Genomic DNA, 144,179 nt, shown 5'->3' on the forward strand with positions numbered 1-144,179 from the left:
AACTGAGGTGAGAAGCAGAACAGGTCAGATGGAGTTAAGTAGTGCTGGTAAATGAACAGCAGAGATTCAGAGTCAGCTCTGCTTTCCCAAAGTGATTTTAGTTGAGGATCAATATGGAAATAGTAACCAATGTGCTGTCATGATTTGCATATAGAGACCATCACTTGAAAAGTGTATAAACAGTAATGTTTGGGACACATGATCTTGTGCTGTAATGATTGTACTAACATTAGGGTAATATAGGATATAAGGGTAATATAAGGGTATAATAGTAGGGTAATATTAGGGTATAAGCTTTAGGGTTACAGGGGCCTGCATGGGAAAGTGAGACAAGCAGAGTAAGTGCCAGAAAGAAATGCAGACTTCCCCGCTAATCTTAAGAACCTTATTTCTAAATGCTATCATCTATCTCCAAGAACTTAGAGAAACCTGGGATTGTTTAAAAAAAAAAAAATTTTTTTAATTTAAAAAAGGGCTCCAGGAAGGCTAATCATTTCCTAAAGATTAGGAAACACCGGATCTTTACAGATTTGTAAAAATTGAAGCAGAAATGCTTCCCATTTCTCTGGGCTACCTTAGGCGGCCACAGGAAAGATTGTATAGTCTCTTCTATATTTGCCGACACTGCCATCAAAAGGAGTGTTATGATGCTTTCTTTCTCAGCTCGTTATCATACCAGGTATACGTAAAGGTAAGGGAAAAGGGTCTCCTTAAAAGAGGAAAGGAACAACTTTTACCGTGGATCTTTTTAACCCCTGGGGTTTGCGGGGTTATTTTAGCAGATAATCCTGGCTTGCTGGTTTGAGGACAGCTTCACTCAAGCAATAGAAATGTGAAGGGTTCTAGCAAGATCTCTGCTCTCATTGATCTCTAGTTGTGAGATCTGAAACTTGGAGATCATCCATATTTGATCCTATCCTGAAGGCCTATTTAGACGACCTAAGCCTTAAAGACAGAATGTATTTTAAATCTCAAGGTGTTCAGAGGTAGGCCCATAATAATCTTCCATACAGACTGATTCATTGAATAAAGAATTCCTTAATTAAAACGCAAACACTCTCTGGTAGAAACCAGTTTTTATCCATGTGCCTTACGAAGTCGGTTCCTATTGAATAGATCTGGGTAAAGCCAGCAGCATCTGCATATTTGATTCCCTGGCGGAGCTAGTGGTAAAAACCCATGGCATAGATATGGGGTGAGAGGAATGGAATAGACACCAAATGTATACCCATAAAGAACCTCTAAAAAAGACAACACATTGTGGAAAGAACATGGAAATGGGCCCTCAATTCAACGCTGCACTTTAAATCTTAGGAGCTAGGGGAACTTAGCCTAGCAATCTAGTCAGAACTTTTTATTTTCTATCTGTTACAGTACAGGCGACTGTCAGGTCACAGGAGGTAATGCTTGTGAAGGTCACCCCACTACGGCCAGCACTGGTGGAGCACCTTGCAGGGGGGAGGGTTATAAGAAATAGCAGCTCTTCCTCCTCTTCTCCCTCCCCTTCCTCCCAGTTTGGCAAGGGATCTTCAGTTCCCCCATGCGCAAGCCATCCCCAATTCATGAAGTGCAAAGCCTCTCCCAGGTTTCAAGATTCCAAATGGATTCTACTCAGGCATCGGGTATAGCGTTCTCTTTGTCCTTTCTCTTCCTCTACTCTGTCACTGCATTTCTCTTGCGTGTAACTTCCAAATGGGTGAGCCATTAGAGAGCATTATTTCTCCATAAGTGGATGCCCTCAGTTTCTTCTTGTCATTTTTAGACATTATGGTTTTTAATCAGATTTTGTACCATTTCTTGCATGCTCCATTCACTTCTCTCTTTCCATTTGTATCAGAAGAGTGAACCCTAAAGTTAATACCACTGGATTCATAAGACACAAAATTGTATCCTGTGGCCTGAAAGAGTCAAAGTGTTTCACTGAGCATTTTACTTGCTATTTCAAGTATTACGTAAAGGACAGAATTAAGCTCATTCAGTTTCTTGCATAGATATACAGAAGTCAAAGACTTGTCCAAGACCATAAACTCCTCAATCTCAAAATTAAAAGAAAAATTTATGGACACATTTTCCTGAGCTTCATGGACTTAGACACAAAGGGGTCAGACCCTATGAGTTCTCTGGGGGCAACCAATAATTAAGAATGAACTAGGAAAGGTCATTGGTGAGACAAGAAATTCCATCTTTCATTTCTTTTAACGTTTAATACTAGATGCATATCAGTTACTGAACCTAAGAACATTCAGAAAGAAAAAATCTTGAATAAAATTAGTAAGGCTTGCAATTTTTCATAATATGAATAAATGAGATAGAATTAAAAATGTTTCCTACTTAAATTAACGGTGTCCAGTGGGAGAGAAAATTAGTTTATGCTTAGTAGAAGGATACATAAAATTTTACTATAATTCAGCCCTAAGGAATTTTTTAATTACCTCAGTAATGAAAAATGTAAAATTACTGTGAGTGCATGTGCTGAGATCTTTCAACACCCATTCCTCAGCTTTAAACCACTTGCCATTTTAATATCCAATTTCATAAATATCGTATTTTCAAAACGTTTGGCCCTTCTCAAGAAAGGAATGAATGCAAGACAACATCTAGCAATAACTACCACTCAACAAGAAAAAAAAATGGTAACATCCACAGATTGTACAGATCCAACTGAGTTTAAATGCCAACCAGTCATTTCTCAATCAGGAGCAGGGACAAAATCACAAATTCCATTGCTGCTCTGTCTTCAGAATTAGGTCCAAGAAATCAAAAGTAACGACCTTCACTAGTTTGTGTGGTCTGGCAAAGGATTAAGCCAAAAAAGTAAAATATTTTCCCAATCAGCATATGTTCCTATGAATGGATTGGCTAGCAACCCCAAGTGCATTTCTTTGAATTGTATCTTGCATGCAATCCCATTTTTCCAATGATCCATTAGTTAACCAAAAATACTGTACATATTTTAATGGGTTATGAGACTTTAAGGGAATTGATGCATCTCAAATGAATGCCTCTGGGGACACTGTTTTATTGCATAGAAGCTAATTCTTTCCTGAAAAGGAGCAAGCTTCATTTGAAATTAAGATTTGGAGATCATAGATGGAATCAACTGAGCCAAGAAGTCTTTTGTAACGTATGGTGCACAGGAGGCAAATGAGCATTTGTAGGTTATGTGGGGAGTGAGAGGAATGACTAGCTCAGTGACAGAAAACTTTCCCCTACCTGTGTCACTTCAGAGCTTGTAACAGTATGTTTTGTGAAGGAGACTTAAAGGATTTTCCTGGTCAATGTGCCACACTAAAAAGTTCATTCTTGAGCTAGATGGTAGATAGATGATTGATAGAGAGATGATAGATAGATAGATAGATAGATAGATAGATAGATAGATAGGGAATAAATGTTGGTCATGTTCCAGAATATCTTGATGCAGTTAACCACAAAATAAGTTATTAGCTTATTGTAAATGCAGCCAGTTTTTAAAGTCATGGAGTAATCCACGGTGGATTGCAGCAAGGAAGTGGAACAAAGAGTGTGAAATGAACAGATGGATTTGATTTTAAACAAATTAGCCCCATGACAAGGGATGTAACAAGTCATTTTTCAGTTTTCCATGCTATGGGTTAACTTCCCTTGTGACCTTTTCAGCTTGCTAGCTCATTTTTCCCCTACCAGGAACTCAGGCCTTTCTGGGAGAGCAGCTTTATGCTTTGTGGCTGTAAATTACTGTCTCTTGCTTCTACTAAACTGATCAAATGAGACAGCATGGGGACTGCCACAACAGAATGCTTGATTATTTAATCTCCAAACTATTTGTTCTCTTAATCTCAGACTGGTTCCTGGACACACTCATAAATACAAGAACAGATGTTCCGGAGATGTCACACCTTGAAACTCCGGATTCTGGGAGTCTCCCACAATCCCATGTTGGCATCCAATGTGGCTGACACCAACTTCAGGCTGACTCACACGTGGATCATCTTTGTCCCTTCCCCCCTTTCTTTAATCCCATCCCTGCCTCCCTGCCCCACCTTTATGGGTTTAGTGGCTGAAAGCTGCCGGTGGTGGCCCCTATGCTGTGAGACACATCTCTCCTGCAAACCTGACCTCCCTAGCAACATCCACTGCTTCGAAATGCCGTGCTGTCTTCTCCCTACCTCAGTAAAACTCTCATCTCCTTACTGCTAATGTCAACTAGAGCTTTGGAGGGAAACAAGGGGACTAGATACATTCATACATACAGATGAATGGCTCATTTAATCTAAATTACAAGTCCCCTAACAGACCCTTCCCTCGCGTCCACCTACACAGAGCTACTAGGGTGATTTGTGTGAAATAAGTCTAACCAGGTTCTGATGGTTCTCTATAAACCACAGAAAACACTGAAGCTTCTACCCTCACTCCATCTGTATCCCTACCCTACCCAAATACTCACCATTTCTACCCAGGACTTAAATACTGCTCCTTCTTCTTCCTGTCACAAAAGCGATACTGAGATTTTTACCTTTCCTCTGAACTTTCTTAATTCACTTCGAACACACTCCTCTGTCACAAGTGTTTAGCAAAATCTAAGTTCAAAATCTTAATTCAAGCACCACTTTCTGTGGAAACTTTCCTGACTTATCTACCCAGCAAAGGTTGTGACTCCCTCTTGGTGTCAAAATCTTACCGAGTTAAGGACAATGACCCCTAGCAACATTCACCTGATTTCTGCAAGTTCAAATGTATCCAAATTTGTCCATTAATCAGCTATAAAATGTGACTAACATGACATGTTTATATTAAGTACAGAGAAACAAAACAATCCACTGTGAGAACAAACATCAAAAAATGAGTATGTAGCAGAGGAGCCAACATAAGGAAGCTTGTAGCTTGTTCCTGTTCCCAGAATGAGGGACACTGAGTCTCATCCCAGAGTTAGAGGTAAGGGGAAGGACCGAATGGTAGTGGGAAGCTGCCAAGGTTCCAGCAATGGCAACCCCAATACCCTCTGATGAGCTGGTCAGCATCACCTGTCTTCCATGTCTCACAAATATGCCCTCAAAATCCCTCTTCCCTACCAAGTCAGTCTTTGTCAGCCTATATCTCTGTTTTGTGGGGATGCAGAAGCCAGAAAATGGGTAGCAGGTACAGCAAGAAAGAAGCAACAGGAATGGGGAAGCTATGGGCTTTCAGATACTTTCTCAGTGCCTTGTTTCCTCACCTGGCCTGGCATGGAAGGAACAGCAGGGCACAGAGAGCTGAAGGAGGAGCTGGCAGGTAGCAAAGAGTGAGGAGGGGGAGAGAAACTGAAAAGGGACATGGGTTGGGTCTAGGACAGGGGTGTCAAAACTGCGACCCACGGGCCAACTGCAGTCTGCAATCCATTGTTAATTGGCCCACAGCAAATTCCAAAAATATATTTAGTTTACTTAAATAAACCAGGTGAGGCAAAACATACTTCACGTCAAGTGAGTGGCCCTGCTGTTTGTGTATTTTACCACATATGGCCCTTGGTAAAAAATGTTGAAAAACGTTTGGACACCCCTGGGCTAGGAGATTCTTCAGGTTGAGCTATTGAGAGGTTTTGAGACCATTCAGGGGGGAGAGAAAAAGAGAAGGTGTCGTTGAGAAGTGTTGCTGTGGATCTTGCAAGAACACAAAGATTGAGGGGAAACATTCTGAGGTAAGGGCCTCAGGTGATTTTGACATTATGGGAACACCAGAGTGTACGTGCACAAACCTAGATTGCATAGCCTACTACGAATACAGTGTGTTATTGTACCAAACAACACAAGATTAAATCAAGCCAAAAGAATGTTATCTTGCCTTTTGTGCTCTCACAAAGGCCACTAAGTTTATAGGACACAATTTAAATTATTAAGTTGTTTGGACCTGACTACTGAATTAGCAATAACTGTTCAATACTCCTTTTGGCCTGGGGTACCATGAAAACCTTACAGGGTGCCATGGACAGAGACAGTTTGGGAAACTTTGCCTAAGAGAACTGAATGATTGTGTAAGCTCAGTAGTATTTATATAACACATAACACTGTTTTGCAGTTTTTGAAAATAAGTGTGGCTTTCCTCCTTAAGGAAAGAGATTGTCTTGTTCTTCTTTGCCCAAAGACAAGGAATGTTTGCTAAATTACTTTCAAATGGAGGGTAAACAAGGCCTTTCTATTTATTTACTTCTGAAACCATTTTTATTAAGGCATTATTGCCATTCAAAAAGCTGTACATATTTAATGTACACAACTTGATGAGTTTGGAGATAAGCATGTATCTGTGAAACCATCACCACCACCAGAAGAAGAAAAAACAAAACCAAACGAAACACCTTTTTAAAGAGGGAGCTTGCTACTCCTAGAAGAATATAGCTGATATGATTTCAGTCAATGGGATAAATATGAAAACCCACAAAAAAGACAAGAAAGGAAGGAAGAAAAAATTGGGATCGTAAGATTTGAGGAACGGGGTTTTCTCTTCCTGAGTCTTGACATGATGGTGCAGATACAATGGCCCTCTCTGTCCGTGGGAATGGTGTGGCCTTTGTGAGAGTACAAAAGGCACAAGATAAAATTCTTTGGGCTGAACATCAGAGCAGCTGATGTCCCCACATCTATCTCATCATCACCAGTGGAAAACCGCCGTGCCTCCTCAAGTTAGCATAGAATTTTTCAGTCTTGTTCAAAGCGTCGCCACAAGCATGCTCATTGTCAACTGCTTCTCACTTAGCAAACAGCACAGACATCATTCGGCCCCCAAGGCTGGTCCTGGCTCAAATTCTCTGGCTTTCCAGAAGGCAGGCCTCTCTGCTTTTGCACAGGGCCGTATCCCCTTGACCTTTTGCCGTTTTCCATAGTTGTGCCATATCTAGTCACTCACAGGCAAGCACAGTTAGTCGTACTGCCTGGTGCCAGGGGGAAAAATGCTAAGCTGGTGAGGAAATTAAACAAAATGAATTGAAATTATCTGCAGAAAACTGATGAGGAAGACACAAGCTTCAGCAAAAATCAATGAGTGAAAAAAGTGATCTGCCTGAGAAAAATCAATAAAACCAAATGGGCTGACCATAGAGAAGATTTCTCTCATATACATAGGCCATGCCTGACCTCAGATGTCTTCAGACCAGCCTGCTGATGACAGTACAACCTGTCTTTCTGCTATAGTTCTTCTCAAACTCTAATGTGCACAACTTGTCATTATCCAGATTCTGATTCAAGTAGGTATGGGGTGGGGCCTGAGAATCTACATTTCTAACAAGCTTCCAAGAGATACTGGTGCTATTGGTGTGTAGATCACACTTTGAGCAGCAGGCATCAAAGTGTGTAAACCAGCAGCATCAGGGTTATGTGGGAAATGCAAATTCTTCCAGACCCCCACCCAAGACCAACTGAATCTGAAACTCTGGGTGTAGGGTCTATAAATTTGAGCTTTAACAAGCTCTCCAGGTAATTCTCATGTACTCTAAAGTTTGAGAATCGTAAATATTCTAGATCTAGACCAATGTATTTTCATGTAGGTCCATGACATCTCTACCATGAAAACTTCTCATGGTAAGCAAACTAAGATTTCTTGCCTCTCTCTGAAATCATCATCCCTTACATTTTTAGTTTAAGTTGTTAATTTTTCACATACTCTTACTTGTCTCCTAAATTATATCAAGAGCTATTGTCTTTTGAACTGTATCAAGAGCTAGTTGAGTGCCTGAGCCATATTGTTCAGCTCTGTATCTCTAGCTTAGCAGTGTTTGCCATACAGCGCGTAAACAATAAACACTTGTTGATACCCTGATGATATTATGTGGATTCACACTAATGCCAAATACGGCTAAGTGAAGGGCAGGAATTAAGTTGCTCGTTCAAGCATCCTTTTCAAGTATTTGCATTCATTATCTAATGCTGCTTTACAAACCACACAAAAATTTAATGACTTATAATAACAATGCTCATTTATTAGGTAGGTGCAAAAGTAATTGCAATTTTTGCAATTACTTTTTCTGCAATTACTTTTGCGCCAACCTAATATTATTTCCCATGGTTTCTGTGGATCAGGAATGTGGGGGCTGGCTTGGCTGGGCAGTCTGGCTTGACTTGGGGATCCCTGATGAGGCTGCAGTCAGATATTGGCAGACTAAAGTCAATCAATATCTTGACGGGGCCTGAAGGATCTGCGGGCTCACTCTCATCGCTGGCTAATTGGTGCTGATTATTAGAAGAGACCTCAGTTCCTCTCCACAGGGCTGCTTGAGTGACTTCACCACATGGCAGCTGGCTTTCCCGAAGGAAAGCAATTCAAGAGACCAAGGCAAAAGTCTCACGCTGTCACTTTGTTAGTATTCTATTGGTCACACAGGTTAGCTTTGCTTCGCTGTAGGAAGGGATTACACAGGGCCTGACTACCAGGAGGCAAAGGTAACTGGAGGCCATCTTGGAGGCTGGCTACCGTAATGCGTATCTTCAGGTTGCTACTGATATTGAGTTTGCTCTCAAGGAGTTCACAGTCTTGGGGAGGAAAGAAAACAATAAACAAGTTCACAAAGAAGGATTTAAGATAGAAATACATGCATGAAAAAAGAGACAACAGAAGGAGATAAGGTGGGGGGTGACTTTAGATAATGAGATCTGGGACTCTTTAAGGTAATATTTGAGCTGAACGATGAGAAGGAATCTCCATGAGGCAACCAGGCAGAAGGAGCAGTTTGGGCAACTGCACTGGACAAACTTGAACAAGCTAGGCATGTTTCAGAAACAGAAAGAAAGCAAGGGTGGCTGGCGGGTTGTAAAGAAACAGGGAGTACCAATGAGCAAAGGCCATCCTCCAGAGAGGCTGCAGGCCATCTGGAAGAGTTTGATGTCTCCAAAGCAAAGAAAAGAGGGTGTTTCTGGGACAAAGGAGTCAAACTGTTTTAAAAGCAGCTGAGAGTTCGAACAAGAAAAACATAAAGAATTGACCAATGGATTTGGCAAGGTGAGCAATGGAGACCCTGTCAAGAGCAGTTTCTCTGGTGCAGATGGGATTAAAAGCCTGCTGAGTGTGTTGAATTGAGGCAGGAGGTCAAGAAATGGAGGCTACTGGGATGGAATTATTCTGCAAAGAACTGATGTGATAAGGAGAAGACCAACAGAGCAGTACCTCTAGGGCATGGAGTTAAGGACATTTTTTGTTTTGATTTTGGACTTTGGTTTTTGGTTTTAAGATGGGAGATAGGACAGCCTACATGGGCTGAACTATGCTAAACGGAATGAAATCAGATACAGAAGTCTCTGGAACATAGATAGCAGTCACTCAGTATATGTAGTTCCCATCTTTACCCTTGCGACAGATTTATTTAGACCCAACTAATTTGAGATAGCTAATTTGGCAACTTGGGACTTCTTTGTTCTTGATTTAATTGGGAATGGTAGTTCTTTTATTAGCTCTTCTCATTTAACCCATGGGTAGCTATTTAGATTTTAGTATCTAATTCGTAGAGTTCATGAAAGTTAATAAAGTGATATTTTTTTCTCCAATACACAATTTTAAATTCCCATTGATTTAGACATCCCCTTTCTTACACTTTTCTGCCTCTTTCTACTTAGTTTGTGACTGAATGTGGCTGGGTGCAGAGACTCACAGCCTTGGCTGTGCTCTGCCTCAGGTGCCTCCAGTGATATCAGGGGGTAGTGAAAATTTTCCTACAGATTATTATAATAGTCACCTTTTATTTACATTAATTACATACATATGTAATGTGTATTACATAAAGAAAGGTAAAAAGCCAGCCTGGCCCATGGTTGCCGAGGCACACTGGGGAAACCCTAAGTCCCTCAGTGATTGGGACTGTCAGCACCCGCAGCCTCTCTGTTCTCCCATTCTATCTTATGAATATCTTCCTTTTCTGTATGTGCCGCCTGAAGAAGGTGGGAAAATACTGATTTAAAAACACTGAGTAAGAGTCAAAAGTCAGACCAGGCCTTCTTCCTTTTTTCCAGATTCCTCCTGGATGGGCCCCTGAGTGTCTTCCCGTCTTCCATCGTCAGTCCTGTCCTTCTCCTTTGGAGAGTTCATATCCTCTTTTAGCTCAGCAGTCTTCCATAGGATGGTGTTACACAGCAGTGCCCCCTTATCCACGGGGGGTATATTGCAAGACTCCCAGTGGATACTGAAACCACTGATAGTACCAAACCCTATACTATATACTGTTTTTATCTATACATGCATGCCTATGATAGTTTAATTTACAAATTAGGCATAGTAAGAGATTAACAACAATAAATAATAATAAAATGGAACAATTATAAAAATATACTGCAATAAAAGTTATGTGAATGGGGCTTCTCTCTCGCTCTCAAAATATCTTATCGCACTATACTCTTCTTGGGACGATGTGAGATGAACAAAGCCTACATGACAGGTGAAGTGAGGTGAATGACCTAGGTGCTGTGACGTAGCACTAGGCTATTATTTACCTTCTGATATGTCAGGAGGGTCAAAACTAGTACACATTTCTTTTTCCCTCTTCACAATCTCACAGACTGAATCTTCATTCTTACTGTAGCTCTTAGCAACCTCAACGTACAATTTTGTTTCTTTCCTTAAATCAAAAATTTTCACCTTTCACTTATAGGAAGAACGTCATGGCTTCTCTTTGACAAATCTGATTTGCCAGCATCACTAATCTTGTGCTTTGGGGCTATCATTACAGAAAATAAGGGTTACTTAAACACAAGCACTGTGATACCCCAACAGTCGATCTGATGACAGAGACGGCCCCTAAGTGACTAACAGGCAGGAATATCTAGCATGGATACAACGGATGATTCACGTCCTGGGTCTGACGGAGTGGGATGGCATGAAATTTCACTGCACGACTCAGAACAGTACACCTTTTAAAACTTAAGAATTGTTTATTTCTGGAATTTTCCATTTAATATTTTCGAACCATAGTTGACTGTGGGTAACTGAAACAGAGCAGAAAGTGAATCTTCAGATAAGGAGGGACGACGGTACTCAAGTCTGAGGTTTCTGCCTGGAGAAAGGAGAGGGAAGAGACTTCCATAAAAAGCAGGGATCCACGGGCGTGTATGTTAATGTCAATCTCCCTGGTTGCTGAGTTAGCACAAACTCTACTCAGGCATCCCTACATTAGGACAGTTAATTATGAAGTGAAGAACCCTAATCCATAGTTCATACTCCAGATTCTGTAAATGCTTCAAATATCATTATCTAAATCAACATCAAGGGTCCCTTGATTAGTATAAGAATGGTAGGTGTAAGTTTTTCATTGGGAAAGCACGTGCTTTCAAGCCCTGTGTTTAGCTAGAATGATTACGCATGTACCATCATCCTGCAGGAACAAAGCAGTAAGCCCCCTGGGAGCCCAGCAGCTGGTATTTGCTGAACTCCACTTGGTCCTGCTGCCTGATTTGACCAGACGCCTTGCTGACACTTCCACATGGGACGCCTTTCAGAACCCTCACGAGGACAGAGAACAGGAGCTGCACCGAGCCTAGAGGAAAGGTTGTATGATGTTTTGTTGTGAAAGTGGGGACCTTCTGAGGTCAGTTTCCGTTTTTCACAGACCACCTGTGTCAGTTACCTGTTGCTGTGTGACCAACCACCCCAACCTTAATGGCTTGAAGCAATGATTTATTAATTTTCACAATTCTGTTGACTGGAAGTCTGGGTCATTGTTCTGCTGGCTTTGTGCAGGTATGGTTGTTTCATGGTTTGACTGGGGCTGCCTTCAATCACATGTCAATCACATGTCTGGGGGTTGATGCTGGCTGTCAGCCCCCCATTGTATTCCACACGAGCACTCGTCCTCAGAATAGACTAGGCTTCTTCACACACAATGATATCACGCTTCTGGGAGTGTCAGAGTGGATGCTAAAAGACCTCTAGAGAAACTAGCTCAAGTCACTTCCACCATGTGCTATTGGTCAAAGGCAGGCCAAGGCCAGCTCAAATTCAAGGGGGCAAAACAATACACCCAAACTCTTGATGGGACTAGCGTCAATATCACATTGCAAAGAGGTGTGGCCACAGGGAAAAATAATCCAAGGGGGCCATTGCTATAATGACGTACTTCCCTGACTGGTCGTGAGGAGGTGGAGACAACGGGGAGAAGACAAAGAACTCTCACCTTCCTCTAATCATTAACCAACAGAATCCAACACATTAGGTTGAAGTGGATCCTTAACCAGAGTGGATGCAAACCCCTGTTTTCAAACGGTCTTCTTCATAATTTTGAATTTTTCTTCTGGACAAACTTCTTCTTAGATCTAAAGAAAACCTCTTTTTTTTTTTTAACCTAATATTCTAGCTAATGAAGAGTTCCTGGTATTCCAAGTAGGAAACGTGTCAGCACTGACATTTTCGGTTGCTTCTGCTTGCATCCTTGGTATTACTTTTATAGCCATTCACCTGCTGAAGGACAGCTTGGTTGCTTCCAGTTTTAACAATGATGAGTCAAGCAGCTATACATCTCCTTGTGCAGATTTTTATATGGACATAAGTTTTCAACTCCTTTGTGTAAATACCAAGGAGCATGATTGCTGGATGCTATGGTTAGAGTGTTAAGAGTATGTGTAGCTTTGCAGGAAGCTGCCAAACTGTCTTCCAATGGCTGTACCATTCTGCATTCCCACCAGCAGTGAACAAGAGTCCCTGGGGCTCTGCTACATAATAGATTTGTGCATTAATTTCAGTATTTTAAATATTACAGAAAACATCATTTATCTTGATTCCTGAGTGTTTTGGTATCATCTTAAACTTGGAGCCCAAGAATAGTGCCTCCAACAACTCACCCTAGTCCTGGCCCTCCAGGGCAGAAACCAGGTCTTGTTACTTTTAAATGACATATGGCAAGTAGAGTACTTAGGGAAATGCTTGACATGCAGTAAGTGCTAAATAAATGTGAACCTTAGTAATTACTCTTGCATCTCTCAAACAGCATCTACCAGTTCCCTACACATAGCAAATGGTTGTTAAATGAAGTAATAGCTTGTTCTACATTGACGTATCCTTTTTCCTTTATCCTATTTTCAAAGCACATTATTGCCTATTCTGTCACACTGAACCAATTTGGTATTTGGGCCTACCCTTATCTTTATATTCACCTCTAACATTTCAAAGGTTGCAGTTTAAAAAGTCAAGTCTAGTTCTGTTAGGTAGCAAATGCTTCCACTGCGTTCTGGATGGAGAAAAGATTTTCTGTTCTGGCTAGGACAAAGGCTGGTTTCCTCTGTCTGTTTAGCTTATAGAGTACGATGAAGACATGCATTTGCTCTGGGATTCTACTGGTGATTACAGTAACATTATGATTCAATAAGAAGTATACCAGGCAGCATTACTTACACATGACTACATGTCAGTGGGGTTGTTTTTATTTAAAGTTCAAAAAGTAAAGTGTAACTCACTACTGACTTGAGGATTTGCTCCAATGTTTTTATCAACTCTAGTTTTATTTGATTGGCATTTATTTCTTCTGTGATTTTCCTCACTTTCTAGAATCATGGAAATGTTGATCTGAATGACTTAGAAGATTTCAATTACTGGCAAATTACAGAACAATAATTCCTAAAATTGAAATAGCCATAAGACAGAGTAGCTCACAATATAGACAAGAGAATCTTGTGAAATAGCCCATGGAAATGCCGGGAGAAAAACTGCCCATTCTAGTAAGATAATCACTGATATTTTTGTGACTATGCCAAGAAGTTAATTCTAAAAGCTCTCACAATCATTTAATCACCTGCTTTTGAACAATTGTTAATTGCCAACATAAGGGACCACACACTACATACAATGAAATTTCTGTTCCGAGTCTTATTTATACACATTTCTCTATCTCCCAACTTAAATCATACATGTATTAAGGACTTTAGTGAGGCCCGGGTGGAATCTCAGCCATGCCCATTTCACAGTTTGAGGAAAGACAGAAGAGGGAGAAGAGAAAGTGGTAGGCTAGATTTAATGTTTTTTAGCTTGTGATAATTATCTAACTGGATTTATCTTAATGCTTCTTTGTCCCCAGGAGGAGTGAGAAAGGACAGCACCAAACTCCATTTCAGCACTTTTCTTATTGAGTCATTCAACCGACCAACTCTTCATCACCTCGCCCTTAGAAAATGTGTTCGTTGAGTTGTAGCTAATGGGAAAGCGTCCCTTGGTGTGGATGGTAAGAGGAATGTGGATGACCAGGACAGTGTGGACTCGGGCTGAGCTCGTCATACATGGGTATTGTTCTACAGATGTGTTTTTCAGAGACGTAGGTTTGTGCTGAACAAGTTGAGAGTTTGTATATTTTGTGCCACCATTAATAGGTAGCAACTGGTATCTACTAAGTGCAAATAATCCATTGAGGTTTAAAACTTAAACAGTAAACCTCTAGTCTATTTAATCTAAATAATTTAAGGCTAATGTTAATAAAGGATCCCAGTGCAGATGGTGTGTTTTGTTTTGCCTTTTTTTTTTTGTATTTTTATTTTAACAAAAGCCAACTGGAAAGGCAAAAATTCATAAAGTGAGTGATTCCGCAACTGTACATGGGAACGGTGAGGGTTGAAAACCCTTTAAAGCACTCTGCTCCTTTTTATAGAGTCCCTTCTGCTACTAATTTTTCCACATTCAGCCCGTGTTGAAATGTTCCATTGAATTATGGCCGTGATGAGGCATTTTTTAAAAGTATCTCACTTACCTGCGGGGAATTCAGCTCTGCAGATGTGAGGAACCACCTAGAGCTTTTCAATTATTTAGAAGTGAACGTCAGGATTTCCAACTATTTCATCCTGCAAGTTCATGTCTTCTGGATGGTAAAACATCTAAAATAGATATAAATTAGTAGACAATGTGATCAACTGTTTAAGTATTACCGCAGAGATTAAAACCGACGTAAAATTTACATTCTATGTATTGAAGGCACAGAAAGTCTGCATAATCTGAGGATCAAAATATCTGATGTAATTAAATTACAGCCCAGAAAAGATGGTCATTACGCTGCTAAGTATTAGTCCAGACATTAGACTAAAGACAAACATGACAGACAAGGTTTGCACATCGGTAAAGTGGCTATCGAGGAAAGCAATAATAATCACCTGGACCATATTCCTGAGTGATTATCTGTTTGATAAAACATTAGAAGGACAGACATCTTGGCTGGGTGAATTCTATTTTATTCACTTTTCAAATAAGAGAGTCTTTCCAGCCTAATGATATGTCATGGGATTGTACAAATTGGCATTTGCAGATATCAAAAGGGTGCCTGCCACCTAGAGATGCCTGAGCCTACTGTCAGTTGTTGGCTGTAGGTGGCCTTTCTGATCCTGTTTCCATAGAAATTGACATTAGATAGGTGGGGGGAGAAGGGAGTTATGGGTTGTATTCTTATTTCATTATTTCAAATAAGATGTTTGAACCTTTTACCTTCTTTGCCCTTAGCTGAAACTGGTTTCCCTGGTAACAGAATTAGGGATGCCGCCCCCCAATTGCTGAGAGCAGGAACTCTTCCTTTGCTGATCTCAGAAGACAGTACTGAAGGGGAATCAGCCAGACTACAAATCCTGGGATGAGCTGAAGGGGTGTAAGGAAGAAAAGGAATTGGAAGTGACCTGAAACTTCATAAGGTTTTAAAACAAACAAACAAACAAACAAACAAAGGTTTCCTTTAATTCAAAATTTAGCCATTCAAGTAAAATATACAGGTGGTGATGGTCTGCTACCTTAAAAACTGATCTTAAAAACTACCATCCCTTAACTACCTAATCCCGCTGGTCTACACAGCTCTTATCCCTGTGGCTCAGAACACCTGCTCATACATTTTCTTATACATCATTCTCACTTTTCTTAGAGTTGAAAGAGAAGAAGGAAAATTCCAGACAAGGGCTCATTGGGTCATTTTTTTCCCCATAGATCAATGTTTTCTCATCCTGAGTGATTTGCTTTCCAAGGGACTATAGTTGTTTCTAAAAGGATTTTCACTGCAGAGGGTATGTTAAATGGAGAATGTGGTGGCATTAAAATGGCTGTCTGCTTTAAAAAATAATATACAAGAAACCACAGGAGAAAGAAAAGAGTGGCTATTAAACTAAACTATTAAGAATGGTTGCACTTTACATTCCAAATGTGAAGTTACGTGTGGGGCTATTACAACTGCAGAGTGCTGCGCAGTGGTTTCAGTAGAATGGCCATGTAAATTGAAAAGCAAACTAATGTCTCTTCAAGCTCTGGAAATCACAGAAGGAATTCGTTTCCCAAGTGGAAAACGTTAGGCAATCAACCAATGAATCACTCACCCCAAGAACAAGAGCTTTGTCTTTCTCATCAGCTGTCTTTCATGCAGAAAGTAGGATACCGGTTACATCGCACGTCAGAAAGAAAACCAGAAGGGCATAGATTTGGACACATAGGCCTCACTTGAAAGCTGATGGTTTATGGAAACCGTGTGTTCCTTTCTTTAATTTTGTTATATAAAACATGCCCAAGACATACTACACCTGAAATGCTTGATAAAAATAAAACTCCTGATTGAGATGCTTGTGTTGGGTGAAGAGATCTGACACCTATGCAAACATGAAAGCCAGCTACAGAAATGGAAAACAGGTTCATCGTGCATTCACACTCTATGATCCAGCAATCCCATTCCTGAGATTATGTCAAGGGAACAGTTTCAAAGAAAAAAAGTTCTATGTATGAAGATGCTTAATGCAGTATTAGTTATCAGAACTAAAATGTGGTACAAATAACCATGCAACACTGCAAAAGTAGTCTAATAAATGGTGACGTATAAAAAGAACTAAAGACTATGCAGAAATATGGGGGGGAAACACTTATGATAGCTTAATGCAAAGAGCAGAATACAAAATGAAATGCTGTGCTTACCTATGAATGCATGTAGAAAGAGGGAAATTCATCAGAAATAAGGGGAAATACATCAAAACTAGAAATACGAGGCTGAAGAGGTTTTGGGGTTTTTTAATGCTTTGTAGCATCTTCCTTCAATAATACATACATATATATGTATATTATATGTATACATTATATATGTATATGTGTATATATACATATACATTACTGCATTTATATATATAATATATATATTATATATATATTACTGTATTATATATATATATATATATATATATATATATATATATGGCAGTAATTTGATTATTGGACCCTTCCTGCTTCACTTTTGCAAGTGGCTTTGCATATTGGCTGTTGCTTACTGCATCAGTTTCATAGCATACAATAAAGTTGGGCCATTACACTGGGTACTTCTCTAGACACACTGGGTACTTCTAACTAGACATAGAATGAGGAAAAGAAATAGGATGCCCTGCTCACAGCAAGAGCAAGGGCCACACACATCCAAAACAAAAAAACAAAAAAAACGAAACAAAAATGCTGACACCCTGCAACTAATGAAATAGGTGGAAATTGTGCAAGCTTACAACTCACTCTTTTGAGTGAAATACATAGTATACCTTTAAAATTGCAAAAGATATATTCCATCCAAACTAAAGGATATTGAAACACACATTTCCCTCCTAGAAAATGGTCTGAATGATTAGAGTGCTAATGAATAAAGGGTACCCTCCCAACCTAAGTTATTGAGTTAAAATCCATGTATTGACACTGCTAGTATGTCTTCCCAGAGCTGAGAGATGCTGTGCACGTGGGCAAACCCCAGTTGTCAGCTGACGGCGTCAGCATGGAAACAAGTCTGCAGCACACCTACAAACCTGGGCATGCTGCAAAGTGAGTCCCAAGTTCTGTAGAAATTGCCTTTCAGATGCTGACATTGGGTTTGGTTATTCCTAAGGAAAGATGCTGTCGTGCGGGGCGTCTGGTCCTGCTCCCCACATAAGAACGCAGGACATGGTGAGGCCAAAAAGGAACAACCACGGAGCCATAGGTAGGGGAGTCATATCACTATATTCTCGCCGGACGCATCCACCTCTCTGCAATCCGCTCTTGCTAGCCCCCATTCTCTCTGCTAGCGTAGCCACAGCAGTTATATTAGTGGCCAATGGCTTACGGGTTACAGCTGACGACCAACTAGCCACAGCTGATGGCCATCTGATCACAGTTGATGGCCATTTACTACCCGAGCCAGCACCTTTCTATGTGAGGCCGAGAGCCTGGAAACTGCTTTATGGGGCTCTGTCCCCACACTCCACCCCTATAGGGTCTCGCCTCACAATCTACAGGACAAGCGTCTTCCTCGAGGGGCCCTGTGCGAGGAGCCTGGAGGTGAATGCAATATCCTGGACACAGCCAGGCTCTCTGGGCACAGCCAGGTTTTCTCAGGGCACCACCAGTACTTCTGGGCACAGCCAGACTTCCTGGGCTTCTTAGGGTACCACCTGTCTCCCTGGGCACAGTCAGGGCCTCTCAGGGCACTGTCACTCTCTCTGGACACAGCCAGACTTCCTGGACACAGCCAGGGCCTCTCAGGGGACTGCTACTCTCTCTCTGGGCCTCTCAGGGTACCGTGCTGGAACAACAGCGGCTCACATCAAGGTGCTTACATATTCTCGATGACGGCCAGTCAAGACACAAAAGCAAACATCCGCCAGTTCCACTACATGGTGGTATGTTCCCAACCAGTCAAGTAGTCCATTAAATTAGGGATGGAAGGCAATTCCCCATAGTCCATAGTCATTTGCCAGGGCTGTCCTGGGGGTGAGGGACGACTTTGACCTCACCCTCATCTCCCATGGAGGACTCAGCAAGTGTTTCCTCCTGGAACTACAAGTCCTGCAACCAGGCTGCCTCAGCAAGCACTTCCCAGCCCACGGGGCCGCAACAACCTTCGCTTTCTCCGGCCTCTGCTGGTTGGAAAACCATCCACATCTTTCCATCCCTCCACAAGGATCAAGCTCTCCGGCAGCTGCTCCTCCTGGTCTTCCTCAGATTGAGCTTTCATACGCACAAACTGCTCCACTGCCCTTCGGAAAGCTTTGGCCAGCACCGTATCCTGCCGACTATGCCATGTGTCACGCGGGAGACCATGCTCGCTGCGCCATTTGTCATGCGGGGGGTACGGCGGGGTCCCGCTCCCCACATAAGAACGCAGGACATGATGAGGCCAAAAGGGAACACCCACGGAGCCATAAGTAGGGGAGTCATACCACTATATTCTCGCCGGACGCATCCACCTCTCTGCAATCCGCTCTTGCTAGCCTCCATTCTCTCTGCTAGCGTAGCCACAGCAGTTATATTTGTGGCCAATGGCTTATGGGTTACAGCTGACGGCCAACTAGCCACAGCTGCTGACCATCTGATCACAGTTGATGGCCATTTACTACCCGAGCCAGTGCCTTTCTATGTGAGGCCGAAAGCCTGGAAACTGCTTTTTGGGGCCTTGTCCCCACAGATGCCAATTCAGAGGATCCTGGACGCAGAGACCAGACTTCACAAGATCCACAGATGCGCTTGAACAGAAGAAACTGGAGTTGCTGATAGCGGCAGTCACCGACATGCAAGCTTCAGTTCAAGTCCACCCAGGAACCACCTACTCACTGTCCCAGGCGTTCACAGGTAACAGTAAAAACCAGCTGGTAAATCTAGTGCGCAGCCCAACTGGGCATAAAGTAGCAATTTCTCAAAGAAAAGAAGGACCAAGACTGTGGTAAATTCTCAAAATTGTCAGTCTCAAAAAAATTGATAAAAATTCTTAAAATGTTCAAAAATTCTCAAATGTAATTGTTAAATTCTCAAAAAATGGTACTTCGTTTAATCCCTTTAACAATCCTGTGAGCTAAGCATTTTCATTCCAATTTTGCAGTTGAAGAGAGATCCTGAGGGGCTAAGGAATTTGCCTGTGGCCATGCACAAATGATAACTGATGAATCACACCTGGGGCTGTACCTGACTGGAGTTGTCAAACACAGCGTTCTTCCAACACACCAGTGACCAGTTTGTATTCCCATTACAAGTAGGATATTACTCGTGCAACTACAGAAGAACCTTTTATTTTAAACAACAAAAATGATATAGATGTAATTTGTAGCTCTCTACTTTTAACTCACTGAGGTTTACCATCATTGGGGTTTCTAAATCACCTCTTTGAGGCAAACAAAGGGTAACGATGGAAAATAACACTTAATTCTTGAAAGCTATAGATTCTTAATGCTGGAAACAAAGCGTAAGTTTTTACAACAGAAATATATTTTGAAAAAATGAGATTCAATTGCAGTGTCTACAAGAAGCTATCAAAGGTCTGTAAAGCTTTTCTAAGAATTATTAACAGGACAGATATCTTAAGTGTGGGTATAGGATGACCGATCAGCAAAGCTCTCCAGATCCTTTCAAAGAATGAATCTAAACTAGAGCAAAACTAAATGGGATATCACTTATTGCCTATCATTAGCAAATATATTTTTTTTAAGGTTAAGAACAATGTGGCAAACCTGAGAAAAGCTGGCATTGCCATGTTTTGCTGGGGATAGTATATATGGACCCAGTATTTCTAGAAAGCAACTTGGTGGTGTATAACATCAAAGATCTGAAATACCATTCTATTTTTTGATGAAGTAATTCCATTTTGAGGGATTAATTCTAAGGAAAGCAGAAATAAGGAGAAAATATGATATATAAACATCTTTACCAGGATAATAATAATCTCAATATTTGAAATAACCTAACACACCTAACGATAAATATACCTAACAAAAGGAGAAATGGCCAACTTTTAGTAAACCCAAAAGTGCAAGTTGTTTGTGAATAAATTTTAATAAAGAAAAATAAGGTCAACTCAACAGGAAAAAATAACCAAATTTAAAAATGGGCAAAGAACCTAAATAGACATTTTTCCAAAGAAGACACACAAATAGTCAACAGGTACATGAAAAGGTGGGATTCAACATTACTACAAGGAGATAGTAGTTTCTCACGTCAAAACCTGTTAGGACATCTATTGCCAATAAAGAGATAAATATTGGTGAGGATGTGGAGAAAAGGGAAACCCGCATACACTGATGATAGCAATGTAATTTGGTGCAGCCACTATGGAAAACACTATAGAGGTTTCTCAAGAAATTAAAAACAGAACTACCTTATGACCCAGCAATCCCACTTCTGGGTATATACAAAGGAAACAAAATCATTATCTAAATGAAATATCTGCACTCCCATGTTCATTGAAGCATTATTTATAATAGCTAACGTATAGAAATAACCTAAGTGTCCCTCAATAGATGAATGCATAAAGGAAATGTCACACACACACACACACACGCACACACACGATTATTATTCAGCCTTTAAAAAGAAGGCATTCCTACCATTTGTGACATGGGATAACCTGGAGGGCATTATGCTAAGTTATATAAACCAGACAGGGAAAAGACTACATGGTATCATCTATATGTGAGATTAAAAAAAAAGAAGTGGAACTCAGAAACAGAAAAATGGTGATTGCCGGGGGTGGAGGGTGGGGGGAGATAGTGAGAGGTTGGTTAAGGGTATAAACTTAACTTAAGATGAAAATGGTTTGAGCATAATACTGTATTGTATAACTGAAATTTGCTGAGTACAACTTGTGTTCTCATCCCAAGAAAGTAAATGAGAACTGATGGATGTGCTAATTCTATGGGGGAATCCTTTTCACAATGTATACAGGTATCAAATCATCACATTCTATATAGTTTACATTGCTTACAATTTTGTCAATTACCTCAAGTGGAAAACAAAAAAGACAAAAAAAAGTAGGTTCTAAAACCATGTGGACAAGGAAGTGGAACAGCAGAATTAAGACAGGCTGTTGGAGTGTGTGACCACCTGGATTAAATCGGACTCCAGCAATTATAGAGCTGTGTGGTCTCAGGCTAGTTACTGAAGCTGTGTGCCTCAGTTTCCTCATCTGTTAAATGAGTATGAAAACAGTAACTACATCGTTGGGCTTTTGTGAAAATTCAGTAACACAAAGTGTTCCACTGTCCTTGGCACATAGTAAACACTCAACAAATGCTCACTATTATTAACCGTCTGTATTACATTTGATACAAGTGGCATACAAATATTTTTTCTAGGTGGTACCATTATGGATTTTTTATTTTCTTCTTTGTACCTTGCTCTATTTTCTATTTTCCAAATTGAGAATCAGAGGTGTATGATACATTCATGGAATTAAAAAATACAGGTATCACAAGAACACGTCCGGAAGCTCTTGGAGCAGTGCCTGGCACACAGAAGTTCTTCCAACCACCTGCTGGAATGGGATCCTGGGTTGTCTTAGCCCGCTTATGTCAAACTGGTAATTCACATTCGAGACTGCCCATCCCTTACGGCTGGTTTCCTTAGGGCATCAGCTAACAGCACTTCCGTTACTATCAGCAGATTCTTCCTCAGTACCCCCCGCATGGGAATAATTTCACCTTAGCCACCAGCCCAGGGACCAGCTTGCCATGTACCGAGGTCACATCCTCAGTAAACACCAGCTGATCGACTATATCTCATATAATTTGAAGAATAAAAGCATCCTATAAAATCAGCAGCTTATTGTTCTACACACAGTAAGTATTCCAATTTTCAAAGAACAATTTCTAACTTTTAATTATGTATCACCACTCCAAAAAAACACTGTGTACATTCTTGAGGTTTCCACTACATTAGGTCATTATGGGACGTTTTCCAAGCGGTAGAAGATTCACATACTTCACACTGAGTTATAGCTAAGTAAAAAAAGCAACACTTTTAAAAACTTAAATTTTATTTTATACCTATTATAATATTCAGCTTCGAAAGTTAGTTTTGGGAATGGAAACTAATGCAAGAACAGTAACTTTAAAACAGCATGCCTTACATTTTGCCATTTTACTTTTAATCCTCAGCCCCAAAGCTTAAAATATGGGAGACTGCAGCCTTAAAAGAATGTGAATATACTCTAATAGCTTTTGAATACTAGGGAGACAATTAAGTTTGCGAACTTGTTGCAATGATGTTGCTAACCTTTTTTGATATCAAAGGGATTATTCATTTTGAATTTGTACCAACTGGACACACAGTTAACAAAGTTTACTATTTGGAAGTGCTGAAAAGGCTGTGTGAAAAAAGTCAGATGATCTGGGTTTTTCACCAACAATTCATGACTCTTGCATCATGACAACGCACCAGCTCACACAGCACTGTCTGTGAGGGTTTTTAGCCAATAAACAAATGACTGTATTGGAACACCCTCCCTAATCACCTGATCTGGCCCCCAATGACTTCTTTCTTTACCCAAAGATAAAGGAAATATTAAGAAGAAGACATTTTGATGACATTCAGGACATCAAGGGTAATACGATGACACCTGATGGCCATTCCAGAAAAAGTTCCAAAACTGCTTTGAAGGGTGGACTAGGTGCTGGCGTCGGTGCATAGCTTCCCAAGGGGAGGACTTCGAAGGTGACCGTAGTGATATGCAGCAATGAGGTGTGTAGCACTTTTTCTAGGATGAGTTCGCGAACTTAATTGTCTCTGACTTCGTGCTCCGATAACTCCACTGCAAGGATTACTGCTCTACATCGGTTCTCATTGGTCCCCAAACCAGTAGCCTCAAGACCACCTGGGAACTTGATTAAGAAAGTCAAATTCTCAGCTCCAACCCTGATCTACTGAATCAAAAACTGAGACTGGGCCCAGAAATTTGAATTTTAACTTGTCCACCTGGTGATTCTGATGCAGACTAAAGTCTGAGAAAAACTTCTCTTAGAAACATGAACCTAATGAAAGAAAACCAAATCACTGAACTGTTTAAGTGCTAGAAGTCTGGAGAGTAAGTTCCCCAGGCTGAAAATCACCCTTAAATACAAACTTCATCTTGCTCAGGGAAGCCTGAAACCGTGGTGAGCTGATTTCATTGCTGAGTGAAGAGTGAATAGAAGACATCCCAGAGAAGTAAACCCAGGGATCTAGCGCAGAGAGCACGTTTTGCAACGTCATCACTCAAGCTGAAACTGATGACAGACGCAGCAGTCTCTGGATGGAATTAACCAGTATGCTGAAATTCAGAATTTGATCCTTCTCTCTGATTTGTTGGAAAATTTTCGGGAAAGTCACAACCTCGGTGTGCTGTTAGCAAAAGAGCCATTTTAAACATCCCTGTATGCGTGTGCTATGGCTTTGGAGCCGGCTGCTATTTACAGGTCGTGAAACTGTAAAAGAATGAACCCATCAAAAACCTCATCTCTGTGGATTTTCAATCCTCACTGTGAAGGTTATTATAATTTATGTCAAACACTTCCCTATCACCCGGCAAATAACAAACTTAATAAATGCCAATTATCGTATTGATGAAATATCGTGTCCTTATTATAGTGGTAGAAACACCTAGTTACAAAAATATAAAACCAGTCTAACCCGGACTTTAATTTTTACCTACTGAACTTCAATCCTATGGAAGAACTACATGGTAGAAAACTACATTCTAGGTATAAGACTGAGTGATAAATACACATATATAAGATAAATCTATTAAAAAGAATAGGGAAAACAATTATTAAATTCAGTTATAAATTAGTGAACATAAACCTATCTACACCTATAATTGGCACCAGACTAGTACCAAAGGGTATGGTGCAAGTTGTAAATATTTCAAGTGAAATGAAGAGGAACTTTGGACAGCTAGGAAAAACCACTCTATGAGATTTGAAAGAACACAGGCAGGGCACAGGATGAAACCTAAATTTGGTTCCACCTCCTGTGAGGCCATGGGGACATGGTTTCCCTGAGCCTTGGTTATTTAATTAAAGATAACGACAATCACCCACTCACATTTTTATACGTGAAACTGCCTAGCACCTATTGGTGATCAACGTCTAGTTGAATCTGAATTTACTGAACCTTAATTTGAGATTCATATTCAAGACAAGAGGTATTACAAACATTTGGCTTAGCTGGGTTTTGATTCCCACATCTTGGGGGTGAGGGTGGTGATTCACAGCTACTTCCTGAAGTCACAGCTGAGGAAGAAATCATTCTCCCACGCATGCCCTCAGTTCACAACCCTGTTTCCCATACCCACTTCTGATCCTCAAGACCCTGAAAGGCAAGTGCAACATTTTATCATTCTTATTTTATGAGTGAGGAAACAATTGTCTAGGCAATTTTCCAAGATTCCAAACCCCCTGAGAAGAGGGACTAGCTCTAGAAGCTCTAGAACGCCTCTTACAGGTCCAAACTAGTGTTTCATCCAAAAGCAAACTAAAGTGGCTTCATCAGCCTCAATATAACCCATGAGTTGATAAGATCTAGACCTAGCCTCTCAGAAAATCCATTAGAGAAAGACTATCGGAAACTTGGGAACCTGCAACGCATGAAGGGAGAAAATGCACAGCTGGAAACAAGACTCTTTCTTTAACCCAGAATCCTTTCAAATGTGTCCCCGCTTCTCCATGGACACCTGGCTGCATAGCTAGAGATCACATTTCCCAGTCTTGGACGTGACCAAGTCCCTGCTCATGGACTGGGAATGGGAGTGATGAGCAAATTCTTGTCACCTGCTTGAAAGCACGTCCCTTCCCCTGAACTTCCACGGGGGCCGGCGTGGCAGCAAAGAGCCGCGCTGCTGGCCTGGGCCTCTGCGTTTTACTATGTGGGAGACACCAAAACCCTATGGTCTCTAAGCCACTGTGTTGTTGGGTCTCTGTTAGAGCAACTTAACCTCTTCCCCACTAGTACAGAAAATAGGGAAGTAAGGCAGGGAAAGAGAAAGAACAGAAAAGGTAAACATTATGTTAATAAACCATCAGAATCTGTAGTATCGAAACCTGCTTCATTATACAAGGAAAGGGATGAGAGGGAAATCAGCTTCAGTAATTACGGCTTTGCCGTTCGTTTAACGAGAAGAGAAAATATTTCACAGACTCTGTACATAAACAAATATCATTTTTGGCAAAAAGCAAACAAAACAATGTTGTTAACTGTATAAAAACAAGGTCTGGATAACAAATGAAAAATATTAAGACAAAATGCCAACAACTCGCTGGATTGTAAGAGAACACAAATGTTAAAAATTCTTTAGATGCTATTTTTAAACAGCCAGGAAACTTGGCTTAAAATTATTAATCAGTATTTTCTAAAACATAGCAGTAAATAATAGGTATATAAAGAAAGAGCCATGTAGCCTTTTCAGGAGGAAACATGCATGGCAATATATTAAAAGCCCAGGGTTAGATTTCGTCTAATCAAATTAGTAAAAGCTTGTCCACAAAGACAAGACCAGACTAATGAGAGAGAAATGGCTGGCGCTGCAGGGGAAGCCATAATGCGAAGAATGAGGATAAGTGCTGGGTGTGGTTGGCTTACGTACAACAAATTAATATCATAGATCAAATAAGTATTAATGAAGACAAAACCAGCTGACATCCCACCTTTCTTTCACAGGTTAATGAACTCTACAGCTCTGTGAACATCATCAATCTTAACACTAAAACCAGCCAACTCATCTACATTCCTTGAAATGTAAGGCTTGTGAAGGGAAATACAGGATTGAATATGCTGGGCCTTCCTAGAGAAAAGAATATTATTTCCTAATGAACCAGCAAGCAAAAGCAGAGTTATAACCTGTAACCTCCAATTACAAGAGTTTCCTAACAAAAGAATGCGTTTGGACCGAGCTATTTGAGTATCCCAAGTAAGAGTCGTCAACATACCTTCAGTTTACTCACTATTCCTGGTTTGAGCTGCTGGTAACTCAGAAGGGCTGATTAGGCTGATTAGAGTCCCTGACCAAGTATATTTACAAAGTCAGAAGTGCATTTTGAAATTTTCTCTACAAATGTTTGGACTTTGCTTATAAAACCCACATTAATGATCCCAAAGCGTTGATAAAAACAATAAAGAAGAGGAAAACCACTTATTGGTACTAAAGCCTTTACTGTAATAAACCAAATATATTTACAATTTATACAAATGTTTAACCTTCAACAAAAATACAAAAAAAACCAAAACATTTCACAAGATGCAAAACCAGGAAACAAGTTCATTGGAGACACCACTGCTCTACCAAGGACGGAACGTGAGGGGAAGCACAAGGAACAGAAAGGTAATCTGGGCAGATGACACAGAAAGCAAAGGATGGGCTCTGTTGGACAGCAGGCTCTGCTCCTGCAGCCTGCCGCCCTTGGCCTCCCGTCCACCTGGCCTCGGCGCTCCATTGGTCTGGGTAGATAGGTGACCTTCTATTGATGGACTCCTCGTCTCCTCTTTGTAGACTCAAAGTCGTTTTGTGTCAAAGTTTGGAAACGGGTTTTCGTGTTTTCAAAGTTACAACTTCTCTATTTCTACAAATTCAAAACATTTTGGCCCAATTCAACTACAACGTTAAACCGCATCTTTTCAGTAGATGACTTCGTAGACTGTAGCCTTCTTGTCCCCTGAGCCAGTGACTATGTACTTATCGTCCACAGAGATGTCACAGCTGAGCACGGATGAGGACTCTTTGGACTAAAAGGAAAAAAAAAATGGGCGGGTGTTTAATGTGAAACAGATACTCAGGGGCCCTGCTCCCTCCAAGGTACCTTCACTTCTGGTGTCACTGGAACACCATGGTCACTGTCATTCTTGGCGAGGAGCCCTGACTTACCTGGAATATACTAGCTCCATAGGGGGTCCGCCAAGCATTGAGGAGGTTATCTTTGCCAGTACTCACAAACCATTTACCTAGAATTAGCAAAGGAACATGTAGTTTAACAAGATCAAAATTCCTACTCTACCATTAGCTACATGGACTTAACCAGACAGAGCATTTTATATCATGAAGTATCATGTCTAAAGGGTTGGGCTATGACATGACTAGAAAGAGCAAGTTTTAAATTCAGGCTCCGCTGTGAACCATCTGCGATTGTGGGTGTAGTCAAAGCAGCAGTGGGGACTTTGTCAGCCTCCTTAGCCACTGGATACACAATGGTAGCATCACACGCAGCACACAGTGGGTGCTCAAACAGCAAGCAATGAAGTTCTCCCTTAATTTCCCTGTAATAAAATGGAACTGGCAAGGATTAAATGACGAGCCTAAAGAAACTGCCAGACACAATATATAGCACACAGAATGTGGTAAGTGATAGCTACTGAGCCAGTCAGCCAGCCAGCCATCCCGTGATCAAACATGTGACTCCACGGGAACGTCTACCCTCTTTCTCTTCCTTGAAGAGTGTACAGTCGGGTTCAGCTAAATATTCTATTCTCTGACTGTAGGTTCCTCACCCTGGTCAGTTCCTATTGATTTCCTCTGCTCCTTCCGCAGTTTTCTATAACTCCCCACCCACCCCTCTTCAGAGTGGCACCTCCGACTCTCCCCACTAAAAACAAATATGTTTCAAAACCTTGTATGAGGCAATTTCATTGCCTGTTGACTTTTCTCAAATTAGGAAAACAGACATCACTATGCTCTGAGGGACATATTAAGACAAAAGAATTATTGCATCCAGCTGCTCAGACAACATTTTTTCCAGATATGATCGCTACTGTTATTATTTTATTTTATTTTTTTAGAAGTCTTTTCCATTTAGGCCACCAACGTTCTCAGGTTTCCTTTCAGCTGAACTCACCACAATAAGCAAATTTCAGGGACAGCACACAGCTCTCGTGGAGATGCAGCTGGTACTTGTCAGGCTTGTTCACGTGGAGAACTTCCACATTGCTGCTCTCCATGCCCACAGCCAGCCACTCCCCAGTTGGGCAGTACCCAAGGGAGAATATCTACAAAAAGCAGAACAGGCTCACTGATGATTCTGCTCAATAAACTCAGGCAGTGAAAAGGCAACGTGAGAGGGGATAAAGAAAACAGCAAGAACGGGAGGATGGTATCAGCAAACTGCAGACTGGTAAAGTTTATAGGACAAGCGACCCAACCTAGATGAGCCAAGTGTTAAAAAACTTTATCAAATGACTGGAAAAATCACAACACTTCTATCATGTGATGAAATTAAGAAATTATTCTTAATAATAATGGTATTCATGAGTGTTGTTTTAAAGGGGTCCTTGTCTTTTACAGACACGAATTGTAATACTTCTGGCTGAAATGACAGAATAAGACCAGACGGTCAGGTGTTACTAACTGTTAAAGCTGGGTGATGGGCCTCTGGGGATTATTGTACAATTCTCTGTACTTTCATATATGCTTGAACATTTTCTGTACTCTTAAATGTATGTGAAAAATTTCCATAAGTTCTTTTTAAAAGGCAGACCAAAAATAGTATTCTATTCATATTGCGAAAAGGGCTAAAGCAGGGAGGACTGTAAGAAACTCAACAAAATTTTAACAGGTACAGAAAATTTAATAGTATGTATAGTTGTTTTCCATTGTTGTTCCATATTTGAGTGGAATCGTTTTTATTACAAAAAAAGTAAACAAACAATGATGAAAAGCACAATTCTACTATCAGAGAGCAATTAAAATGACAAGCACTGTCTTTCCCAAAACAGATTTAGACTCACTCATCATCTAAATAATCTTCACAATCCACAAAGTTGCCATTTTTGTATCATTTCAAAATTCTATAAATCTCGTCAGCCATGAGTTAATTTTCTATGGGATGAGGAATAAAATGGTTATCCACGGAGATGCTGCTGCCTTTTTTAAGCTCCCTGATGCAAGGGAAATGAATTAACTGTCAGAGCTGTTGTGATTTTTCTCGACTCCTTGTGATATGCTGTGTGTTTTTCAAGCTCTGCTTATATGTGAATCAAATAATCATCTCTCACCCCCACATTAAATGGGGAGAATACATAAAAGAGGTCAGACACTGCTGTAGGAAAACTGTATATTCTTCGCTGCATGAGTCCCTTAAACAAACTCATACATAATAGCTAACATGTCTTACTTAACCGACAGGAGTTTAGACACCCCTCTGTTTCAAGGAATTTTTTTGTGATTTAAAAAACACTCAGTATCTAAAATTTAAGGCTGGTCTGCGTAGCTTCTATTACTGTGGGGGTGTGAGGGAGGGAGAGGACACCGCACACAGCACCTCACAGATCCCGGGGAGGAAAAGGCCGGTCACCTGGGAGGTGAAGTCGTGCTGCTGCAGCTGCCGCCCTTCGCGCAGGTCCCAGGACCTGACCGTGTTGTCCAAGCCGCCCGTCCAGAGCTTGGTGCCGTCGTTAGAAATGTCAATACAGCTGGCCCCATCTGTGTGGCCCTGGAATTGCCTGATAAAACAAACCAGATTGAATAATGATTTCCTGCCAGAGCTCAAGGTAAACACTGTTGTGTTGTTAGTTTTGGACTCGGTGTGTGTATGTCATCTCTTCAGTGTCTGCTGATGGGCAAGATCAAACTAACCTTCCCCCGAGGAGGAAGATACAGCACCTGCACATTTTCTTTTTCTTTTTCACGACCCAAGTGCTAAAGAAATGGAATGCCATTTTAGGTCACTACACAGGAGAAGTTAAATACACTTCTCTAGCTACTCTTACAAATCCGTCTGGAAGGTAAAATTTCTCCCAGGTCTGGGAAAGTGTTTAAGTGTTAAAAGGAAAAGAAAAAAAAAAAGACAAACACACCAAATCCCAACTGTATTCCTTAAAGACAATGACGGCCTGGCCTTTAATCCTGCAGGTCTGCACCACTCCATTATACGCTCCGGGTCTAGAAGTACTCGTTTTCATGAGTGAATCAACACAGCAGTGTCCTTCATGCCAACAAAGCATGAGCTCACATGTTTACCCAACCTCACTTTCCGTATCAGGAGGTGCCCTGCATTTGGATCTCTGGACGCCAAGAGACAAAGATTCGTGCTGACCTCCTGATTCAAAGGTGCTGAGCAGAGACAAAGCTAATTGCTGCAGGGGACTCGTCAGCACCTCAGCAAGACCCTGCCTTGAAGCTAAGCACAAAGTTCTCTTAAAGGAGAACCTCATGCTTCAGTCAAAAACACACCACCAAGAACAATGAACCAACAGGAATCTGCTGAGCACAGATGCTCCGCCAGGCAACAGGTGGGGCCTGCTGAGGGAGGGGCCCATGTGAGCCACTGCAAGGCTGGTGGTTTGCGGGTCCTGGCCCTGGCTCTGCATGCCACAGGGAGCTGGCAGGAGAGTGACCAGACCAGGTGAGACATGTTAAGAGGCCCGATCGCTGGAGGGATAGGCATCATTAGAGAGCCTGGTGAGTTTCAATACCAAGAAAAAGTTTCCATGCTTGTCCATGTTCCCATAGAGCTCCACACTTTTAGCCAAGCTTGGAATTTAATGAACGTGTCTAAGAAAAAATCACCACTATTGCCCTGAATTCTGAGACAAGATGTGAACCACCGCTTCTAAAATCTTTCCTTAGCAAGCTATTCTGAACTCCTGTCGCAGTCCTCTCCCCTCCATGCACCCCAATCCTCCCCAAGTCTGTGGCCACACACATGCCCCTCAACCACCCAGTTTGCCTCCAACACCTCCCCACTGGTCACACGGGCCCAGAGCACATCCTGCTTCACTGCTGAAAATGCTGATTTCTTGTCTCCAAACACTCTTGAAACCCAGTGACCTCCTCTTCATGTCACCCTTTGTCTTTTTTTTCTTCTAGAATTCATGAAATACTTTCCTTTCCGTCTTTGCTGACTTATAGCGATTGGAGGTGTTCCTCCATTCCTCTGTGCACATATCTCTGAGGTACTGTCAGGTTCCTAGAAAGCAGATCCTACTTAGGACTGTTCAGAATGTGGCGGGTCACAGTGGATACAAAGATATTCAATAGACTCTGTCACCCTGTGACAAAGAGCAGCTGCTAGTCACATGTGGCCAGTCCAGACGGAGAACGAGACTTCTAAAGCACCACCCTATTATATACAAGTACTTACCCCCAGGGACCAGCACAGAGCAGGGGTTCAGCACACAGACCAAAGAGCAGAATACCTGGACCCCATCACAGCTCCACCATGCCCAGCTGTGTGACCTGGGGCAAGTAACCTGAACTTCTTTGCCTCTGGCTCCTCGTCTAAGGGGCTGTCAGCTCAGCTCCATTAATTAGTCCGTTTTGCTCATTTTGAGGTGCTCAGTGACTGACAAGAGAAAAAACTGCCACACCGTCACCCACATGCAGGAACAGAGCCTGGCTCAGTGACACTTACTAGATTTCTAAAGAGGAGAGGTTTGAAGGGAGAGTGATGATTGCTGTGATGACTTCCACAGTCCGTCCGTCCCTTCTCTCTGGCACATGGGGCCCAAAAGCATTAGAGGAGGCCTCTTAAACAATCCACAGCCTCAAATCACACCATTAACCAAAGAGTGTTTCCTAGTGAAGATGAACTGTGAAACGAAAGGGCGAAAGGCATACTAGTTTTGCCTTGGATGTTTAGAGTGCTGGCATTTTTAAGACTTTTCTGTACCATCTCTGGTCTGAGCACCGACTTGAGTAGAGGGAGTGAGCTGCCAGAACAAAGGAGAGATACAGAGCTGGCAGAACTGCAGCTCTCACTATGGTTAGGAGGGCAGGTTCCAGGAAGCCGGGCTCGTTCCGAGGTGAACGACCCCTGGACAGGGCATATTTAGTTAGCTATTGAGAAACACGGATACTTTAAAACCATTTTGTGAGTGAAATTCATAGAATCTCCTCTTCTAATGTCCTTTTGTTGACTTTGGTATCCTTTATCAGTTGGCTACTGTTTGCACAAACAAGGTTCTAGGCAAAGCCAAAACCATCCAGCACTGAGGACCCTTCATACCACTGTGTAATCCAGGGTGTGTTGCCCCTTGGGAAAAGCCAGGAATATTGTTAAACAAGTCTGACATCTCAATGTGGCTGAAGAATGGGAACATGAGGGAGGTAATATAAAGCCTGGGGACAGCCAAGCACAGCAGCCAGATGGTGAGCCCCCGAGGGAAGCGACGCAGTTCTGTCTTTGCACTCCCAAAACCCAGGTTCAAGTCTGGAAGAAAGCAGGGTATTAATGTGTGAGCTGAGCTCCTGGGGGCAACTGCAAAAGCAGGGGTGATAGGAGGCATTCTGAATCCAAGGAAACGACCTGTGCTCACCTCACCAGCGTCTGGTTATGCAGGTCCCACACGGCAATGTTGCCGTCGCTGCAGCAGGAGAAGCAGACCTTGGAGTCGGGGCTGATAGCCAGGGCATAGCAGGCGGGGGCCGAAGACGTCAGCTCGGCCTTAATGCGCGGGGTAGGAGCAGCCAGGTCCCAAATGGACAGAGTGCTGGCTTCCCCTCCCACTATGAGAGTGCAGCCATCGGGGAGCAATTTGCAGGAACGGATGTAGTTATCTCTATTCTGTGAAATAAACATAATTCAATTACTGTAATGCGTTACACAAGCAGTAACAATGCCATGTTCTCTAACTGATATCTTGGCTTTTCACTGGAAAAGTGGTATTTCATGGACACTAACAAGCAAGAGCTCTATAGTAAAGATCAGGATCCAATGGCAGCTTTCTCCTTCAAAATAGTAAGCAAAACAAACTCATAGGATCACATATTTAAACATAACTGTATCTGATGTCCAGTTCCCTGCTGAGTGGACAGGACTGAAATCATCAGTAGATGTAAGGTAGGTGTACACATACTTCTGTACGAGGAAACCGCTCTTCAAAGCTAATTTATAAATCTTCCATCTCATTATCCTCCATTCTTTACTATTTGGAAACTGCAGACCTGCTGCCCACGTTTTAGTTTTCATTAGTCTTAACTATACCTAAAGCTGGCACTGTATCTTCATTAGTCAGATGGAGCCTTGTCTAAGAATTTAATAGAGGTGCTTTCTTAAGTTGTAACATGGCTGCTATCATATTTAAGGCTCTCCATCCAAAGGCCAAAGACATTAAAAAAAGAGGGCATCCCTCTATTAAAATCAACACCTATTAAAAAGGGAGGAGGGACCTAAACTGGTGGAACCTAAAATGACCCCCACCCCCAAAAGAAATTCAACTGCTCTCCTTCAACTCAAATAGATATAGCTGAATTCTTTCATTATGCTTTAACCCTGGCCTGCTCTTCAAAGATTAGAGAAACTGAGCACGTAATTTCAAAAAAGGTGATGCGTGTTACAAGACTCCCAACTACTATTAGAATGTTGGGCTGTGTTTAAGAATGTTTAAATGTCACGAATGGACATATTTTTAAGCCATTTCATTAAGAAATAAAATAAGCCAATAACTACCCCCACCCTCCAAAAAATCTCAGAAATACTGCCACTCTTCTTTTTGGAAGCACTCTCTCCAGAATCCTCACCATTTGCCAGGCAGTGCGTAAACAGCACCATCTGTGAAAGCGACATGCAGGCAGACATCATACCAGGGCCAGGGTGGCCTTCTTCCCACCTGAGGCCAATGGTATGTGGTCTGTGAAGCCTGGGGTTACAGTTTAGAGATGGGAATGTCTCCCAGCGTGTCTACGGTATTCTCACGCTCTGGGAGAAGGTGAATTGGGTACCTAAGGGAAGCAGTCTCATGGCTCGTGGTTTGCTAACAGCGGCCCTGATTTCTTACAGTGTAATCTATTAACCCTTTCATGAAGTTAAGGTAACAAAACCCAGCCAGCTCTCCCAGGTCTCCCTGAAAACACAGACCCTGTTCAGAATGATTTTAATGCCACGTTATCAAATGTTTACTATTCAATATTTATCCAAAGCTGTAGGGAAATTAAAAGTTGAGTGGTTTGCAGGCTCATAGCACAGGGCTAGCTGTATTTTCAACCATTAAATGGGAAAACCCCTTTTGAATACACATTCAAACAAGGATAGCTTCTGTAAACGACTGTAAAATATTTGTTTTAAAGAAATCCATCAACTCTGGGATTTAACCACTAAAAGAGCAACAAAGGAAACCTTCACATTTAAGGGAGAGAAATGGGGGGAGCTAAATAGCTAACACAGGAAACAGAATGGGCTTCCATTTCCTCATAATGGGAATAAAACCCAGGCCTGGACAGCTATTTCCTTATTGAGGCTCCAGGGAGAAATTACCCTTGTGCACCGGTTCCTGTTCACTCACCAGACAGTCGAGCTGAGAGACAGGGCTCTTATTGCCGGGGTGGCTGATGTCCCAGACCTTGACGCAGCCCTTCCCTCCCGTGTACACGTGTCTCGTGGGGTTGCTGATGGTCACTGCACACACCACCTCCCCGTGGTTCAGGGTGTTGATCTGGCGAGCGTGCCGGGGGATGCCAGGTCCGATGAGGGCGTCGGGGGGGAAAGGGACAGGCTGCATCTGACCATCTGCAGTAACGTGGAAGGAGTATGCACTTTTGGACAGACGGTGATTGAAGAGAAGAGAGGACAGGAGAGGAAACAAAAAAGAAGTTTATCATAAAGCAATTAGTTACACCTCAGCACGCTTCTATGAGAAACACAAAGGAAGATTCGCTTGTTACGATTTCCTTTCAAAATCAGTAAGTTGAAGTATTTACTGATGGAACAAATTTAAAAGAGATAATAGAAGTCTAGGATGTACCAAAAGACACATATATTGAACTGTATTTAAAAACTATTTTTAGGATTTTTAAATTGTGCTTTATCCATTTCATAAAGCATTTCTTCAAATCCCATCATAAAACACTAAATGTGCTTCCAAATTAGTATACAATACCTCCTTCCATGCGCCCTGTATAACTGTGTCATTTCGTCGTGTAATTTAAAATGACTATTTTCCATGCTTAAAGATAAGCCCTTTAAGAACTCATAATAATTACACACAGTAAACAGTACATCTCAACACTGACAAACAAAAACAGCTTTCAAAAGATACCAGTTTAAGGCCTGAACTTAAAACTCTCTTTTGCTGATGAGAAAAATATAAGAGATTCTCTTAGGTCAAATGGCTTTCTGACAGAGATTTCAAGTTTCCTCCTCAACAATCTCCCTGTCTGCTTTGGCCACGAACCCAGCAAAGCTCCCAGCTTCCCTATGGCCAGGTCAGCCCAGGTTTTGACCAGGGAGATGTAGGCAGAAGCTGCTGGGCGGTACTTAGAAAAAGTTCTTAACCTAAAATTTACAAAGGCGACCCTGTGGGGAATATGAGAGCTCTCTTTACTTTCCAATTAATTATACTGTGAGCCTAAAACTGCTCTAAAAATTAAGTTTATTAATTTAAAAAAACAAAAAGAAAAGAAAAGAAAAGGAATTTTAAGGGGGTGGGGTGGTGCCTGCCTTCTTCTTTCCTCCTTCCTGATATGACTGGAGTTCCAGCAGCCCTTTTGGGCCAAAAGGTAAATTTGAAAATGCAAATCAATTGTTGGGGGAGGTGAACAGAAACATAGGAGGCAGAGGCCCTGGTGACACTAGGGGAATGAGAAAGGAACTTCTGTTATTTAACTATTGTTTTCTTCTCCTGTTAAACACAACTTAATCCTAATGCACGCTTCTGTTTCCTAGTGAAAATTTTAACGCATACTTTTTTCCTAATGATCAAAATATTTAAACTCCAAGCACTAATATGTAACAGATGTTACAAAACATACATAAGAACACTTTGGTGAATGGAAGAAACAGGAGTACTAATATTTTTGCCCTGCATCAAAACTGATGGAATTACGCACATGGCACTTTGAACACCACTACTTCCTTCTTATCTGACGCATTGCTAGGCAATCTAGAAGTTCAACATTAAACCTTTTTTACATGACCACATACATAAACAATAACTGAAGTATGTAGCATTCCCTCTTTCCCATCACCCTCTGGGATACACCTGGACACTCTCTGGAATTTGTCATTGGCACCTTGCAGTCCCTTTACAGATCTAAAGACTGTGGGTATTAATACAGAACTTAAATCTTCATTTTAATGCTAACTCCAATTTTGTGAAATAACTTTGCAAACACAAAATTGAAAACTGACACAAGCTATGGAGTCTTTATTAGCCTATACATAAAGCACATATAGCAGATTATATCAAATACATGAAAGGCTTTTAAAAGAACTTCCCCTTCCACCAACCAAAGAAAACAATCTTAGATATCTGCTATCTCCTGGCAAATTGGTTCCAATAACTAATATTAAATGGCTACTTGGCACAAATCTTTAACACTACTCTTAATTTGAATAAGTAAGCATATATAATGGGAATAATACACTGTCCTGGGAAATAAATATGCATGTAAAATAACTTACAGCTCAAAGCTCGTATGTCACCAAACCACTAAATCTTCTATTTTTTTATCCAACAGTATCCTTCAGTGTCCTTAGTAATGTATTAAGTCCACATGATATTTCTATGCATGCACATTGATTAATTGAACCTTGCCATTTATTATGGGATATTTGGAATCAAAGAGAAGGTGCAGATGAGAGACCACAAGAACTGGGGTTTAAGTCAATTCACGTTCTAGGAGAATTATTCAAGGTCCAGTATTAAGTCATGTGACCCAGACATTAGGCACCATGACATGGGTCTGAAAATAACAAATAACCAAGTGAAGTTGGAGAAATGACCAATGAGTATTCCCTAAATAAAATAATCAAATTGAACATATTTTAGAAGAACTGTGGGTGAGATCTGGAGAGCACTTGCCTCTCAAAGCTTTCTTGTCACGAGAATAAAGTTTAGGTTGGTTTCCCTGTTTGCCGTAAATGAAGGTGGGCGCCTCCAGGTGGGCCAAGTTTAGCCATTCTGGATTTTTAGGGGAAGGAAACTTTATTTTTGCTTCCATTGGAATTCTGCTTATGACGAAGTTAAATGTTCCAGATTAACACTGATGCACAATGTACAGACGGAGGGCTGTTCGCTTATCTCTGGATGATACTATCTCTCTCCCAGGTGTCCACACAGACGGTCTGTGATCATCATACTGAAGCAATTTAAACTTTATTCACAGAGAGCACACAACTGCCGTCACACACTGTGAACATAGGTCCATCCCAGGGGAAACCCATGTGGATGTCAATACATCAGTCACAGGGGCCTCAGGGGAAGCTGGCGCTGCCCTCTGTGCTGTGAGCCTGTCGTGCGGGGTCTCAGCTCCCGCTCCCCACATAAGAACACAGGATATGGTGAGGTCAAAAAGGAACACCCACGGAGCCATAGGTAGGGAAGTCATACCACTATGGTCTCACTGGAGGCTGGGTTCACACAATGTGTGACCTGCTGTCCGCTCTGCTGCCAACCGACAGACTCTCCTTCACTCTCCTCGGCTTCCCTCTGTGGCCACAGCAGTTATATCAGTGGCCATTGGCTCAACGGTTACAGCTGATGGCCAACCAGCCACAGCTGACGGCCATCTACTACTACTCAAGTCAGCACCTCTCCACATGAGGCCGAGAGCCTGGAAACTGCTCTCTGGGGCTCTGTCCCCACAGAGCCTAACGAAATGAACAAACCTGAAGGGCGCAGAGGGTAGATGGGTCTCAGAGAAGGAGGGACTGGAAGGAAACACCAGGGGAGCAAACCAGACGGTTTGGCGTTAGTGGTTCACCGCCAGGAAAAACAGAACCGTCTTTGAGAGAAGGCCACATTCATGGCACATCATGATGATGTTAAAAGAGATGCCCAAGGAAACTTACCTTCTCTACTGATGAGGAACTAGGAAAACTAAAATCGACCAGGAAGGAGAACTGATAAACAGATAGTATTTACAAGTATCCCTCAAGCCCAAATTCAGAAAGAAGCCAGCTACAAAAGAATGCATATGGTGTGACTGCATTTACAGAAGTTCAATCACAGGCAAAATCCACCTATTGTATTAAAAGTCTGAGTGCTGGTTACCCTTGGTGACTGGAAGGTCCCGAAAGGGGGCTTGTGGTGAAAAGTCACTGAGCTATACACATACAATTTGTGCACTTTTTTGTAAATCTATTTCAATAATTAAAAGCTTAGATTCATTTGTCTATTCAAGAAAAAGTGGAGGGGAGGGCTCCCAACCGATGAAGATGTTAGACTAGGTCCACAGTAAGTCGATAGCTCAAATTTTGGTTTAAATTAACCTGAGATGTGAAGCGTCAACTCAGTGGCCTCACTAACTGTGGTCTTTATAACTGGCCTGAGTACCTGCAGCCTATCATGTGTCTGTTTCCTGATCCACAAGGTAGAAACAATAATAAAACATAAGGGTTGTTGTAAGGATTAAAAGAGATAACAGCTGCAAAACTGTGAAACACTAATACCGCGCTTGACAGCGGCAGGGGCCTTCAGGCAATGACAGTGCCGATATTAAACACCCAGGACTTTAAAAGAGGACGTGAGGATATGTTGAAGCAAGGGACCTTATCTGGACCAGCGGACAAGTGTGAGGGTCAGGGAATGCGGAAAAGGAGGAAGATGTGGTAGGAGTCAGGAAAACACAGGCAAAGAACAGGCAAGATAAACCAGGAAACTCCTAAATCCTAAGGGCAAGCGACAGTGGGGAGACAACGGCAAACAGAAGCAGAGGAAGTTGGGATATGACTGTGGCAAACCGCAGGGCAGAAAGAATAGTCCCTCGAGCCCTCATTAGGGTGACACTGCCATGGCCACCCCCCTGTACCCAAGAAAGCCTCAGAGAGTGCAGCGCCCAACTCACCCCACTTTTGAACCAAGCACCTGCAGACCAGCATCTACATGTGAAATCTGGTTGCAGAACTGAACAAAAGAAGGCCCACTGAACATCACAGATTTAAAAACTGAATAAAATCAAACATGTTCGGAGCAGGAGACTTCATTTATTGGGCACATGACAGAGGGGAAGGAACTCAGTTCCCACCGGGATTCCTCGCAGTGGCGGTGGTGAACTGGAAAACAAGACTGTGTTTCCGGGGAAGCAGGTTGTTTTTTCCTAGCAGGCTGGCTCCTGTTAATGAAACTATGCTGTGTTCTGTGGCCAAAGGAAAACAGGTGTTTACAGAGTTACTGGTTTGCTGTAAATAGATAGAACAGCAGTAAACAGTAATGAAGAACCACGGACCTCGGAGATAATGGCTGTGGCCAAGATCCCGCTGCCTGTGCACTTGCCATCTCTTGACACGGGATTTCCTGCTCTATTAACAGGTATCAAAAATCTGATCATGCCAAAAACCCTCACTTGCTCTTCAAGCTCTTCAGGGTTCCTAAAGCCCTTCATAATCTAGTGTCGGTAAGCCTCACTTCATGCGACCGTCCGGTATCCTTCACTCCTAGCCACGTGGCACAGGCCAGTCCCCTAAAATATCGCAGGCTGTCACATCTCCACATTGTGCACACACTGTTCCCTCCTGCTGAGAACAGCAATGCTTTCCTCCGAACTACACTCACATCCTCCCTCCTTCGGGCTGCCGCAATCTCCCCAGCCAGGAAAATTCTCTTCCAGGGTCCTGGCTCATCATCCTATCAATCTCGACTACGGCACATATCACACCACGGACTACTGACTGCTCGTGATTCCATTTCTATCTTTCTCATTCGAGGTTCTTCAGGGACAGGTGGGAATGACTTCAGCAGCCAGCATACAGCTGGCACTCGCTCAGTAAATGAATCCGATCACCCTAAGCTGTTTACTGCTACCCAGTCACTTATAAATCCAGGTATGAAAGGTTGCCCTGCAAGGAAAGTCAGCTACAGTAAGAACATGGAGAGTCCTCTAACCCCTGGGTTATGCCAGTCAACTTTTCCCAAGGAATTTCTAGTGGTCGCACCAAATATCATTAAGAGACGGTATCAACGTTCCCAAGGAGGGAAGTAGTCCCTAGAGAGCTGCTTGAAGTTAAAACAAAAGGCAATGAGGCAAAACAACAATAACTGAGTGAAATCCATGGCCCCTCCCCAAGTCAGCAGAGCCCAGTGGATGCGGGAGCCTCCCAAAGCAAGCTGAGGCAGGAACAGCCACAGGTCACATGAAACAAGCTTGATCCTGTGTCTGGCCACTGAAAAGAATCCAGTCAACTGCAAAAAGTGAGTTAGAGTTTCAGTTCAGTCACTAACGCGATTTGGGGATCATGTCACTTATTTGGGCCTCTTTTCCCTACTGTCACAACGTGCCCTGACAAAACTTATATCCTATCAGCATGACTGCTGAGGTGTAGAGTAAATGACGTTCTGTGGACAGCACTTGCAGAAAAGTTATGAAGCACGATATAGATTCCAGGTTCCCCATGTCTCAGGAGGTAGCTCGCCACCCCTTAATGTTTAGAGAGGAGGGAAAGTCACACAGGAGAGGGTGACTAGCCCACCCAGCTAGTAAGTGGGAGAGCCAAGATTCAAGTCCAGGTCAGGCCAGCTACAAAAGTGGGGTTCTAACCTTTACCTTAGCTCCCACGTGGCACTACCATCGACATTGTCACCTCAAGAGGGATAATGTGGACCTAGCAGGATGGAGACACCTACCATGCACAAAAGGACACACTAGGCATGTCGACATATCAGTGTACTTCTTTCTAGAGCCCTGGGCACAGTAAGATTTGAAGGCTGGGCTATCTGGCTCATTCTAAGATAGGGGAGAATAATGTGGCTTACGATTCTCGAGGATACTCTTAGCCTCAAGACCTAGGACAGTGAAGGTGATGGGGCAATGATATGGGGTCATCAGAAAATCAGAGCCATATTATTCTAAGCTTTCAGGAAAAGAAAACAGGTCTTCAGGAATATAATTTATCTACTTATGGCACAATCTCCTTGGCCAATATAACAAGCTTTACCTTTCACATTTCTTAGGGTCTGCACATCTAACCCACAATATCTACAAAATCCTTTCCTTCTTTCATAGGATTTTTCCAACTTGGGTCCCAACAAGACAGAGGGCCTTAGTGACAAACTACAAGTGGAGGATTTTCAAAGCATGGAAGACTTTTTGTTTGTTTCCTTATTTAGTTAAATATACTGCTGTTCTCATTTTTTAAAAGGCAAATGAAGAACTAAAAATGGGTATGAAAGAAAAATTACTAGACAGAGAAAACAAGAGACGGCCCAGTAGATACACTGGCTTGCTCTCTGGCTACAGTCAGCATCTGATTCTGAGTGCTAGGCGCTACTTCTTCATCAATAAAACATTTCCAAATTTGTTAATGAGCTGGGGCAGAAGCTATAAGTTGCTAATGCAGAACAGAGGTACAAACCAAGGGATTGCTGGATGAAAAGTGAAAGAGAAGTTTAAAACACAGCCATCTCAAAGCTCAATTCAAAAATTCTAGCCAAGATATCAACCATTATAGGCAAAAAGTATTATCTGCACAAGAACTGTACAAACTATACTTAGATCTGATCAGCTGAAAGTCATTTCTGAAGAGGGGAAGAGAGAAGGGAAAGACAATTGTCCAGCAGCTAAACATAACTGACATCAAAAGAAAGGGCCTCACATATCAGTATAATCTCAAGAAATAAGCTACACATTCTTAGATCATCAAAGGTAGAAAAACAGGTTAAATTAAACCTGCATGGTGATGATAAGGCACAAAACAGGCACATTACTTTTAGTATTTAATAGAAAAAAAACAAAGAATACCCAAATATCATAATAAGTAAAAAAGATGTCTGAATTAACTTCAAATCCACTAAATAAACCAGCTGTGGAATCTAGACAGGGTCAACAGAGGAACCAGCACAAAATCAGGAACAGAAAAAGTGCCTGCCGGGCGGGGGGGGGGGGGGGGGGGTTGGGGAGGGTACTGGCCACTGAAATGTCTTCTTAGCTAGAAGCCAGGGGTGGCCTCTCTTCACTGCTGCAAAACATGTTTTCCTAAGAGGTGATTTTACCCCCAATGTAGTTAGCACTGTCTTTTCCCTTTAGGATCCAACTCCAAAAAGGTACTTTAAATATTTATTTAAACACTAAACAAGTGGGTGGAAGATTTCTCAATTACACGTCTAGCATTAAAACACAGGGTGAAGGAACTTGGAACTAAGCTGGAATCTTAGGCCAAACTATTATTAGTCTGAGTTATTACTGACCTCTAGGTGCTACTACAGGAGACAGGCAGAGCCCAGTCCCCAGTATTTATGGGGAGGAAAGCACTGCTCTTGGGGGTGGGGTGGGGGGTGACGCACAACAAAGAGTCGTCAACCTGACTAAACTTAAATTTCTTTCACCAGTGTTCTCCAGAGCTCAGGGTAATACACTTCCTAAAACTGAAAATTAGTTCAAGTTAAGCTGACTAACAATACCAAATAAATTTCACCTTGCAGGTTTGGAAATATAGTCAGGGTTCCCGTTTATAAATTAGCATATAAATTAGCACTCTAAAATGCAAAATGCAAATCTCCTTTGGGAAGGATGAATGACAGGGGCTTAGACCATCGTGGGTTCACCTCCCACCTAGTCAGCGCAGCAAACATTTGTTTACTGGGTATCTATCTACACTCAAGGTGACAAGGGGACTTCAGAAGCTTCGATTCTAGTGGGGTAAGAAGCAGACAGAAATAGGACATATAGACATGAATGTAACTCGAGGCCAAAGTGTGAAAAAGTGTCACACGATGTTACAAGGTGCTACTGGAGAGAGTTCACATATGGGAAGGCGTCGGCAAAGGCTTCATGAGGAAGGCAGCAACTGAAGTGGTCTGTGAACAGAAAATATTTCTACAGGAAGAGGGAAAAGACTGGTGAGAAGGGACATTGCTTTAGGTATAAGGAGGCATCGTCAAGGAATAAGGGGTTATCCCATTTGGCCAGAGCACAAGGTGCAGAAAACAGAGGACACGAGGCTGGAAAAGCAGCTGGGGTGATATTACCAGAAGAACCTTACACACCACCATCAGGAGCTTATATGCGACTTTTGAAGACCTCCTAGTAAGAAATGGATCAGATCAGATAAACACTGTAGAAAGGGAAAAACTTTTCTAGGATCTTATCGCAAATGTGGATAGAAACAAGTGAGGATTTTAACAAATAAAAAGACTGGGTAAAAATGGGAGTTAAATAAAGAAGAATGTAAAGGCTAAAGTTTGGACCCAGATGTCAGGGAGAATGAAGACTATGCCTTTAATAAAGATAGAGAAGTTAGGAGAGACTGATGGGGGAGAGAGGAAAATGACCAGATTAATTGGGAAACCCCACTGAAACCTTAGATGACTTTACCACCAAAAACAAGTACAGAATCGTATTGCTCTAGTCCATTTTGATAGGCCACAGGGCCTTTGCATATGCTGGTTCCTCCACCTAGAGTTTTATGCCCTGTCCCTCCCTACAGGGTTAATATAGCTCAGAAAACACTTCTAAGAATCCTTCCTTGATAAGAATCCTCCCAGATGAGATCAGCCTGTCACAGGCTTTCATAGAAGAGTGTTCCTTTCTATCACAGCTCTTATCTCAATTATAATTATGCATTTATTTTTGTGATTATTTGATTAATGCTGTCTCCATCACTAGGCTATGAGCTCCCAATAGGGTCCCCTACGCCTATGCAGCAAGTCTCAGTGAAATCTGTGGAAGAGCGAACAGGAGGGAGCTGACTAGATGTTAGTGAGCAGATGATGTGAGAACCTGAAATCACATCCCACAAGGCAGGGCTAAAGCAGTGGACATACTCAGCCAGAAGAGATGCCTCATGGTGAGATGGTGGTCTCCAAATATATCTAAAGAGCTGTCATGAGCGTGATAATGAAAGCAGCACACTGTGTGGTCTCAGAGGATACGAAAGAACCAGAATTGATGGGTGAAAGTTCCAGGGAGACAGAGCTCAGCTCAAGGACTGGAAGAGTTTTCCCACGGCCAGAGAAAATAGAACGCTCCGGCAGCAGCAAGCCAGCCATCACTAGACGTGCCCGGTCAGAAGCACACAGCCGCTGGTGGGGCTATGGTAGAAGACGTGAGCCACAGAGGAGCATTTACACTAGAGGCATTTCCAAGTCTCGCCAGCCCCAACGGAACTCGCTGTACCATTTTTAGGAGGCACTCATCCATGAATGTGCACATGAATCCTTCAAGTTCCCTGCTGGGAGCCTTCTCACACTGTCCCCAATAACGCTGTCCTCTCTGGCCCCTTTTCCCCGTGGGCTTATTCCTTCTCGCACATGAGTCAACTTCCAGTGTATGTGCCTTACCCTAAGCCCTGCCCGTCCTAATTCTGGTCCTTCTTTACATGTTTGCCTACAGCCCACTCTCTGTCTTCAAAGCACTTATCACTGATCACAGACTAACTCAAGTATTCATTGTTCCTTCGATGTTTCTCTACCATATCAGTAGCCCCCACCCCCTTCAGGCAGGGAGGGAAGGCGAACTTTCTCTTTCCTGGAGCATGCCCAGCACCTAGCACAAGCCTGACACACAGCTCTTGCTCAAACATCCATGAATAGCCACCCAAATAAATATTATTTCAACTGGCATCTCAGAGAACGGCACTTGCAAAACCTTCTTCACCCAATCCTAGACACAGTGGTTTCTCACCATCTCTCTTAAGAGTCTCAGACAAGTGCTGTTCAGTGTGGTGTGCGAATGTTTGCTATTGTCCACTAGTTGAGAAGCATTTACATAGCAACGTAAGTCAGTTCATGATTCTTATACTAAAAAATTGGGATAGTTTGCATCTTTTCCCTCCTATTCATCTGTGTTATTATGCAACGAGTGCATCAATCTTTGTCATACTGGGGGAAACTGGTCTGTCATCACAGATGGGCTGAGAAGCACTGCCTCAGGCAGTATTACTTCACTAAATAATAAGGAGAGTTACTAATTAATGAATTAATATGGGGAGTAAGACTGTAGCCCAGGCCCTGGTGACAATTCATTTTCCTCTCTGACATTAACTCCATCTTGCTCATATAATATGCTCATCTCAAACTTGAAAGAGAATCCTAAAAAATATACATTAACTGTTTTAGACGGCAATGACCGCTCCACTTCAGAGGCCAAGGGAGAGAAGCACTGCCATACGGGAGAGCCTCACACCTTTGCCATTGTGCCACAGTCCCTGGGCACCTCGTATCCTAGTTTGCACAGCTGTGAACACAAACGCAAGGTGCTCATAAGCCAAGGTCATGACTATCTGGCTCTAATAAGCAGCGCACCAGTACTGTCTGTCATTCACTGAAGGTTTAAACTTTGTGTCTAATCACGGTGTGGACACACACGACACATACGCACAGGCAGGAACACAGTTACCACGATCTGGGTCCGCACTCCGGCCTTGGAGACCAGCATTGTAGTTCACAGCTCTGCCCACCTTCCCCCACGTCTGCTGCACATAGCACCTTCGAGGCAGGGTCTTGGTGGCTGGGCACACCCCATACTTCTGCCTCTTGAAACTGGCTTTCCCTAATGGTCAGCTGAACTTGGCTTTATTTGCTTATTATTTCCCCAAAGATTCATCAGTTACTATTAATTATTGCCTCTATCACAATAGCATTGGTTTGCTCTTTATCCACTCACCAGTCAGTGGGAAACATAACAGCTACCTTGCCAGCAGCCACATATAAGAAAAACCCGTAAGTGCCCTGGGACATCCCAGACTGGACACACGGGAACATGCCCAAGAAAACACACAACACAGGAGTTCATGGGTATTTAATTGGGAGGAATCTGCCAGCTAAGTACGCATCTGCAACACTGCCCCACTCCTTAGTCCTGGTCTGCCCTGGGCCCAGACGTCACCTTCCATTCTTAATACCTCTAGTCATTCCTAACGTAGAGAAAAGCCTCATTTCATCAGCAGTCAAATCACTATGAAATAGATATTATACTGCGTGAAAAAAAAGTGGAATGATGGGAATCTGCCTTCCTAAATAAGCCGGTGAGGGATGGGGTAAAGAATTCCATTTTTCCTCATGCTAGTGGTTTATTTGAAACCAGTCCCCAATCAAAACCACAAAGATGACCAGAGAGTTGAACGGACCACTCGAAACAATGCAATAATGCAGTAATGTTTGCTTTCAACTTTAATTTATGTGTCCATTACAAACGCACAAAGGTCGAGGGTGTAACAAAAATAAACTGAAGGCCTATGACATGTATCTCGATTTAGAAAAATCAACAAAATTGGAACAGGCTTTCTGCCGTCTTGTATCCTAAGGAAAGGCAGAGTATTTACTGGGAAGTAAGACATATTTCAATTTACTTTGTATAAAAATTGAGAACTTTAGGAATTCTTTGACATCACATTTCTGATTATTAACATTATGGAAAGCAAGTGATTCCAAGTGACTGGAGGAACAACCAACGGTTTTGCAAGTTCTGAATGCTCTTTGGCCCTTTAACCTAACTTTCTTGCTTCCCCACACAGCTTTTTGTAATTCCGGACCTGTCGGAGTAAGGCACTGGGCAAAACTGTACTTGGGGTCAGCCTTGGATGTTGGCATCCAATTAACCTACCCTTTACACAACTCTCGTTTCCACCAAAATAAGGAAAAGGTGGCACTAAGCTGGGTATTCAAACTTCTGAGATTTCGTTTCAAATTTCTGAGATTTCGGGAGTTCATGACAGCTTACTGCCCATAACACAGTCCTGCTGAAAATCACTCGCAGCTCCCCTCTAACCATGTGGCACAGCAGAGCAGCTTTCTAAAGAAGGATTAAGCGAGGAGGGCCAACCCCCCTTGGTCCTTGCATCCTTACCCTGTCTCCAACAGTTTCTCTCCAGAAATAACTAACTACATGAGATTACCCACAGTGAGAAGACAGAGGCATGACACCTACAAGGTGCCTATTTATAGAAAGTGTTAACACTCAGAAAAAGACACTAAACATCTCCTTGGAAACGCCCAGGTCTATGCTCCCTTTGGAATTCTAGTTTGCTCATAACCATGACTAAGTAACAGCTTTGAAAACAAAACCAAGGAGTTGGAGGTACTTACGGTTTCCCCCCAGGGATTCCTGCCAGGTTGGGAGGGATCGTAGGTACTCGCATATGAGGGGGAGGATCAAACCCAACCTGGAAATAAAATAAAGCATGGCCGACTCAGTATATACAGGGTAGGCACTTCATGAATGTCTTTAAAGACTTCTCACTGGAAACTCATAGCTTCCTCAAAGCAACATCAACAGGGACAGTACCACGTGCTAGCATTTTCTAAAGGAAGTATCATAATGCAAGAAGTAATACGACCACCTCTAACCACAAGATGAAATTCTTGTTCTGGGAGGTGGGATGAAGTGTGATGTCTTTGTGCACTGAGGTCAGTGCTTCCCGTGCATTTGGATGCACTGCCTTGTCCAGACAAATACACACAGCAGTGCATTGTCGCAGCCGGGATTTCTCAACCTTGGCGCGAACATCTTGGACCTCATAGTACTTTGCTGGGGGCTGTCCTGGACATGGCAGGATGTTTAGCAGCGTCCCTGACCTCTACCCTTTAAGTGCCAAGAGCATCCTCCAGTTGCAATAATCGAAAGTGTCTCCAGATATTACCGAAATATTAGGAGTCAAAACTGTGCTAAGAAACTAGGGCCAATTTTGATTCCTAATATCGGTAATATCGGTAATATTAGGAGTCAAAATTGGCCCTAGTTTCTTAGCACAGGGCTAAGTTAATGCTTAAGAATTCATACACGGTATTGCACACCTTAATGACAGTGTCTAGTCCCTCAGCTGCCACTTTGCTTTAAACTTTAAACCATCTTGCCCTCCACTGCACACAGCCTTTCCTACTACTGCAACATAAGGGAAAAACCAACGAACTTGACTCTCACTCGAAGTTATTGGGAGTAATGTTATTTGAAGAGGGGAGAGGAGAGAAATGCACATGTCATATTTCAAAAAGCCAAGAGAAAAGATTCAGGGACTTTTATCTGCTATGGGTTATAATCTAGCCCCTTTTACTGATGCAATCAAAGAATGCACAATTTTACCCTTCACGTGCAGTTTTCAATCTTCCCAGTCAAAAATGAGGCCATTTACACAGTGGCAGAAGGCAGGGCAAGAAGACAGAGAACCTGTCCCATGGTCCTTTGGTGTTTCTGCCTGTTGCACTGAGATCACATTTACACCTGAGCTATGCTGTTGGGTTTAAAGAATAATATAAGCACGGAAAGAGAAAATTATGGCTTCTCAAATATTTTTTTACCTAAGAATGAAACGGAAAAAAACAAGAAAACGAATGAAAAGGCTTCTGTGAGCTACTTAAGTCATTTTATCGCCTTCCCCCCCCAAAATCTACTTTGGTGGGAGAAAACCAGATGTCCCCTGAACTACTAAAGTAGCTCCTAAACACTGCCTTTTTTCATCCACAAAAACAGGAAAGCGTTTGGCCCTAAATGAAGCGGCATGTGGCTGAAGGCGAACAAGCTGAAGGCACACGCTGCCAGGACACAGGGTCTTTGTTTCCAAGGCTTGGGGGCTGCCATCCTGGCCCTCCAAGCTCCGCGGTGCCCACCGCGACCCCAGCCAGCCCCATCCACCGTGGCCACCTACCATCGGGGAGCGCCCGTAGGCCACCACAGCAGCGGCGGCAGCGGCTGCGCTCATCTGCGGGGACATGTTGTGGAGGCTGGCGTAGGCGGCGCCGGGGCTGGTCAGCTCGCCGTTCATGCCTGCGTGGGGCACCATCCCAAACGGGGCGGGGTACGGGCCGGGTACCGCCAGGGGCGTCCTAAGGCCTGCTGCTGCAAGGAAGAACAAGCTACATGACTCAACTGTCCGCTCTGGTCCAGCCTGGCCAGCCATTCCAGGGTCCCCTCAGTGCCATTAAGGAGAAGGGGAAAGAGTACAGGCTGGGGTGGAGGGGGAGTAGGTGGTAATCGCCTACAATGCCTACACAGATCCCTTCTTCCCCAGGACTGAGTTCATCTCTAGGAAAGAACAGACCCCAGGGGAGGCACTGCCCACTCATTTCTTCCTTGGTACATTAAGTAGCACTGGGAAACCACGGGGAATGAAGCGACATTATTCCTCCCAATTCACAGGAGGCAAACCAAGGCACAGATACTACCTGTTTACCTGCCTTAATCTCAAAAGAAGGTTTTCTTGGTAAAATCAAAGATTTCTCCTTCCATCTGAACTTTCCATTCCCTGGTACCAATTCCAAATGAAAACCCGATCCTGGATTTATGTAAACCAAAGCACGGGTTTAGAAAGAATATTCTGGTGCCTCTTTGGGTCCAGGGTTACTTTTTTCCTTTCCCAGTGAGGAAAATTAAGTTGAAAGTTAAGAGTTTATTCACCGGCTGGAGTATCAGTGAAACACTCCCAATTTCTACTGAAGGAAACACCCCTGACTCCTGGCGGATGGACCAGAAGAAAACCAGCCGACTAAAGCAAGCAAGAAGCACTGTTGGGCCGGCCAGATGGGCCATTTCAATCAACATTAGTGAACTCAGACACACGACGATAGTTTGGGAAGAAGCTTCCATTTGCAATAATTATCAGAGACAATAGTGAAGTCCCTAGGATTTGGATTAATTGGAAATAAAAGAAAAGCCGAATGTAAACAGTCGGAGATCAAACAGGGTGTAGGTGCTGAAACTCAAGGACAAACATCTGTTTCTTATCATGGCTTTCCAGAGACAGGAAAGAGGGCGGTAGGCAGTAAGTACATTTCATGTTCAATGGGGAAATGGCGTCACAACATGAACAGATGATGCATCATGCTGGGAAAGGAAAAACAAAACAAAGCACAATAAAAGATGATGCTTTACCCGCTTGGTTAACGAGGGGGTCCATGGCTGGAGGCTTGGCGAGGCCTGGACGGAGTCCTGGAGTAGCGCTGGTGCCCGGCGTTGGCATGTCGCTCCGAGGCGTCGGTGTGCTGGATTTCAGAACAGGCGTGCTGGCTTTTTCATGCTGGTATCATTAAACAAATTAAATGAGTATTATTTTTAATCCAAGCCATATTACACAATTTATCACAACAGCAGCTGGGACACTGGGCACCTTCTCGCTACTCCCTCAGCCAATTTTCATAAATCCACACAATGTTGACAGCATTAACTTGTGAGCGAGAAATGTTGACCTTTCCTCTTCCTGCCAGAATTAAAACTCGAGCTAGAGACACACAACATGATCACACTTCTTCCTCCGCAGATTTTATTTTAAAAAGTATTTTTCCATCAGGCTTGTGGGCTTTGGATCCAGGCCAAGTTAGAAGGATGACCATCCAGAGAAAAGTTCCTGGTCACTAGGAAACGAATGCCTGGTCACCAAGAATGTCAGAGGGAAGACCTTTATTCTAATCTTGCCTTTTACTGGCAGTGGGAGGGAAACTAATGGTGAGACAGTGAGGTCACTGATTTTATGAGAAGCATACCAGCATTTCAGAGGCAAAAGCCCTAGACTCATGTAATCATTATGTTTGAGGGATGTGCCTACAATAAATAGCCCTTGAGACGTAAGCATCATTGTCCATTTGCGTATATAACCAGTGTGGACCACAAGTGCAGGAGCCAAGACAGTAACAGGGTTATAGGGCATCTTCTTTTGCCTCTCAACCTTTCATATCCTTGAACTCACAGTCTGAGCAGTGCCACAGTACAGTAGCAAAGAACATGGGCTAGAGAGAGACCCCAGCTATGTCTGGCTCTGGTTCTGATGGACTGTGTAAACTGGCAAGTTCCTCAGGCTTTCCTCCCCATCAGTGAAATGGGATGAGTATGGACACCATATAAGGATTTAACTGCAGGGTTGTTATGGCTCAGTTATTGTGAGTTAAGGAACGACATGCTCCAGTGTTTGCTGAATGACTGAAAACGCCAATGGATTCTGAGGCACCCCCCTCCCTCTACCAGTCCCGGCTTCCCCCAGTACTGCCTGCGTATATCACCATTCTGACCAGCTATCCAATCACAGCAAGCCCCAACAGGACGCGTCAGGCTAAAATGAGGTAAAGTGGACAACTTAAGATAATGAGGACTTCTCAGGACCTAAGAGGTTTGAACTGTTTCCTAACTGGGTGGTTTCAAAGAGAGTGTACCGGGAAACATATCCTCCAAGGAAGAAGGCAATAGACATGGAAGCTTGTTATCACTCTCTAATCACGGCCCAAAATAGAGGATTGAGGGGGCAAAGTAATGCTGTATGGGGACACAGAGAAGAAAGATGAGCACCTCTTTTCAATACTACTTAAAAATATAACTCTCACTCAGTAAAAACCCCACATTTCAAATACTTTAGGGTCCTCTGGTCCATGAAAAATCTAAACTGCTATATAGGCAAGTAAGAGTTATTACCTACCAAGCTCATTTCTTTGGATTTCAAAGAAGCAGAACTTCCCGAGGAAGCCGTGGACGCTGGGCTGCTTGAAGCATCTTTCTTTAGCAGGCGGTTCTTGTCGATCCCGTTTTCCCTGGGTGAATGGGCAGGGCTTGCTCTCGGAGAAGATGGGTCCTCAACAAGCATAAGCAAAGATTTCATGATTTTTCTTACAGTGGACAGACCTTTCTCTTTATACACTCTTATTTCCACACTAATTCTCTAAATTAAAGGAAATACTGCAAGTTCTTTAGATTTAGGGGGTTTGAGGGTATGCACCCTAACTAACAATGTTGTTATAATTAACAGGATGATGTTTGCAAACACACCCATGAAGATACCATAAAGAAAAAACTCTAAGAACAATCATATCCTTCCTTATGCTCCAATACTTGGCCCAGAGGGCATGGGAAGGAAATGAGCGCCAGACACCCAACTTAGGAATCCAAAATGATTAAGGAAACACATTTTTTTAAAAGGAAACAAAAGTTTGGGTCAGAGCATTATTGCTCCATCCATGAACAACCATTAAGTTCTTAATGTATAAAGTTGCAAAAAACCAAAACACTGGGACTCCGCTTCCTTTTTCTCACAAGTCATTCTGAAAATAAAGTTGACAAAAAGAATGGGTACCTCGTTAGACACATCCACAACTAAGTTGTCATCGCTTTTGTCACCATCGCTGTCCTAGAAGAAAACATTTTAATGCCATTTATTAAAGGGTTTGAGGCCCAGTTAAATTTCTATAGTTATGGTATCAGACGGACTAAGAAAAAACACCGGGAATATGCCCACAGGCTGCCTTGCAGATTGCCAGCACTGGTAGTTAATACCCCTTTGGACCCTTCTCATCTGACCTGAGGCTACGCAAAGCCCCGAGCAGAAATTCTGTTGTAATAGCATATCCTGTTTCCCCGAAAATAAGACCTAGCCAGGAAATCAGCTGTAATGCATCTTTTGGAACAAAAATTAATATAAGACCCGGTCTTCTATTATATTATATAAGACCTGGTCTTACATTATAGTAAAATAAGACCGGTCTTATATTAACTTTTGCTCCAAAAGACGCATTAGAGCTGATTGTCCCATTAGGTCTTATTTTCAGGGAAACACAGCCCACATACAGGGCGTGGCACATAGTAAGGGCTCAATAAATGTTTGCAACAGCTAAATCTCCCTTATAATCTGAAATCTGCATTATATCAGAGTGCTTTTCCCACTGGATTTCAAATTAAGAACACAGTTGCAAGTCACTGCTTTTATGTGTATCATCTTGAAGACAGCCAACAAATCTAATGTTCATAGACAATATGTAATTATAAAGACAAACTTAAACCATGTTCCCATGGGGTGACTACTGCAAAAAAAATGAAATAAAGCAAACAAAAAACTGAAAACTACTGGCTGGAATAACATACCAAGATCTGACCTCATGTTAACAATAAACCCATTTAGCAATCAGCTTGGAAAAATTTTGGAGAGATGGCAGGAAGATAGGATGGCAATATCTGGAGGGCACCAGCTTCCTGCTGCAGCAGGCTTTTCATTGTTTCTTCATAAAGCCAGACAATTTGGTAATCAGAGGAAACCCCAAGGTTGCACTGAGTTTGGAAAAGCTTCAGAGAAGCCGTTGTTCAATTTAATGATGTGATCACTCCTACAAGTTCAGGGAGGCTGAAAAAGTCTGCTTACTTTCTTAGCCAAAAGGCCTGATGTCCTTTAGTACAGAGTAATACAATGAACATATTGAAAAAGCGGTATATCGCAATGGGTCCTAATTCTAAAAATGGAGTAGGCCTGTAGTTTATGATCTAAACAGTCCTTTCTCTGATGTCATTGTCAATTAAAAATACACAAATAATGTTTGAGAAATATTAGTGCAAGTGCAAATATTACCCACATTGGTCTTCTGTGAGTCACAAGTCTAGGCCAGAAAGTTACAGTCAACCTGAAAGTCATATCTTGAATTTTTTTTCCTAACCATACCTAGAGCATTATGTGTGGGAGACCCAATTTACTTTCTTCAATGCGTTACCAGATATACTTTAGTCGCTGTTATAAGGCACCATGCAATTCACTATTAACAACATAAAATTACAACTAATGAGGAAGCCTGGGTAATTCAGAATAACAGTCCACTGAAAGAAACAGTTTTATGTAATAAAAGAAAAAAATGAACACTAAAGAAAGTTTGCTTTCTCTTAGTAAAGCACACAGAAAATCAAAAATGCTTTCAGCTATAAAGAACCTAAGGATGGTGAAGTGAAAACATGTAAGCTAAAGGGGCTTCCCTGTTAGAAAAAAATTATAGAAATGGTTAACGTAATATATAAACTGAAATGACAAAGAGTAGCAGACAGTTAATTTATTATTAGGTTGGTGCAAATGTGGTTTTTGCAATTTTTTTTAACCTGTTAAACCGCAATTACTTTTGCACCAACCTAATACAATGGAACTGTGACGTAAGTCCTTAAGTACTCTGTAATTTAGAGCTTAGTCTTCTTGTATTGAACCCTTCTGCAAATATAAACTGCACAGTACAGTTACTGTTCCTGTTCTGCAGCTTGTGCCCCAGATTCTTCACCATCATCTCAATGCATCACCCCAGCCACCCATACAACTTGACAAACTAGTACACGCCTTACCAAACAGTCTCACAGAGCTATAGACTGTGGCTCACTCACTACTAAATAACTTACATACATGAACCTCATGCAGAACAACTTGGAATGGCATTGGCAAATTTCCAAACTCCTGCTTGTTATGGGCCTTCTCACTAACTCATTAACAATTGATGCCGTATAAAAAAGGACCTGCATTGGACACAGATTCTGAGCAAAAGCCAGGGGGCAAATAGTATGTGCTAAAGGGCTTGGGCTGGGGAGGACCAAAAACTTGGGTTCTTAAGATATTATCATAGTGCAAAGGGTGCATTGATTCTAAGGACCTCTGGCAAAATATCCATCCTAGGCCCTTGGTTTGGGAATCCTAGCATAGTGATTAAAAGCATGGATTCTGAAGTTAAGACTGCCTCTAGGCTCTGCCACTAACTCTGACCTTGGGCAAATCACTTACAAGCTCTGTGCTTCAGTTTCTTTATCTATAAAAATAGAGGTGATAGTACCAAACTCACAGGGTTGTTTTAAGAGTGAAAAGAAACAATCCATCTAAAATCACCCAGTACTTGGCACTAACTTGAGCTGTTCCTCAGGAAACGTTACCCATTAGCTACGGCCTTGAGCCAGCCAGCAGGAGGCAGAGAAGCCTAGCACATAAACCTCCACGTAGTCTGCACACCAGCCAGCCAATGGCAGAGTCTTCTTCCGTCAGGAGCAACGTGAAGTGGCCTAATTCAGCGTTCTCCTCTCATACTGTTCCTGAGAACGTATCCATCCTGAAACAGACACTTGGAGACATGCAAGGAAACTCCAAGTTATCTGTCAGCTGCAACATTTATGACCCAAGACCAGAGCCAACGGCCATTTGGCTTGGTTTGCTCTCCTCGATCTGAGTCAACAGTCCTTACTCCATCAAGTGGTCATGTGGTCTCATCTGTAGGGTCTGAAGTTGATACCTCCACTGTTCCTTCCGTTTTTACCACGGACTTACATCACTAAACTGCTCGCTGTGGAAGAGGATGATCTCTGCCTTAACACCAAGTGCGGGACCGAATATATCAGAAGAGGATCCAAAAAGGTATTTTGTGACACCAAAACTCTTACTCTGATTACTTTAGCAGCACAGGCTACCACATTTGCAAGGAGCAGGACAAACTGAAAATGCAGGCCCTTGTCCAAAACTGAGAATTTGAAGATGGCTGAGAGAAGAGCATGAAAACCAAGGGCAAAACGAGGTTCTTTTGCAAGCAGGGTCCTGTGCAGTGGCTCAGGCTGCATGCCCGCGAAGCCAGCCCTGCATTGCTGTAAGACAGAAAGTCTGAAATCTAGTACTGAGCCTGGCAGAATTATAAGGTACAGCTCGAGAGGGAGATAAAATCCTGCAATGTATAAATCTATCCTCTTTGTAGTATTATTTCAAGGGATGTGGAATTAGCACTAAGGTCTTAGAGTATGCTTATGCACTCACTTAGAAAATAAGCAAGTAAGCAAACAAATATTATTATTTCAAGTCCTTTATTTACTTACATAGTGGCTGGAGTCCTTATCATCCACCTTTCTTTTTTTGATGTCATTGGAAAATTCAGGACCATTTCTGCGTTTGTCTGTGCCTCTTAGGCTATCTGGGACCAAGAGGGAATTACTCTGCAAGACAAAAAAAAAAAAAAAAAAATGAATCCAAGATTTCTTCCCGGGACTCCTTGGACACATGAAAACCCAACTTGAATGTGATATAGCTTGTTTTAGAAAGGTGATACCTACATGGCCTTTCGTTCCATCTAATTCGTGTCATCTGAAGACTTGGATGGCAAACATTTATAGAGCTTCAAGCACTTAAAAGAGAGACCATGACTGTGCATTCAAACTGTCCAAAGCCCAGTGGATCCTTCAGGCCCACTCACTTAAAATGTTCTGTTCCGTTTACTGTTAGAGAAATGGGAGCTTGCTGTGTATCTGTGGGTGTGGCTTTTCTTTTTTCCCACTGCCACTTCCTGGTCAGGAATATGAATGGCCTGAGTAAAACCTGGTATTATTCTATTAGACATATTCTGTGATGGCAACAGTCAACGTGGGCCCCTCTCAAAAGGCACAAAGAGAATATAGGTGGTATTAACAGCAGGGTTTCCTACAAAGCAAATCAACACTTTCCACAGCAACAATGAAGGAACCCTTCTGAATTCTTTTAATTTATTGTTGAAATAAGATTTGATGTTCCTTGCCAAAAGCACCGAAATTTAAGACCCAAAGAGGGAATTTCAGCCAGTCAGTGAATCTTCAACAGCCAGGCCAGCTCCCACACAAAAGCAGGAACAAGGACTACTAATCTTTTCCACAAACCACACAGGATACTTTCATTTGCCTGTGCTGAGTATGAACTGCCGACCCAAAGAAAAGAGGCATTTTAGATATTTGGGGGTCACATGACATGATCTGACAGCTTTCAATTCCCATCTCCCTGGGGGCTAAGGCGTCAGAACATGTTACAATGAGTTCTTTTAAGTGTGGGATTAGCATATGCAAGGGGGCAATTTGTTCAGTGATGTGTTACTGCCTGGAACAACGCTGAACGGCTGTGCAAAATGTGCAAAACCCTCCTTTCACAAAGCCCAGATAAACCCATTCCTGAAAGCTGTTAGAGAACAGGGAGGGGGGCCCAGGGCCAAGAGACAATTATGTTACCTTTCTCTGCCACAGTTTTAAAAAAAGGGTCTGGGGGAAACCTTTGCATTAGACCACCTCTAATGCAATGGTATGTACCAGGAGCAAATCTTTTATGGCACATTTTTAACCACCGTGGGTCTTCGTTCCTAACCAGCCTGCAGTAATAATCAGCCAGGTGGCTGGCTCTCAAAGCTCCTTCGTGACAACTGTGGACCCCATCATGGGAGTATTTCCAGCTCAATCACACACAGAAGGAAATCAAAACTAGGGACCAGAAGGCAATCTGAAGTCTTTTTGTCCACTTCAGGGGCTGACTATGAAGTGAGCTGAGCTTTCATTCGTGATTGTTCAAGCTAGACCAACGACAGGAGGCTTACCGAAAAACAAAAGCAAGGACCAAAGCCATTCGAGACAGAGAAGCTCAGAGTACCTTCTTTAGCAGTGTGAGGGCTGAAAGGTGAACAGGCTGAATCTGAGAACTAATTACCTTGGTAAATGGCTGCTAAAAACTAACCCCTCAGACTCAGACCCACTGCCTGAGGCAACAAAAGTCCTGCAAAGTGCTAACATGCACTCAGAAAAGCGGAGCCAAGGAGGGGAGCAGTAGCTTGCACTCAAGTATAAAGTGTCCAAATACAGCTGTATGACAGACTATATCAGCCCCAAAGTCTCCTCTTCCAGGCTCTGAGCAGAAGCATTTCAGGGCAGGGCTGCGTTGTACTCAGTTTTACATCTGCCCACGTGCCCAGCAGAACCACAGAGCTGGTGTCCACTGGCAATTTTCAAGTCCTCATCACAGTATCACCTTCATAGCCCTTCTGCTGTACCTAGCTCTGGGCATCCAAACCTTACTCGGCCATTCAAAGAGCTTTTCAATGATCTTTTTTTTTTTTTTTAGTGATGTCAAATGGTACTGCAAACACAGAAGTAAACCACATTATGTTAGGAACAATACAATTTTTGTTACAAACGATAGAAATACCTGGACCTGTAAACCAGTCAAGCTTTCAGGCCTCCCCGTCTACCTGTTAGAAGTTACTACTGTAATTCCTGCTTCAGCAGTTTAAATGAGGCCTGTAATCCAAATGTGTTTTTGAAAAGCTCTGAAAAGTTCCTCTAAATTTGGACAGGGTTAGTAATTAGCACCCCTGCATGTTTGAAAATTGGCCCCATTCAAATGGCAGACTTAGACAAGTTACAAAACAAAATGTCTCATCATACTTTTGATGCTGTAAAACTGATTCAAAACAAGGCAGTATAAAGAGTGTGGGCTGGAAAGGCCTGTGAGAGCCAGTCTGGAGCCAGAGGGTCCCTGGCTTTGTGTGCAGGCCCACAAAAAATGGACCACTTCCTTTTACCCTTGTTCCCATTAACCTAGTTTTCTGTGTGTCATCACCCCCGACATCTTCCAGTCCTGACGCTGCTTTTATTGTTGTTCATGATTTAAGCCAATAGTTCCAGCCTCATGAACTTCACTGTCAGCAACGACCGTTTGGTTCACTACTGCCTTGGTGACCCTTGGTGAAGCTTCATGGTTCCTTCATTTGCTCCCCAGAAACCCAACCAAGAGTGACTTCACTGGTTATTATTAGTGGATGTCTCATGATACTGTAAGTCTTTTTCCGCCATGCTGTTTCTTCTCCATGTACTATCTAATGGTTCAAGGATGGAATACAGTTATTTTGATGGTCATTATGAGCCATTTTATACATATTTTTAGAATGAAGAGATCATACATGGGTTACTGCCTGAATATCCCTGGATCCTTCAAAATTTGGGGCTCTGTCTTGATTTGTTCGATTTGGACAAGGATAAGGTAGAATCACTGTTCACATTAATATTTAACAACATTTTATCCTTGACAAAAGAATAAAACTGAGGGTGCTTCACTTTTAAGTTATTTAAAAAGTCGTGCATTCTAAACACAGAAGATATTTAGAATCCAAACTTTGAAGAGGCCAAAGTAACCTTAAAAGACATAGTGTCATCCGGCTCATCCCCTCATTTTGTTGGGAGGATTCCCAGAGAGGGGAGGCGATTTACCTTAAATCAAGAAGCTCTTCCCATTAAGTCAAAGTGCCTCCACTCCCGGAAGCGTGATTTTCAAAGTCAATTTATGTACACACACACACACACACACACACACACACACACACACACACACACACACACGTACACCTTGATTGATTTGGTTGTATGTCCACAAGACCAAAAATATGAACATAAAATTTTTTAAATGAACATTTCACAGCTTACTTCAAAATGACCTGAAATAGTCCCAAATTCCTGCCTTTCCACTCATGAGTCCTGCCATCTATTACCCAAGATTCACCTGAAAAGGGGCCTCAGCGGAGAACAAAGCAGCCCAGGCACCCACAGCACTGGTTTCACGTGAAGGTACTCACTGACAGCATCCTAGAGACCTATTTACCACCACAGACCTCTCTTCCCTGAGTCGACATTTTGAAAGACTTTAATCTACCAAACAAATTATGAAGTGAAATTCATTTTTCAAATATTTATTTGCCACATATTTAATTGTGGATACTTTTTTTTTTTATCAGTATGAGAACTAGTGTTACCACGCTGATTGACAGACTCTCACTCTAGCCAAGCAACTCAATGTTTGATTTCACCTTGCAGCTGGTAAAATTTAAATATCTGCCTGAATTTTTCAAACACTGTAATTATTGGGCCGACTTCTATTACACATGTCCTGAGGGCTGGGATTTCCAGACGTATGTTATCCATTGTTTTAAAATTTTGTTAAGAACTAAACAAAATCATCTTATTTACCTTATGTCTTCTACAAGAACTCAAAATAGGAGTTTTATACAGCCCATGGGGGATATTTAAATCTGAGCAAATCAAGATGTGAAAACACATTATGATTTCAAAACAAACCAAAATTCTAAAACCATGACAATTTTCTGCACCTTTCATGTTGCACATACGGGTATACAGCTAAGTAAAACGATAAAGGGAAACGCGTATCTGACCAGCCTCTAAAAGAAAAAAGACACACACACACTCACACACACACACACACACACACACACACACACACCCTGGAATGTTCCGTATAAAAGACAGAAAGAGACCCCAGAAGACCTATTAGCCGAACTGGCATGACTTTCTCTCCATTGTATGTAGAAACTACACATGAAATAACTAGATGAGGTGCAAGAACAGACAAAACACACACAAGAAGGGACTGACCTCTCCCTCTTAAGAAAATCTGGAATTCTTTGAGAACATAAAATCTCAGTGGGCGTCTTCACTGGCCACAGGGAAATTGTTTGCTATGACTAATATATGCTTCCTGAGGGTCCCTTCTCCTGGCACAAACTGTGATGTGACAGTTAAGAATATTTATGATAGTGAGCAAAATAGTTACTCAGAAGACGAAAGAAAAAATAGAACTTCCACTCTTACAACTGGGTGCACCCCTTGAGTGGTCAAATCCAGAGCTCAACTTCTTGACTGGTGAACCGTGTTTTATAAAAAAACATGTTCCCCAGGAACGTTCCCCGTTGTAATTCAATGGATGCAAGGTTAATTAGATCATTGGCAGTGTTTGAGCCCAGTGGGCAGAAGTAGACAATACATTATCTTCAAATAGAGCAAAAATAAACATCCAAATGCAACTATTATACCATTCCCTCACGTAAAAACTTATAATGTAAATAGAAAAGTCTGTTGAACCTTAGAAAGGACTTAGTCAAATCAAAAGAAATGTTATGATTTGGACTTTGTTACCTTTATTGTGACCATTCCAGACAATGTTGTTTTTATTTCATGCTCTGAGTACCTACTCAAGACTAAGGCAGAGAGACCCAGCTGCTTCAGTATGAATACAATCCGTCTTTATAGGCTTGTTCTAAGAATTTTACTTTTCCTTTAGCAATTTAACAGTAATAGCAGTTCATGTATGCTGAGATATTGTGGAAGGTAAACTCCAGAAAATATGAAAGAGCAAGTTTAATGAAACGTTACACTGTCAGTGCTACCAGAACACTTGTTATAAAGCCTTCATATATCCTTCATCTATTCTGAGACCTCAAAGCAACTCTTCTGCCAACCAAACCTCAACCTTGAGGCCACCAGCAGCAAATCGGAAAGGAAAAACCACTCATGGATACAGCAAAAGCTAGACAGGTTCCCCTAATGCGAAAATAATGCACATTATTCAAATGGATTTCTTTAGCTGCCATGCTGATTCCCCTAGGGAACTTTCTCCTCCCCGCAGGAAAAGTGTTTGTGTCAGAGGTACAGATTGGACACTCATGACACCTCATTTATCCTCAGTCACACTGAGGCAATGGGAACCTAATTTGCTAGCACACTCCACACTGACAATTAACTTCTTGGTGAACAGTAAAACAATCAGGTAACGACGCACCCCATCACATCTGGGTGCCTTCTCCACCGACACCTGGTACCAATTAAATCATCACCCCACACTGTACTTTTTGCTGCAGTCCAACTGGTCATTCACGTGTTCTCCCTGACATTTCGACAAGTGAATTTTTTAACCCATAAAGCGAATGGAATCCCTATTTGTAAATCGTGAAAAGTGAAAGTGGAAATGTGTCCACTTGGCAACCACACCACATCCGAGAAGCCTTGGCTGTAAAGCGGGTCTGCTGAAGGGTACACATCTAGTTTCCACTCAGTGTAAATGCAAAATATGGGAAAGAATCAGCATGTTCTTGCATCTTGATCTAGGAACTCAGCAGTCCAATGCAAGTGGGTGACTCAGTCAAGAGGACTCCCAGAAGAGAACACAGCCATGTAGGAGACTGTATACAGACCCAGTGAATATCTTGGCTAAGAGTGGTATTGTATTAAACCACTAGTTGTCAGAGGCACCACCCTCTACATCCCCAGCTTGCCCTCTACCCACCTTCTCCAGGTAAAACAAAAACTTTGGAGCTGACAATTATTTTTAAATAATTTTTAAAACACCTCATGGCACCGTTATTCCCCTAATCAAGACTTTGGTCACAACAAAAATCAAACCTGTATTTCAAACTGCTTTTAAAAGCAGGTTTTCGAAGTGCTACTTAGGCGTTGCTGTCCCTCTTCTTTCTCCAGCCCCTGATGAAATACTTTCTAATGCAACAAAAGGCCCCGAAACTAGAAAGCACTGGTTCAGGACCTGACTCTGAGTTATTTGGGTATCTGATGGCTCTTACATCCATCCATCTGTCTGTATCTGCAAGATGGGAGACGCAGAGTTTGTTGCCTCCTACATTCCAAAGGGAATTATAAAATGATTATGGTGCCAAAACGAAAAGATAGGAAAACCTGCTCCAAATGGTAGGCATCAAGTTATTTAATTACAGAACACAAACTAAATATAGAAAGGTTTTGGAGGGAGAAAATAGTGTGTCCCTACCTGTTCTTTGGCTTGTTTTTAGAGTAATGATGCCCTATATTCACTGTAATCACAATGAGATAAAACCTAAACATTTTTCCAGTCACACACAAGCCCCAATATCCACCTGGCGAGTTACGACAGAATCCTCTGCCTGTTACTGGTACACACCACTCCTAACAATCTCGAAACTGCTGGGGCTCTCTTTTCTTCAGGGGTTCACCCTTCTCATGACAGTGATACAAATTTTCCCAGAGGATCTATTTTTTTCGGTTTTCAATTCTGTCAAAAGGAAAATCTGCTGAGGCACCAGCTTAAAAAAAGTAGTGTTTTCCACTGTGCCTAAATATTGAAAACTTCAGATGACTCAGTTTTCTCCTTTATTTCCAGACAATTCCTTGACATGTGTCAGGTCAAAATGAAGTCATGAATGTTTAGACGAATATACCTCCGCCTACACCCCATCTACATTTGACGAATTTGATTATCATGAGACTGATCATGTTCAGAAGAAGCTGAGATCAGTTTCATGGTCAAAACATCAGTAAACTGCCAGCCTGTCACCTGGGCCCTAATTTCTATGACTGCCTCACTCGTTGTGTTTTAAAAAGGAAAGAAAACCACAAGTAACTTCGTTGGGCAGGACGAATAAAGCATTTATTATTGTGCGAGCAGGTACTCAGGGGAGACATTCCTTAAGACTTGCTATGTTATGTCTGATAACTTCCTGCTTGTGGTTCCTAAACCCTTAGCCACCACCAGCGCTTTGTCAGTGAGGCTAGGGGAAGGCTGCAAAGGATGATAAACCTTGCCTGTGCAGCCAGAATTCCTCTGGGGTCTGCCTCTGTCCAAAACAGGTGTTCTTTCTATCACCACCACCCCTAAGCTGCCAGTCCTAAAGAGCCACTTGGAGCCAATGTGATATTCAAAAAATAAAGTTTTAGAAAAAGACCAACAAAGTATTCTCCAAAGCAAGCCTTCTATTTCCTCCTTGCCCTCTCTCATACTGTGTTGTCTTGAGAAAAAGTGATGAGTGGTCCTGTTCTCCCTCTGCCAATTAACTAGTCAAGTAGACGAACAACTGGAGAAAAGACACCACCTTACAATAAGTACAGGGAAAGGAAACCACAAGTACAGTGATGGTTGTCATAACTGCTTTTAAATAAGTTCTAAATATGAATCCAATAATTTTAGAAGTCAATTATGGGAGTGACAACATGGTCCCTCAGAGGGACACAATCTAATTCTCGACCACCATTAACTACATAAATATATGACCAGAGACACCCAAGCTCGTTGAGCTTGGTACCTTACTGATAAAATGATGGTAATAGTACTGTTACGACCTCTAATGTAGATGAATTGTACTTAAACTTTTCTAGACCAGGAACCCCTTTTGAGAAAAGTTATCTCTCCCCAGAATTATGCAAAAGAGCATTCTGCATACAATTTTTAGACAGTTCAAGAACCTTCTGAGCCCCATCTCTGAACCTGGCCTAAGTCCACAGACCAGAAGTCTCTCCCAAATACCACCCCTCTTGTCTCCTCCCTTTTCCACATATTCCATGGGTTAGGTAGTTCAGTGCTTTTCATTCAACAAATAGTTGACTGTGCTATTAAAAGACATCACTGTAAAATGGCAACAAGTATATGTAGTGCTTCAAGCAGTGCTTGGCACATAGTAAGTGCTCAATAAATATCTGTTAAATAAGTATTTAAACACACATTCTCTATTTTGCTAAAAGCCATACAACTCTGTCAATACTCTAATTCCAGGTCTTTCAAGTAGACTTATTTAAATGATAGTCCCTTCAGCCAAAATTTAATGCAATTCATCTTTAATTAAAATATCTGAAGCTTTTTATTACCATTGAAGAAATAAAAGCCTTTGTTAGGTCATTTCATGTTTCTTTCCCTAACGGTATCATTCTGATAGTAGGTTTATGCTGAAAACAACAACTAAGTTTTGCAAATTAGAAAAACTGTAGTCAACTCTTAATTTAAAAACAACAGCCATACAGCAAAATAAACCTCTTCGAAGTTACTAGCTATCATTCATCTTGTTCAGAAAAAGAAACTTTAAAAATAGTGTCTATACTTGCAACTCTGTTCTTAGTGCTTTCATTTCCTACGGTTTACATTAAAACAGACTACATTAAGGCTCACTTGTTTTCCAGCCATAAAACCTTAAACTATCAAGTGGAATAATTTTGTCAATAAAAATAAACACATACAGCCTATGAACCAACTAGTTTTGGACTCACAGACAAAAATCCATACACACTGACATTCCCTCTCGATCTATGTGATTCCCTGGGTTTTGCACTGATATAACTAATATTCGTTCAATACAGAAAGAGCAGGAAAATATAAGACCATACACCATTCTGGAATTTTTCAGATCTCCTTTGTGTTCTTTAAGAGTTTGCTCCTAAGACTCCTGGCATTCCTAGAGACCCTAACATATCTCTTTGAGGACTTTCTTCCTATACTTTAACCAAAATAATGGTTCGCAACAGAAAGAATGCTGAAGGTGATGAGAATCCAGCTATCCTCTGGTTAAACCAGGCATTAATGACATTTGCAAACGTCTAAGATAAAGAAAGACACTCTCGCCACTACAATTTTTTATTCTGGAAAATAGTTATTTTTCAATAATAATGTTAACACAATTAAATTAAGTAGCTCTTTATCTGTTCAAGTGATTTTAAAATGTTTTATTGCTAATCCTGAAAAATTTCAAAATATATAACCCCTATAAATGAAAGTTCTTTGGGATCATCAATAATTTTAATTTAAGGGGAGATCCTGAGATCATAAGATATGAAAACCACTGCCCTGTAGCAACTGCCCTTAACCCGTAACTGGGTGCAGAAAACAAAAAAACAAAAAAGCAGCATTACAATCAAGTGACTTTATCTGCCAAGTAAAATCTGACTTCATAACTCAAACCGTTTTATTAAAGAGATTAAGTACTATAATATTTTAGGCACTAATAGTACATATTACCTTATTAACTATTGCTTCTTATTTCAATTTTACACAAAGTTTGAAGAGCTACTTAATTTTATGTAACTGGTAGAAAATTCCACTTATGTGGACAGTGAACAATTCCTCTCTAGACTGAATTAAATGTTTAGGTCACAAATTAGTGTAGTTTTCCCATTTTATATCATCATCACCAACAGTTCTCTGTAATAATTAGGCAAGAAAAAGAACATATATACTTATTCTGAAAACACTCACTGAAATTATCACTGAGACTTGTCCAAAATTTGATGTGAGAAAGGAAACATGCAAGTAACACATTAAGTAACCATTTATTTTATATCATTTTATAGAATGCTTTATGCAATGCATCCACATTTTGACTTGAAAGTTCACTGACTGCTAACTCACTCAATTTGTGAACTTAAAAACAATCTACAGCTGTCTGAAATTCAAGAACTCACTTCCCCAATGAATTAAGTTCTTGCTTACATTTTTCACCCAAAAATACAAATAGGAGGTAAAATACAAACAGGAGGTTATTATACACACTCAGAAATACAGTTATGAAAAATGCCTCTATTAGCTGAACCATGCAAACCTCTACCCTCCCCCTCCTGTCACTGGCATTTCATAGAGGTGCATACAATAGTACCCCTTCCACAACTGTCAAGAATTTTTGCTAAAACTTTCTAGAGTCTATCTTTTAGTATAATATATTGATTGCCTCTCCTCAGTTCTTTGAGAAAGGGCTTGTGAGGTATATGTGCCTACATATCTCTAACTACACATGCATTTCCTATATTATTACCTTTCATACAGTAAACAACAAATGAATATAGTGATTTAAGGTGAAACAAGAGTACTGAGAACAAAAAGTTAAATAGAAGTCCAAAACCTAGCATAAGTTCAATAAATTAAAGCACGCAGCAGACTAAAGGACATGGGCTCCCCCAACATCCTCTGCTGTCTGTTCTCTGGTCCAGAATTAAGGTTTTTAATTTGACACTCTATTGAATGAACATAGCAGAAAAGATGACAATCTTATAGGGACATTTCAAACAGCAAAACATAAAGGTCACCTCCATAAATCAAAGTCGGTTTACTTAGGTTTATACTTTAGAAGTAGTGGATATTTTATTTCCTAGCTATCATTTTGTCTCCCCCCCAACATTTTCCAGAGAAAAGTTGCAGTACTGAAACTTTAAACCTACCTACCCCATCCTTTCACCAGAACCCCATTCCCCTAAACACATCCTGTCTTAGAGGAGTTTTTAAAGTAGCTACAAGAGGGGAAAAATAAAAATCTAAACATTTTAAACTGAGAAAGATTTAAATATCTTACCCCCAAACTCATTACAAAAAAACATAAAAATGATTTAAAAGTTCAGTATCCCATTTTTCAACCATAGTTAGATTTAAGATGACCAAAACATTGCCTTGTTCAGAAAGGAAGGAGGCAAAAACTGTAGGTTATCATTGCTGAAAAGGGGCCAATTTCTCACTTTATTTGTTCCACAACATTTGAGAGATGCATTTTAGATACAAATCCCACAGCTAACTGGCAGATACATGTAGAGATCAAGTGTGCATTATGTAAAATGGGTAAGATTTAGGCAGGTGAAAGATGGCCTCTCTAAGCACAGAACCCCCATCCACTAAATTGCCTTGTTTCTAAGAGCTTTCTCAGATGCTCAGTTCTTTGGTCTAAAATAAATTTAAGTTCGAGTTCACACTGCAAGAACAATTATGAAAAGAAAACTAGACATGGAAACCTAGCAACTAAGATGCATTCACAGAGGATAATGAATGGTTCAGGTAGAAAAACCACATTACTAACCAATTTCACATATGGATTGTGACCTCTTGTCCATAAAACTGATTTTAAGATAAATATGACTACTCTTTTAAACTACAGGCAACCTGGACTTAATGCAAGAGTAAACATATTTTTCAAGTGGGTCTGAGGCACATACAGATTATAGCAAACAGCTTTGCCCCCAAAGCACATTGCTCTCATCTAACAAAACTTTTATTAAAAAGACAGGGGTGAGGAGGATAGTCTTTTTTGGTTTGGGGTTTTTTTTTAAGTTTAAAGAAAAACCAGGTCACTGAAACAGGGATGAATATGTGCATCTGTGCCTGTGTTTAAAGAAAGACAGCTTGGGACGCGCTGCAGGAAGGGGTGTGTTTACGTGCAGCAGGCGGTAGGGTACTTACTGTGCCCGGTTCTCTGTCTGCTCCCGAGGTTACCAAGAAACGCACAGACATGCCCGTTCAGACACAGAGGCAAGAACAGAAATAAAAAAAAGGGGGGAATAATTAGAACACAAGCCCCAAACAGTTTTAAAAATGGCTTTTATTTATATAAGTCATTGCACATTCCTAATACAGTGATTTCCTGAAAATTACAGTATTTTGTAAACATAAGATTTACAGTTTAACCATACACAAAGCCTATTTTTTTATTTCTTGACAGAATAAATTACTTTTCTTCAAAAAATTAGTCAAGTGCAATTTTGCCCAATGTTTAACGCATACTAGAATTAAAGCCTATGAAACTAAGTAGTAACAGATGCAATTATCAAACCTCTCATTTGAACACATTCACTTTCAAATTTAACTTCTTATTTCGCCCCATTTAACAACATTACTTTCTTTGAAAATTACCCAATTAAGCAGTTAACAGTTTTCCATAATATGGTACAGGCCACTGGCATTAACTAGGCAGTTGCCAAGATGTCAAGATGCCTGCAATCTAAAGAGACTGGGAAATCTACAGATGCCCGAGTTAAACCCTGAGAAGCTCCAGGGTGAACTGTGTTTCAGTGGCCAAGCTTTGCGACAGTTCCTCTTAGCTCACTGTTTGCTGTGTGTATGGGGTGGGGCTCTGTGGAGCAGCTCACACAGCTCTGCAGCACTGCATGAGTGCGAGCACAGTCCTAATCTGGCTTGCCCGGCCTCTCACCTCTGTGGTGCTCTGCGTCGTGGTGTTTCTTGTCATCTTTCATGGCCAAGTGAGACTGCCCACTCAGAGCACTAGACAGCGCCAGGAGGCCGGCGCTGCCGCCGAGGGGCGGGATGCCAGGAGGCTGAAGTCCTGAAGGGTGAGGCGTGAGGGGGACTGGGGGTCCGTGGCCATGAGACAGATGCTGAGCTTGCAACTGCTGCTGCTGTTGGTGGTGGTGAAAGAGGGCAGGAGGAAGAAGAGGAGGAGGTGGTGGTGGCGGTACAGTGGCATGGGGGTGGGGGAAATACAGATGACATGAGAGGATGGAGGAAACAACAGGTTTGACACACACGTGAAGGGAGCAAAAAAGGAAGACAGAGGGAGGGAGAAGGGGAAAAATGTGATTAGCACTTTCATCAAAAGATTCCAACTACTCAGTTACCTGATAAGATGCAATCTTCCCCAAATATAATCCTCAGATCTACACTGTCACTTTCCGGCATAACTCAGCCCCCGAGAGTATAGCTGCTTATCATCAGCAAGCCTGGCTTAGTAGGCAACTCACATGTTAGTTCCATTGCTAAGTGCCTCCAGGGACGAATCCAGTATGCCACTGAATCTAAGATGCCATACTTTTTTTTTTTTTATAAATTTTTTTTTTTAAACATTTCTTTTTAGTTCTCTCAGATAACCGCCGTTACCAGTTTATTTATTTATTATTTTTTTGTTGTTGAGAGCCTGCTGGCCCATGTGGGAATCGAACCGGCAGCCTTCGGAGTTAGGAGCACGGAGCTCTAACCGCCTGCGCCACCGGGCCGGCCCGCCATACATTTTTAGATTTAAGACTCATCCTGTTTTCAGAAAGGTTAAAGTCGTGGATATGCATCGATAATACAGTAACCACAGGCCTGAGTAGTCATCAGTTGTTAGGTGACTCCATTTCACCCCAGCGTTCTTGCATTAACTTACCACAATGGTATGATGAAACAAAGCCAAAGTATTATCTTTAATTCACAGAACTCAGAAAGCAGGAAGAACCAGCATGCCTTCCGCATCCCACCCCCAGGCACTGTGTGTCCATCTCTCACTAAGCCCTCACAGAGCTGTGAGGAGGTACTGATATTCCCATTTCTCAGAAGGAACCAAGGCACCAAGTGGTGAGAAAACTGCCGAGGTTCTGCAGCAGGCGGGAGGGAGGCGTCCATGCAGGAACGCCCCACAGGGCTGCGCTCTAGTACCACTGCACCGTCACGTATAGTGGGGAGCCTCGGGGGCCACACACGGGAGAGCGGGAAGAAACCCTAACTAAGGGGAAGCTTTGTTTATCTGTTCTTCCTCAGAGTTCTATCCCCCAAACCCAGCCTTTCAATGGCACAGAGGAAAAACATTAAGACCCAGAGAGGCCAAGAACCTTGACAAGAACACACGCCCGCTAATCCTGTGAGGCACCAACCACAGTGACCCAAGTCACCATTCCCAAGTGCCTTCCCTCTATTGCTTAACCCATTCCAGAGATTACAGATCTGTTCACATTGAAAAGTACCGGTGTTCTCATATGTTATATTTAAGAGCATGTTGTAGGGAATGAGAAAGTAGCCAAGAAATGGCCCTTCTACCATAAATCTGGCCACATTTCAGCTGTCCAACACAAAACTCGTTTTTGATGAGACAGTAAAAACGATTAAAGCTCAATTTTTAAGGTATAATGTTAGGAAATTCTTAAGATTCTGATTTGTGCTCAGTTCCCTGGGACTCAATTACTCGTTTTATTTATTACCCCCTTGCGTGTACTGAATATATTAAATCTTCATGCCAGGTCTTCAGTAATTTCCACCCAGACCACTGATTTTTAATTGACTCCTAAACATGCTTCCCACCCTCAAGAGCAAGACAAAACAGCATCTTAAAAGTAGAAATTGGTGTCTACAATCATTTTATAGTAAATCTTCAACCACTACTAGCATCTTGTAAAAAAACCTGTCAGGGCCAATGTTCTCTTTAAACTTCCAGTTCTAATTAGAGGGAAATTGGAAAAGGGGGCGAGGTCCAAGTGGGCAGCATTAATAGTGTTCTCGGAAAGTATTTATAAAACTACTCATTCGCCATTTGAGATCATAGTAACAATTTCTTTACGCAGAAAATCACCTTCCTGTCATCCCGAAGACACTAATTCTTGCTCTGTCACCTTTTAAGAGCTCGGCAATCGCAAGACATAAAACTGAAGAAGCTGGCAGCAGAGTCACGGTCCACTAGGCATGCTCATTAGCACTTAATTAGGAACTAGACACCTGCCATAAGCAATGCGCTGGGAGAAGGATGAGGACCAGGGCTGCCCTACCAGCAATTACTATCATTACTTGGAGAGTAAGAGCTATGTCCGGCTTCTGGGAGGGAAACGCAGTGATGCATACACAAGTGAGTGCAGCAGGGTAATTAAGCGCGGCACCGACTAAACGATGAGAGGCTCAGCAGAGGGAAAGGCATTAACTACAGGGTGGAGGTCACTGCCCTACCACCACGCCCTGCACGCCCCAGCTCCCCCAAAAATCCAGAATGAAGTCACTGCAAGGCGACATCAGGATTGGGGTTTTATGTCAGAGCAAAGGCAACATTCGGATACTCAAGAAGGAAGTGGATTTTCTACCAAACTTAAGTTAGTTGTTAGAAAGATGAACTGGAAAGCACACTCTGATATGTTACTGAAAAGAAAGATTAATCAAGGGGCTTTGCCACAGCTGTGAAGCAGACCGCCCGTGGAAACCCAACATTCAGGCTGATACCATCAGTGGGAGATCCAAGAGCCTCCCGGCCGTGGATAACTCCACCTCTGCCGTGCTATAAGCTTCCCCTTCAAGAAATAGCTCACTATTCATTATTAAAGGCAACTGGGTTCCTCCGTCCATGGCTTGGCCATCTTGAAGACTTCTATTTTTTTTTCAAAGCGAAACCCTTTCAAAACAGAAATGAGGATACTGCTGTCTCATTCTACTTCTTAATCCTGCCATGTACAGCTCCCAGATAATATGTATTTTAATATCCAGTATCTTGGACTCAGCTCAGAACACACTTGAGGCAGGGAAGGTGGGCATCATAGCTCCCATTTCACAGATGACGGTGGTTTGCCATGGGGCTCACAGCAGAACGATGATTGCAAAGCTTTGTTCCCTAGAACAGAATTTCTCTTGGGACGGCAGCAGCACTGTCATGCTCATAAGGAGGTACAGAAGGAGCAGTCCCAAAAAAGGGGAAGGAAGATGGTGACTTCTTGCTCCACCAGAGACCTCACGTTTCTCTTCCGAGGTAACGAGAAGCTCAAGGGCATGCAATACTGCAAACTCACCACTGGGTATTTACCCAGAGATATAAACCCATTTGTACCGTGCGGAAGTAGCAGTCACAGATGGGAATTTGTTCTTAGGTTTACAACTCAAGAGTGCCAACTCTCTAGCCCCCACTTTTCGATTCTCTGTCCCTGTTATCTGAAAAAGGACGCTATCTGTTCCAGCTCTCTTCCAAGGAAGCTTATAAAGAATCAAGCCTGAACAGAGAGAGCTCTGGCTTCTCTCAGCAGAAGATGCTTAAGGGTAAGAAGTGTCATTTCAAAGATAAAGTATTTATGGAAATGAATAGAGGGCCCACATCCTGGAGAGTGAAACAATTAACTGCAAAAGAGCAGCCCACCTGCCCCATGTGTCCTTGGAAGAACAGTTTTTCTCCACAAGGCTTACCTGAGACAGACAATCTAGTATCCATCACCTTCACCAAAAGGAAAAAAAAAACAAAAATAAAAAACATGAATGCTACTTAAAATATGTATTTTAGAAAAAAAGTGATACTGACATTGCTACATGGCGAGCAAAACCTAAAAAAACCTAACAGCTCAGCCAATTAGAGGAGTTTACATGCATCAGTCCTCTACAGACCCAAACTTGAAAATGTCATGGGAAACTATTAAATCTTTCTCAACAAGACAGCAAGGGTGGGAAAATTCAACCGTCTATCCATTCATTAGCCTACACTAATTAGTAAACATTTTTTCTTAAGTTAATGCTTTTAGATTTATACAGCACAGAACACACAACCAAAACAGTTTATACAAAGCTATCAGAAAAGGCATTTTTAATGAGCAATGATAGTTTTTAGAAATACAGTTGGTTACTCAGGCTATCAAACTAGACCAGAAGGTTCTCAAACAGAGCAACTTTGACACACACACCTCTTTCCCCACCCCAGGGACATTTGGCCACGTCTATAGACATTTATTGTTGTCACAACTGGGGATAAAAGGGTTAGAATTCTACTGGTATCTGGTGGGAGAAGCCAGGGATGCAGTTAAACATCCTACAAAGCACAGGATAGCCCCTCCGCCACAGAGAATTATTGAGCCCCAAATGTTAATAGTGCTTAGGTTGAGAAATTCTGATCTAGATCTAAGCTGGAATTCTGTTCCATTACATTAAAATTCATGCTCCTGAATGCTAGGGACTTGCCAAATTGTTGCTTAAAAAATAACGGGCCTGCCTTGTGGCTCAGGTGGTTGGAGTGCCCAGCTCCTAACACGGAGGTCCCTGGTTCGCTTCCCACATGGGCCAGTGAGCTGCGCCCTCTACAGCTAAGATTGTAGACAACAGCTCTCCTTGGAGCTGCGCTGCCATGAGCAGCGGGAGGTTGGCATGAGCTGCTGCAGGCTGCCGTGTGCTACCATGTGCCGCCATGAGCAGCCGGTGGCCAGTGTGAGTGGCTGACAGCCATTGTGAGTGGCCAGATGCCGGCGAGAGCTGCCATGAGCTGCTGTGAACAGTCGACCGGTGACCGACTGCCTCAGCCGGGGGAGCGCAAGGCTCATGATACCAGCATGGGCCAGGGAGCTGTGTCCTACACAACTAGACTGAGAAACAAGGGCTTCAACGGGGGGAGGGGGGGGGAATAGAACTTTTCAACATTCAATTGTTCACTGTCCCTTCATCACATCACCATTGAGTACGAGTACCTTATCACACTCAAAAGAAGGGGGGGCGGAAGGGGGGCATCTGCTTCCTAGATCTGACTCCACTAACAATCTCAAAATAAAACAAACAAAAACTTCACATTGTGTACAACAATTTGGAAAGACCTACACTGGGAACTTTTACATATTGGTGTTCTGGTGCCTCAGAGGTGATCATGGACAGATTTAGGTTGGAGAATAAGATGAATGTACTTGCTCTTACCTAAACAATGTGAATAGGCTGGGAGTGAGACAAGTATTAATAAAACAAACAGCAAACTGAGTTAATGATACCGAAAACCCACAAGGAATAAAGTAACCTCATCCATGTCAAACAACAGCCACGCATTTAGAATGTTAATTCACATTCTACCTAGCGCAGCCTGGATCAATTATGTTACCATAATGAAACTGACTTTTGCCGTTTACATTCAGAGCTTTAACGTAATACTGTAGTGTTTCTACATTTTTGTTTCTGAAACAGGTGTAGCGTGTGTTTTATCACCACAGAGCTCTGCCTCTACAACTGGAAAGGGCACCCAGAATGAAAGTGAAGGCCCATGCCCACTTCACCCTGACTGGATGCTAAGTTCCTTTTCACCAACCACTGAATCAACTTGAATTTCTGAACTTTCACCTCATTTATAACCTCAGAGAAAACTATGTCACACAGATCACAAACAACCCAACCAGAACTAAAGCCATGCCCCAAATAGCATCTCTAATGCTAAAAGCGTGACAGTAAGTGGCATTTATAGCACTTGGTATTTAAACACGTTTAAAGCGGAAAAATGTGAAAGTAGCATTTGTTGACAGTTCTTTCCAAATCACTCTTACTTGATTTCTGCTATTTCCCTGTTCTTTAAAACACTCAGTTCTTATCTTGGGAGAGTGCAGAAAAAGAAAATTGGTATGCTACAGTAAACAAGTGGGAAAAGTGGGAAACAGCTGTGTGGCAGCAGAAAAATCAAGGACACTACTCCAGGAGTTATCTGAAAACCTCCCATTATATGAATGGCCTCTCCCGTGAAGAGGGGAAAGGGTGATAAACAGGCAGAAACTGCTTCCTGGGGCCAAGAATTCTCAAGCCACTTGAAGACAATTAAACAACAAGAGTGATCCATTGAAAGGCCCCATCTCAATGCTGGAGCACACAGAGAATGACAGAGAGAAAAAAAATAAAAGCCAGTAGGAGGAAGGCCTAAAATTCTGAAAAGGATCTGAACTCTTCTTTCTTCTTTCTGCACTTCAGCTAATCCACAAAGGCCACCTCTGCCTATGTCATCACGGACTTGCTTGTCCCACCTGCCCGGCCCTGGATGACTGTTACAGTTGTTGACAGTCACCAGAGAGCCCTGGGACTTACAGGCCTAAATTAGCATAAATTTTAAAAAGTCATGTTTATTTAGGTAGTTACACTTCTAAAACCATATACAGTTTTGATGAAAAGATGCTCAATATCATTAGCCATCAGAGACATGCAAATCAAAACCCTTCATACCCACTAGGATGGCTAGAATTGAAAAGATGAAACAACAAGTGTTGGAGAAGATGTAGAGAAATTGGAATTCTCATCCACTGCTTTGGAAAACAGCCTGGCCGTTGCTCAAAAAGTTAAACACGGGGCGGCCAGATGGCTCAGTTGATTAGAGCCGTGAGCTCTTAACAACAGGGTCGCTGGTTCGATTCCCGTGTGGGACAGTGAGCTGTGCCCTCCACAACTAGATTGAAGACAACGAGCTGCCGCTGAGCTGCCAATGGGGCGGCTGGATGGCTCAACTGAATAGAGCGCAAGCTCTCAACAACAAGGTTGCCAGTTCAATTCCCACATGGGATGGTGGGCTGTGCCCCCTAAAACTAAAGATTGAAAACAGTGACTGGACTTGGAGCTGAGCTGCATCCTCCACAACTAGATTGAAGGGCAACGGCTGGACTTGGAGCTGATGGGTCCTGAAAAAACACACTGTTCCCCAATATTCCCCAATTTAAAAAATTTTTTAATAAAAATTGAAAAAGTTAAACACGGAGTTACCATTTGACCTGGCAATTCCACTCCTAGTAGCTAAAGACCCAAGATAAAACATGTCCACATAAAAAATTGTACACAAATGTTCATAGCAGCATTATTCATAATAAATAGCCAAGAGGTGAAAACAACTTAAATGTCCATCAACTGACGAATGAATTAAGGTGTATTGATACAATGGAATATTATTCATCAACAAAAAGGATCGAAGTACATGCTACAACATGAATAAACCTTGAAAACATTATGCTAAGTGAAAGAAGCCAGGCACAAAAGGCCACATATGATTCCAGTTATGCGAAACGTTCAGAATAGACAAATCCAGACCAAAAGACTGGTGGTTTGCAGAGGCTGAGGAGAGGTGGGGCAAGAGGACTGACTGTTAACGGAGATGTGGAATTTGTTTTTGCAGTGTTACAAATGTTCTAGAATTAGATAATGGTGATGGTTGGACAAGTTTATGAATATACTAAAAACCACGTGAGTTATATGCTTTAAAAGGGTGAATTTTATGGCATGTAAATTATGTATCAATTTTTTTAAGAAAATGAATAGATATAACTCATAAAATGGGGTGCTCTACTCTCTCTACTCTGAAAGGGGGTCAATAGCATGCTTTTTCCAAGAAATCAAGCACAAATCATATGAAAATAGGTGGGGAATTAAAAAAGGAAACTACTTCAAATAGTTTTCTAATAACTAAAAAGCACTCTAACTGTTCAGAAGAACTTCCAGACATTGAAACCAAGTCCTGGATTTGTCAGAGAGATACCTAGCTGTACTTTAAAAAACTAACTTGAACCAAAGAAGAAGATGCATAAAAAACTTTTTTGCAATACTGCTCCTTCTCTTTTGAAAATTAATAAAACGACTGGAATACTGGAATTTAAGTGGAGGGTATGTCATTAAATATAAGTTAGCAGAGCTAAAAGATCTATGTTTGTTGTAGCCATTTCGTTTTCTCTTCTTGGTAGCAAGTTATGCATTATTCTCCTAGCGCGAATTTGTTTTATAAAGAAACTTGCAGCTGGGTTATTGATGGGCTTTCCAGGGATTAACTGCATACTCACAAGAATAAGAGGCTAACCTCACCCTCTTAAACTTCACACACTGAAATCCTATAGACAGCTGACAGCTACAGCCAGAGAAGAAAAATAATCCAACATTTTGCTAATCCTTAAACCAATCATCTCGTGCAACAATGGGGAGCCCTTTAGGTCTACAACTCAATCTCTTACAGACAGAAAGGCTGCTGCTACAGACACATCAGGAGCTTGTATTCACAGCCATTCCCTACACAAACATGCATAGCCGGACATCCCAAAATAACTTACACTTCTTTTATTCATACTAAATTGTTTTAAAGGATAGAGAATTACAAACTTGCTTATGAAGTAGGAATATACGACTCGGACTAATAACTGGAACCCCAAACCTGAGCCCCACAGGCCTTGACAGAAGTTACATTCACAGAAATAAGTCAGACTATCTCCAAATAAATAAGGAAAGAAAAACAAGGCTGACTATATTAACCCCCAATTTTTTGAGTTCCTGAAGTTCAGAGGCATTTGCTATGGAAAACTGCTCATATTTTCTTATACCCAACAGTTAGCATTGAGGTGGCTACCAGAATCTGGCATTCTGTGGTCTGGGAAGGACAACCCCCACTCAATAGGGACACTGATGGAAGTGAACTGGTTGTCCGAGGTCACAAACCTAAAAAGTGGCAATGCCAAGTGTCCTACTCAAGTCCATCTGATTCTCGGCCCACATGTTGCCCTAGGTTAAGCAATACAAATGCTCTTAGAAAGATGAGCACACAGCACCACAAAGTTGGATAGCAGACACTTGGTTAGAAACAGATATACAACTTATGCAACTGTTTTCTTTAAAAAAGAAAATCACACTCTGCTCTTTTTTACTTTTTAATCAAAAACCAACCATCTTTCCTGAGGAGGTGGGGGAAAACTAGCTGAGAAGGACAGGGGAACTTCCTGGGATGAAGGAAACAATCTGCACCCTGAGAGGAGTGTGGTTACAGGGGTCCTTCCGGCACCCAAAGAGATCAGACTGTCCATGTAAGATCTGTGCATTTCACTACATATAAATTATACCTGAATTCAAAAAGAAATCTGTACATGCAGATATGTAGGTATCTAAGCCTATACCTATATGGTGGTATCTATTAATTATGTCATGGAAACCTGATTAAAAGATAACATTAGTTATTTGGAATTCCAAATTAAACTCAAATTGATTATTTAGAATCAGTGCAGGTAGAGAGAGCTCTTAATTCCCAACTCCCCAAACAGAACAGTGGGCAATGATCCTGAAGAGTCCCTGCTGTCTATTTTCTCTACCTACAGGTAGCCGTTAGCTATCCCACAAATACAGTGTTACATCATTAACTAATCTATTTCATTTTGAGCCCTTTAAACTGAATTCCAAATAAATAAATAAAAAGTCTTTGAGGGATGCTTAAATTGTGGAGACTATTCTGATGTAAAAAAGTCAAAATCTCAAATGAGCAAGTTCCCTTCACCCAATGAACTTGTTTTCCAAAGCACGAGTTGTGTGTCAAAACAAAACAAACCCTGTGCCTATTAAGATCTCCGCCTTATTACTCTTTCTATTGTTGCAATAACATAACACGTTTAACGGCAAAAGAACAAATGAAAACCAAAATTCAAAAAGTAGGGCTGCAGTTATTATTCTGCCAATTATCAAACTTGCTATCAATGAAAGCTATTAAAAACTGTAAAACAAAAACATTTCAATTGTGTCTCCAAATATCAACAATCTAAGAAACTTATTTTTTCTTACATACCAGTAATCTATGAAAGTTGAAGGCAGGTGCTGTGATGGAAAAGATTTATCCGTCAGATATAAGAACTAAGTTTTTTATGCTGATAAGAAACGGGCACCATTAATTCACTCAACACAAATGGAAAAAAATATAACCTCTCTCTTCCTCCTAACAGAGCATCCATGGTCCCAGGACACAAGCTGCGTTTACCCAGAAGCTTAGTGCCCTTGAGAAGATTTAACTTCTTCCAGGTTTGCTAAAGAGAATTATCTGCAGCCCTGTCAAGCAAGCAGTAAGCTCCTTGATTGTACCTTAAAGGGAATGAGAATGTTTCAGCTCATTTGCATTTTAAAGGGTACTCTTTCATGATCTTTCACACTTGTAATAGATGTCTAAACCGTTAAATTACTATTTCTTTTCTTAGCCTGAAAGTCGATGCAGACGAAGAGCGTGGCCTCTCCCATTGTTCTTTACCCTAACTTGGTCCCTGAACAATACTGACAGCTGCTATCAAACCGGGCTGCATTTACTCTGTGCGCAGCTGCTGCTTGTAAGAACAGACAGCCTCCCGGAGCCTCCTCCCCTCTGGGGAGACAGGTTGACACACTGCATGTTCAATGAAGGGGTACAAAGGTCCACTGAATTGTCAACCCAATTTTATGCTACTTCGATTTTCGAAGAGGCACGCAATTCCTCTCAAGCAAAAATCAAGCATATGCCAGAGCATGAAACTTAAGGTGCGGGATAATTATTGATCACCACAAACTTTAAAAGAGCCCTCTGACATAAATTAATATACTGATGCAAAAATTACAATTATGAAAACCACACATGCCAGTATGCTAAAGACATGCAACTGGCATGGAGTCTTGTGCTGGGCCCAATTCACTGATTTGGGTTATTGTTGCTAGCTAGCAATCTGCCTTTATAATCTCAACAACATGCTTCCTGGACTAAAGCCATTCATAAAATTAGCGATTCATCTTCCCTTCTAAAATGACCTATTTTTATTTTCTGATTCTTCTCAAAATGAGTATGACCTACAAACAATTTCCTTTCTAATGTGTCGGACGGGGGCCGTGCCTTTGAGAATTGACAAATATGAGTGTTACTACCAAGAAATGATATGTAAAAATTTAGAGCCCATCAGAAAACAAACATGTTCCACAAAGTTTAACTGGGTACTTGAGAACTACTTTGCATATATTTCCCTTTAATCAAAACAGGCTTTTTCCATCCTCAGTTATTTGGGTTAAAAAATTCTGTGCTCAAGCTACAAGTACAATTTACTATTAGTCTTTGCTAATCAAACACAGTACATGCAAAAGTACCAGTGAATATTTGATTTGATCTCTGAAATAAAGCAATTCATTACACAAGAAAAGGGTACAGAAGGCAGCAGACAAATGCAGATGTAATTGTGTTTTTTGTTGAATGTGATTAGAGAGTCCACTAAGTAACAGTCAAAAAATGTGATACTAAAGGGGGAGAAATGCAGAGCGTGTATAGGGGGAGGGAGGAGAGAATTGTTTATACAAAGCTAAGCTGTCAAGTGTAATAAAGCAGCTTGAATAAAATTTAAGCTGAAAATCCACTGAAGCTCCCCATTTCAGGGAGGAAAAAGCTATTAAAAGGAAATGAAGGTCACCCTCCCAGTTTATTTCACCTAATTGACTGCCAATAGCTTACCACAGGCAACCCGACTGCAGATCTGCAATTGAGAAACTGATGAAAGGAGAGTTTTCAAGCTGAGGCTCATTCTTTTAATCCTCCTTGGCTCTTATGTTTTTTTCTCCATCTCCAGTTGGGATGTAATTTTAAACCCTGATGGATTAACTGGTTCCATTGTCTATGGCCGTCATTGGACTATGGCACTCTTAATCCGTACAGCAGCATGTCTAATTATCATTACAAAGTGTCTGAGGGAACTATAAAGACCAGCAGGGCATCTTCTCACAAGCAATTAACATAAATTGATAAATGAGTGATTTGAATCCGCTCAAGGCACTCACATATGAATAAAATCAGAAAGGATGGTCCCTTGTTTCAGCTACTTCTTTCACTTAATCTGGAAGGGCAGAAAACCTGAGAACCATCCTGGATTCTGTAGTAGGGGGGTGGGGCGGATGAACTCATGCAGGGGAAGGACCACACGATTCACCAGGCTCATTAATGCAGAACAAATGACTTGTGATTGACAGCCAGTCACCAATGAGGAGCACCAACTGAACTCAGCATAGGAGAGCAGAAAGCTGGTGGAAGGCTAGAGGGCACTAGAGCAGACAATGATCACTGCGCTTCAACAGCAAGAGTGTTCTTTTCTTTGGGGTGTGACTTAAAAATTCATGGGGGAGGCACATGAACGAGAAAGAGCAGTTATATAGGTTCCAGTACTCTAGGAAGCACAAGGCAGAAGCAAAGATAACCAAATGAAATGGTCATGTTGAGACTTGTCTTGACCTTAGTATGATTTAAAGTTATAAGACAGAATAAGGAAAAGAGTTTAAAACTCTAACCTAAAGCTTTTCTTTTCTGCTGTCATGTCCCTTATGCTAATCTCTCTGCTATCATGTCCCTTCTACGAATTTCTCTTCCCCTACACACCTCAGCATACCTTGAAACTCCCTCCTCCTCCCAACCTAATCTAATAGGTCAATGTTAAGCTACACAGTATTATATTGACATATAGTTAGATAGATAAAGCCATCAAATTAATAAGAAATGAAAGCTGGTTATACACACTGTAGGAGGTAGACCTGGTAGGCCACGTACCCCGATGATGGCATTCAACTCTGCCATGGTCACCTGTTTGGCACGTTCGACAGCCTGCGCCACCTGTTGTTGATGCTTTGAAAACAATGAGAAAAAAAAGTGTCAGCAAGGCAGCCAAGAACTTCACATTGTACTTTCCCACCGTAACAACAAGAAGACAAAGGCTATATACAATGCACATTGAAGTATAATACTAACTTAAATGCAGTTTCTCGAACACACATTATTTCACAGAACACATGCCCAAGAGGAAAAGGAAAATAGAAATGTGCTCTTCCCTTATTTCTAACCAACACCAGTCGCCACTTCACTTCTTATGGAAAATTTTGGCTTGAAATGGTAGAAAGTCAAAAAGGACAACAAAAATGGTAACCTGAGGTCTTAGAAAATAAACAGTATGGGATATGGAAGATCACCTTGGTTTGCAGAAGGGGTTCACTCTGAAAAGTTTGAGCAGGTAAAGCTTGCAGCCATTTTAAAAAGCCCATTTTGATACTTAAAATGTAAGCATTAAATCTGCAGTCACTTCTCTGATCAAAAAATCCCAACCCACTAGTAGTTTTTGGAAACTCGGGGGATTGCTCTCCTTTAGTCTTTTAGACTTTTCTCCCTTCACATGGGAAGGCAAGGACCCCACTCTTAGCACAGCTCCCAACTCCACTCACAAACACAAAGCACGTCTTTGGCTTGGAAGGCATGAGACTATAGCAGAGACCACAATTACTAGAGTCTAACAAACAACAGGGCTCAAAAGGCCAACAAATCTAAACTGTAACATCCAGTAATGTTATGCTGGCGGAGGCTGCCGTAACAGCAGAGGTGGCGCTATCCAGCACAGAGCAGTAGATGCCAACTAAACAGACACCGGCATTCCCGCTCTGAGTTCAATAAGCTTTGCACTCCGCCTCAAGATACATGCATCTGTACACACTTAAAACAGTTTAGCATTTATGAACTTGTAACCAAAAGTAAGGTAAACTTTAAGGCCAAACTAAAATAGACTGGTTTTGAGTCAATTACACAGATTTCTCCTTAAGAGCTTTTCTCCCTCAAAATATTCAGGATGAACCCCTGTGATTTTCACCTTAACAAAATGGAGGTAGACCTGGTGTGTGCATAACTCTGTAACGTGAACACTTATTTTAAGAGCATTAGCTTCCGCTCCCTCCATGAACAGCAGTAAGTCAACCACTGTACAAGCACAAATGAAATACCTGCTTCCACGGTCAAGTCAACTCTTCTGGGATCGTTTTTAAAAGCCAGTCTATCACTAACAATTGTCACCCAAATAAATTAAAAAAAAATACTATCAAGAAAAAAAAAAGAAAGCCAGTCTAAGATCTCCAGAGAAAGGACACCTGTAATCATCAGTAGCTATCAAGCCTATACTCCTCCTCAAAGAAAAGCTTTGTATTTGATAGTCATGTTGCAGTTTTCCACAGAAAAAAATTAATTTGAGGGTTGAGCTATTGTCACCACTTGTACAGTGTGCCCTCAGGTCTGTTAGATGGAATGGCAGGGGGTTTACACACTTCAGCTGTAACAGATGTTCTTCACACTTGTTCCTTGTGATAAAATTAACATCTTAAAACTAGCTAATTTGCAAACAGAGAAGCAACATAATTGCACTTTAACAGCTGAACAGTTTTACTTACTTCCTGAGACAGAAATGGGATGACTTGTGCACAAATCGTATTCAATCTCTTGGCGATTTCAGTCTATAAAGACAAAGCCATATAAATGTTTAGTATACTTCATAATCAGTTCAGAAAGATAAAACTTCATACCCAATACTTGAGCCCTCCACTACCTCCTTCTTGAGGGCATAAAATTGCTTTCCCAGGCTACGTTACTAATATTTATCTTGAGATAAACAGTAGATATTAATCCCACTTGCAAAGTAAGACATAACTGCGCGCTTTATTGTTCACTTAAATAAGAGATAATGAGTAGTTTAATTGAATTGGAAAATCTACATGGTGTAAGGCTATATGATCATTTAACCTAGTGATTGCAACCTCATTTGTACACTTATTCAATTATGGCGTCCACGGCACATTTATGTAGTAGAGCAAGTTCATTCACACTGGTGTCACCAACCAGCGGAGCAGCAGCACTGTCAAAGCAGTCCGGCTTTCAAGAGAAGTCTAGAGGGAGAGAGAGCTGAAGAAAGCAGCCCACAGACCTCCTTTCCACTTGTCTCAACTCTTGCACAAAGGAAACAAGACTTCAATGTTAGTTGCTTTCACTAAGTCTCAAAATTTCAAACAAGCCAAGAAAATACTGCTGAAACAAAACACAAGTCCAGAGGGACAGTCAAGTGGAGACATTCTGGGTATCTGTAGTTTCACCATAATTCATCATCAAATGTGAAGACCTCACTGACAGGGCCCATGGTTCAGCTGAATACGACAAAACATGTCCTGTGTGTTGGCAGCACGGGCTGTTTAAAGAAAATAGGAAAAGTCTTTGCTCAGCTCCAAGGCCACAACATCCTTCTATAACAAGGGCCAAACTGGAATGCAGAGAAGAAAGCGTGTTACGCTTCCACCCTAGAGTAGAATCCACCTGCCTGTCCCACCTCTAACACCTGCCAGCAATGCAAAGCAGCTCTGCTTTCCTCAAACTTGGAAGAACCAGATCTGTCTTTAAAAAAAAAAAAAAAAAAAAGTCATCTCAAAAGAGTCCCAGCTTCGACCTTATTTATTTCATCATTCACTGTCAATGCTTACTAATGCCGCCTCTGTTAGTGAATTAGGCAATGAAAAAGATCACGAGAAGAAAATTATGAAGCACATAGCCATGCCCTTGAGAAATAGGGAATGGAATGAGCAAGATAAAGCAGAAACCTCAGAAACCATATAATCAAGTACATAAAAAAGAGCTGCCTTTTGTCCTCTTAAGATGGTTCTAGTTAACTGAGCAACAAGGCCTTTGGTTTGGTGGGATTGGATTTAGGCCAACCCAACTCAATTCTCCCTGACCACCAATGAAAAAGGGTTCCATTGGAAGAAATGCAGTACCAGAAGGGGAAATGACTGGTATAGAGAGCAAACCCACGACCTTGCTTTAATCAGCAGGGCAAACAGATATATGCAAAAAGTGTGCAGCTGTACCAGGTGCAAAAACAGAACTGGGCAGCCCCACCCAATTCATCTGATCACAGCCACTCACTCCAGCTAATTCAAGGTCATGGCTCTCCTCGAAAGTATGGGCAGGTGTCCCTTTCCTTTGCAAGGGTGTTCTGCACCATGTATTGGGGATATGTAAAGATGTAGGGATGCCCTTCGTGGACTCTTACTTAGGTCTTTGCTCCCTGCTCCCTACCTGCCATACATCCTGACAGCATTTCCCGCTTCTCCAAAATTCACAAGTAAGGTTTTCCAATGTTAAAAAGGATTAATGCTCACTTTAAGCACACACAGCTATATATAAACACAACATTTTTATGTTGTGTTTTATGTCAACATTTTATTTTTTTTTTAATGAAAGTCAAATAACCCTAGGTCTATGTCATGCGGGAGACCCTGATCGCTGCGCCATTTGTCATGCAGGGTGGCATGCAGGGTCTCTGGTCCCACTCCCCACATAAGAATGCAGGATTTGGTGAGGCCAAAAATGAACACCCACGGAGCTACAGATGGGGGAGTCATACCGCTATATTCTTGCTGGCGGCATTTGCCTCTCTGCAATCCGCTCTTGCTAGCTCAGCCACCATCTTCTTGCTAGCCCTCATTTTCTTCTAGCGTAGCCACGGCAGTTATATTTGTGGCCAATAGCTCACTGGTTACAGCTGACGGCCAACTAGCCACAACTGGTGGCCATCCAATCACAGTTGATGGCCACTTACTTCCTGAGCCAGCACCTTTCCATGTGAGGCCAAGAGCCTGGAAACTGCACTCCTGGCTCTGACCCCACAGTCAATCATCCAGGGATAACCCTGAGTACCATTTTGGTGATTCTGGGAAATGTCATTCCAGACTATATGTGTATGCACAAGCCCAGGGTGTAGAAATACACTTTTATACCAAGGGGTCCCATTATATATACTGCTTTTCTATAATTTATTATTTCCACTCAAAAATGTATCATGGACACCCTTCCATTCAATAAATACAGATATGAATGAGGACATCATCAGTGTATTATACTATACAGCATATTGGTGTTTAAAGTCTCCTAATATTTGTTTCACCTAATTTTCCACAATTAAAAATTCTGTCGAATAACCCTCTACATAGAATCTCTAAAAGAAAGCCCTAGAAGTCAAACTGCTAGGTCAAAGTGTATGCATATTTTTAATTATAATGCATCTGCCCAGCAGAAAAACTCACCAATTCACATTATCGCCAGTCTTTGAGGATGCGTTCTCTCCCACCATGTCAATATTAGGTTTTGTTGACCTTTTAAAAAAATCTTTATCCAATAGATTAAAAACTAACCTCACTTTTATTTGCATCACTTGGATTCTTCTTGAAGCTAAACATCTTTTCATATATTAATAGTATTTATTGGCCCTTTGTATTTTTTCCTTTCTCTATTTTTCCTTCGGTATTTATTCATCATTGTCTTTTTTACAGTAGTTCTTTTCATATGACAAATGACTCTTTTCCATAGTTTTTCCAGCCCCACTTGTCTTTCAGCCTTGCTTACTATGGATTTTTTACTCTGCGTAACTTTAAGTTTTTATGTGGTCAAACTAAAGAATATTGTTCCTATGTTCCTGGTCTTTGGGTCAGAATTAGAATATCCCAAAATTAATAAAAGCCATTCTTAATTTTCTTGTAGTGCTGCTATAGTTGTACTTTCTCTACTTAAGTACTTGACCTTGATGAAATTTATTTTGGTTTTTGAAGAAAAGATAATCTCTTTAATTAATAATAATATGTGTTATATTACACAGGCTTTAAGGTAAAACTGAACTTCACTGTCAGGGATTGATAGTTAAGAACTAGTCTGAACAGAATGACTCGTAAACCTTTAATAATATTAAAGTTATTAAAAACAAAATAAAAGAACAGATTAAAGCATAGGTAATATAAGTTGGGTTAGAGTAGGTAAGACTGAAACAGGAGGAAGAAGGTTAAAGATCAAAGCTCAAACTGATGACTAAACATCAAAGGCCATACCATCTGTTCTGGGGATTCTAAATACAGTGGTACCTCAGTTTTCTAACGTAATCCGTTCCAGAAGGGAAGGCGGTTCGAGTTCTGAAATATTCGAAAACAGCCGACAGCTAGGCCTCGGGATCTTGCGCTCAGCGAGTCACGTGACAAGTGCCGAAGCATTTACTGCCGGGTTTACCTCCTATAAGAACCCTAATGTTCCTCAATGGAGACGTTCAAAAACTGAGATACTACTGTACTAAATGGTTTGGAGAAGAAATGGAAATACAAACAACAGAGGAGGGCCTTTGCGAACTGTCTCTTCCCTCTGCCAGGTCTCCAAACCCGAATCTTAAACTATCCTCTGACAAGTGAGCTACATTTTGAGCAAGGAAAACTAAATTCAAATCCTACCTCTGGTTTACCTTGAAATTCCCTGAGCTGCCCTGGCTTCTCTGTAAGGAGAGTACGTACCTCCAGGCAGCATGAGGATTCCACTTGTTTCCCTGACAGTGCTTTGTAAGTTCTAAAATATCACCATCACCACAGGAGGGTTTCAGAAACGCTTCTCCCAGACCTTAAAATAGTCCAAATAGCAGCATAAAAACTGACAACAGTCCCTGAGTATTATCTCTTGCTTCAATGCAAGAGTAGTCTTATAACTGAGCACAAATTAACAAGGAGTGTTTTCCACCCCTGCTTCTATTCCTGACCACATAGTTTACAAGCAGGTTAAACTGGATATTTGACCCTGCTTAAGCAAGTATTAGGAAAGTTCTGTAATCTTTCCAGACTGCCTTCTACTTCTTCCAAAGGCTACACAACTCCAATGGAAAAAAAACTTCAGGCTAACTGTATTTTCCACCTAGAAATCATTTTCCTGACCAAAGCTGAATACATATTTGGTACATTTATAGTCATAAATGCTTATAAACTTCCCTTGTGCCTCTATTTTTGATACCATGTAAGGCAACAACATTTAGTTAGCATTCAAGAGCTATGTATGCCCAATTCAGATTTTCATGGAAGCTTTGTGCCCAGAAACTCACCCAGCTGGGTAAAGGCCCCATCACCAAGCCTTCCCTTCATGGAGAGCCACCACCCAAGTGAGGCAACAGGAAGCAGGAGTCCAAATTATCTGTTTGGAACCATCTTTTATTCTCCTTGCCAATGCCAACTCCCCTCACTGATTTGCTTATGATAACAGAGTTGGTGCTCATAATCCAAAAACTTGGGGTTGCATCTCAGCGAACCAGGACTAGGTGTCCTTAAGTCACTTCAACCGCTGGGCCACAGGTCTCTTATCACCAATCTACTTCAGCAGTCCATCAAAAACACGTAAGCTAATATGGAAACTACAGCTGAATTATTACAGAGACAAAGAGCTGTACTCTTATCCCAACCCTTCAAGGCCTGCCTCACATCCACTTAGAAGCTGCTACCCTCCGCCCCCCACCAGCACACAAACTCTTCTCTAGGTCCTTCAAGGTCGCCCACAGTGTTCGCTATCCTCTGGGAAACTAAGCCTACATCTTACATAATAAAGCTTCCTTACAGATTCTAGCTCATGAGAACAAGACTCTGACTAAACACTGTGACAGGCTCCTTGCTGTGCCCTCCACCTCTATCACTGACCACAGAGCACCCAATCAACAGGCTTTAAAGGGAGCCTTCATAGACAAACGGAATCCCCGCGCACCCTCAACTTAGCAATCAAGTTAGAATGAGGCTCTGTTTATACCATATTTCCCCAAAAATAAGATCAGGTCTTATATTAAGGTTTGCTTCAAAAGATGCATTAGGGCTTATGTTCAGGGGATGTCATCCTGAAAAATCATTCTAGGACTTATTTTCCGGTTACGTATTATTTTCGGGGAAACACGGTAGTAAGAAATCATATCTTAGGTCAAAAAACAAAATTCAACTGAGTAAATTTGAAGCTCTCATTGGCTTTATTCAGTGATTCATGAAATAGGGCAACATCCAACCTAGCGAACAGAAAAGAATTCCAAAGAGCTGTACAAAAGGAAAGACAGGTAGAGAGGGGGCGCAAAAAGGAAATAGCAAAGAATGCATTATTTCAGGCAAGGTTGCCCACCTAAGGGGAATGGAAGAGGCTTACTGGGCCGATTACCTCACTAATGCTGCTGACCAGGTAATCCTAGGCTGACTGGTTAAAGGTTACGTTCCTGGGAGAGGCTGAAACTGCAGTTAGGTTAGGTATTAAGTCTTGGTTTGCTGACCTGGGGCTTAGCATAAGCAACTCCATTTTGGGCCTGTTGTTTCGGTTTACACTTAGTAGGTGTAACATTCACATACCTGTATATTTTAACTGAATTAAATATGGTCAAATACCTTGAAGGCCAAGAATGAACCAAACCCTGGTGTACTTTGCAGGGCTTTTAAATTGAAGACATGCTCTGGGCATATGAACTTAAGTTTTAAGATTTTATGATTCCTAAAAGCTCGACTCCCTATTCCTACTCCTTACACCTCATCTAATTACAAGACTAAAGAGGCCACTCCCCAGTGTCTGCCCACTTCTCCACTACACACAGAGTAACACATAATGAGTGTTGTTTGAAGCTCAAAACAGGGTGAGGACTGCTTAAGAGTAATTGCCCATGGTCTCAAAGCAATCCAATGGCACCTTGCCCAAAGTCAGCTTAGGGAGGGGAAACTCCACCACCATTAAATTGCAAATTGATGGATCATAAAAAATGCTGCTTATGCTGAGGGCTGGCAAACTCATCTTTTGGTTTCCTTGAACCTAGCAGGAAGCCAAGAGAAAAACACAGTGGAGTGTTGGTAAGAAGTGTCTGGCAACAGATAAACGGGCAAGAACATGAAAACAAAGTACACGTAGGAAAATAAATAGATAACGACCAAATCCCTCTGACTAGAAGTTTCGGAGTCTGTGAAATGATGTTCAATACAGAAAAACAGTGTTCAACCTTACCAGTAACCAAACAAAATGCAAATTTGGTTGTAAGGTACCTCACTTTAAACCAGTTACGTTAGTTTATTTTTAAAAATTTAATAAAATACAATGATGATGAGTACTCTGGGAAACTAAAACAACGATAATGTTACTGATGGCAGAGTAAATTGGTAGTCGTCTTGGAAAGCAATTGGGCAGTGTTTCCAGAGCGTGAAATTATTCAAACCCTTTGGTAAGAATTTATCCTAAGGAAATATTTCAAATGAAAAGCATTCCATGCATGAAGCTGTTCACTGCAGCATGAGTTTGAAAGCAAAAGAGAAAAAGCCAGGTAAAGATGTTAACTGAAGTTCAACACATCACAACTATCTGCAGAGATTCTGAAAAATGTTAACATTTGCCCACCTGAGAAATCAGTTACCTAATACTAGAACAGTTAAATAATACACTGTATCAACCCAAAGGCAAGGCAAGTAACTATTAAAGTTATATTTATGATAATGATGCTTAAATGGCCAACACATTTACTAAATGAAGCAGGAGGGGAAGAACAAAGGTGTGATGTTAGTGTGCCTGTGTGCTTTTACAACACATGCATGTGGCCAAGGACTGTTGATACCCAAAATAAAAAGTGATTTTGCTGTGGTCGTGGGTACTGGTGACTTTTTCCCCTCCAGTGACCTTGTGGACACCACCCTTGATTTACTGTCTAAATGTATTTTTAAACTGGGAAGGGAAAAAGGGGCTGTCAGGCTGCCACGCGTGTGACTGACATTGAGTCACAACAATGCTGGCAAACCCTGAAACTATTTGGGTGCCCAGCCCGCTTACAATCCTCCAGTCACATGTGGAGAAACTGACTTCTGAAGGAAATGACTTGCTCAAACTCATAAAGCAAGATTAGAAGCCACATTCTCTGCCTAGTCCTTTCTCCAGGAAGTGGAAGTGGGATGTTGGAACTTACTCAAGACCAGAAATAAAGCTGATAAACTCAGCCTTGTTTTGCAAAGCAACGGAGCCCAAACAGGACTCGATGGCACAGGGCCAAGGCCGTGTCATCTCCGGGCCAACAATGGTAACACAAGCAGCAGCCCCAGTCTGTCAGCGACAGGGGCACTGCACCCTTGCTGCCCTGGCAGCAGTGCTCTGCAGAGCAGAGTAGGCATCTTGCAGGGGACCTCAGGTATAAATTGCAAACCTTAGATAAGTCGCAGCCCAAGTGTACTTCAGTCCTCTCTCTCCTTCACAGGCAGAGAGAATTAGTGCATGGGCCCTAATAGCAGACGATCTGGCCCACCAATAGAGCAAAGTCCACAGAAACGCACCCATAAATACATTTCTATTTCCTGAAGATGACATCTGATATACCTAGATAAAAATTCAAGATGTTTGAACAAAAACCACGTACCCAAAACGACATACGCAAAACACTGCAATCTTTCAACACATCCCTCCCCTTCATACCAGGGGGAAAGGTTTCTTGGCCTAGAAACCTCCTTCAGAACATCCTCTATTCAGCAGATTTACTGTCTCCCACCATAGCAAGCTTCACCAGTAGTCTCATGAAAAGGCAATTTTACCTTAAATTCTAATGCACCACTGTGACTTTCTAGTTAAAACATAATTATGTCAATAAAATGACTAAGCACGTTTTGGAGACATCCAAATGAAAATAACTTGGGGTATCTTTATTAAGTCAAGGTTATAATGGTTCATGAGGTTATGAGTAATTCTCAAACATAAGAGTGTACTGGGATCACCGGAAAGACTTGCTAAAATAATAGATGGCTGAGCCCCACTCGGAGAGTTTTTGAGTCAAGAGGTCTGGGGCCCTAGCATCTACATTTCTGTCAAGTTCCCAGTGAGCTGCAGTTACTGGACTAAGAACCACAGCTTGAGGAGCTGCTGCCATCCCTTACCCAGGAAGGCGGCAGTCCACTGCTTAGCACACAGCAGGGCTTCTCACACCCACTGTCTAATCTTCAATCCACGCTGGTCCCCAGTGAGAATAGACTGACAGGTTAAAGAAACTTGCCTAGGGTCAGAAACAAGGCGGGGGAGGTCAGGCCTGCCTCTCACCAAAGCCTTCCCACAAGGTGATGGCAGCCTTCTCCACACATTTTTTATAAAACAAGACCAAGGCAAGAACACAAACCGGGGGTGTCAGAACACATTTGCCTACTGTGGGAAACAACCGTAAGCAGTATTCATTTAAATGATTCCACCCATGGCAATATAATATCGCCCCTTCTTAAACCCTATGATTAAAACAAAACAAAGAGTACCAGATGACAGAAACCGTTTAGTGGCTCAATTAATCAGAACATAAGTCACCAATTACTGGCAGATAATAACTTTTGTGTTCCAACTCCCCCTCACTTGGCAGCTCCCACAGAATTCTAAATCTGAGCCCTTTCCAACTGGGCCCAGACTCTTCCTTCACTGCTCATCGTTCACACTCGAAGCTTCTCTGAAAACAAGGAGGGGTTAAAAGAAAGGGGAAAAAAACTTGCTGAAGGCTGCCGGGGGCGGAGATAGCAACACTAATTGCTCCCATTCTGTGGCTCCTCGAGAGACAGATTGCAGGGGCCTGCATCTCCGGAGAGCAGAGAAAGCTCTCGTGTCTTCTTCGTGGCAGCTCTCAGCAGAACAACTCAAGTGCCCTTAATTGTTTATGTTCTTAATGCAGAGTCTCTTGAATGCATTCATTTTTAATAGCAGGCTTGAGAGTGGGGCCCATCAAAGAATGACAAAGCAACTCTATTCATTGGTTCTCCTTCCAGCAATGATGGTCTTTTGATTTATTTGCAAATGACAAGCTTGGCAGGACCCACTTGATGGCTGCCCTCATTTTTTTTTTTTTTTAAGAATTCAGTTGCACTTCCAAGATGAAGTTGAGTCTGCAACACTGTCTATTTGTGTAAAATTTTCCCCCTTCAGTTCCTTCTAATTAATTACTTAAATGTTTTGACCCAACTGTTGCCAAGCAGAGCGTTTGGGCTCTAATTTGTCATTTTGGTAAAGATGCATCCTTGACAAAAGCATGGCAGCTGTTTCAGTGCCTGAACAGCATATTTCCATTATTCAGAAGCCCTCATTATGAGGTTCAGAAAGTGCTGTTCACATGAAATCGTACTGACTTGTCCAATGATGGAAAAAGACAGTTTTTGGCGACCTTAAAGGAAAATGCACTGTTACGCCACAGAAGGTTTTTAAGACAAACTCTGCAGAGTGAGTCACAGAACACACTGTGAAGTCATCACGTATTGTTCTCAGAACGGAAAGAGAACAAGCCTCTCCTGGAACACACCCCAGCAAACCTACACCTTTCACCCTCTTCACAGGTCTTAGTCATGAGAGAGTGCATGAGAAATTAGATAATATCATACAATAGCAGGATCAGCGGGAGGCAAAGCCGACTGCATCACCATCATCATCACCATCATCGGAAGAAGGCTAAAATTACAATTACGAAAATAAAATATCCTTTGTAAAGACAGAGGCTACATGGGAATACACAAAAATCAAGTTACCTCTGAAAACCAAGTTGATGAGGTTGTTTCAAAATTTGTAACATTTTCTTTGCAATGAAATTTAAAGCTTCTTTTTCATTACAGCTACCTTTCGGTCTCTGTAACCTTTCGGTCTCCGTAACCTGTCTTTGGTTGGCCCTGGTTTCCAACGCTCTACAGTCACTATCTCCTCGCCTTCCATCATGACACAGCAAACCAGCGAGGCACACTGCTCTCAAGCCCTCCTGAGCAGTACCTTGATCATCCTTATCAGCCCCTCCCCACATCTCAGGTGGAGATCGCTGGATAAGCAGTTTGGGGTATTTCCCTAACAGGTTGGAATTGACAGTCAATTCAGATAGTTGGGAGAGGAATTTCCTGCCTGAGGTGACCATGCTACAACTGAATGACCTACACACATGATGACACTCTTCTTCCAGAGCCAACTTCTTAAGGAAACCAGCATTCCACCAGGAGGCCTACGCCATCAATGCCATGGGGGCATGGCCACAAAATGGCCGCAAGTTAGATATGTATGTGATGGGAAAGCCCCAGGGCAAAGCCATCGCTCAAGCCCCCAACTCATTCTCAGTCAAGAAGCCTCGACCCTGGGCCTTACTGTCGTCCTGGCTGAGCTTCTGGAGCTGTGGTCCTTTGGGAAAGAAGACAAGGTTCCTGGCCTTCCCAGCTGGAAAGTGGGAATTTTTTTTTTTTCAATCAACATCATGTGCCAAGAAACCTGCAAAGCTCCAGAATGCAGTTTACCCCCAGAGTGGCTAGAAGACAGAATTTAAGGGAGGGGACGCCACTGCAAACTGAGAGTCTGCCTCTGCCTTAGGAACTGCTGTACTCAGCATAGGCTGGCATCAAAGATTAGGAGCTGCTTAGGGAAGAAAAGATCTTGTGCACATTGAAGTCAACAGTTGAGAAAAAACTATTTTCTCAAAAGCATCTTAGGTAATGATTAATATGAAATCTGGGATGCTAGTGAAAATTTTCAAAACGTAACCTTTTGGAAAAGCCCTTAAGTATTTAAGAAGATGCTAAGTACAAGGATCCTAGATGAGAGAATTCACTATTGTATTCAAGATTCACAGATTTACTCAGCAATGCAGGTGGAAGCAAACTGGAATATCACTTTAAACACAAATTATTCTTTTAAAAAACTGATCATTGTATCACAATACAATCCACAGAGAAACCTCAGCAAGAGAGAAAAATTCACCATTTCTCCAAGGTAACAATCAAGCTACTTTCAGGAAAAAAGATATTCTGTATGATAGAAAATTTATTCAGGGTTACATGGATCGACCAAAAATATATACATTTAAAAGTATGTCAGGGGTGGCCTGTTAGCTCAGTTGGTTAGAGCGCAGTGCTCTTAACAACTAGGTTGCCGGTTTGATCCCCACATGGGCCACTGTGAGCTGCGCCCTCCACAACTGGACTGAAACAACTACTTGACTTGGAGCTGATGGGTCCTGGGAAATCACACTTTAATAAATAAAAATTTTTTAAAAAGTATGTCAAAGAAAATTCTGGGATACCCTTATGCCCAGTCATGTTAATTTACAATTTTAAAATGATACAGTGTTACAATGTGTCGTCTAATATATGCTGGGGAAGCATTAAATAAGTAGAACCCACAGTCACGGAAGTGAGGACAATTTACAAACCAGGGGCCACCAGAAGTTACCACTCCTGTAATTCACCAGTTATTTTACCAGTGGACAAATCAATGTATGTGTTCGCATGTTTTTAGAAAGCATCCCAGATATTATTTCATTAATTATGTAGGTTCAGAACATGTCAATTCTTGTTTCCCAGAGCACCAGAAACCAAATTTAACCCACGTATTCTGTTACACTAGTCTGCCCTCACAGGGTTCCCACAGGGCTGGGCTGGTTCAATAATGCTGAGCTCCTTCTGGAAGAACAGTATAGACTTCCTGCCATTTGGACTGTGAAATACAGTAATCCACCAGGGAATAAAGGTCAATGTTGCACTTTTGGTCATTACTGAATCATTTGAGATGATCTGTGGTGAGGATGAGAGGAAAATCGAAGGCTGTGAGAACGCTGCAAATGGCTTGACCTCAGACCAATTTTCATCTCCATCTGTCTAATAGACATATGGATAAAAAGCCCTCCCTCCTTCTGGGCCACTCGGCTGTTTTCAAATCTGCGGCACAAGCCAGGAATCAGTTAAACAATACATTAATAAAGGGAAATAACCTTCTAAGCCCCAGACTGACGCTTACTCAGGTTTTAGGTCATCAGCTGAAGTTTGGAACGCAATTTTCCCAGTCTGCAAACAGGCCTGCAGCAAAGTAGAAATTTTAAGGAATATGGAGAATTATCTGCAGTGCACAGGCATGTGCCAAAATCTCCTTATTCATACATGCAAATATATGCATACTTACACCTCCACCCCCACCAAAAGACATCCACACGATGTCTCTTAGGTCTGCTAACATACACACAAAGGAAGCCAGCAGTTCCCAAAACTGTATGCTGCTGCGAAATCAATCTTTTTTCAAGTGTCCAATTAATGCTGCTTAATCATTATTAAGGCATTTCAATCCTTAAATACAAAATATGCTTGGGAACCCAGAACCTAATTATCATTTAAATCATGGAATCAATGTTAATATCCCAACTTTATACTAATACTCCCCTTTCCTGGTTTGGCCGAGCTACTTTTTTAAGGTAATGGTGTGCCATATATAAGTTTAGGCACCCACAGTATATCAATGTCAAACAACATCGTGTCAAGCTAAGATTCAATTCAGGTAAGTGCCACTGCCAAATTTTCTTGTTCCCAGACGGGCTTTAAGATTATTTTATTGCTTAAAATTTAATTTGTTCCAACTCGTGTCTCCATGACAACGTTGGCTAACCCTGCAAATCATTTGGGTAATTGGATATCTTATCTTTCTATTGCTCTCAAATCGAATGATTCTGCTAGAATTGTAACAGCCAATCAAATTTACAGTCCTCCTGAGTAATAGACTTGGAAAAGTAGCCACATTCATCTCCTTTTTACAGCCATATTAACCAGCCTGTGACAAACAGTAGAATCTGGTCTTCAAACTACACTCCAAATTATAAATGGTGTCGATACCAATATTCTCACAGTGCAAAGTCTACTCAAAAGCCCCTTCCGTTTTATACTGTTTTGAAAAGCATCAATTGGTACTCATTCCGTACAAACTTAAGCAATTTCAGTACTTTGAGGGATAAACTGACAAGGGTAACTCAAAATCACAGCTTTTGCGGGGTATCTGAACTTGTGGCAAAATAATGATCAAAACAACGGCTGCAGAAGATTACAGTGTATATTAACATTCATGTGGCTGAGGTGGCTCAGGCATATTTGATCCATTGGTCAAGAAATAAGAATGAATACAGTCTTAACAACCAGTTCAAAAGGCCCTGTACCCTCAGAGAAATCTACCTAGTCAAAAAGTGACATCTCCTATACTTCATTTAATTCATGAATATCACAGCATCCAACTTAGTCAATTATGGAATAGATATCCTACACGATTCAAAAGTCAGCAGTTCCCCTCTTGAGTTACTGGTAAGATTTTGGCCTTTGGTCAGCTAAAAAGTACAGAAGTTGGATACATTACAGTGGTCCAAGTCCAATCTTCTTGGTAGCTGTGCAATGAGACTGGCTCTGTGGGAGCTCACGGCCCAGGCACTGTAAAACAGCCAGCCGGCTTACAAATGGAAAGGGGTCCAGAACCCTGGCCAACTGGCAGGCTGAGGGGGTTGTCAAGAACCCTGTGCTTCCCTCCAGACATTCAGGACTTCAGAGCCGCTTCTTAAGCTAATCACAAAGAGACAGCAATGTGGAGCTTTCTCAGCGCACAGATGTCAGCAGACAGCCAAGCTTTTAAGCAAGTGTTGAGAGCAGGTTCTGGGCACAATTTGTCTGAGCTGTGCCATCCTTTATCCTAAACACTTACAAAGACAACCAAGTTTCTACTATATCGTGCTTGGCAATAAGTGTCAATAACCTAAACTTCCAGTATGTGTAATCCCAATGGCCCTGCTTTTCTCAAACCTTGTGCACTTTCTTTCTCTGTTCCCCCAAATATTAGCACACAGCAGCAGCTGTGGATGTGACAGCCCACAAAAATCTCCAGCCCATGATCTACATGGAGCACATAACACAATTACCTATTCAGAATTTTTCATAGAGCCTTACAAGTTTTAATAGCCAAAAGAAAACTTTATGTACGTATACCTCATCAAGGCTGGTGACTTTTTCTTTCTCTAACCAAGCAACAACTTGGCCTTGTAATTCATACCCCACCCTTTTTTTTTTTTCAGGATCACAAAATCTCTTCAAATAAAGAGCTGGATTTTCCACATTAGAAAAGAAAAATCAGAAATGGACCTCCCATCCTTTATTCTGCCAAAACTCACTTCAATAAAATGAACTAAATCTTTGCCGTTCATCCATCCCCTTAACTGAAAAAACATAACTCTATTCTCATTGATAGTTGTATTAACTACTTATGGTTGCTGCCTTCCAAGGACACATTTTGCCGTCTGGCCCAAATAAGGCATTTTAATTCCTCTAGACACCTTAAACAACAGGCTGCCAATGGGGGCTTCATTTAAAAAAAAAAAAAGTTTCCTTATGAGCCTAAGGTAAATGCTTCTGATCTTAGAAGAAAACAAACAAAAAAAACTTCAAGGGAAACAATAAAAAGTGAATAATTCAGATGGAGGGAGGAAAGCTGAACTTGGAAAACCAAGATGGGAGCGTGGCCTAGAATTCCAACAACAGGGGTTGAAGGGGTCAGTAATAGATGGAGATAATAAGCTCCAGAACAGCTATCCTCACAGTGCCCCGGGCCAGGCCTCACTGTAACTGCTCCGGCACATAGAAACTCACTCAACCCTGGTAACTACCTACCTATGGGGTAGGTGCATCTTCATCCCCTAACCTACCAGCCTGCGACCTCTTTAGTGAGGAGGAATAATTACCATCCACACAAAGGGGGGCTAGAAGGATTTACGGACAGCTCCTACAGCACAGTTCCTGGGGCACTGGAAACTCAATGGGTGAGGGCTGGCAGGCTATTCTACTGTCCAGAATAAGCTTCCTCTATAATAATCAACCCAAAAAGCTGACTTTTGAAAGCCAAAGCTGAAAATAACAACTGTCTGAGAACCCAGCGGGCACCTATAGCTGTAGGCTGCATGGGGACTAGTGGCCCATCCCCCATCCTTCTTTTCTCCATACCAGACCAAGATGCAGATCAATGTTAAGACCCCCTTTCCTAAACCAAAAGAGACCTTTTTATTTTCACTCACTAATCCACAGAAGCCTTTCAAATGGCACAAATAAAGGCAGCTGCATTTTGTTCTCAAAATCAATTTTCTCCCAAGCCATCAAGTAGTAGATGTTCCTGCACAGAGAAAGAACAGCCCTTCCCTTCTAATTCAAAAATCCATACTGCCATTGCCCCTGCAAACTGCTAAACAAGCAGTATCGGCAAGTCACTTGTGTTCTGTAATATATTTACTGCAAATCCCAATGGCTGGCCTCCTAATGCAGTTTTCTATTGTGTCTGTGCGTGTCAATACACTGGCTGGTCACCTTACTTGTAAGACGCGATGACTGGCTGTTTGCTCAAGGCATCAAGAGGGCGCCCAGAGGGGAGAAGTGGGAACAAAAACTGCGCTCCCAGAGGCCCCCTGCTTTGGAGAGCCGCCTCAAAGAGGTTTTGTTTTCTGGTACTTCACACCCCTCTACACCCAAGGCCTCTGTGGCCGACTTAAATTCTCCACTAGGACAATTTTCAGCCACACAAAGTCCAAGGTCAGAGTCCTTTTGCACAATTATTTCCCACTTTCCTACCTCTGAACACTAAAGCTATTTCCCCCAGCAAATATGCTGATTGCATCTTAAAGGTACATTACAGAGGGCCAAAACGTAGGAGGGCTTGGGAAAAAGGAAATCCAGCTTTCCTATTTAAGTACAAATCTCTGCTTTCAGGTGACAGCTGAAAAAGACAGCACCTTAACACCATGTAATGGTGGATTGCCTAATACACCCAGGCCAAAAACACAAAGGGCAAGTCTTACAGGAAAATGTTGTAAACACCTGTTAAGATGGAATTCCTAACATGTACTTGGAGAAAATTCTTCCTCCACATATCAGTCTAAAATAGGGTTGGTAGATAAAGAAAGGCCCGGCGCTCTAACAAACCCTTTAAGTTTTCCAGAATTAACGCTTTCTAGAATTAGTCATTTATTTATTCTGAAGTGGGAGTGGGGGGCAAAAGCTCTATGTAAGATCTCTGACAAGCAGATATTACAAAATGTTAATTTATAGAATCCTGGTATCATACAGGTGGGTACAATATAGGTGTTCACTGTGTATTTCTTTCTCCATTTCTATATTTGAAATTCTTCATAATAAATTATTTGGAGGGCGAAGGGACTATGTAAAGACTGTAAGTAAATAATCAATGGGTACAATCATTATTATTAAGAAACCTGGCAACTAAGTCAAGTTTAATGCCTTGGCTGAAGCTTGTAATGCAACTTATCCACAACTCTATTAGGACTGTGGTCAACCTTTGGAGATAAGCAGAGGTTCCAGGGACAGTGATTCACTCACACACTCAATTCACATGGACACCCAAGCCTTAGCCACATGCTACTTCTGTTTTCTCTCTTCATAGTACAAACCCAAATATATTACTATAATTAAACTCTCCATTAAGAAGCCTCAGTGATATTCTGACTATAAATCACTTTTCCAAAAGGAAAACAACTGAGCAAATGTGGTTAGATGAGATTATCAGAATTGAAGTTCTACAAAACATGTAGTGAAATCAAACAGATTTCATTCTTCATTTTCATATAAGGACCCATACTCTTGATTCAGGTTTTTAAACTGTGTTGCGTGGACTGGCTGAAGAATCCGACCATGTCCACAAAGAGTCAAAATTGCTGGACAAAGCTATTATGTAGGATTTTTTTTGCCAAGCAATTTGCACCTGATTTTCATATGGGTTCAGGATCTAAAACGGTCACAACTAACACTCTACATAAGGCGCATACTAAATGCTACTTAAGTGCCTACCCTGCCTGACTCACTGGCAAGGCTAAGTGTTAAGTCTCAAACTCAGGCATCAAGGAAAGAGAGGCCTAGCTGAATAACAAAAGAGGTACATGAAAAAACAGAAATCAGAGCAAAACTACGTGGTGGGTCAGCCTCCTGTTCAAACAGTCATGGAAGGCCTTGAAGTAAACACACAGCGTTGTCACTGGAACTGGACCTTGAAGGCTATGGAGGGAGGCCATGTGCAGTGTGACAAAAAGGCCCGGGGGCTTTCAATAAAGAAAACAGAAAAACACAAGACATTTTAGGCACAAAGAAGATACCCCTTCGGCTGGATTAAAAGACCTGGAGGGAAGCGGGTAGAGGTGGTCAAATGAGACTGGCCGGGACCCTCATCAGGATCAGACCCAGAAGGTTGTAGTGATGGGCAGAGGCAATTACTGAAGTAGGAAGTCAAAATTAGAAAGAACAAACATACCAAGGAGGCCAAAAGACCCAAGCGCCTAAAAGAGTTTTGCGTTTACCGTCATAAAGATGCTCCCTTTCCAGGGTGATAGTTCCAACGCAGAGTGCGAGTTTGAAATGTAGGGCTAGTGCTCTGGAGAGCGGGTGTACCCGCCGGGCCACACAGGACAAGCCAATGGTGCACTGAGAATATGAAAACTTTTATTTTAACCCCTTTGTTTAAAATTTCTTTTTATTCTAAACGTATACAATATATTACTATGATACTATGTTTAGATAATTTATAAATTTATAAGTAAACAAGTCTGGTGATACGTTTTCAAATTTTTTACTGACAGGTTGCATAAAAGACAACAGATTAATAATCTGGTTAGATTAGTAATGGTACTAATATCAAACCCAGCCTAGTACTGCATTTACTTCAGCGATTTAACAAGTTGCATGATTTATTTGGACACACTAGTTCATGTACACCTACATTTTGAGAAACAAATGATTCCACTTCACCAAGTGAATAATGAATGTCTAACGAGTATCTACGAGGTGTGTATACAACTCTAATTTCCCCAGTGTGCACAGTGATGTACACCCACACTTAATAGCAATTTTTCTCTGGCAGATGAAAAATCAATTCAATACACAGAATTCCCATTGGTTCTTCCTCCCAGTTTTTTCCTTATATCCAAAATGACCTTTACCCTACCCTTTTTTACAGCTAACATATTTTGTGGTCAAAGAATGACTAAGCGGCCAATACTACACAAAAAAAAAAAATTTTTAAATTTCCTTGTTGTACCTAGTATGAGAAAAATGTGGGGAACGGGGTAAACAATATGCTCAGTTATGATTTTATGTTGCTTTAAAGCAGGTAAATTGAATTAAACTTTAAAATGATTAAAAGCTGAATTGTAAAATAATGAAATATAGATTTGTGCGAAATCATAGGTTATTTGATAAAACTTTGTGTCAACATTTCTTGGACTTTCATAAAAAATGTTAGGCGACTGCGCAGTCTACAAACTGGGCAATTCTGCAATCATCATAGTTTTGCAAACAATTTTAGAAACCATTTTTCCTTTAACCAAGTGAATGATAATACGTGAATATCTTAATTTATGTTAAAATTTCAATGTAAATTGTTTTTATTTTTCAGATCAAACCACCATGCCTCAGAAAACTAGAAAATCTCTCCTACACTTGGGTGCCCACACCTAAAATCTCTCTCTGTCTCTCTGTCTCTCTCCTCTCTCTTTAAAACACCAAACCATGGAACAATCCCTATAGTACATTTCTTACTATAGAACTTATCAATTCCATTAGTGAGGACTATTTTGAAGATATAAATGCCTAATCTTGTCAAGTAAGCCCACTGACCAAAACAGCTGTCTAAAATTTAATTAAAAGCCATATACCAAGCATTCCACATTAAAGTTCTGAGAATTTCAATTTTTAAACATCTGAAGCAACAGTAAGCAACTGGGACACTGGGGCTGCGGGGATGGGTGACAGTCAATCAAAGCCTTGATGAAAGTCCCGTCAACTTCTTAGTTTCCTCCAATTTAATCCACTTCTGGAGATCACAAAAGTTTAATAATAGAAGAGCAAAGACTCAGATCTAAGGAAACTTAAAATGGTTCCATGAGCCAGTACCTGAATATATCTTTACCACAGAAGATGATTTACTTAAATGTTTTCTAAGGGAACAGATTTTCTTTCAGTGTTTCTTAATAAACACTATTTGGAGGAATATCTTAAATCCTCTGGTCAAAGACTCCTCAATTGATACACACAAGGTGCTGGGTTCCAGTGGGGGTGTGATGTGATCCCGTCATGAAATGAACCAGACATTAGAACCTGCCTAGTCTAACCCCTCATTTTACAGAGAGGGAAACCGAGGCCCAGGCAACTTGTTAATCACTTGCCCAATCACTGATCTAAGTCCCTAATTAGTTGGGACCTCAATGAAGTATTTTACACCACGTTAGATCCTACAAATCACAGCAGCTCCCAATGGGCCATTCATTCTACCTCTTCTCTGCTCTTTGACCCTGAAATTTGCTTCCGTGGTCTCAACCCTGTTCCCAACCCTCCCTGGTCCTACGTTTATATAATATTTTGTTCCTCTTGGAGTTTTTTTGGCACCAATTTTGAATTTTAAAAATACTGTTTATCTAGCGTACTAAGTTTTTTTGACACTTTCCCTAAATCCTGTGCCCTAGTCAACCTTGGACAGAACATAGCAACTAGCCCAGCTTTGAAGGGTTCAGGTAGGCGCAGGCTAAGGAGTGAGGACTCCGCCCTTCTCCGGGTAAAAAACAAAGCTAATCTTGCACCTCAGAATCTGGGCTCTCAATACACAGGGAGCTTTATCTTTTAACTTATGCCTGTAAAGGACAGGCCTGGCTAGTGAATATGAAGTTGGGGACCACTCCAATCCTGATGACAGCTACCCTCTTTGTATTACAAAGCTATTAACACCTGGTGGAGCTTAACTCTAAGTGCCTACACTTCAGCTGGTCATTTCCCATTGAGACACTGACTTAGAAAAAAAAAATCTCCAAGTGAGAAACTGTAGACAGAAAACACAATTGGCTAAAAAATAGGAAGAAAGGTAAAAAAAACTTGCAGACAAATAGTAAGAGAGTGACATCTAAGGAAATAACCTACAGGTGAATCCCTAACAGTTCCATATAAACACTTTTAAAAAGTACTAAAACAGCTTATTTTTTAAGAGAAACTTTAAAGCACATATCAAAATTGTGAAAGGAGTTTCATTCCAAAATTTACATGGTCTGAGACACTGTGTTTGCTGAAATACTGCATGGAGCTTGAAAATGTTAAGCTCTTGTCTTGAGTTTTCCTTTCTCCTCTGCTTTCCCACCCTATGCATGACCTGATTGTTGAAAACCATTTTCCTTCCAGAGCTAGTCCTTTCATTTATTTTTAAATTCTTCAACATCCTGGAGAGCCCCAAGCACTCACTCTGCCTGCTCTTCAGAAGAAGACAAGCACAGAGAAGACAAAGTGACTGATCAAACTCACTGCTTTGCTGGGTCTCAACCAGGAGTCCTGGCAACATGTTTCAAACTTTCTTTTGTTCTTAAAAGTATTTTAACCTGCAGAAGGTATTGCTCGACTGGTCACAACTTTCTCCCTACCGTGGCTGTGGCCCTGTAATGCAGGGTCTGAGCTTCCACTCCTGGCAGGTGAACAGAGGATATAGTGAGGCCAAAAAGGAACACCAACAGAGCCACAGGTAGGGGAGCCATACCACTATATTCTCCATGGCAGCTGCTCGAGACACAAGAAGCAAACATCAGCCAATACTCCGACAAGGGGTCTTCCTGCACCACAGTCTCGCTGGCGGCCGGGTGAGACATAGGAAGTAGGATCCGCACCATCTGCCATCCGCACTTGCTAACCGCAATCCATCCGCCCTTTCTAGCATAGCCACGGCAGTTACGTATGTACAAAATAGTGGCTAATGGCCAACTGGTTACAGCTGACGGCCATCTAATAACCAGACCGGCACCTTTCCACGTGAGGCCGAGAGCCTGGACACTGCTCTCAGGGACCCCGTCCCGACAGGCCCCCACAGACCAGTCAGTACTGCTGATTTTCATACCTTTTAGGGTGTGTCCCTAGCCCCAACGGCCTGCCAATGTGAAGCTGGTCAGCACAAAGAGTGAGAACCGGAGAGACACGCAGCTAGGTAGACCTGAGTCACTGAGCCGAGGCCCAGTGATGATTCTGCCACTGGCCTCGCCCTCCAACAGCAGTAGAATGGGTAAAGGGAAGAAAAACTGAATTGGAGATCAGGTGACCCAAACTCAAGGTTCAACAGGGGTTCAGCAAGGCCCAGACTCTGAACACATACCCAAGCTGCAGGCAGAGCCAAACACCTAACCAACCTACTTCACAGGATGAGGCAAATCACTTTTGAAAACTGGTAAGTGCTGTACAAATTCAAGCCACGAATGACAACTTTAGGGTATGGCTTCATCAGCCTGCTGAAAAGACAGGCCAGTGGGGCAAATACAAGTTTATTTATATATTTATAGTGCACCTTATTGCCAAAAGTATCAAATGAGGTCATATCATACCACAGGAAAAAAACAACACTTAAAAATTCACATTGCCAAACACGAGGCACAGACCTCAAAACAACTAGATTCACATTCACTCTAACACTGGAGGTATCAGAACTGCCTGAATTTTTCATGAGAAGTCTGTACCTCTCTTGTAGAGAGATAGTTGTAGTGGAAGATCTACCTGGAGAGAGATGAACAAGCAGAGATCTACAAAAGGCTCAAAGAAAAAAAAAATCATTTTAATGCTTCAATAAAAGCTTTAAGTACCCATTACCATCCCTATGCCTTTGACTTTTCAGTAACCAGTCACAAATGGGAGCAGAGCAAGTAAGGGGAAGGCTTATCAGGAAGTGTTGACACAATATAAACATGGGCTGCGGGCACCAAACCAAAGAAGGAAACCACAATCATACCATTTTTGATTTGGACACACTTCTACTCTTTTTTTCCCAGATGGAAAAATCTGGTGAGACTTGACATTGAAATCTGTAAAACTCACTCCTTCGACAAACCTGCTGAAAGGTGGGAAGGGAGAGCAGTAGTCACACTGGAGATAAATCTTAACATTAAAGCTCTCTCCACAGAAAGTTTCCCCATCACTGCATTTTTTCAGTAACAAAGATGTTGTCAGAAATGACAATTTTTTGTGTCCCCTGATGATGCCTTGCTAGCATTTGGTTATAAGCCATAAAGCAGGACTAATTTCAGCCTGTCAGGAGTCTCGCTAATGCCCAGTTTCCCCCTAGAGAGAATTCCTGTCAAATCTAATGAGAGCTCCAAAGGCCCTCTCTACAATATAATGAGCACTTAGGCCATGCTGGTGATCAGGCGGCAAAAAGCATCAATTTGAGCCTGGCTACACCCTGGGGGCCAGACGTCACCAGTTTTAATAAGAATTATGATTACTAGCTGCACCAAATGTCTCCTCAGAACTTATTATTAATGTGTGACATTCAGAGGATGTTTTTCAAATGTAAGGCCACTTTAAACTGAATTATATAGCATTGCTTTGCACACCACTCTAGTTAAGGGTCTGTCAGCATTTACAATATAAACTAAATTTCAGGGGACTGAATACCCTACTATGAAGAACATGGCGTCTCAGCTTTTCACATTTTTCAAATTACTGAGCCAATTATACACAGCATATTATTAACTCATACAGGCTCACGTAGGGACAGCGTACACCCACAAATGCCTGATGGAGTACAGAAACTCATTAGAAAACTATTTTCACACTGTGGGGTTCCTCGCCCTCTTCTCCCCTTCTGACTTTTTCCCTACTCGATAAAGAAGAGCTCACTCTGCCATGTAACCAACAGGAAGCCAGAAGAATTACACACCTCCTTAGCTCCCCCAATAAATCCAGCACTAGCATACATCACACAAAGTGGCATTCCCTTGTAAAAAAGTCAGTGAGGTTATTAAATCCTTTGAGTTTATGAGTTTAAGAAAAAGCTCAGGCTCCTCTTACTCTTACTGATTAATTGTTAGCAAAATTATGCCTTTATGGTTAACTTTAAAAAAAAAAAGTGACAGGTTAGAACTTCTTGACCAACTGTATTTGCATAATTTATTTAAATGACCACAGATCTTCTAGCCCAATTACTATCAACAAGTTACAGATGCCTCAACATGTTTAAATGCACTAGCCATTTAAACACACAAAAACAAAGGCAGAAACCCAACATAAACTAGGCTACCAACTTTGCAAATCAGAATAAAAATCAGCATTTTAAAAGTCCCAACTATATTATTAACGAAAGGACCTGAACTTCACTATCTCTTTTCAAACACATATCTGAGAACAGATCTAATGTACAGGATGATAACTTAACGTTATGAAATCTATGATGAATTAAAAATCAAAGAGTGCAGAATTACAAAAGCGGAATTCAACTCTGAAACGCACTTGCTTAATGAAAGTCTTTGAATATAAGGAAGATCTGAAGGCTGAACTAATCAATTCCTCCACTGTGCCCCAGCCGGTCAGCCATGCTCTTTAATTTAATGAAACAAGGGTTTGAGATGAAATAGCACATATACATCAAGTAAGAATTGTATTGTTGCACTTTGAAATGTGTCCAACTGTGCAACTTCATCTGATGATAATTTTTTAAGAGGCAATCGATTTCTAAAAGACTTATTGTACCAGCGTCTTGATGAAAAAGTGAATGTCAGCATATCTCCAGAATACTTACACACCCTGCCATTAATGCTTTCTTTGGCAGACAATGACTACTCAATCGAGGGTCCTTTGGGCTGAGCAATCATTTAGCTTTTCTTCCCTTATGAGGTCCTTAGTGCCTTGTTCCAGCTCAATACTCTTTTTATACACCATTATAGTAGCCATAAGTGTGAATTTTATGGGAACTTGCAAACTCATAGTCATAGCTACAGCTTTCCACTCACTAATCTTTTCACGCTTTTAAAAGCACTAGAACTGAAGCAACTCCCTACATATGTTGTGGCCATAAAAGAACACTTTCTTTTTTTTACATCCAAACCTGTATCAACTGAGAAATTTTTCAAAAAGATGTATGCTAATAAGCCATCAATCTTGAGTATCACTTTATGCAGCTCCAAAGCATAAAGAAAATTCCATAGTTAGTCATATACCTTGTTTAACCTTATTTAAAGACAAGAGTGTCTCACAGGTCCACACACTTCTTTCCAAATCAGAACAAAAACATTAGCTATTCTCAACTTCAGCAACTCTACAGAATACTCAGATCTTTCAAGAGGAGAATTTATCTATCCAGGTGGAAAAGTAAACTCAGAGTCTCAATTCCTATCTACTAGCTTTTTCAAGCTAGTTTACATTTTCAAAGCACCACTCACCCAGTCATTTAAACATTTTTTTTTAACTGTCAAGAAGCAATCCTTGCTGCAAAGTATTACCACCAATTTGCAAGAAGGGAAACCAAGGCAGAAAAATAGCACACAAACCCCCCACAAGAAGACAAAGCCACTACTGAGAAAATCATGACTAATTTCTCATTACGGCTTAAGATTTAACTAATGCTTACCTGTTTATGCATTTCTATGTTTAATCCATATGACATTTCATAATACTGTAAGAAGAAAAAAGAACCAATCATTTCATTAATTCATGTTTTATGATGCTAAGAACATGTATTTGCTCATATTACATGAAAAGGAAAAATTTCTAATTGATACCTACCATCACATAGTGCCTCTGCATTTCTGTCTTTTCACTTGCCAGTTTCTCACATTCCAATTTAAGGCTACAAAAACAAAACAGGCAACTTAATGTAAACATTATGTCACTTGTTTTAACATCTGCCTCACATATTTACACTTCAAGTAAAAACAGACCAATTTGGAAAAGCCATAAACTATCTAGGTAAACACCTAAAAGCTTTGTCCCTGCATTTAACAGGGAAAAGAAATAAGGTGAACATTACAGGGTATCCATTCAGCTACTATTCTTTTTCTTCTTGGTGCATACCTGATCAGATGCCAAGAATTATTAACAAAAATCTGTCAAAACCTCTGATCTACCCAGAAGACTGATTCCTCCTGGTGGTCATCTGTTCATTCCTATTTCCCTGAATTAAAGTGTGCTTCTCAGGACTCCACCAAAATCTGGCCTTTGCATAATCTTCAGTCTCAGGCAAAAGCTGCACTACCTTTGCCAATTCAAAGTCTCTAGGTTTGAAACACTGTACCTGTAAAGTTACCTCTACAATTGTTGGTCCCTTTTAAAACCTTTGATTTCCAAATCCCTGCCAAAATTATGTCAAGCAGCTACTGCAGTGAAGTGGGTTGAAGTCCTCCCTGCTTGGTAAACACTGTGTGGGTAGGTATGCCTCAAGCTCTAGAGATTATTATCTTCAAGTAGACAAAAGGTCAATAATCAGAAAGCCTCTAACAAAATAAGAAAATTCACACCCTAGCATCTGTGTTTTTTCTCAGGCAAGACAAACATAAAAACTGTCATGACAGTTATTTCTTAGCTCTAACCAGCTAAGACTTCATAGGAACGAGAAACTAACATTTCTGGAAAGTCCACTATGGATATGGTGCTTTACAAATAGTTTTTATTTACAAATCTTTTGAAGTAGGTATCATTAGATGAAGAGACTAAAGCTGAGATGAATACAAATGTGACTCCAATCCCTTGTTCTACCCAAATCTACACAGAAATGACGCCAAAGCAGGTGAGCTTTCCCTGACACACCCACCCCCCTCGTGATCACCAATGATGGGCACAGCTTAAAAGCATCTAGCATTCTGTAATGGACTTTGCCTCAGCCCAATTCTCTACCATAGCAAACAGCGATTTCAACACTGGCTTTGCCTCCCTGAACCGACACTCCAGGGCTGGGGCATCGACTGAACCAAGGTTTTAGCTCAGCCTGTTTGTTGCAAAACAAATAAATGAAGTGCAAATACTGACGGTTCTCATTTAACTCCTAAACACAGGAAAATAGACTCCCTGGCACAGCAGCAAACCGGCAGAAGGGAAACAATGGGAGGAGGAGGAGACAAGAGGAGGCCCGGGAAGAGCCAGGAAAGGGGGTAACGTGAATGACAGGTTTTAACTGCGACTCCACACGCCACCGCCTGGACACAAATACTAAGTACAGCCGCCGCCGCCGCCACCCAGGGGCTGGGCGACGTGGGGCACGGGACTGCCCGGGCGACCAGTCGCCCCACTCGGGCCGACACGCACCTGTGATACTGCGCCTGCAGGAACTGGAATTCCTCTTTAATGCGGTCCAGAGACTCCGGAATAGTGAATTTGAAGGGCTGGCCTGCAGCCTGGTGCGGCGTCTGGGGGGCGACCAGCGAGGGGGACCGTGGGATGGAGATGCGGGCGGGTGGATAAAGCAGTTAAGAGGACAGAGAGGTGGGTGGAACACAAACAAAAATTAAAGTTAGGAATGGCGGATAACGGAGTCCCGAACACGAGTTTGCGCTTCACTTTGGGGAGGGGGAAAGTGGACACTCCGCCGACCCCCGGCTTCTAGAGGCTCTAAGCCCCCTCCAGCCTTTCCCGGGTCACCGGACTGGAGGGAAAGGGGCTCCCCGGCGGCCGGGGAGGACCAGGACACTGTCGTCATCGCCGCACCCTCCCCCACCGGGGCGTTAAAGACCCCGGGGACTAGAGGAGAAAAACAAATCCCTAACGCTCCCCGTTCCCAGAGTCGCCAAGGCCACGGTAAGCGCGCCGGATCGAGGGCCGCATTGACATGCAAATAGGCGAGACCAGAAACAAAGCGGGGGGGGGGGGCGCCCTCCCCTCCCCGGGGAAGGAGGAGGATGTGGCTGCGGGAGCGAAACCCCGGCCTCTCCCGGTGCCCCCGTCACCCTGTCTAGACGTCAAGTAGGAGGTGACCCAGAAGAAACGGGGTGGGGGGAATTGGGAGTTTCAGCCCACTACCCACCTCTAGAGAGCAGGGCCCGGGACCTCCCAATCTTGCAGCCCCGGAGACGAGGGCGTCCGTCAGAATGTAGCAGCCACCCGCCTCCCTACCGCACGGAAGAGTGCCTCCCGCCCCCCCTACCCCGTCTCCCCGGCCAGCCGCGCCTCACCGGGTGCCGGCTCTGCGGGAACATCGCTCTGGCGGCCGCCGCGGCTCTGTTCCCCGGCAACTCAATTCTCCGCTCAATTTCCAACTTTAATCCCGCCGAGAAAAATTAAGCCCGTAAGCCCGGCAGAAACGCGACGCGCAGGGGGCCCGCTGGCCACGCACGCAGGCGCGCTCGGCGGGGCGCACGGGCCACTCCGCGCCCGGCCGCTCCTGTTCCCGCCAGTGTGGGCTCCCGCGTTCAGGGCCACATCGTGGGGCACCCCGGGCCCAGCTGCTCGAAGAACCTCCGCGACACCGCACTGTTCTCCAACCCGCAGGCCTTGGCCAACCGGGCGCGGAGGTGGGGGAACGGTGACTCCGGCGCGCTCCTCCAGGCGATCAGTGTGCGCGGCCACCGTCCGGGCAAACAAATCCAGACGGGCTGCCTTCCTTTGCTCTTCTCCCGGTCTGCCTCCTCTCCGGGTTTTCCCCGCGGCGCCGGCAGCGGGCGAGGTGCAGGTGGCTGCCGGCTAACCCCACACAAACCAGCCTAGTGACGTTTCGGAGCCGACCTTCGCGGGTCCAGGCAGCACCTTTGCGGGGCACTCGCGGGCCCCTCGAAAGCGGCGGGGAGCGAGGTCCCGGCCGCGGTGTAGGCTCCGCGCCCGGCGCCCCGCAGGCTCAACCCTGGCTGAGAAGCGCGGAATGACAGCGAGGCTGGGAAAGTGCGGAGGGCGCGCCAGGAGGCTGCCCCGCACACCCCGAACGGCCGGCACTCGGTGCTCTCCGCGGCTGCACAAACCCTCCAGGCCCGACGGGGCTACTCCACGAAGGGCAGTCCCGCAGTCGCCCACTGCTCCTCGAGGCCAGGGCGCATCCGGGAGCCGCGCCCGGTGAGCACTCGCCCCACACAAGCCGTCCGGCCGCTTCGGACCCTTCCTGGGTCCTCCTCCTTTCCTTCCCTTCGTATGCCTCTACGTAAAGGGCGCTCCAGCCCGCTGCAAAGTTCTCTCACGACCCGGGGTACGACATCCACGAGATGGTGGCAAGAAGAACAGGAGTGCGCTTCGCCGCTCGGCCTCCCTTCCCGGCCGGCAAACTCCGCGGGAGAGTCTGGAGTAGTCGGGGCAGCCGCAGCCCACCGGGATTAAGTCGCCGCGGGCCGGCGAAGGTCCGGGTTGGTGGCGCGGGTCCCGCCCGGCCCTGAAAGGGTGGGGGTGGTGCAGTCGGTTGCCTCAGGGACGCGGGGCACTGAGAACCCGCCGACGCTGCTGCAGCTCCTGCAGTCGCCGTTCCTGCCACTGCCGCCGCCGCCCGCGCCTCTCGCGCCGGTTACATTAACACGCGGTTTCACACTCCGGAGCTAACCAGCGCGGGCCCCGCCCAGCCCTGGGCGGGCGGGGGACGAGAGCACCGAGCCGGCGGGCGACGTGGGCCCGGACGGCTGGGAGGGGGAGCAGGAGGCCAGCGTTAGCCAATCGCATGCGCGGTGCCCAACGTGGGGTGCTGACGCAACCCTCCCCGGAGCCTATGGCGGCGCAGCACTGGACGGGCCGCCTCCCTTCTATTCCCCCTCCCCTCCCACTCCACTTGCTTCCATCTCTGCTGTTTCCACCGTCTCCCCTCCGGTCCCTCCCACCCCTCCTCAGCCAGCCGCGTCCTCCCGGGCTCGGTGAGGAACTGTTCCTGGAGGAGCCGCGGGACGCTGAAGCCAGCCAATGGGAAGCTGCGAGACGCGGAGATTGGCACTGTGGATGGGAAGGTCGGTGGGAAGGAGAGCGGCGGGGCCCGGCTGTCAATCAAAGTAACGTGGGGCCTGGGAGGGAGCGCGCGGGAACGCGAGAGCGAGAGGGACCTGCAAGTGTGCAGCCACGGAAACTGGGGGCTCGAGTTTGCAAAATTCCTGCCACTGTTCACTTTTTCACTTTTCCCTTAAATGAAAATCCTGAGATTTCAGTGAAAGTAACCCAGCGACTAACCGCGTAGTTTCTTATGGGAGGGGGGCTTTTTGGTAGTTGGAGCCAAATGCATCTTTTGGTGCTATCCCCTTGTTTGATGCTACTCTTTTCAAAGTGAGGTCGCATTCAAAAATTTCTCTGGTTTGTTTTTCCTTGGGCTGCCTTTACGCGGGTGCACGGGGAGTGGACTGTGCACTCGATGGAAAATAAGTGGGCAACGCATTTAGCCGGCGTATGTACACCAGCCGCATAAGACTAGGCTTTTAATGCCCACGCCCCCTTTGCACCCAAGGAGATAGGATTTGGTTTTTATTGGAGGATTTGAAACCACTTTGCGAAAAGGTCGGCCTGCTCTCGTTTAGCTGGAAGTATACCCGAGGTGCTGCCAGTGTAAGGCGCGTGCGTCCCAGTCGCAGATGCGATGCTTTGCCCCGGGGCTCGAAATCTAGGTCCTTGTCTTAAAAGTTCCGACTTCTCTGTGTTGGGCAGTGAGGGGCTGCTGAGAGTTTTAGGAGCCTCTCAGCAACATGACCGCGAGTCTGTTTCCAATTCGTGGAAACAAAGGGAGACAATAGGATAAACCAGCATTGAGACCTAAAAAACATGTCCTGCCCACCCCAATCCCATAGTTTGGGTGGTATCCAGGGCTGAGCCGTGTAAGGAACTAAATAAGAAGCGCTGGGTAAATAAGGTGGCTAAAATTATTATGAGGTGGATTTGGAACTTGACTTAAATAAAAGGGATTTTGAGATTTTCAATAAATGAGGCATACCGTATAAATCTCTTGTTTTTGTCTGTTTCTCTAAATATACTGCGCAGCAGAAAACCTTCAATATTGCCGCATTTATACTTTTGTTTAAAGAACAGTTCAGTGGAGCTATTTCCACATGATTGGTGAGTGACGAATGCTATTTTGGCCAAATGGTGGTGAATTCTTCCATGAGAAAGACACATCTTTGACAAGCATTCATGTTACCTTGGAATGTACTTACCAAGTTTTTAGTATAATAACACCACGGTCCCATTATTTTCCTTTCAAGAGACTTATGGAAAACAATTTATTTAAGCAGAAATACATTTTATTTTACAGAGATCTTTTCCTTGAAATATTAAAAGAATCATTTTGGATAATACATATCACTGTTGCAGTTGTTTTTAAATATGTATGATATTGTTTTATCTATCACTGCATCAATCCCAAACATCAATTATAAATGAAAAATTAAAGGAGTTATTTTAGCCAGCTGTACAAGACCATTGTAAATTCTTAAACAAGTTGGACATTGTGGCTTTGCAGTGTTCTTACCATACTAAGTAGAGTTAGGAAGGGGGTCATATTCATTTTGCTAAAATGGAGAATAGAAAGGAAGAAGCACTGCCCCTCTTTTCTTGGTTAAATTTGGTGATGACCAGAGCAGGCTTGCTCCTACAGGACTTCTTAAAATCATATGATCCCTGGGCAACTAAGCTTTGTCCTTTGGCAGCCGGTCTGCCTTGAAATCTTCATCTAGTGTTTGGGCTACATGTGCTAATCTGTGGTCAGTTCATCCCATAATCAGCTTCAGGACTGTGTAGAAAGTGTTTGGATGTCACAAATATGCCAGTGCATGCTGGGACAACTGGGGCCACTGAGACTTTTCTCTCACTTACCCGAGTTTTGCTTTGATTTACTGGCACAGGCTGGTAATTAAATTTAAACAGAGAAAATTAAAGTGGTATATTTTGAGATAGGAATGAAAGTGTTGCTACTTCTTCTCTACTATCACCTTTCCATCCCCTTCAAAACATTGTCTTCAAATGTTCTCTAATATAGCTGTTTACAGCAAACATGTTTGCTGTTACTATATTTCCCAGTTTGCAATGGGTAAAATCGGAAACTCTCTTTTAACTAGTGCTTCTTTACCGGTAGAGTTTGAAACACCAGGCCTCTGATTTCCTTATAATGTAGTAACTGGAGAATAGAAAGAGTGATGATTTTAAAATTGGAAGGCCCTTAATTGTGTGCATAAAGATGGTGCATTTTCAATGGCTTGTTTCTAGGGCAGCGCATCCTCCTTGAGAGAGGGAGAAAGCTGGGTCTCTTTTCAAGGTCATATTTTCTCTGTGATTGTCATGCTGTAATAATTATACTACAAAACTCATCAAACTGCATTACAAATTATGGTGTTTAAACAATCAAGTAGCTTTAATCTTATGTTTTAAATAAATAATATATGTGTAGATTGCCTACAGCCTGTTTAAAAGAAAATGGTCCTACTCATAACATCTATAATTTTGGTCTTCTATTTAAAGTCTATTAAACATAATCTTCTTTAGCATATTCATATGTTATTTTTACATGAAATAGTATTAAATATTCCACTTCTGTAGGAAATCATCTCTGAAAAAAGTTCCTTTTTTATCCTCTGCAAAAGAAACAAAAAGATTGTTAGATTGTTTTATCACTGATGCATATATGGGTATATTTTCATTCATTTGTTGATGATTATCAAATTTTCAGCTTACCAATAGCCTAATCAAACTACAAAAACTAGATGTTATATATAGTATAAGTACTAGATACAGTAGGAAAATCTGCTGATCATAGAAATTATGCATCTTCTTTTAAATCTATTACTTTTTTATTTGAAATAATATGTCAGTTTTTAAAAGATCAGTTTTGTAATTTTCTCTTCCTTTTAACTGTGAGTTATTGGGTATACATTTCCTCATTAGACTTTTTTTTTAAATTGGGAGTTTCTTAAACCTAAGAATGTAGAGTCCAGAAAAAATTTTCCTAGCATTGCATTATAACCTTTCTCCCCCCCACCCCCCGCCACCCTTTTACCAAAGAAAAGGACAGAGTGGGCATGGGGGATGGAGGGGAGAAAGCAGAGAAGAAGAAAAAAATCAGTAGCAGATCCATGCAGCAGTAAAACCTCAAATAAAATCACATCCAAAGAATCTCTTGTGGTTTCACACAATATGGTAAAATTAGAGATTGCAGGAAACCAACTAAATTAAACTGGGAGCATTTGAAGAGAAACGAGCAGACTTTATGAAAATGACACATTGACTGACCAGTATGCTTTTTTATCAACATTTTTTTTGTTGTTGTTAAGACGCAGATCAAAGGAACCTGCATATGTTTTCATTTTGTTCTAACTAGAAAATTACATCCAGATGTTTAATAGGCATTTGGTTGGTTTTTCAGCATTGATTAGATATGTTGGTTCTGTTTGCTTACAAGTGTAGCCGGATCATTAGCTAATGCAAAGAAATGTTTGCTGTGAGTTGCTAATTAGGGCTTTTGGAAACCCTCCATGCTCAAGAACAATTTGTACAGTGGCCAGAAGAACTTGTGGGACTTGGGGAAGTTGTTTTCCCTTTTCTGTGAGGGTGGGGAGAAGCAAACCCCGATCTCTAATCTCCCTTAGCCTCCAGGGATTGCGAAGCTATCCCTGAGGATTGGAGTGCAAATAAATTAGGAAGAGACCACACAGACACTCCCAAACACAGCGATAAATGTGCTTTCTGGAACTGCCACCATGCTGTCTTTGAAGATGGGGGGAGCGAAAATCTAAAACACTGAACATTAACATGTAGAAGATGCTTGGTGCTAATGTTATCAAATACACAGCCTTTTTAAGTATACTTTAGAGACAGATGGGAAAGCCCTTTATGACAAACGAGTGTACTTGAATTCATTACTGTAGTAGTTATAATTAAAAATGTCTCCTTTGCAATTTTAGTACTTTTACAAGGTACAAGAGACCAAGCTTGGGAAGGGGAAGGATGGGGCTAGTGAAAGGAGTGAGGGGGGCGGAATTTTGGAGCCAAGGAGGAGCCTGGGAGGAAATGCAGTGTTTACTTTCACAGCTCACCTACTTGTTTACCTTGTTAAAGCCCCAAAACTTGTAGGAGATTACCCATTCACAAGGCATTCAAATAAACTGAGGATTTGAGGCACCAGACTGATAAGCATCTTATCTGGCCAATCATGTTTTTAAAAACAGCTAGCCTGCAGAATAACACCACCTCTGCAGGGGTCGAACTTCTGTTTATTTAAGTCTGTATTTCTAGAGAGGTATTGGGCCCTATCAGCCATCGTGGAAGTGTGGCTACAAATGCCAGCGTAGCACGTTCTTCTGCATATTGATGCCCCTTCTAGACCTGTTTACACCTTGTGCACAGGTATTGCACACTCCTACGTGTTAATGTAGACTGATTAATTTGGGACTTTCACACCAATAGAATATATTCATTATTTGTCCTTGAAATAGTTCAAGCAAAGGGCCTTTCTGTCAGAGCTTTCCAAGTCCACTTAAGGAGGTGATGCTCTTGAAAAACAAGGACAGTATTTTGGGGCAAAATCAGATACTGCCTGAAGCTCAGGCGGTAATAATGGGTCTCAGTGAAGTTAACCACCCATTGCTCCCACCCCAGTCCCTTTAACCCATTCTAAAGTCTGAGAAAAGTTGGGATAATACACTTTTTTATTCTTTCAGTTTAGCATTTAGCTCAACAAAAGCTGAAAGGCATTTGGTAGACAAAAGAAAATAGTTAAAGGCAGCACCTTTGATGTTCCTTCCTGCATACGCCCATAACAAGAGCTGTCCTTAGCCCCTCACTGCTCTTGCATTGACCCACCTTGCTACAGGCCCTAGACTTGCTAGGAAATCAACATTAAACTGAGACACCTTTTTCCTTTTATCTTAAAAGCTTTTACTTTGGCAGTCTCATTTAAATAACTTTTCTTTCTTGAAGCTAGCAATTTCTTTGAAGGGTTAAAGCTTGAGTTCAGCTAATCTGTGATCTCTTGCTATTCATGGTTGAAGGCAGGTGAACTCTGGGGATGGAAAAGGGGCCAGAAGGCAAGTAAATATTCCAGATTACCTCTATGGATTCTAGAATGGCAAGTCTAGGCCTAGACGAACAAGTCAAATGACATAAATACAGAATGTTGGGGCTAGAAGGCAAGTAAATATTCCAGATACCTCCACGAATTCTAGGATGGCAAGTCTAGGCCTAGATGACAAGTCAAGTGACATAAATACAGAAGGTTGGGACATTCCACAAGACAACTGGCCTGGGCTGTTTAAAAAGTCAGTGTTATGAGAGGTGGGGGGTGGGAGGGTGGGAAGTGGGAGTACTATTCCCTAAAAACAAAGACATATAATGAAAATGCAATATGCGAATCTTTATTGGCTCCTCGTTAAAAAACAAACAACAACAACAAAAACCCAGAAAAACCCACAGCAATTATAAAAGACATTCTTGGGCAGTTTTAATGTGGACTGGATATTAAGTAAAATGGAATTATGGCTAATTTTTTTTTTGATGTGAGAATATAGTAGTTGTGTATGAGGATGTTAGAAGACTCATGGTGAAGCATGCAACTTCAAATGATGTCTGCAACTGCAATTAAAAAGTGCAATTTTTTTTGAAGGTTAAAGCAAGAGAAAGAAAATTTGGCAAGAACTCAACAGTTACAGAATTTAGGGATAAAGTCTGCAGTTATTCATTTTACTATTCTTTCAACTTTTCCATATGTTTGAATTTTTTCATGATAAAAAGTTTGGGAAAATAATTGTACATTCATTGTCTACATCTTTTTCTTCATATGTTAAGTGTAAATTCCTTTTGGAGTTGAAAGATTGGCTTACAATATTTCTAGTTTTAAAAACTAGGAAAAAAGTGGTTATTTTATTTTAGTTTAGTTTTCTGGTCATGGAAAAGCTGTCATACTAGTAACCAAAGTATTACCCAGTGTTTTTGCACTGGATCTTTTAGTTCTTTTATTATTTGTGCTATTTTATTTTTGTTTGTTTCTTCGGTAGTCTCAAATATCCATTAGTTATCAATTAATATAAAGTGCAAATCTTTAGATAAATTAGGGCATTACATTAGCAATCCTTTAATGCATCGTTTTCTGGGCCATCAAGCTCAGAATCACCAGAAAATCTATGAAAAAGAAAACTTTTATGTAAATTAAGGATAACGGAGTAGCAAATGAATTTCATTTTAATTTCTTAATTCCCGTTATAGTTATGCTGCTGGCCTTTTCATCACTTGAGCCTAGCAATGAAATTTATAAAATTGATTTGGAAATTTCCTTAATATTTTGAAATATAATGATGAAACAGGTTATCATTCTGTGTACCAAGCTTTGAATATTATTAAGCTTGCAATGAAATGAAAATAGCGCTAAATCTTGGATGATGATGTTATGCTCATCTAGAATCACAGAGGCAAATATCTATAATATGCTAATAAACAGTTTTCCAGAAAAGCCCTGAAAAGTGACAGGGCATAATCTGAGAGTTGACTGTTGAAATGCTGCATCCATCATTTTTTTTTCTTCAATAGTAACAATTCAGCGTGGTTTTTTGTTTTTTTTAATCACCATTATGTTTATTGAAAGGAAAAATTTCTGTGACAATGGTAAACAGATTCTGGTTTGCATGTGAATAGATTAAATCCGCAACTTCCAGTGAAAAACTTGAATGTCTTACCTTAAGGGAGACAAATATGAACATACAGGGAAACCAGGACTTTTCACACACAGTGACTATTCAGTCTGTCCAATATTTCTAGCTACCATCCACATAAGCAATGATTATGTAAAAGGAAAATGTTAAAAATAACTGTTTCAACAAGACAGGAAAAGCCCCAAGAGGACAGTTGCTGCTCTGGTTTTCCCCATTTGCAGCCTCCACACTTCAGAAGAACTGGCAAGCTACAATTGGCACTTGAAAAAGTGTTACAAAACACTGACAAGTATTGGAGAAATGTTGATTAATGTAAACAGCCTGCCTCAAGGAATTATAACCTTTCTAAAGAAAACTGGTTTTCCAATTAGCATTTCTATAGAGACAGGTATCTTCAGGTAACTCTGGGGAGTGTTTCAAGAAGTTATTTGCCTTTGCTGGAGAGAGGGGATGTTATCCTATCTACATGTTTAATTTCTGAAAATTAAAAAAAGATTACATTGATAGGTTGAAAATCAATGGGCCTTAAAAAGGCAGGAAATTCTGACATATGCTTCAACATAGAGAAACTAGGAGGACATTGTGCTAAGTGAAATAAGCCATACTCAGAAAGGCAAATACTGTATGACTCTGCTTATATGAGGTATGTAAAGTAGTCAAATTCAGAGATAGAAGATAGAAAGAATAGAGGTTGCCCGGGATTGGGAGAGGGAGGAATGGGGGTGGATTATTGCTCAATAGATGCGTAGTTTCCGTTTTGCAAGATGGAAAGAGTTCTGTGGACGGATGGTGGTGATAGTACCACATTGTGAATGTACCCACGGCTCTGAACTGTGCACTTAAAAATGGTTAAGATGATAAATTTTATATGATGTGTATGTTACCAGTTTTTAAGTCAGTAGGATTCCGGTTTGTTTGTTTGTTTGTTTTTTGTCTTGCATGAGTTTTACAATGGATTCTCATCCTATTCATTTTCTAAATGTGCATTTACCTACCGTTTGTCTATGGAGCACGTACTATGTGTCCGACACTGTTCTAAGAGCTTTACTTGTTTGTATTACCTCATTTGACCCTCACATCATTTCTGTTCGGCAAATGCTATTATCATCACTGTTTCACTGACAAGAAACCTGAGGCGCAGTGCTTTCCCAGAGTGACCTGCGTTAGCTGGGCTTTGAACCCTCGTGCTCCAGAGAGCTCACTAGCAGGCACCAGCCAGAGCTGAGTCCTTAGCTACCCTTCACAGTGCAGTGCCATGTCTCGGTCTGCTTGCACTAGATTGCTTCCCTCATCGATCTACTGATAGGAAAACATTTATATGTGTTTTGCCCACAAGCTTGGTAGGATGGATTTCTCTGGGTACTTTTGAGGTGAGGTTGATACTTTAAAAATTTATATTTCTGTAAACTGAGCTAACAGCCGCCTCGGGGCTCTAAAATTGTGTCTGCCAGCAGAGAAATGCAACCACCTTCAGTTGTGTGCTTTCTGGCAGCACCCAATCCATACCCCAAATTGCAGTTCAGCACAAAAAGGCGGGCTCAATAGCCAGCTGAAGCAGAGGAATAAGGAAGACTAAAAGTTTTAATTTTGTCTAGGAGAGCAGTGCAACTGTCCTTATTTACAACTTCACCAATGATAACATTAAAAATAAAATAAAAAAACAAAAAAAATGGGAACATACGTAGTTTTATGATTAATAATGGCTTTCACTATATGTAGTCTGGGTCCTGAAAACATGTTTGGAAATATTTGACCTGTTGAATGGGAATGGATTTGTTTCTATCCTACAAAGCCCTCTTAAAATCAATGGCTTTCACATATCTTTCACTATGAACCATACTAAAGTGTTTTAAATGTCAGTCCAGTTTTCTCTCTTTCACATACACAAGTTGCAGCCCACAATTTAAAAACATTGCATTAAATTATGATGTTGTATTAGGGTTCTCCAGAGAAACAGAACTAGTAAGAGATAGAGAGACTTATTATAGGAATTGGTTCACATGGTTATGGAGGCGACAGAGCCCCACAATCTGCCATCCTCAAGCTGGAGAACCAGGAAAGCCAGTGGTATAATTCAGTCTGAGACTGAAGGCCTGAGAACAGAGGGGTCACTTGTATGAGTCCCAGTGAAGGCAGGAGAACCAGGAGCTTGATGCCTCAGCTCAACAAAAGAAGAGAGTTCTCCCCTCCTTTTCCTTTTCATTCTATTTGAGGGGCCCCCAATGGATTGGATGCCCACCCATATTGGTGAGGGTGATCTTTATTCAGTGTACTGAATCAAATGCTAATTTCTGGAAACACCCTCACTGATACAACCCGAAATGTCTCTGGGCATCCCTTAACCCATTCAGGTTGATACACAGAATGAACCATCTTAACTATAGAGTTTTTCAATTCAATTATTAATACCTCCAGCTTATGGAACGTGATTAACCCCAAAACCATATTCATGAAAAATGGTGACACCAGACTACCCAATAACGTTAGGATGCACTGTTCTTTCCTTTACACTTTTTCTAATGATAAATCATAATCTCTGCCTTAAATGAAGTTATAGTCTAAGTTCCAAATCAGTAGGACTCAGAGCTCCTCAGAGAATTTCCTGAATAATTCTTTTGTCACTCCCTTCTCTGCTGGCCCTTTTCTGCCTTTCCCCCCTCCCCTCTCAGCATGCCCATCCCATCTCCCACATCCCATGGCATTCCTCATACACCACTCCAAGCCTAGAGTGATATAAGGAAAAGAGCACCAGGTTCTTAGACAGAGGGTCCTGAAATGGAATTTCTGTGTGGCTATAACTGTATGACCTTGGGCAAAACACTTTTCTCTGGGTCTCAGTTTCCTCACCTATAAAATCAGGATAATAGCACAGGTCTTTCAAGGTGGTTGCCTGGACTGAAAGATGTTAACTGAGATAACTAGTATAGTGCTTATCACTGTGGTTGCCCCTAACAACCTGGTCCCTCCCCCCCCCTTTTTTTTTTTTTTTTGCCTGGGGCTTGATAAAGGCCCTGCTTTAAGATACCAGGAGCTGGGAAAGTACACCTGCCAGGCTGCATCCTGGAAGATCAGACTGCAGCAGGATTCAGAAAGTGTGTTCTGTGGAACTCGAGTCCTGTCATGGTCCAATATTTAGGCCCAGGAAATACATCATCATGGTGTTTCTCAGCTGCCGGACAAATGGATCTCAGGGAAAGGCCAAGCCACCTACCTTGAATGCCCTCCCACCCCAATGTCTATTCATAGGCTGTTCGATAAGAAAAAAAACACTAGTACACGTATGTTTTTGGAAGTAAAATACAATTTGGGGAGGAAAGGGTATGAAAACAAATAATGAACAATATACAACAGTTATTTTTTTGTAGCTAACTGCCGTGAGTTGCCTATTTAGATAATATAATAAGAAAAAAAAAGTGGCTAACCAGTGAGAGGTTAATGGAATTAGGTCCCAAATACACTCTTCTTGAATGTCATGCCATCTCACCCAAAGGATATGAAGTTGTACAGTGGAAAGACCTTGAGAAACACATATAGAAATTAGGAAGTAAATTAGATATCAGCTGAACTCTTTTTAGGAATGTGATCTGGTCTAGGATATTTTTGGACTGGAACTTGCACTTTCCTCCTGAAGACTTCCCTTTCACATCATTTGTTTTGTTAGTAATGGCCAAGGTCTCAAATCTGTGAATAAGGTTTAGTGAGAATTGAGGAGCCCTGGCTAAATAAGAATACTAATGTCTGTGGGTTGCTGTTACGTGGTAGAAGTCAAACTCAGCTATCTTTGAATTCAACAATTCTCTGTCTACTCTTTAGGAACTCTTCCACGTGTCTTTCTTCATTTGAAATCTTTTGTTTGAAATCAGGCCTATTTTAGCAAGACAACCCACCCCCCCCCAAAAAAAAAAAGTAAAAATACAAAACCTTCATTTATGAGAAAGTGAGAGAAAAAGAAGGGATTTCTCTAGATTTGGCTTTTTCTGGTAAGGAAAAATTAAAGCATCAGATAAACAATCTTAGCTACTCAGATCAGGCTTAAAAAAAAACACCTCATGATTATAAAACATAGCTGCTTTATACATAGACCAATTCTACCAGCTTTTACATCACAATTACTCCCCTCTCTCACTGCAACCATTTAAGAAAAAGTTCTGTTTGGGAAGATAGAACAAAGCCCATCTTTATGCTGTGAAGGGTGCATTGAGCTCCCAGGGTTGGAGGAGGGGAAAAGAGGAAGGAATAAGGACCAGGGAGGAGAAGATGGTACTTAGTTCTTAAATTTCACTCGGTAAGAATTCCTTCTATGTCAAATGGGAAAGCATCTCTAAAATTTGCAGTCTGTCAGCAGTTATGCAATGTCTTCAAACAAATCCTTGGAAACACATCCCAGTTTTTCAATAAGCATGTTCACATAATAATAGATTAGTGGGCATTAGAACCAGCATGGACTGGAAGGTCCACAATTACACGGGGCTAGAATTAGGAAATTCTTTTCTAGGAATGAAGTATTCTCATTTCCATCATCCTTTTGGGTTGAGTATAGAAGGTGGTTTTGGGGAAAGGAGGTAGGGGAGGGTGTTGGTTGTGTGTGGAAGAGGTTGATGTTGGGAATTTTTATTTCCACTGCAAAAAGAGCCTAAAATGTTCCTTCTGTGAACCCTATCATTCACATTTTGAAAACGCCTTGCTCATTTTTGACAGACAGAAAAGATGCTCCTGAAAAGCACAGATGGAGTCCACTCTAGCAGTAGTAGTATCAGTTTTTCACCTGAAGCTGGGCTTAGTGGCTTGGGTACTTTGTTTTTTATTATTATTCTATTGTTTTTTTAAATGCTCACTGGCTTTGCAACCTTGTGCTTATCACCATTGCCAAGAAGTTTATGGAAGTAGAAGCCAGTGAGAGTTTACCCATTCGAAGTTTTGAAAACGTTTTATTTCTTCATAGTTATAGATATATGCTTTAATAAAGACAACTGTGTAAATATATACTATTGACGAAAGACCTGGCCACGTTACTAGTTTAAATAGCACAAGACGTGCACTATATACTTCAGTTGTTCAGTGTTCTTATAAAAACAGTCATGAGATCGTTGCTGTTCACACAGGTACATGGGCAATCTTAAACACTGATGTTAGCTGTCTCCTCCCACCTCCACGGGCTCCTCCCCCGCCCTCCCACCTCTGCCCCACCAAGCCTGAGAACAGCTGCTGCTTCACACTTTGAAAGTCAGGCCAACAAATCTAGAGAATGCAAATACAGTTAGAAACTTGTGAACTGCTTTTATTCCCTTCACAGACTTATATTGCAAAGTGGATTGCTTTGCAAATGTAGAGGGGTAAAAAAGAATAGGGAAGAAAAGAATGTGTTGGCTTTGTCTGCCCATGGTTTGAATATAGGGTGATTTTTTTTTTTTTTTGGATGAAATGCGGGATTTTAACTGTGCTCACAGTTGGCTCAGGCAGCCTCTGAAAGCTCTTCTTGTCAGACAGCACCCTAGATAGAAGGACCCATTGTTTTCTAAATGTAAAGTTATCATTCTTCCCTTTATCCTTTTCTTTTGGACCTTTTAGTGTTTGCTTTATCAGAATATTTTAATCCCTAGTGTGGTGACTTGGTGTAATTTATCTCATTAAGCCGATCCTATTTTCTTCTGTTTACATGACTAATATTATTGTGTTTTATAGAGCTTGTATCAACAAGCCACTTCTTTGTCCCCATTGTTTCATCTGTAGGCCAAGAATCAACAAATGAAGTTTTTATCTTTCCAATCTTGGACCTCACCTACTTGTCATTCAGTTTATAGAGATTGCATGAAGAGCATGTTCCTTTGAAAACAAAGCGGAGGATTTATTTTTATGACCTAAAAACAAACAGTTGCCTTTCTCCAAAGGTCCTGGTCAACCCTTTTATGAGTATAGTCTGGCAAAGCCTCACCTTACAAGGGGGAAAAAGCATATACTTCCTTGTGGGTTGAAAGCCCAAAGTCCCCTAGCAATAATGCCCCACTCCCTAACTTATTTCTTTCATAGTATATAGAATATCCTAGAAGCAGGGAACTGGAACACTGGAAGGCACCTGGTGAGGTTATCTAGTCCAAATCTCTGCCCTTCAGCACGACCACATCAAAACAGACAGAGGAGAACCAGTCTTGTCTTCAAACTTCTCTGAACCTGTCACATACTTAAATTGTCGTGTCCAAAAATTCGTTTTCCAGCCTAATTAAACTTTTGTCATTTCCACACTCTTTTTCTTTTCCAGATTGAAAATAACTTGAGTACCATCCTCAGGGAATAACTCCCTGTAAGGCAATGGTTCTCAAACTTATTGCACATCAGAATGACCTGGGAGTTTATGAAAAACACAGATTGCTGGGCCCCACCCCCGAGGGTTTTTGATTACAGAGGTGGAGGAAACCTTGAGAATTTGCGTTTCTAGCAAGTTTCCAGGTGATGCTGATGCTGTTGGACCAGGGACCCCACTCTGAGAACTGCTGATTCTAGGAACTCTAAAGGAGAAATATGAGGATAATTAAGAGGCAGAAACAGAAGGCTCTGACAACGGATAACAATCAGTTAAACAAGTTAACTCCATATGGAATATGGGGTTCAGTTAACCTCTACTTAGAGAACGCTAAATGCCAATCAGGTAAGTTCTTTGCTGTCACTGAGCTGACAAGCTCAGAGTCCAGTGGGGGAGGCTGACCACGAGCAGCTTAGGATGTTAACACAGGGAACTGTGTGAGGACAGCTGAGGAACGCAGTGTTCAGGAAGCTAGGTGGGGAAGAGACCTGCCTGGGAGGCTTCCTGTAGAACTGGAAGCATGAGTAGTTCCTGAGTTGATTCTTAAAGAAAGGCAGGTATCCAGACAAAGGGTCGGGGCTAGGCATGGGCTCTTCCCACAGAAGCAACTGTATGGAATTAAAGAGGGGACATGGACCACAAGTCATCCAATTTTGCCAAAGGGGAGAGGGGCAAATGAGGTGGTGATGACAGAGCTGGAAGCGGGTAGGCCAGGGCTGGATCAGGAAGGAACATCACAGTGGGTTTAAGGAATCGGGCAACATTCTGAAAGCTAGTATTTGGCAGAGTATAAAGAACAGTTTAATAAGGCTCCATAAAAGGGTACATCAGAAATGAAAAGAGAATAGAGGACAGCTATGCCCACTACGTGGACTTCCTGCTCTGTATCTATGACTCCTCTACCAGTTTTACTTTGCTCTTCAGCTCATTTCAGGGCCTTGCTAGCCTCCTAGTCTAAGTGTAGACAAAATTCCCTTTTAATTTAGTTGAGAGATTTTGGAATTTCGTAAAGGGGAATTTGTAAAGATACTAGGCAAGCATAAAACCAAAGTGAACAAAGACAATACAGAAGTTGGGTCTGGAACAAAACAGACTAGGTTTCTAGTATCTCCATTTTTTACTAGTTATATAGCCTTGAGCATGTTACTTAACTACTTGTGCCATAGTTAGTATATTTATAGACCTAATTCCCTAACAAGATTCACGTGATCATACATTGTCTGGCTCCTACCTGCCTTTTTCAGCCTCATCTCACATCCACTGATCCTCACTCTTCATTCTCCAACTACATAAAAACCTTTCAATCTTGTGTTTGTCATGTTCCCTTCTGCCCCAGGACCTTTGTACATACTGATTCCTCTGTATGAAATAGCCTTGCCTCCTTCTTCAGTGGCCCACTCCCTTTAGGAAATCACTGATCTCCCTGAATCAGTATAATCCTTCCTATTATAGGCTTTTGTAGCATCAGGAACTTATATTTGATAGCACTTCATGATTGTTATTTGTGTAATTATTTCCTTAATTTTTATCTCTTCTAGTAGACAAAGGGTCAGCAAACTATAGCTAGTTTGGCCCACAGACTATTTTGTAAATAAAGTTTTATTGAAACATAGCCATATCCACTAATTTACATATTATCTATATCTACTTTCGCACTACAGTAGCAGAGTTGAGTAGCAGAGATTTTTATTGCCCATAAAACCTAAAATATTTACTATCTGTCCCTTTACAAATTGCCGATTCCTATCCTAGACAATTTCCATGCAATCATGGTGTGTTTTTGCTTACTTACCTACTGGAGCATCTAGCATAGAGTCTGCACACGGAAGATGCACAATGAAGATATATATAAATGCAGGGAGATTTTCTTTTTAAGTTTATTGGGGTGACAATTGTTAAATTACATAGATTTCAGGTGTACAATTCTGTATTACATCATCTATAAATCCCATTGTGTGTTCACCACCCAGAGTCAGTTCCCCTTCCATCACAATATATGATCCCCCTTACCCTCATCTCCCACCCCCAACCCCACTTACCCTCTGCAGGGAGATTTTTAAAATACCTGTTTTACCAGAGTATTGAAAAGGTTCAATAAGATAACATGTAAAGAACCCGTTATGTAGTGCTGTGGCCACACAACAGCCTAGACATCTGTCCCCCCCATGCATTTCCCTAAGAAAGGAAGGATTTGTGGAACTGTGCCTCTCTGGGATTGAGTTTATTACACCTTGTGTCTCTCCGCCTGGTCTTCAGATGATGGGTTTGCAGTCAGACGGGTAAGATTTCTCACGGGAGAAACAACCTAAGCCAGATGGGACCCCGTTGACCCCCAATGAGCTGTATGAAGAGTGATGGGAAGAGGCTTCAGTCATTCCTTCTGCTGACTCTTGCCTCTCCCTCTCACCTAATTGTGAGACAGGATCATTAGAGCGATAAGAGCAAGCTCTTTCTGCTCAGCTCAAGGCATTGTTTTACCTCGAGAGACTTTCCCCACCCCAGGGAGGTACATACCACGCCTTAGTTATCATGGGACTGGATACCTTGGCTGTTTGGGGACAAATAATTGGATTTTGAGATCATTCTTTCTATGTGGTTTAAGAAGTTTCACAGACTATGCCTTAAATCCTAAAATCCTTAAATCATGTGACTTTGTCTCAAATCAATAAATACTGACAGTTGGCCTGATTTGGGGCCCCAGTCTTTGATACTGTGGGTCCCCTGGTCCTCTGTAATTTAACTGCATTGAGTATCTGTCTATTTATTACAGCTTAACCCAAAGCCGCCCCTTCTCGCCTCTCTACAGCCTTTGTTGCGCAGGACACGACATAGTGCCTGGAACATAGCAAATAGTTAATATGTTAGCAGTTGTTATTCTTCTTAGTTGTTCCTTAGTCTTCTCTCTAGGTCTACACCTAAGCTGTCCCCTGGCCCTGGGCTGAGTTGCATTCCTGTCCTTCACCTGTCCTACCATCTCTTGTCCTCTGGCCTTGTTCTCCCAGATGAGAAAGGCATTTGTATACTGGGCTCCAGAGTTCCTTCCTTGGACTCAGATTCTTAGTACTATCTTCTCCACCTTCCTAGAGATATACTTCTAGGACGCTCAATCTATGTATTTGAAGCATATCATTCTCAAGCCTTGTCATAGCCTTAGGGTAACATTCCTTTAACCTGTCCTGGGGTTTAGCTTTACCAGGTCATCTAAGTGACAGCAGTTCTACGATAGCCTTAGGGTGATGCTTCTTTAACTTCTTCCCGGGCTTGTTTCCTTCACCAGCTCATCTAAGTGTTATTTGTCTTATTTTACAGCTGCCTCGTTCAGGAACAGCAGACAACTGCTTTTCCTTTGGTTCAGCAGGAGAAGCTGTAGGGTTGGAAGAGAGCTTCGAATGAAAGAGCAATGAACAAGGGCTCAGGAACTGAATCTGTGTGGTTTTATAGGCAAGAGGAAGGAAGAATCAAAGCCCAGCCCAGAGACTGTTCAGCCTAATGCAGGCCCAGATAGATGGAGAGCCCAAAAGGAGGGAGAGTTCAGTACAACCAGAGGTCAGCAAGCTGTGACCTATGGGCCAAATCCAGCCTGCCTCTGATTTTATGTGCCTCTCACACTAAGAATGTTTTTTACCTTTTTAAATAGTGGGGAGGAAAATCAAAAGAATAAAATTTTGTGACATAAAAAATTATATGAAATTAAAATTTCAGTGTTCATAAATAAAGTTACTGAAACACAGCTGTGCTTATCTATTTACATCTATGTTTGCTTTCATGTTACAACAGCAGAGTTAAGGAGTTGGCGTCAGAGACCATATGGCCCATAAAGCCGAAAACATTTACTGTCCGGCCCCTTAGAGAAAAGGTTTGCCAACCCCCTGAGTTACACTGTTAGCCTAGGTGGTAACAGTGACTTTGACCTGAGACCACCAGAGCACCTTCTGTGTTCAGTGTTACATGACCTCTACAGACCCTACCAGGTCACATCTCAGGGTGCAGCCCAGGGTGCTGCAGGGAGAGAAGGTGTTCATTAAATGGGTTAATTAGAGGAATCATTCCTGAAAAAGGTGGGAAGGGATGAGATGAGAGATCACAACCATCTGGTTCAGATGCTGGTTTCACCATTCAGATCTTAAGCTAGTGTCTTAACTTCTCTAAGCAACAGTTCCCATATTATAAAATCCATATAATTATACTCTCAAATATATAGTGATGTTGGATGGACTGATGAGCTAATGCATGCAACAATGCCTGACAGAGAGTAGCACTCAATAAATAGTCACTATTACTGCCGTTGGGTGGAGTATACCAGTGGGAGAGTTGCTCGTAGAGAAGAGAAAGAATTCTCGCTTAGGACAGTGCGTGGAATAGAGGTAAAAACAATGGACTTTGGAGATAAACGGCCCGGGTTCAATTCTGTCTCTGCTAATGATGCGTGTATGCATTACTGCTATATGATCGGTGTAAAGTTCATTAATTTTTCTGAGCCTTAGTCTGCTGCCCCTTATCCTTTATGTAACTCAGATGCCAAGTGTGGGAAACATTCATTTACTTGTGGTACCACCTGACACCGTCTCAGGTGAAACACATGGGACTTCTGTTTCATCTTATGCCAACAAGTCCATTCAGAAATTTTCTTTCAGTATTTTATTACTTTAGTAAATGTATTAGAGATTTGAAGACTTATACTTTTGAGAATGAGGCATATTGCGCTCCACACAAACTTTTTCTAAACCTCCGGCTCTTCTCTTGCCTCTATGTCTCTTCTTTCTGAGTGTGGAACCCATATCACCCCCCGCATCCCATTCTCCACAAGTTTCCCTATACCCCCCATCCTCCCCCTTATAGCCCACAGTGGCTGATCAAGGCTTTTTCTCACAAAGATGGTTATATCCCCAGGAGGAATTCTACCAGCTGCTAAAAGAATACATTTCCTCTATCCCTGAACAAGCAAAATAGGGATAATTATGCCTACCTCACAAGGTGTTTGTGGGGGATTAAATGAGGTAATGTATCTGCCAGTTCCTGGCTTGTAGAAAGCATTCAATAAATGTTACTTCCCTCCCTTCTTGATTCTTCCTTTGAGATTTGAAGGAACAAAGAGAGAAGCTGAGAGTGTTTTGAGGTAGGGATGATGGTAGATAAAGCAGCCAGGAAGGTCATCTCCTTGACCATCACCCTCCAGTAAGTAGAAGAAATATTTGCCAAGAGAAACTGGAAGAGGTGGAGGGGCCCAGGGCGGAAGCCAGACAAGTCTGGTTTATCTTGGAGTCCATCCAAAAGGATTTAGTTACTAAAACAGCAGTTCCTCTACATAAATCCTTCAGGTTCTTGAAAAATATTATTAAATCACTGCTGCATCATAAATAATCCTAATTTTATTAATCTTGCCTTTAGGCCAAGGCACAACTCCTGTAAGGCCCCCTTTCCTCCTGAGCACACAGCTGAAGGGGGAAGGCCCCCTGCCCATGGGTAATACCTGGGGCCCAGTCTGAATGGTGTTTGGTGGCCAGCAATTTAAATTGGCATTCCTGGAGGTTTTCCAAGTCCTTTCAGATTTGGGCTCGTCTTAGTAGTCTTTCCTTAGGAAAGGAGGTTTATTAGTAAGGTTCTGTGGCAGAAGTATTGGAATTCGGGAATTCTGCTACTTCTCTGTTTGGACTTGTCTGATGTCCTATTTGCATTAGTATTCGTTTTCTCTTCTCTTCTCTTCTCTTCTCTTCTCTTCTCTTCTCTTCTCTTCTCTTCTCTTCTCTTCTCTTCTCTTCTCTTCTCTTCTTTTCTCTTCCCCTCCCCTCCCCTCCCCTCCCTTCCCTTTCCTTCCCTTCTCTTTTCCAGTCCCTTCCTCTCTCCTCTCTTCCCCTCCCCTCCCCTTCCTTCTCTTTTCGCCACAGCATTTTATTTTTAAACTTCTTCCAAAAGAGCTGATAGATGGCTCTCTTCCATTTTGCTGTGGGCCAAGGATGTGTCTACCCAATGTTGTGAAAACAAATGGTTATATTAGTCAATGCCAAATTGTATCCTAACACCTTAAGAGGCCCTTGCTATCCTCCCCACTGCCCCCACCCATATCTCTCTATTTTTTTTCAGCCAGAGATTTCCCATAGCTTTTTCTTCCAAAGAAAAGGTAAGTAGAAGGGTAGTAACACTGTCTCCGTTACGTGGCATTGTTTGGGGCTAAAAATCTAGGAGTTTAGGAAACATGGGTTTAGGTCTGAAAGATTCTTTATTAAATGTTTTGGTTTCATGACTTAATGTTTTCCCCAAATATAAAAATAACTTGTGTTCATGGGTAAAAGCATGAAGACACTAAAAAATATAAAAAAGTAAACAAATACCGTGCATAAAGGCCTTCCACCCTCAGAAACCCCCGTTAACATCTTAATGCATTTCCCTAGAGTTTTGTTTTTTCTGCAAATGTGCATATATAGTTATCAGATGGATCGTGTTGTACACACAGTTTTGAAGCTTACTTTTCTACTTAGGTTTATTTCATAGCATTCCCTAGTCATTAAAAGTTTTCCAAAAAATCCCTCTTGATGGCTTCATAGTATTCGTAGTATTAGTGTGCCCTAATTTATTTAATCTTTCTCAGGTTGTTGCACCCATAAGCTGTGTCCAGCTTTTCACCATGTAAATAAGGCTGCAACAAGCATCTTTGCACCTTGTCCTTGCCTACCTGAAAATTCCCTTAGAAGGTCTTCCTCAAAGTAGGATTACTGGCAAAATAGAATCCCGGAACTTCACTTTTGTCATCACTGACTTTAGTCAGCCCTAGGTGTTTCATTTTGGATCTCATAATAACATAGCCAAAGGACTGACTAATTTTTGCCTATATGGTTATTTCATGGTAAGCAAATGGGGGACAATATAATATAATCATGTTGCACAGTCATCATGATTTGGCACTATTCCAAGGGGATGGTACTGATAGCTAACATTTATTGCATGGTGAATGCTTTAGGCCCTGTTTTAAGTGTTTTACAGGTATTATTAACTCATTTAATCTCACCAGAACTCTAGGAGACAGATACTATTATCATTCCTATTTTACAGATGGGCAAGGTGAGCCACAGAGGGTTTAAACTACGAGGTAAGGGGCTGAGCCAAGATTCAAACCCAAGCATTTTGGCAATGAGCCCATGCCCTTAAGTACTCCACGACCCCGCCTGAAAATAACCAAGTGGGTGAGATTCCTCCACACGCCCAGGCTGTAGTGCGTGGGGCTACCTAGGCTGGAAGGGGGGTGATGACTCCTGAGTTATGTTCACTGCTGAGTTATGGCCCTCCTTCCCCCCACTGCCTCTTCCCCGCTTCATTAGCTGTGTGCCTGCAAGCACCCAATTGTGTATCTGAAAGGGAAGAGGAACATAGATCATAGTGGTCTCAGGAAGCTGCTCATTCAGGAAGGGAACTAGGAAATTAATGAAAAAACACTACTTCAGGGTTTGGGGTTTCAGTTTTATTTTCATTTTTGTTGTTGACAATTGTTAGAGTGTTAGGCTTGCCTAATTAGAAGCAGTATTTCCCTTACATTTCTCACCAATTTCATGTCAGTGGGTTCTCAGCTCATCTGTTGCTGCACTGCCAGATTTGAGCTGCAGAACAAGAGTTCCTGGAGATGATGGTGACCGTGAATTTTGAAGAAGGTAACTAATCATTTTTGTTCCTGTCCACTGCAGATCACCTTGGTTACGAATGGCCTCCACACAACTGTTCAGCTTGGATGGTTCTAAAGGAACCTCATTGTGAAGAGTGCTGCTTGGGACTGAATTCTGATTAATAGCCATTTTCTTTTGTCCCACCTCCTTATGTTTACTTAAAATAATACTGGTGTTACCAGAGACTACACAGGGTATTTCAGTGTAGGTCAAATTCACTGGTGCTGCGGTGAAACAAAACACAACACAACCACCGCAGCAGAAACCAAGCACAGCAGTAAATTCGTCATCTCTACCTTCCCACCTTGCCAGATTCCTCTTAGGGAGGGTTGGCCCCTGTTTGCACTGGCTCAGGATTGAAATGTGTAAAACTCAGACCAGAACCAGCAATGAAGTAGGGAAGAAATGAACCACAGAACCTTTCAGGGAATGCTGCAAGCCTAGGAATACTTCCAGGGTTCAGGTTTCTGCAGTGGGAGACTCAGAACAGCCAGAAATATGCTGTAAGTATCTGCTCTGCCTGGAGCTGGCACATAGCGGTGTTCAGTCAGTGTGTCCTGAATTGCAGTGGGGTCTGTTGAGTTAGAGTGGATGGCATAGTAAAAGGTAGAAATAAAGATGCTTTCTCTTTTTATTTTGAGATAGCCTAATAACTTAATAAGAATAGTTAATATTAAGTATTTACTACTGGCCAGGCCCTGTCCCAGGTACTTTATATGTATTATTTATGTTTTAATTCTCACAATATGCCTAGGAGGTGTTTTGTTTTTTTAAGGACTTGATTTTTTAGAGCACTTTTAAGTTCACAGCAAAATTGAGGTGAAGGTAGAGATTCCCCATATATCCCCTCCCCCCCATGCACAGCCTCCCCCAATTATCAACGTCCGTCACCAGAGGGGGACATTTATTATAAGTGATGAACCTATGTTGACACATCGTAACCACCCTCAGTCCATAGTTTACATTAGGGTTCCCTCTTGGTGTTGCACATTCTATGGGTGTGGACAAATGTATTATAATAGCCTGTGTCGACCATTATAGTATCATACAGAGTAGTTTCACTGCACTAAAAACCCTCTGTGTTCTACCCATTCATCCGTCTCCACCCTTTCATAGGTATTTTTACTATTTCTATTTTACAGATAAAGAAGCTGAGGTTGAATAACTTCACCGAGGTCATAAAGCTACATGGATTGGAACCTGGACAGTCTGACTTGAGCCATTTACCACTCCACTGCCCCTCAAATTGAGTATTTTAGGAACCTAATTTTCTACGAGAGGTATATCTGTGTACCATCTTGAAGAAATGTTTGCATCCTAACACACACACACACACACACACACACACAATATTATTTGTATGGTTAAATCATATATAAGCATATATATTTTTTCACAGATTGATCAGCAATATAGAGTGAGGCTAGTTTGAACAAGGTTTTATCATTAGTGAAATACTTTAAAACATTTTGCAGGATGATATATACATGCAGAGAAATGTTCACATCATATGTGTTCAGACAGGTTCATGAACTTTCACAAACTAGAAACTCATGCGTGCACCGTCCAGAACAAGAAACAAACATTACCTGCACCCAAGAGACCCTATCCAGTCTCTTCCTCCCCTGGGTACTCTCTGTCCTGACTTCAACACCTTATATTAGTAAAGGGAAAATTATCAAAGTTCATCAAGAATCCTCATTTTCCCTGAGGGCCTCTTTGATCTCTAGTTGGCCCAGTTGCCCAGAGGCCCTAACAGCCAAAAGGTAGTAAAGGAAAGAGTCAAGTTCACATTAGAAGATAGACCTCAAAAAACAAAAATGAAAATAGATTAATCAATGAGTTCAGTCACCTTGAGGTCACATCAACCTAATCCACTTTCTTTGTTGTTCTAGAGATCCAGAAGCCCCTTTTAAATAATCACGAAGATGGGATGGGAATGGGGAGGAGGTTACTATACATTTAAGCATATTTGTAAACAAAAATAACAAGCAATTTAAAGGGGAGTCTATGGAAGGGTCTTCTGTATACATAAAAACATCCAAAATGCCTTCTAACTTTCATGAATGATATTGGGTATATTGCAATGTTTGGAACCTCTGAGCCTACCTTCTAAGAACTCCCAGAGGAAGTTAGGGTGTGGGAGTAGCAGCTGTGTTGGTACAATGTGACCCTTCCCTGGGGTGACTGGACCAGAAGCTGACTCAAGGCCGGCCAATTAGATTGTCTCTCCCAGGAATTTATCACTGGAATGAAGGATCCCACTATTGTGGGCTGATCTCTTAAACCAGGGGCATATAAACTCTAACTTCAGAGACAAGGAAGTAAGTGTTCTGAGAGAGAGAGGAGAGCTGTGAAGTAAGAGACCAGAGAAGAAGACAGAAGGAGAAAAAAAAAAAGATGACACTGGAGCAAAGTAGCTGATTGGCTCCTGCTGGTTTTCTGATTTTGTTCCCGTTCAGCCCATCATGAGACTCAGTTTTGCCTCTTTTTCTGGGGCACCATTAGATATTGTTGAACCTTTATATTCTAATCTCCACTATTTTGATAACACTAGCTTGAAGGGCTTCTGTTCCAGCTACAATGGCTGTGTAACATATCACTCCGAAATTTAGTGACTTAAAACAAGATTTATTTTGCTTACAAATCTGCATACTGAGTGGGGCTTAGCATGGTTGGTTTACTTCCACTCCAACTTGGTTTCAGCTGGTGCAGTTTGAAGGCCAGGTGCTGGAATTCAGCCTGAACTCTTACTTACGTGTGGCTGGTACCTGGGATGGGAAGACGCAAGCAGCTTGGGGCTGGCAGATTGGGGCTGGCAGAGTTGGGGCTATGTGGCAATTTCTCTATTCTTCTGTGGTCTCTTCACCATCGTGGCATCAAGGTAGATGGACTTTCACCTGGAGGCTCAGGGCTCCAAAGGCACAGATCCCAAGGAGAAAGGGCCAGATGGAGGCCATATTGCCTTTTATGATCCAGCCCCCAAAGTCATGCAGTGTTATTACCCCCTCCTCCTATTTGTGGAGGCAGGTTCAAAGATCCACCCGTGTTCGAGGGATCCCACCTCTCAGTGAAGGAATGTCGCCATCGCATTGTGAGAACGTGGCTGGAATGTATATGAATGTGGACATTTTTAGAAAATACAATAAGTCATACTTTTAAGCAGAAGAACTTTGATTAACACATGGAATAATCCCTAAAACTCAAAAGGATATCAGAATTCCCAGAAAATCATCAACATTGTGATAGAAAATACCCTGATGGTGGATACAATGAGAATTCTTTTTCTTCCTGCTCTGAATTAATGAACACCAAATTTATCCATAGGTGGTCTCACTGGATTCTATCCAGGAAATAGCATTTTAAAGATGACTTGTTTCCTTGATTCTGGAACCATCTTATATTTTATTTTACCATATAATTAGATGTGGATGAAGTTCATATCCCTTGTTGTTTGTAGTGAAAGGTTTCTGGTCATCTTTTTTCCAAATGTCATTTGTAAGCATATCCTTTCTTGCTTGGTGAATGAGGTTTTCCCTCCAACTGGACCCTTCTCTTACTTTTAATAAATAATGATCCAGGTTTTCAGGGTCCAGAATACCCCATAGCTATAAAGTAGGCAATGCTGAAAAATGTATTAACTCCTTCCGGCCTCCAAGGTGCTATTTAAAATGTTATTGCTTCATATCCCATAATAAAAGCTTGAATTTTATTGATGGCCTATCTCTTGATTGTGTGTGTGTGGAGGGAAAAGGCTAGGAGAGGAAGAGTTGTGAACTGGAACAGGCAGCTGAATTAACTCTTTCAGCAAGGCTTAAAAGAAAAGATTTAGTCTTATAAACTCTCAAGCCTAAAAGATACAGAAGCTTTCACAATAAATCAGTAGCTGATAGTGTTACTGGATGCGATAATTACTGGAAGGATGAAGTCCTTGTTGATACTGGCTGAAAATAGGTATGTGCTATATTTCATAGCAACATTTCCAATACTGTACTAAAAGGGAAGTTAACTATAAAAATATGCACATTCTGATTACATATAGAAAAATTCAGATTGTCATTTTTTAAAAATTATTAATGAAGGTTACTCATTAAAATGAAGATATTTAAGCATCTTCATTTCATAGGTTTAGCCTATTATTTGAAATATGGAATGGAAAGATAAGACCATCAATAGAGAGTTTAAAAAATTCTACCTTTAATAATAAATGAATATGCATGAATATAGGGGCAGCCTGAATAAAGGTATTGGGATCCTGTACAACTAGTGATCTGGTAAATATTTAACAACCAGCTTTCGGTGGGGGCGGGGAGAGCCCTGACTTGCAGCATTTGCCAATTTCTGTGGTGTAAATGTTTTCACTATGGCTGATTTCACACTACCAACATGGCATCACAGAATGCAGAATTGGGAGGAGAATTGGGATCTTATGAGCTGTATGTGCTAGTCCTGCACACCACTGCTTACAATTTTTGGAAAGCCAGTTGGATGATTCCTGCATAAACCTTGTTATGATATTGGTGGGGAAAATAAGAAATAAATTTTAGGTGGTAGGTTCTGTGACAGAGACATTTAATGCTCATTGAATCTCTGTTTACTCCCCCACATTTCTTATTGGCCAATGGACTGGGAACAGAGACAGAAGTATTTAAAAGTTGGTATGTAACCCCAGCCCTCTCTTCCCTTGCCATTGCAATAAAGGAAATCACAAGTTCTCAATGGTGCAGATACAAGATGGTGGAACTGTACTGACATGGTTCGGTGAGGGTGTGGAGCACAATCTTCACATGCCAACATTGGATGTACAGCATTCTTCAGTTAGCAATTGCTGCTTAACAAGCCATCCCATACACAATGGCTTTAAACAACACTTTACTGTTGTAGCTCAAAATTCTGTGAGTTAGCTGGGCTCCACTGGGCAGTTCTGCTCTTCTCACCTAGGCTTTCATGTAGTGGTAGTCAGATGGTGGCTGATGCTGAGTCCTTGGAGAGCTTGACTGGGATTGACCACAATGGCTTCTTCGTTCAGGCCTGGCCTCTCAGCACTCCTCCACATGGAGTCTCATTCTCTAAGCATCTGTGCATGGCCTCTCTATGCAATGAAATGGTCAGACTTCTTATGTCATGAGTGACTTCAAATGCAGAGGCTGTCAGGATTTCCTAATGCTTAGGCTGGGAATCATCACAGTGTCACTTCTGCTACATTTTCTTGGTTAAAATGAGTCATGGGATCAGTGCAAAGACACAGTGGGAGGTGACTAGACATGGGTGTGACTACCAGGAGGTAAAAGTCATTGGGAGCTTTCTTTGGAGACAAGCTACCACATACCACAAGTAAGAAATAAACCTTTGTTATGGCTTATTAGATTTCAGGGTTAATTTGTTCCCTTGGCAAAACCTAGCATAATCTGACTAATCCATAAATTGGTACTGTGTTTGTAAAGATAAAGTAGGCTGTGCTGCAAAAACAAACCCCAAAATCTTAGCAGCTAAACACATGGTCCTCTGGGAGGTCTGATGGCTCTCCCGTAGTGCTGCCTTCCATGGGTGAGACAGTAGTCCAGGCTACTTGCATTCTGTTCGTACGCCATCTGAAACATGGTTTCCGGCTCACTGGGGCAGGAGGAAAGAGGACAAGGGGAGCTCATGTCTTTTAAGTATCTATTGGCCAAAGCTGAGTTTCATGCCTCTTGCCCCAACTATAAGCAGGCTGGGAAATTTGGGAGAGCATGTGGATATTTGGTGATTAGTAAATGTCTCTGCCATAAAGTTATGTGAAGTTCTTTGCCTCTTTTGTATTTCTTCCCTTTTCCTTACCTGACCATCTGTAAGAAATTTAAGAAAGAGAGAGTGGAGGGGGGAGGGAGAGAGAAAGGAAAGAAGGAAGGAAGGAAGGAAGGAAAGAAGGAAGGGAGGGGAGGAAGGAAAGGAAAGGAAGAATACTGGAAGAAATTTATGGGATGCAAAATACAATTACTAAAACTATTAACAAAACTATTAAGTAGTACCGCTAAACAAAAACTATTAGCAAATAACTCTAATACCAGAGGCTTTCACTGTGTTTCCAATCTGTTTTTTCTTTTCTTTTTAATCAGCAGTGATAAGGAAACTAAACCAGATTAAGTGCTATCTTATTGGAGGTACAAAGACAAGCAAGAGGAAAGAAGTGATTGAAGAGCACTTCAGGAAGCTCAATACATTCAAATCAGCAGGGCCTGATTACTTGCATCCCAGGGCATGTAAGGAATTGGCAAATGTAATTGCAAGACCATCAGCCTTTATTTTAGAAAAGGGAGGTTGGATAGGAGAAGGTCCTGACAAGTGGAATCTGCAGATGGTGTATGTGTTTTTTAAAAACAGGGAAAAGCACAACCAAGATAATTATAGACTATTCAGCTTACCTTGGATACCTGGGTAGATATAAGAACAAATCATCAATCAATTTGCAACTACCTAGAAGAGCACAAGGTACTGGGTAGTAATCAACATGATTTTGTGAAGTACAAATTATGCCGGACAATTTAATTTTATCTATGAGAGAGTGATGAGCCTGGCAGAAGAGGGAAAGCAAGACCTACAGTAAGGTTTTTTTGGGGGGTTTTCTTTTTGGTTTGGTTTTCTTTTGCTTTTTAATTCCATCCTCTGACATTTTCAGCATCAACTCTCCAAGATGATGCTATGTGGAACAGCAATTGGGTGGGCATGATTCTGTATGAGGCACTCAAAGTGGTGAAAAAAGGCTGACACAAATATTAAAAATTGTATTATTTTATCAATTGATGTGGACAAAAAAGATGGCAGTTATGAAGAAGATGTTGAGGTACAAATAGCATTCTCTACCACTGATGGGAAATATGAGAGAAAAGAGGAGATACAAAAACCAGTCTAAGAAATCCAATAGCTAAGTAATATGAAATCCAAAAGGGGAGAACAGAGAAAATGATAAAAGATAAATTATGAGAAAAATTACGTAAGAAAATTTCCTAGAAAATGACATAAATCTTTGTATTAAAATAGCCACATAAGGGCCAACCACAATAAATGGGGGAAATAACCCACTTGGACACAACATTCTAAAATTTTAGAACTCTAAGAATAAATAAAACTTTCTAAAATCTTCCAGAGAGAAAAAATTAGGCCATTTACAGAGGAATGAAAATTGAGAGATGTTAAATTATCATTAACATCTCTGGCTGCTAGAAGATAACAAGTTTTTGTTGTTGTTGTTGTTTTTGTTTATTAATTCTAGGGGAAATTGAATTTGAAACTAATTTTCATATTCAGCCAACATATCAGTCAACTGTGAGAGTAGAACATAGACATTTAGGAGGTTACTCAAGAAAGAAGAAGGCAGGGCCGGCCCGGTGGCTCAGTTGGTTGGAGAGCGTCCTCTCAACCACAAGGTTGTCAGTTCGATACCTCGACTCCCACAAGGGATGGTGGGCTCCACCCCCTGCAACTAAAATTGAACACAGCACCTTGAGCTGAGCTGCCACTGAGCTCCCAGATGGCTCAGTTGGTTGGAATGTGTCCTCTCAACCACTAGGTTGCCGGTTCGACACCCGCAGGGATGGTGGGCTGTGTCCTCTGCAACTAGAAAAATGGCAACTGGACCTGGAGCTGAGCTGTGCCCTGCACAACTAAGACTGGAAAGACAACAACTTGAAGCTGAACGGCAACCTCCACAACTAAGAGTGAAAGGAAACAAGTTGACTTGGAAAAAAGGCCTGGAAGTGCACACTGTTCCCCAATAAAGTCCTTTTCCCCTTCCCCAATAAAATCTTTAAAATAAAAAAGAAAGAAGAAGGCAAAGGACCTAACACAGGAAAGGGAAGTAGAGAATGATACAAAATCTTCCATTTTGGAGCAGGAGAATGAAGAGCTCCAAAGGGAAGGACTCTGGGGCAAAAGAGAACTCCACGTAGTTCATAGTGTTATTGAGAATAAAAATAAACAAAAACAAAAAATTTGAATATAAGATAAAGTACATATTTAGTGAATAAAAAAGATAGGCAATTAAGAATTCCAGAAAAAAACAAAAAGGAAATTGAGAATGTTATGGTCTGATTTTGAAGAATAATGATATGTTTTATGATTTCAATAATTGCACGGAGTGCAAAAGAAAGACTAGCACATGGTACAAAAATAACATTCTCCTTTAAATAGATGAGGGGTTATGACACTGCCCTCATAGAAAAGGAAATGGCAGTCCTAACGGGCTATTTAGCTCAGCAGTGCACAACATTGATAGAGTCTTAATAATGTAAGTACTCTGTTTGATTTTAAACTCTTTCAGTCAACCTAAGGACAAAGTAAGGAAGCTCTTGTTATGTTGTAGAACAAAAAGTCAAATATCAATCTTTATAATGTAAAAGTGTAGCAGACAGAAGTGGGTAGTGGAAAGTGAAGGAAATATGAAAAGAAAGATAGCGTCACTGATATTCACAGCTTCTATAATGGAAAGTCAAGATACTGATTTAAGTTTTCAGAATGAGAAATTGAGGCATAACATACTATTTAAAGTTACAAGGGTAACCACAACAAAACTTAAAAATAATAATACACTACCCAAAACTAGGAAGAATTGGAAGAAAATAACATAAATGAGCTAAAATCTTTCATAACAGGAGGCCATCCATAAACAAGAAATTGAAAGAGGAATGATTTTTAGAACACCTCATATATTCAAAGAATGCATAATTTATGAGTGACTACATACATGTAAGGTTGTGAGGGCACAATCTCAGAGCAGAGGTACCAACCATCTTTGTAGCTAAAGGACACATGACCTTACAGCCATGGCATTTTTTCCCCATTCCCTTATCCATGCCCTGTTATAAGATTATATTTACAAACTTAAAGTCATATCTGATTTAGTGCTATTTTTAAATTTTCTCAGAATTATCTGTAATATTTCACAGAGTACTCTCTCCAAAATGAATAGCATGGTGCATAGCCACGTGGTCTCTTTATAATGTTTTGTTACATCTAACTTCTGTTCCAAAAGAATATGTTCTCAGAATTGTGTTTTTGCTCCTACTGAATGAAAGCTTAGGTGACCTTGTTATAAGATAAAAACTATTTTAAAATTATAATTCTTAAAATTAAAATAACATGAAAGTCACTTGAATTACTTCTAGACATCGCCGTGCATTTAAATAACAGCATGGCTCACAAGTATCTGTTAAATGATGGCAGGTGCAAGTAAAACTGTGCTATTCATAAGCGAGGTCCAAAAAATTCAGTCACATAACATGTGGAGCCAACTTAGTGCAAAGATAATGAAATGACCAAGGTGAGCCGGCTGCAAGAGGACAGGAGCCAATCACCAGACTCGTCATATCCAAATTCTCATTATCAAGGAGTGTGTAATTACAAGTTCCACTGTACTTCTGATTACTGGCTAAAGTGGCGTGCCACATAGTCATACAGATAAACACAGTTGCCATCCACACTGCCTGCTAGCTTTAAATTATGCAATTCTTGATTACTCTTGGCAGGAATTAGACTATTTCAAATTTTGCACAAAATTGGTACTTACATAATAGGCCAATTACACTATTTCAAATATTCATTATTCTAATGTGTCTAATATATGAGCATATTGTAAAAGAGCAGTATTTATTTTCTAAAGGTGGGGGAAGGTGGAGGGAGGAGGAGGGTTGTTTACATCAGAAGAACTAACAACAGAAATGCTCAATGTTCACAGGAGATAGGACTGAGGTTTGGGAGGAATCATCATAAGCTCCTCTGTACCACTTCACCCAAACTGTTTAATTTGTTATAAGGTGCATTTACTACTATAACACAAGTATTATAGTTATTGAATTCATAAAAACAGTTGCCTTAATATTTTTCAGAGTAGGTCATGCAATACTTGTTAAAAATGAAGATTCCCTGGTTCCAAACATAGCCCTCCTAAATGTGATCCCCTCTACTGAGGGCCAGGAAGCTATACTGGAACCACTGGTTTAGGCATGGAAACTTCCTAAGTCTCACTGGTATATCTTCTTCAAGTATATTTCAGGATTGAGCTTCTTTTGAGACAATCTCTTGCTGTATTGCCTTCTGTGGGGTTTACCATATCCCCGCATCCTTCCGTCCTTTCTTTACCACCAAGATGAAAAAAATAAAAATGACCTCCTTTTCTCTCTCTTTTTGCATGTGGTCTTATCTAAGGGAACAATAATTCTTGTCAAGATCCTTTAAGCTGTGCTGTCTCTTGACATAGAACAGCTAAGAATACCTGTTAAGCTTTGAAATTCATGACAATGACAGGTTTCTCAGTTACAAGTACGCAGGAAGAAACATTTTGAGATTGTCTTTGTATCTTACTTTGGTGCTGATCATTATTTCTCATTCCCATGACTGCAGGAAAATTGATCTCAGCATTATTTTGACCATTAATGAATTATGATGGCAATAAGCAGAGACACACACCTACAGCCTCCTGGGAACTTAATCTTCTGCTACAACATTTGCGTTTGTAAACTAGCACCTGTGTAATCTATATTCTAACTATTTGTTATTCTCCTCTAATTACATATTGGTAGTGGTCCATTTGCAGGTGACAGCAACCATCTGGAGAGTCAAGAGATTATTAAAATATTAACTTGAAATTAAAAGGCCAAAAGGAAATATGGCTGTCTTCATTCCTACCCATTCCAGTATGATGGTTGAGGGACAGTTATTCCCTTTCATGTCAAGAAAAGTTGGGTCTAAACAATTAGTACAGAAGTTTTACCTTAAAAGAAATTTTAACCTTAAATATTTCCTGTGGCACCAATATTTCTGTTAGCATCAGCTATACCTTATCTGGCCAACACCATCTTGTTTGACAAGTGATATATTTTTACATCCTATACTTTCTACTTGGTATTGATCAGTCACTCAAGTTGGGGTTTAGGATGTTGTGGATATCTAAGTCAGTCCCAGAAAACTTCCTTTTAGCATCTTGGTAACTTTTGATTTTAACATAATTTCAAATTGATGTAAAAGTTTCAAGAGTTATGCAAAAGAAACCTCATATACCCTTTACGGAGATCCATATTTACTTATATGTTGCTTTGTTTGCTATCTCTCTTTTTATGCATCTATTTATATTGCAGTCTTTCTTTTCTGAACAATTTGAGAATAAATTACCCTGAAAAGTTTTGGTATTTTCCTGAAATGTTTTGGTATTTTCCTAAGAATAACACTCTCTTTAATAACCATGATTATCAAAATCAAGTATTTTAACATTCATATAATATAAGCCACAGTGCAAATTTAAATTCAGATTTTCTCAATTGTTCCAATGATGTCCTAATAATTAATTATAAGCTGTTATAAGCTGTTTTTTTTTCTCCAGACCAGGATCCAATCCAGGATCATTTTTTGTATTGAGTTATGTCTTCTTTGTTTCCTTTAGTCTGGAAAAGTTTCTCAGCCTTTGTCTTCTTAACTTGACATTTTTTATTGAAGACAGATCAATACTCTTTTTTTTTTTTTTGTATTGTTTTGATTTGTAGAAGGTCCTTTATTCTGAATTTGACTAGAGTTTCCTTGTGTTTACAGATGGGTTATGTGTTTTTTGGCAGAGATGCCATTTAAGTGATGCCCTGCCCTTGTCGATATACCATATCAGAAGCTGTGTCCATTTGTCCCAAAATAGGTGATGTTAGCTTTGATCGCTTGGTTAAGGTTCTTTTTTCCACCTTAAAGTTACAACTTTTCTCTTCATAAATTATAAGTAATTTGTGGGGAGACATTTTGAGACAGTGTCAATATCCTGTTTCTAAAACTTTTTTCTTACTACTTTAACATCCATTGATGATGTTCTAACTCTATTGTTCCTTCTAGGTTTATTAATTGGCATTTTGCTATAAGGAAAAGTTTTCCCTTTGCCCCATTAACTCATGGGGCAACTCATGGATTCTTATGTTACTCAGTGTATTATAATCTCTTACTGTCACTTTTTATTTAGATGCTCACATTTTCCCAGATTTGGCCAATG

General features: G+C 41.7%; 1 protein-coding gene across 7 annotated transcripts; it reads right to left on the reverse strand.

The window, feature by feature from the left end:
* Positions 1–26,802: 26,802 nt before the first annotated feature.
* TLE1 (TLE family member 1, transcriptional corepressor) lies at positions 26,803–111,145 on the reverse strand. Of its 7 annotated transcripts, none has more exons than XM_081067633.1 (20): positions 109,829–111,145; positions 108,966–109,066; positions 107,451–107,514; positions 107,296–107,340; positions 82,716–82,778; positions 81,031–81,135; positions 68,488–68,689; positions 67,740–67,756; positions 56,018–56,134; positions 52,506–52,559; positions 51,855–52,007; positions 50,324–50,468; positions 49,101–49,291; positions 47,545–47,621; positions 34,873–35,122; positions 32,908–33,155; positions 29,946–30,093; positions 28,491–28,641; positions 27,527–27,603; positions 26,803–27,387 (listed from the first exon to the last, which is right to left on the reverse strand). In XM_081067633.1, the coding sequence occupies exons 1-20, from the start codon at positions 109,850–109,852 to the stop codon at positions 27,280–27,282; spliced, it is 2,340 nt and encodes a 779-aa protein (XP_080923759.1). In that variant the 5' UTR covers positions 109,853–111,145; the 3' UTR covers positions 26,803–27,279. The 7 variants fall into 7 exon arrangements, with proteins under 7 accessions (XP_080923759.1, XP_080923758.1, XP_080923757.1 ...); XM_081067632.1 differs by having other exon boundaries at positions 49,101–49,288; positions 68,488–68,692; XM_081067631.1 differs by having other exon boundaries at positions 68,488–68,692.
* Between the last annotated feature and the right edge of the window lie 33,034 nt (positions 111,146–144,179).

Source organism: Rhinolophus hipposideros, assembly GCF_964194185.1.
Source record: "Rhinolophus hipposideros genome assembly, chromosome: 11".
In the NCBI taxonomy this organism is placed as follows: Eukaryota; Metazoa; Chordata; class Mammalia; order Chiroptera; family Rhinolophidae; genus Rhinolophus; species Rhinolophus hipposideros.

Coding starts and splice junctions, on each gene's coding strand:
- TLE1 (XM_081067631.1), bottom strand. CDS start 109,852: ATGTTCCCGCAGAGCCGGCACCCG. Junction 107,515..108,965: donor CTGCAGGCGCAGTATCACAG/GTGCGTGTCGGC, acceptor TTGTTTTTGTAG/CCTTAAATTGGAATGTGAGA. Junction 28,642..29,945: donor AGCACGACTTCACCTCCCAG/GTGACCGGCCTT, acceptor TGCTTTTTGTAG/ATATTCTCCCTTGGGTACTG.